This window comes from Aptenodytes patagonicus, chromosome 1, assembly GCF_965638725.1.
Source record: "Aptenodytes patagonicus chromosome 1, bAptPat1.pri.cur, whole genome shotgun sequence".
Taxonomy (NCBI): Eukaryota; Metazoa; Chordata; class Aves; order Sphenisciformes; family Spheniscidae; genus Aptenodytes; species Aptenodytes patagonicus.
Genome location: NC_134949.1, coordinates 78,263,838 through 78,384,839, shown reverse-complemented (window position 1 = coordinate 78,384,839; position 121,002 = coordinate 78,263,838). Strand labels below are relative to the sequence as shown.

The window sequence follows — 121,002 nt, the reverse complement described above, 5'->3', positions numbered from 1 at the left end:
TTAGCACCAAAAATCGACTTAAGTCACTTAATCCCGAGTACGTATGAGTAACACATCCTTACCGGCTGCCTAAAAGGCTTCTCGCATTTCTGAAGACGCCAGGGAATCCTACTCTGGTTCCCAGGCATAGCCTGTCTCCTTTGCTACAGAAGATGACCACCCCCCTGCCCCCAAAGCCAAAAATGTTCTAAGGCCACATTTTTAACAGCCAGGTGTATGCACACGCCATTGCCAAACTGAGCCTGTGCACAGGGCCACCAGCTACCAGGCTGGAGGGGGAACAGCTAGTTTGGCCAAAAAACCATTTCCTTATTGTAGAGAGTAATAGCCTCTGCGACAATCTATTGTGCACATACTGCTATGCTGGTGCCCCTTTGTTTTAGACAACAAAGTTGCTGTGTGGCAGGAATCTGCTTTCTAGGACCAGAAAGACTGTCCTCAGCCAGAGCTATTCTTTCCTACTCCTTGACTCCGTTGCCTTCTGTGCTATTAGGTGAAATTCATCCAAGAGTCGAAAGTCTGGTCAAAGCCCGTTCCCACATAAGCCATGCCGAAATTCTACCTTTGGATCTCTGGTCCTTGAAAGCATTTCAGTCTTTCTCTTAAAATCCGTAGGTAGTAAGCTCCTCCCTATTTTGACAACTTGAACTTTCAGGACTCGGCCAAATGTCACCATGACTCTCTCTATCCAAACCCCTTGGCCAAGTGCCCCGAATTGTCTCTGGAGAGAATGCCTCGTTGATAACAAATGCACTGCCAATAAAGAACAAAAATACCAGAAAACGAAGAGAATTATTCTTTTCTCCCCTCAGCGTTCAGATTTGGTAAGCTGCTTCTTGCTGAGGTAACTGCCACAACGTTAGCGCGCTAGCGAGATTCATCATAGTTATGCAGCGGGTAGCCCATGTAGTGATACAAATCTGCAAGACACGGGGAGGATTTGGATGGCTTCATTGCAATGGTAGTTCAGATCGCCAACAGGCAACCCCGTTTCCTGTAAGGCGCCGAGTCCCCTCAACGTTAGTTCAAACCAGCCATCGTTGGGCACATACCTTCATGGATATACCAAATATACCACCTCACTGGATCAATCTATCGCTAAGCAGGTGCACATCAAGCAGTACTCGAAAGGCCTTAGCCGTATGGCCCCCAGAAAGCCCCGGGGCTGTGCTGAGCACCGCCGTGGCTCCTGGCTATCCACCAGCTTCAGTCGGTGGGGTGCCTCAAATGCCAGCAGCATTAAGTGGCTTGCCTCAGTAAGAGCCCTCCAAAGCGTTAACATGAAGGAACTGAGGGGGAACTAAGCTAGGTAAGAAATTTTTGCACGGTTTTGTATGTAAAAGGTTTAAGTGTTCATTGCAGTGAAGTTGGGCAGTAAAGAGGAAAGACGAGAAAGCTAATGAGTAACCATTAAAGATTCTCAGCACTTTTGTATAAGCATCACCACACAACATGGCACCAATAGTTCTGGCAATAATTATAAAGATTTATAGGCTTGAGTCACCGTTATTATAAGCCATTCAGTCTTGCCTGGGCTATAAATAACGCCACTCAGTAGCTACCAGCAAGGCTTTAGAGGGAGGATTAAAGAACAGTGTTTGCCTCTCCAGACAAAAGAAAAAGGCTAAACAGAGATTCAGCTGAATCAAATAATATTAACAAAAAAATCCCAAACCCAGTGACCATACTCGTGGGAAGGACACAGTACAGAAATGATGATATCTAATCTCACTGCATACTTCTCAGCTGCCGGTGTGCTCACTACATAATCCATTTGATTTCTTTACCGCAGGATCTGCAGACTGGTGTCCTCTAGTGTTTGAATTATAAAATGTATGCAGATGAGTATTTTCTGCTACCTGTCATGGTGTCTGTCACACAGATGGAACAGAAATAATTGCAACCAATAATCAGCTTCATTCTGGCAATGGAAAGGGAGTCTGCAAAAAGGAACACATTCATTTAAAAATAAAACTTACCCAGATTTCGGCATAATGAGGTTTAGACCTCAAGTACCGAGTCATACTCCAGTAAAACCCGCTGTTTCTATCTTCAGGGAGTGGCAAGGAAGTCAACAACACTGATGCCACTCTGTCCTGGTCTATCTGCATAGAAATCACCCCTCTAAAAGACGGGAGAGCGATGGCAAATTCTGCAGGCAGACTGGAACAACGCCTCTTTCCAGATCTCAGGCTGGATGTATGTGCATCTTAGGTGCATGTAACATCCAGTGTCCTTCTGAAGATGTCTGAGCTGTGTGGTCTTTAAAAATGAATGTCAGAAATGTTTACAAAAATGCAGGGCAGTTTTCTGCACTTTAGGACCCCAACATGTGGGGATTACTATTAGCAGCGTGGGACTCCTTACCGTAAACCGGTTTTAGAAAGAGCGAAGCTGTTTACACCAATCGAATAGAGAAGGGAGAAGCCTTTGTACTCCCTGCTAACACAGTAACCTAAATGAGGTTCCTTTGGTAAGCTGTGCTGTGCCAGTATCATTTTTCTGGATTTTGCCACCTCATTAATGATTAAAATTGTAAAGCCATGCAACAACTTTTGCTGGACTTCTCACTGTGCACAGATGACAAGCCCTGGCAATGCACGCTAGAGTAGTTTTAGAAGCTACCACCTCCAGCTGTCCATGCTGCCTCTCTGCCAGAAACGGCCACCATGGAGGGGAGAGAGCAGAACCAAATGTGTGCTGGCTCCTCAGCTGCTGTAATTTACAGGCTGACATATTAGCTTAAACTGATATGGATGGTGTTTCAGATAATAGGCTGATTTGTGAACTGCAGCTGCAAGGAGCCAAAGCATGTCCTCGGGTGCTGCCCTGGCTTGGAGGTGATCTCCCAAGTCCTTGTCAGAGCTCCTCTGAAAGAGCTCTGCAATCGGCCGAACGCGGTCTCTACTTGAGAACAGTCCATTTCGCATACGGACCGGGTGTCACCTGTGAAAGATGGTCTATAAAGATGGAATCATGTCCTTCAGCAAAAAGGGGAGACAGATCCACACTGCCACATGGAGTGAATTAACTCAAACCCACTTTTGGAAGGAATATTGTTCTGCAGGAGGGAGTGCTGCAGTAAGACATGCTGTGTGACAGCATGCAAGATGCAGAAAGAACGGTAACGTAATGGCAGCTGACTGCTCAGACCGATTCAAACCACAACCGCTAATATGCCGACTTGCCCGATATGTGTGGTACGGGTGATATTCAAACTGCCACCCAGACGTTAAATCCACTGTCACCATCTCTGTCACATACTCAGTTTTTGCCAGCACTGAACATAAGATGACAATTTAATCCTCGCACACAGATAACAGTAACACAGCTGGTGTAACAGCATGCTAAGACTTCAGCCCTCGCAGGCCTTACATCTGCTTTCTTACAACTTTGGAAAAGAGTCACCCATAAAATATGTGAGAGCTTTAAGAACTCAGCACTAGCGAACCAATTAGAACAAAACAAGAACCAAGGAAAATGTTTAGATTTCAAGCTCCACTGGTGTTGTGGTTTAACCTCAGTCGGCAACTGAGCACCACCCAGCTGCTCGCTCACTCTCCCCCCACACACACAGTGGGATGGGGGAGAGAATTGGAAGAGCACAAGTGAGAAAAACTCGTGGGCTGAGATAAAAACAGTTTAATAATTGAAATAAAATAATAATAACAATAATAATAATGTAGTAATAATAACAGTAATAATACGCAAAGCAAGTGATGCACAGTACAATTGCTCACCACCCACTGACCGATGCCCAGCCAGTCCCCGAGCAGCGGCCCCCCCCGGCCAACTCCCCCCAGTTTATGTACTGAGCATGACGTCACATGGTATGGAATGTCCCTTTGGCCAGTTTGGCTGTGCCCCCTCCCAGCTTCTTGTGCACCTCCAGCCTTCTCAGTCGGTAGAGCATGGAAAACTAAAAAGTCCTTGGCTAGTGTAAGCACTACCTAGCAACAACTAAAACATCGGTGCGTTATCAACTTTGTTCTCACCCTAAATCCAAAACACAGCACTGTACCAGCTACTAGGAAGGAAATTAACTCTATCCCTGCTGAAACCAGGACAACTGGGAAGACAGTATTTTATTTTTGCCCATACATCACATAATCAAATGGTTGGGGCTTAATATATGTAAAAATTTACCAGAGGAAGCAAAGGTGATGATGAATATTCCCTACTCAAAGCTTGCACCACTCCAGTTTTTAACTTTTCCCAGGTTATTCATGTACCACTCTTGTTTGCTTCTGCACCTTAATTGTTTCTGGTGCTGCAACGCCCCCCCAAAAGGCAGTTCTAACCCTACTGAAACAGATAATCCTGGAAATGCTGCGGGAGACTTTCAGTTCCTGGGATTGCCACCACTCCAGAGTTGGTAGGATTTAAACCCAAACAGGAAGATCCACAGTGCGTTTCCAGTTCCGTCCTTCAACCACCCTGCTTCAGCCACACACACTTACGGGTTGGTCTCTCTTAACAGCCAGACCCTTCTAGACACGTTCATTGTTCCCTCAGTAAATCCCAGTGAGATTAGAGACTAAAACTAGTTCTGACTTGTTTTTGTTATTAAAGATCTATGTAAGCCTGTGTATTCTAAACAGGATGAAAAGGGAATATAAACAAAAACACGATATGGGCCAATTCAAGCTATAAACATTTGGTTTTTAACAATGCAAGTATGGATCATTTGGTCACTTTTTTACTCAGCAATCTGGAGCAATTTACATGAAGTCTTTGAAATGAAGAAATAATTTCAAAACTATTTTTTTTTTCTAGCAGTAACTATGATGCTATGTACAGCCATTACCTTCCTGCAATCTTACATACTTCTGCTCAAGTTACTGTCTCTAATTGAGTACTACCACTGAATTCAAAGGGACCACATGAAAGTTAAGTTACATGCACAAATATTTGTGGGAACCAAAGCTTTAATGTGCCCTACAGGGCATTAGTCTACATCAAGAACTACTGAAATACTGAACTTGTTCATGGACTTTTGAAAATAGAAAGCATTATCAGTCAATTGCTGATGCGTGGCCAGTGTGTCTGGAGTCTGCAAGAGACTGTATTTTTTCCAGACAACGGCTACAATATAGTTTTCAACAAATCTCATTCAATTTATTAAAAAAAATGCCCCACAGCTTAGGGAATGCTATAGAATAAGGCCTCTTTTCTCATGTCACACTGCAGTAATTTATGCAGTCCTTTTGGAATTAACAAGAAGGGCTTAAATCAAGACGGTAACACCCTACCAACACTTTACATGGGTCACTACACCATGAAAAAGTATGTATTTTATACTGGATCAAACCTTAGAGAGCCCAATTTCTCACTGAAATGCTCAACGAAATCTTAAACCAAAGGCACTCACACACCAGCTGGGGCGAGCAGGAACTAACACCCCCTCGGCTGCTCTCAGTTCTGGGCCCGGTCAGCGGGCACACCACCGCCACGGCCACCAAAGCGGCGCCTGAGGGTGATCCCCGATTCCCTACGTGAGGCTCTCCAGGGCGTTTCCAGGCCCAGGCCCCGGGCCCAGACTCCTCCCGAGGGCTGCGGTGAGCCCCGGACCGTTTACTGGCCCGCCGCCCGGGAGCCGGGGGTAGTTGCAACGGCTGCTGGGGCCCCGGGGGATACCACAACGCGGCTCGGCGGCTCCCGTTACCCGCTTATGGACCGCGTCTGCCCCGCCTCCCACCGGCAGCGCCGGCCCGTCCCGCTCCGGTCCGGTCCCCTCAGGAGAAGGCCGGGGCGGGGCGGGGCGGGGCGGGGCAGGGCAGGGCGAGCCTCACCACGGCCCCAGCCCCGCACCCAATAGGGGCCTGTCTTACTGTTGCCATGCGAACGGCGGCGCCTCTACCCAATCAGGCGCGAAGGCCGTTGTTACTACGGCAACAGCGTCCCGGCGACGGGGAGACCGCGGTGCCGGCACCGGCGGGCCCCGCGCCCTCGCCCCGGGCCGCAGGTAACGACCCGGGGCTGGGGAGCCCGGAGCCTAACGCAGCTCAGTGCAGGGACGTGGCCGGGAGCAACGGGGTCCGGCCGGGGCGCGACGGCTGCGTTGCACCGCCGCAAGGCCGAGCGGGGCCTGGCACGGCGGTAGGAAGGCCCCTTGTCGGGGGCTCTGTTCGTGAGGGCGGCCGGTCCCCGGTGGGGCGGGGGGTGCGGCGGGGCCCTCCGGCCCCGCCGCACCCCCCGCCCCACCGGGGGCCGGCCAGCAGAGCACCTGCCTCGCGACACGACGAAGGCTTTAATCACTTTAATTAACCACTTCAATTTTCTGTCGGCTAATGATAAGTGCAGCCTGAACCAAGGCAGAAGCGCTGCGCGGTTTGCTCGCGCTGGACTGCTCTGCAGCCTGGGGTCAGGGACTCTGCAGGCACAGGGGCTCGCTGCAAGGGTGGAGGGAAAGGTCCGTCTGAGCTTCATGCGCTGTCAGGCTGAGGGCTGGAGGTTTGGACTGAAAAAAAGACGGTGTGGCTGTTGAAATCCTCCGCTGTTACGTTCCAGGGGGGTAAAGAAAGAAAAGAAATTATCCTAGGAGGGGGGCCATCCCTAACTGCCCCTGATAAAGAAGAATCTGGTTTACGCGTGGTTTATTCCACAATTCTCTTTGCCAGGAGCTCTTTCACCTTTTCCCTGAAGTACCTGAAACAGAGAGGCTTTATAGTTCAGGACCTTTACGGGCCAGTAGTCTGTCACTGTAGCCCAACTTAGAGCATGTCCCGATAACCAGAATGACCTGCTCCACACTGAGGAGGTACAGGGCAGTATAGGAGGCAGTCTGCGTGCTATTGGACTTCCTTATTTGATGTGTTGCAGGTTAGCTTTAACTTTGGGGAAATTTCTGCCTTTGGGACACAAAATTACATGGTCCCTGAGCTCATAATATGTAAAATTCACTTTGCAAAATAAAATTTACATCCTGTAGGTTATCTCAGTCTTTTGCATTACTCATCAGAATCGAATCTTGGAGTGGAAATTTCTGTATTTGCTGAAAAGCCATCCTCTGCTGTAGCAGGAAGGCTATCACCACAGATTAGAGTGGTGCCAGGTCCCTGCCTGATAGGTTGGAGGTATGTTTCCAGCTGTATCACCTTGTTTGATAAACACAGGAATGAGTGAACATGCTCAGCCACCTGAAAAACATTAGAACTTTTAAGGAGCAGGGCCCTTGGAGGTGTAAATCCAGTAAAGCTCTGCCTTAGTGTGTCACACAGGGACAGCTTACATGCAGGAGAGGGTATGGTATCTAAGTAATTGTTCGTTCTTTCTAGAGAGAGCTTTCATGTTTATTTGCTTCTGTTTTGCATTTCCCATAAAGCAAATGGACTACTCTTTTCCCTGGGTTGTATGAAGCGAGGAGAAAACTTCTTTGGTCATCCTCTTGAGTAGGGCAAAATCTGGCTCTAAGTAGTTGATATTTCTACAATCAGCCCTTCCCCCTCAAGCCATGGAAAGAGAATAGGGAGAAATAGCAACTGCAGACTGAGAATATATCAATTAAGGATTTCATAACTGGAGTTAGGGAGGTAAGAAAAGGAAGGCAATGAGAAGACATCATCTTCACAATGGATAGTCTGTGATTTGCACACCGGAATTTTGCCTATGGCTAACAAACACTGGCGAAGATGCTGCATGCCTCAGAGACAAGGAGCTCCAGGAAGAGTTGGGAGGTAACACTGACTTCCCAGGAAGCCCCTGCTTCACCCACCATTTGGATCTCAGGGTGACTTGCCCTGTGTATTGGCTGTAGGTGTCAAGGTGTTGGTAGTGGGGGGGCTGCAGGGGCAGCCTCTATGAGAATAGGTCAGGGGCCACCCTGTGCCAGACACGGCTGCTTCCAGCCAGCTCCAGCAGACCCACTGCAGGGCACGGGTGAGCCCATCAGCTGTGGTGCATCTGTGAAAGCCTATTTCAGAAAGGGTAAAAATACAGCACAGCTGTGTGTGAGAGAGAGAGGAGTGAGGGGAAAGACAGAAGCGTGAGAAACTGTCCTGCAGACACCAAAGTCTGAAAAAAAAGAGGGGAAGAGGAGTTGCTCTGGGTGCTGGAGCAGAGTTTCCCCTGCAGCCCCTGGAGGAGACCACGGTGAAGCAGGCATTCCCCTGCAGTGCATGGAGCGGATCACGGTGGAGCAGGTATCCATACTGCACCCTGCAGAGGACCCCACATCAGAGCAGGTGGGCATGCCCTGAAGGAAGCTGCAGTCTGTGGAAAGCCCATGCAGGAGCAGTTCATGAAGGACTGTAGCCTGTGGGAAGGACCCACAGTGAAGCAGAGGAAAAGCGTGAGGAGGAAGGAGTGGCAGAGAGGAACTGTTACGGACTGACTGCATCCGCCATTCTGCATCCCCCTGCAGTGCTTCGGGGGAGAAGTAGAAGAGTTGGGAATGAAAGAGTGAAGTTGAGCCTGGGAAGAAGGGGAGGGTGGGGGGAAGGTGTTTTATGTTCTTTGTCTTTGTTTCTCACCATCCTATTCTATTTTTAATTGGCAATAAATGAAATTAATTTTCCCCAGGATTGAGTCTGTTTTGCCTGTGGTGGTAACTGATGCGTTATCTGTCTTTATCTCAACCTATGAGCTTTTCCATCTTATTTTTTCCCCCTGTCCTGCTCAGGAGAGGGAGTGAGAGAACAGCTGCGTGGGCATTTGGCAGCCAGCCCAGGTCAACCCACCACACCGTGGAAGCCTCTGGTAGCCCGTTTCAGATCACACAGGAGCTTATAGTCTGATGTGGCTCTGCTGCCGGTTGTTTGCTATAACCCCATCATGAGAACAACAAATTGTGCTAGAGCCACAAACTGTTCACCCTTGATCTGCATGGGGGATTTCATGGCCTTAATTGTTCTCTGACAATTGCAGAGACTGGCACTCTTTCAAGGGGAATAAAAAGAAATAAAGGACAAGGTTACAGTGATTCTTTTACTTTAGGTTACATAAAATAAAAAGTGTTAGGCTTTAAAAAAAAAAAAAAAGACCTAAGAGAAAATGAAGGTGAGACTTGCTATCTGTCTTGCCAAACGCAACATAGTGAAGCTTTCAGAAACAAATAGAAACAGCATTCTATTCTAAAGCTTCATTTATCCTTCCAAGAAAAGAAAAGGATGTGGTCCCATGGTTCTGACTGAAACACTGTAACAGATCCTCATTATTCTGTTAGAATCTGCCTTCTACATTTCTATCTAAACTGGCCAGAAATATGTTTATACCATTTGCAAGATCCATCCGTCTTGTAACTATAGTGAAACAGCCTCAGATGCAGGAACTTGGTATGTAGACACTTGGGAAACTCTTATCAATTAAATTATTGAAATGAGAAGAAATAAGGGCCAAATCCCTCAGTGGCTATAAATGCTGTAATTCTCCTGAAGATAGGAAAGCAAGCAAGTTCTGATTTATGGTAACTGAGGATCTTGCCCTCATACTAGTAGGAGTGTACTTAAAAATATAAGCAATGGATCTGATTTATGACCTTTTATGCACCAGCGTGAATTCCAAGTAACATATAAATCAGGAGCTATTCAGTGCAGGTAAGTTATTCTTGATTCATGCACTGATATTTTGCAGGTGCAAAGGCAGCATGAGTGAGAAGAGAATATAGGCTCAGTATCTTATGAAACTTTAAATTTGATTGCTCTGTATCAGTAATCTTTGACTTTCAGTATATGGACTTCTTATGGACCATGGACTGTTTCTGAAGGGTCTGTGAAAGGTAGCTAAGAAAGGCAAGCTGACTGTTAGTAGACCAGATGGACATATACTTCCACCAGAAAATGTCTAGGGGTCCAGAAAAATACCATTTGCATTTGGTTTTTACAAGAGTGGTTTAGGGCTCCGTCCTGACTTTCTGAAGTCAAAGAAAGCTTTGCTAATGACTTCAGCAGCAGCGGGATGTGCTTCTACTTACCATATTTTTGCTGTAGCCTTGTTACTGAGCCACGTAGCTGTTGCTGCCTTGGCTGTTTGAGCGGTCCTTTTGCTAACAAATTGATTTAAATATGGTTGCTGAACCTGTAAAAAGGGCAGAGCAGCGTTGAAGAGTCCGTGAATTTCCCTCTGGCTTGGGCATGGTACAAATAGCTGGCACAGCCTCGTTAGTATCAAACCCCCAATACCTGAGATAGAGCTTGGTGGTGCCTGAGGAGGCAACGCCAGAATTGGCTTGCGTTTGTTTGTTTCAAAACCACTTATTTTCTGCCCATATTTATGATGGGGTAGATCTTGCAGCCAGAACCCGCTCATTTGAGCTCTTGGCCTCTGAGAAATGGACCCTCCCTGTTTATGGTTTCTAGGGAGCCAAACTCACACGGGTGCCACTGCAAGTGTATCGGCCAAGTGACTGTAGTAATGATGACGCTTAGCCGTGTATCAGACGAAGAAGAAAAGGTTGTTTTCCACCTGAATGGTGGAGAAAGAATGCTTGGAGGCTAATTTCTTTTAATGGATGGCTACAGAGCTAGGACATCTGCCAGGGGTTACTGCTGTAGATGGGCTATGCTAGTAAATTAAGTGTGCTTGTGACTGTTTCTTGGCACCGAGGTGAACTGGCATGGAATAGCCCATGTCCAGACTGTTAAACAGTTCTCACCCTTTGAAATAGGATGGCTGCACGCAAACTGCCCATTGGGAATGGTTCCTGACCAAGCTAACTCTCGAGATGTGCCCAAGAAGCTGCTTGACCCAAGTTTGGGTCAAAACCCAATCAGAGATTATTCTAACAATTTGAGTGTACAGAGGATGAAGATTAGTGCCCAGTGACAGTACACAGCAACTGCTTAATTTGCTGCACGTTAAGCAGTGTGGATGGTTACTCAGATCTGCTTAATTTCTGTTTGATAACATGAAGATAAGATTGCTTAAGCTGTCAGTCAGGTGGTGTTTTCTCTTCCTTTCCTTTCCCCCCTGCCACCCCCCTTCTCCCTAGTAGTCCAAAGCACTGACCTAGGTAATGAAACCTTGAAGCATTTGAACTGTAGTGGTTTTGTTTGTTTATTCATTTTGGATGTTTTTGGTTGGTTTTTTTTGGGGGGGGGGGGTGGCAGAAGGGCTTTTCTACCTGTGTAAAATGCTGCACAGTGCTGCATTTTTGCTAGAGGACTAGGGAGTCTTGCTCTTGTCCCGGTTTTTCACTTGGCTGTGCAATGTCTGCTTTATTTTTACTTCTCATCTCCCTTTACAGAGAATTGACTGAGCCTCCTTATGTGGCTTTTGTCATTTGTACATAGCATGCTGGATTTTCAGAAGGCTACAGAACTCATAGAATTCCCTGTGCTAACATTTGCTTTCTGTACTGTGGTAACTGAATGGCAGGAGCAAGGTGCAATTGATTGGCACATATCAGAGAGAGGAGGAAATATATTATACTCTCTGATTGCCACTCAGTTTGGGGAGAAACCGAATTTCTAATTTTGAATTACATTTGTAATAGAGGAAACAGGGCCTTTTAAAATATTTTCTTTGAAGTGTCTGATTGGGTTAACTACATAAGTATCAATAGAATTACCCTGTGGTCCAGTGCATAAGACTGCCAATATTTGAAAGTATTTTTGTGACTAATGACTGTAAAACAGCATGGAAAAGACTGGGTGATAGCACCATCACCTGGATCACCCTTATTTTATTAGCACTCAAAACACGTTCCACATGGGCAAAGACAAATGCCTCACCACACCTGAATAAGCCCCAGGGCGGCATCTCCCAAAGTTTTGCGTGGTAGAGCATCGTCGGCTCTCAGCTTTCCTACCGGGAGCTCGCATAATGGTGTTTGCAATCGCAGGCGCTGTTCAAGCTGTACGGTTGCACAGAGCAGATGCAGAGCGTTTAACATTGCTTAGCGGGTCACCAGTGAGCCACACTTACGAAACTGTTGCATATGCCGTGCAATACTATCTCTGTCTGATTGTTATTTTCCCAGTTAGCTCTCCTGTTTATACTTACAGTATAGTTTGCCTCAGATTTCCTGGTGTGCAAAATTAATAATAGCTCGTCATAAAACAGAGTAATTAGTGTAATGAGCTGATGTCTGGTACATGCATTTTTCTCCTGCAAAAGCCTAAAAGTCTAAACAAACATCTAAGCAACTGTACTGCTTAATAAAATAGCAGGCTTTCTTAACGAAAAGGTTGTGTTTTTAAAGCTTTTTAGAGTACTTCAATGTGCATAGCCTTCAAGATAATGGCCAGAAACATTTTCAGAGATAATTCTGTGTTATTTGGTAAAGGAGTTAGTCTACCACTCTAATCTCCTACTCTAAACTGTGTATCTGAAAGTGCTGATGTAGGAGATAGTATCCAGCACAACCACAGAAATTGTGAACTCCTCTCATCTGGTCACTGCTAGTCAGCAAGAACTCTCTCAGTCAATATTTTCGGCAGCAAATTAGATCTCGTGTCAAGAAATCAGTTTTTGTCTCTCTCGTCGCTGTTGCCAGCCACACTGCTTCTTTTCGTGTCCTATATTCTGGTGTATTCTCATAACCCTGTTTTAAACCCAGGGGAGACCACGGCCAGAGCGACAACTGCAGAAGACCTCAGTGCCTTGCACCCCTCCTCTCAAGCCATCACATTTACCCCAGGACTTCCTTCTACACAAAACAGAGCGTCATTGTGTGGCGGCAGGCGGCACTCAATTAAATCGGCTGCAGGTTTGTACTGAAGTCTAATTGTTCACAGTCTTGGGACTTTAAATCAAAATCCTTCTATTGCTCAGAGCACAAGCACTGTGTAACTTGCAGGTGGCATCATCCTCTCAGTCCTTTCTGTCCTATTGTTTGCCTGGCATTCAGTGGTGCCTTTCAGTGTAGCAAGTTGCAGCGGCCAAGGAGCCCTTGTGCTATTTAGGGTTTGGGGCACATTTCCCTCACTACTTTGAGAGAAGTCGTCTGTCACAGATACACCATGTTTGCTGGATCCTGTGGACATGAAGAAAATCGATCTAGTTCTACTGATGGAGAGAGGGTGGAAGAGGGAGCCGTGGCCCTTCTCACCCAACTCCTGTTCCTCCTGCTTGTACGTGAGGAAACAGGGTCTTTATTTTCTTCCCTTCTCTGAAGTCCACTGGAACTTGAGAGAGATGCTTTCTTTGGACCGCTGTCTCACTTCTGTTCTGAAGTCATTACAAGATCACTGTTTCCAATTATAACACATTACCAGATTTGATATACATCTTATCCTTGGGGAACTCATTTGAAATGACTATACACTTACCACAGAAAGCTCATTTTCTGGAGCAGTAAGATTTATAGTTTGTTCCAATCAAGTATGAATTTGCTGTTAATCCCAATGTGGACATTCCTCTTGCAAGTAATTTTTAATTATTATCATGTGAGGCTTCCTCCATCACGGTTCATGTCACTTTTCTTCCTCTCCTTGCCATGTAGTTTTAGATTTAGGGTCATTGTAGGACTAAGCTGTGACAGCTCTATTGATTTCACCGAAGCTGTATCCAGCTGTGAATTTGAATGCTTTCTTTTGTTGGAATGGCTTGAAGTTGAAATGAAATGTGCAAGGCGTCCATGATTGTATACTTTCATTGTAAGGAAGGGATGAGGATAAGAAAAAATTTGGCTCTCATAAAACTGCAGCAAAGCTGTAAATAACAAAAAGCTGTATTTTGCCATCTTGCTTTTTGTAAACAAAGCTTCTTCTGAAGGCAGTTGCATTTTGGTTAAGAGCAGATCCTAGATTAAAGTTTGGAAAAAACTTAAGTGCCTACAAACTAGCCCCAGTGTTCAGATTTGTGTAGAAAACCTCCTTTGATTCAAGCAGAAAGTAAGTAAATGCTCATAGCTGTGGCTGAATTTGGCTCACCATGAATCCAAAAGAAATGTCAGGCCAAATCTTTTGGTCCTTGTTTAGTTCTTATTCAAGTCTAATGAGAGCCAGAGGTGTCTTAAGTAATATAAGGCATCCCTGTACACTATATTGCACTGTCAGGTGCTTCCACTCTCCACTGCTGGCTGTGGTTTTAGCGGGAAAGGGGCTGGCAGGCGCTAAAATACTTACCGGCCATAGGCTCCATATACAGGCAATGAATGTTGACCCCACTACTACATGATATCTCTACCCAAAGCTCAATAACTGAATAAAGTCTCTAAATTTTACAGGGCAAAAAGATCCCCTCTGTAGTTTGAAGTGGGAGGGCTGCTGTCATGGAACACATCTATGCGCTGTAACTTTATTTATTGTTTTTTAACTTTTAAAACATAAGTGTATATTCCGACTTACTGTTTTGGCTGTAGTAGCAGAAAGAGAAACCCCGGAAGCTTTTATTTAAATACTTACAATTGTGTTTGGTTATTTATTGTTTTCAAATCAGTGGACAAACATAACTGATTTACTTATACATTTCTAGAAATAAACTGATTTGTATTGAATTCTCAAAAAATATGTGATTTTGTCAGACTTTTGGAGTATCTGATGACTGCCTAATATATTTTACAGCTACGCCTGTGAGCTCTGTCCCAGATCCCACATTATTCTCCTGGGACATTGGGCCGATCTTACTTCAAAAGACAGCTGAAAAAGAAGATGAACTGAAAAAAGCATTTCAGATGCTTGATGTTGGTCAGACCCTGACAGTCACAAAGGGTGAATTCAGGAGAGTGATTGAAACCTTTCTCTTCCATCTAACAGAAGCTGAATTTGATGCTGTGCTGGCAGAGGTATGCTACGTCATTGCTGTTTATAATCATTTAGAGGCTGTTCCTATTTATGTCAAGAGCAAAATTTCAATGGGAGCAGGTTCCAGGCCAATATTATCAAAAAGATGCTAGACATGGTCAAAATCTTCTGTTCAGGTGAAAGTCATAGAAAACTTGCAAAAGTAATGCGAGCTAAATTTGATGATTGTTATGTTTATATGAGGATTTTGTCTGTGTAGTGTGTCTCACTGTTTGAAAGAGTTGCAATTTACTAGCAGATTTTTTTATTTAAAAAAAGAAAAAAGATCTCACAGCTTAAATTCATATACATGCGATGTTATGAATATGCATAGATTAGGTTGTGAACTCTGAGTCAGAGAGCAGCTGTTTTTTGTCTGCACGGGGAGTTTCTCGGCTCGCTTTTGTATTTACTACCTTATAAACCATCATCAGATTGGACTTGAAGGATCATTGGGTGTTTATACGATATCATGACTGATGCTTATCAAAAACAGGTGAGGATTCTGATGCACAATCTGCACCAGCATTATTGTACACTTAAATTTCTGTCCTGAAAGTGTAGGTGACTAAGTTTTATATATATTTTTTTTGTAATGTACTTGACTCTTGTTTGTTTGTTTAATTTGGGTGAACTGATCTATTACATTTGCATTTCAAACTAATCAGTCTGTAACGGGTTAAGCCCATTTCAGCTAAGATTGATGTTAATTTCTTTGCTAATACTAAATTGTCATTAGGGGGACACGTATACACCTGAAACACATTAAATAGTCTTTTGGAACAAGAGAAGGATGCATCAGTGAGGCTGATGAGAATGAATACACTTTCATATATACATGTGAAAGATCATAGAGCTAGAGAGTTGAGAAATCTTTATCTTACGTGATGGAAAGACTTGTAGGCTGTAACTTTTTGGGAGGGATTTACCAGATATTAAATTAACGCTCTGCTTAATTCTAGACAAGTTGCCGAGTAGTAGTAATGCATAAGACACAAAACAAAAACAAAATTATAAGATAAATTTATTTTTGCTGTTTAAGAAAAGAATGAGTAATGCAAATGAAGTATTTAAAAAATCTGATATCACTGTAGGACTCATCTATGTATACTGAAATGCAGATCCCAAATATTGGCAAAGTTACTGTGCCATATCTTGACTTCCTGTCAAAGTTCACTAAAATTGCCAGAAGTACCAGCATGCTCAAAAGGTAAGTAAGTGTTCCATATTATGCAGTCAAATTGCTCTTAAAACTGTCGTCATGAATCATTTGCGAGTTGTCTGGCTCTCAGGGCAGAATCTAGCCGCTAATGTGAGCTTCTAGTGACATAGAGATACCATACGCTTTCTTCTAAACTCGCTTTTTCTGTATGTGTAGTTGGCGTAGTTGCCCTAGGAATGTTACCTGATTGCCAAAGGTAAGGGAATGGTCTGCTAAGCCACTGATCTGGTACTGGAAAAATATGAACCTTTAAGACTAACCAGCCTGTTCTCTAAATTAACAATGAAAGTTGTTGTGTATGAAAGAAACTATAACTGGTTCAGTTTAATAGGGATTTGAAAACATGCCACTCAGCTTGACATGTCTTTAAGTGAAACGTAGAAGCTAAGCCAAGGGACCCAGTAACGGGAAAGTTATAATGTTTCAGGATTCAATCCTTTAGGAGTAAATAACTCACATTCGTCTTCATTTCCAGTGCAAGTAATTTTTCAATAATAAAGTTGAGAAGACACCAGCTGTCTGTGAACTGGGATTAAATTTGGATTCTTACCTTCAACAAAGTAAAATGGAAAGTAGAGCCATATTCTACGTAAAAATGAATAGAAAACAAACAAAAAAACCCCCAAAACCCGAATCTGTGCTCTCACAGTAGCTTGCTTAATGGAGCACTAGATATTTTTCACACCACACCCCTCCCCCCCCAGTGAAATATAAAGGGTGAAATTCTGCAAGGGGATCTGCAGGGAAATTCCTTTTCCTTCAGATTGTCCTGTGGGTTTGTATGATCTGGCCTTCAATAAAGAGTTGCCTCAAAAAATATTCTGTAAATTCCAGTCCAACTTTGTTCCCAGCAAGTGCAAAGCTAAGAAAACTCTCAGACAAAGAGAGAATGAGGGAGTGCAATACTGAGGATACAAAAATGGGATTAGGACTTTGAAAGGAAGCAGAAGGAAGAAGAGGAGCAGCAAAAGAAAAGAAGAAAAAGGGAGGGACCTAAGCCACTTTCTCCCAGAGAGACAGGGGAGCTTAAAAAATTCTAATTAATTAGTGAAAACTAATTAAATAACAAATGAGGGATCTTTCCTGGAATAAAAGGTTAATCTTTTCTTTATTACATGCAATATAATAAAATGGTCAAGCTTTTTGTACGCTTGGGGTTGGATTTTCTTCCAGCGCGCAAGGGGAATATATAAGATGTTACTCTGGATTTCCTTTGAGGCTCACTAAAACGTGGAAAGCAAGGAGGGCGCTTAGACGACCTCGCCTTTTTGGCCGGCTGGTTTGCTGGAGAGCTGCCCCGAGGCCGCCTGCGGCGCACGGAGGCCCAAGCAGCGGCGGGTTTGCCGGAGCCATCAGGCGGCGCTCGGCGCCCTCTCACCGCCGGAGGGCAGCGCAGGTGCTGCTTTCCAGGGGGTTTTGCTGGGAGGCGTTACCGGCGCTACCTCCCCCCCCCCCCCCCCCGCCGCCTCCCCGTTTCAAACTCAAGCGGTTCCACTAAATTCAGAGGCTGAAATGATGGCGGAGCTTGCCTTCTAGGACTTCACCCCGCAAATACAGATAGGCGTAAAATTGCACAAGGCTTTTCAGAAGCAGTTAGTTAAGGCTGAAGCCAGAGAAGGATGTGCAGAGAGTGGAAGTTGGCACCTGCAGAACCCACTAGTGAAAGTAAACTTGGCTGGTCGTTGACTCTGAAAATGACCTGCTCTGGTGCTTGATGCAAGTCAATGGGATGAGGAAACAAAAGCAAAAGCAAGGTGATGTATTTTTAGTTTTTAAAATAATGTTAAAAGTTACTGGTGACAAATGGATCTCAGATTTGTGCCGGGGGAGAAGGGGAGGAGGAGACATGCTGTTCTCTGAAGAACACTTGATGGGAGCAGAGGAGAGGGGAGAACTGGCACTATAACTTTCTTGACCCTGGGACTCCCGAGTCATCCCAAGGGCCAGATCAAGCTGCTAATAGCCCTTTGTGTCCCTTAAGGCAGCCAAAAAAAAAAAAAATCCTTCAAGAAAAAATATTTTACACTAACAGTCATCACGCTTGTGGTAGAGGAGCAGCTGCCACATCCCTGTTCTGCTCAGGGATCCAGATTTGTGGTGATTTTCTCCAAGAGCAGTGCAGAGCTGTGAAGAACAGCCACAACAAAGGCAGGATCAAGCCACTTTCTTGCATTTGTAGTTGTTCACGTGCTAAAACAAAACTCTCCCATTGATGTCCCTACAGTGGTCTTCAATGGTACTTGTGGTTTGTTCATCTAATATTTTTTATTATATTTATTTTCAGGTTGAACAGCCACAGTTGCCAAACAATGACATTAAGTCAGCTGGAATCCCTGCTCGAGGAGAAAGTATGTTGACCAGGGTAATAACAGAAACCACTTGCTGGGGTAGTAATTCATTTCAGATAAGTAGATGTTACTCTTGATGTACTGATATCAATTTAGTAACATGTTTAAAAGGATGTTGCTTGTTGTTGTATCATGAAGATCTGGTCATACTTGTATGCTTAGGGTTTTGTCGGTGGTGGTCTTGGGGGTTTTTTATTATGCTAAAGTACTAAGTAGTATTTTAAAAGCCTCTCATCCACACTGTGAATCCCTTTTTAGCATCAAAAACCTAAGCACTTTTCTCTTTCAAGCAGTCTTGCAACAAATCTCTGGTGTAGGACTGGCGCAGTCCCACTGTGATTTTATTTCCTAGTTACTAGATGCTTGTGGCTTGAGTAACAACAGTTGACTTATTTAAGAAACTAGATTCTCCATGGCAGTACAATTTCTGTAATTGTTTAGCCTTTTGCAAGATTGGTGTAAAACATTCTGTCACATCAGAAGAATGGCATTTTAGGCATTTTGTACTCTTTTTCCTTAGAAGTATCCAGCCACCTGAAAGCTCAGTCTACTTAAATCTCAACACAAAGTTGAACAGCACAAAACCACTTTTTTAAATTGAGGAGGAAGTGGTGGTGTGACTATGGGAAAGCTAGTTTTTTATTACTTTATTTTTGCACAAATTGAGCCATGAAAATCTGTTTATCAACATCATGATATTTTATTATATTTGGGCATTTGAAAGTTAACCTAATGTCACATATCACGCCTAATAATAGTTATTATTTACAAGGACACGGAAGAGTATTCCATGCCTTCTAGAGCACTGTGTGACAGGCTGTTGGCTCTGCCCTAAGACTGTTCATAGAAGAAGAAATACATTAAACATAACCTGATGTAAATTCCAAGGAAAATCCAACCTCCTGCTGTGCTTGGCATGGGCTTGGCCTGTAATTTGGAAGGGGGAAATAAAATCTTTCTGATTTCACAGCTGTTATTGCACCTCAGGGCTGCAGTAGTATTTGCAACCCATTTACTTCTTTTCCGCTGAGTAGGATATCTGAATATATCCTCACTCTAGTCTGAATAAAATATTAACATATCGCAAGGCTGTTAGGACAGATTGTATCCAAGACAATCTTTTCTTGCTGTAGAAAAGCCTATCAATCATAACTTGGTATAGTTGTTATTAATGTTATAGCTTTTACTCATTTGGCTATATGCAGCTAACTGAAGAGTAACGTTTACGTTTTCATGTTAAGCGTTTCCTATCACAAAAGAAACTGCTGAAATATCTTCTTATTATAGAACTTATGAATTGAAAATACCCTCCAAAGTCCTAATTAGAGGTCTGGTATACTTAATTTACAAGGTTCTATGTTAGTTTTTTTAACAGCATTGTAAAATAGAGCTGTTATGTATATTTTAGTACATTAACAGAAAACATCATTAACTTAAGGCAAGGTTACTGCTACATATATATCCCAGGAACAATTCAGTTAAATAAGTACTGCAAGATATGTAAATGCATGATGTACACAGATAATTATTCAGATACACTTAAGAGTTCATATACTCTTTTAAATATTTATCTGTAACATATCACAGTGGTTATTCCCAAGACCAAACTTACTGTGCTTCTGTTTGGATGCACATCATCAGTCAAGGATACATTTATATCAGTAACTCTGGGTTTTGAATTTGTATGTGCATGTTAAAAAAAAAACACACAGAAGAAAAAGTTCCTAATGTCCTCAGTAAAATAAGGAATAGTAATTTTCTCCTTGTATAGGCAGAAAGCCACATTTCGACCACCTACCACATGTACCTGTATTTAGACATCATAGCTAGCGTACTGGCCAAGATCAAGAAAAGCAGCAGGTAGTTCAGAGCATCTTCTAGTCAGTGAAAAGACATAGGGCCAGGCGGCCTTGGATTTCTCATCACTGTCCAGCACTTGGAAACTCCAGCCATGCTGACAGTTCACTTAATCAAATGATCCAGGGCTGACCTTGCTTGCTTTATGACACCAAAGTTATTTGTTGTATTTGTTGGAAGTAAGTCTTACTGCCTTTGTAGTCATTCTTACTTGCTCACTAAAGCATAGATAAGCTAGGAAAAGATTTTGCGTACTTCAGACGCCAGGGCAAAACTCTGGGTTTAGTTTTGACTACAGGAGTCCTTCCATCATTTCTAGTCAAATGTAATAAAATGTTACTCCTGAAGGTCACTGTCTTGGGAAAAGCAAGTTTAAAGAAAAGAGAGGAAAAAAAAAACAAACCTGATCAAGAAAGAAAAGTAACAGCAAGCTGTAGGAAAATGGCCACAATGGGTAGGATCCCCAGTGCTGCCTCCTAAGCAAAGATCTTGGCCCGGGAAGGAGGGCCAAACGCTGAACAGATGTGTGCCTGGGAATATAAATGATGGTGCATGAAAGAACTCTACTACTGACTCAGTGAGTGTTCAAGGAAGCAAGGCAGCAATGTAGTTGGGATAGTTATGCGCTTCTTTCTGTGCTGCGGGTAACAAGAACCAGAACTTTCATACCATACCAGAAGTCCAGACCCTTCTTTTCCATGTTCCTGGCTGGCTGATGCCCTGGCTGCATGCTACTGCCCTGGCGCAACAGAGACCTGTTCAATAAAGGGCAGCTCGTCTTCTAAGCACCCAAATCTGCCTTCTTTTTCTTTGTAGAGTGCAATTTCACTAACCTGGCTGCTAGGACTCCAAAAATAGGGACAGAATTTGTGCCCCAGTAATACTTGCAAAAGGACATGGCACCACAGAAAGGAGCCTCAACTTCAGTGACACAGTGTTCCTGAATGTTAAAAAATAAAACTTTGTTCAAGAAGAGCTGGCAACCTGAAACATTTTTTTAATGACAGTAAAAGGACTCTCCTGAGGTGAGTCAGCCCCTCCAAATAATAGCCTCCTTAAGAGAGGAATGCAGTAAGTATGAAAAAGAAATAACTAAAACTCAATTTGTCAAAGTGCAAAGATGGCTCTGTACTGCATGTGCGCATCCGTTTTATATGGAGGTCTTTCACTCATAGTTGGCTGGTGGGAGTGGGAATATTATATTAGCTAAGTTCAGACTCCAACTGTTTCTCTTTAAAGATTACTGAAGTACTGGGATTGATTTGCATTTACTGTAAGGCTATTCATGTAAAGCACAATGTAAAGAGGACTGAAAATTGTTTTATTTTGTGTACTCATTGCACAAACTTCGAGGTCTCTAAAAATTGCTAATGGGTTGTAAAGGGCTATCAATATGAACAAGCATCAGACCCATATATTTTCCTCACTCCCCCCTACTCTTATCTCCTCTCCTCCATTAATTTTTGATTTTATGTTTATGAGGATCTGAAAATAGTCTAATTCTTTTCTATCTGGTTTGGGCCTATCTTTACCAGCTGGTAAATAGGAAATGTTCACTGTAGGAAGCCAATACTCTGCAGAGTGTAAACAGATGGAATCAATATAAAGTGACAAGTTAGACTGTGCTACTGAGAATACAGAGCCAAAACTAAGAGCATAACAGTCACGATACTTATTTTGTTCCAATTCATTTGGTACTGAATAGCATTTCATATATGCACAGCTGTGTCCTTCCGTTTTTTACTTTCTTTCTTCTGGTTTGATGAGGACAATTTCAAAGAAAAACTTTAATTAAAGATTTTACACAAAATGGCCCAAAGTAGAATATAGGGAAAATGAGCACTGATGTGTTTATAGCAAGAGAAGAATATTTTTCAGGCATTTATTTTCTTTCTCTATTTTTTAACAAAACAAACAAAATCTGATGTGTGTATCTCTCTGTGTGTAATACGCTAGATTGATAGATCTTTGCAGATTGAAATCTTCCGTTTGGCGACAAGGTACATAACCATAACTCTAAAAGCTTCCCCATCATCCCCTTTCTTCCCCCGGTGCCTGTTACAGCAGGGTGCCACGAAGGGCGGGAAATCTAAGTGTACATCTCTACATGGGTGTGCTGGCCGAAGGGAAGGGGACAGTCAGACAGGGAGACTGCTGCAGACTGCTGTCAGACCATCCTGAGACAGACTGGAAGCAGAGTGACTGAGGGTCTTCCTTTTCCTGCCCTGGCCAGCTTGCCTCACGTGCACCTCCTCCACTCTCGAGAAGGGTGTTTTGGAGACCGTGGATCTGATGCATGGTCCCTTCAGGGACGGTTGGCGGGGTGGTAAGCTTCCAAGCTGTCCTGTGTTGCAGGGTTTGCCTTGAAAGCACATCTGAGCTCTAGTCCTTTTGCCAGAGAGAGTGCCAGGTGTTATAGTATGGGTTTTTCTTTACTAATTTATGCATTTTTGACACATTTTCACAAAAATGGAAGAAAGCAGCATGTTTTACCACTCTGTCCCCAACTTATTCCTTACAGCATATTTCTTAATGCTGCCATTAAAATTTTGCTATTTTTGCTTTCTTGGCAAATAATTACCCCAGATTTCCCATATGTTGTTTATTAGGGTGACTGTACAGCTCTAATGAGGGGCAGCAACCACAAGTTTGAACACAGATTTTGCTTCTGGTCCTTGCGTCAAGGGCAAGCAGCTTTTGTTTCCTGCAGAAGAAACACTGGGTCTGTCCCAGTCTCCTCCATGCACATCCCCCTAGATAGGCAAGCCGTCGCAGCGCATCTGTGCAGAACTTCTCTGCCTCCCCATCCAGCCTGCTGCCTTCTCTGCAAAGCACAATTCTTCTCCTAGCTATAATGCTAGGGGCCTGTTTGTCTCAGGGATTCCCTAAAACCTCTCTCAGGCTCATTCAACAGCAGGAAGGTGGTATATGTTATCGTAGGCAGAATTCAGGAGCTTGGGGTAGTGGGAATGCATGAAAGCCCCTTTCCAGATCTCCCTCCCACCCTTGCCGAACACCCTGAGCCACCAAGCAAGTTCCATAAAGGCTGGGAGAGGGAAGCAACGCATGACGCAGGTGGCACCTTACGGGCCCAGATCCACGGGAGACAGTTGCTGAGGAAAATACCTTGATATACAGTGGTTGGCAATACCTGTGTGGGTAGCAAAATGAACTTCAGTGATTTGTGGCAGGAAATTGTCTCGCAGTAAGCTGCAGTCTGCATAAGGGAGTGTCTGGAAGTTCCTCCTGTTGCGAAGCCTGTAGAGGATGTGTTTTACAATGGGTATCCTTTGTGCTCCTAAAGTATAAGAAAATATTTAAAATATTCATTGTCCCCCTTCTTCCCAAGGGATCCCCAAGTGCTTCACATGTATAAATGCTGCCGAAATGCAGTCACTGCTGGGGTGGGGAGAAGCAGCCAGCTGGCATGTGTCAGTGACAACAGAGCGCGTTGTGCCAAAGACACTATGGCAAGGCCCTGTGGTTGCTAAAAGTGCTGTGGTATCACTAATACTCCGGAGAAGAAACAGGAACGTTGCTTCTAGTGTCTCTGCTGAAAGATTCTGATAGCATGAACTGGTTGGTACGTAGCTTATCTAACCTGTAAGGACAAATGGTCATATCAAACTGGCAGAAAAAGGTACCACCGGTGCCAGGCACCACAGTATCCAAACCTTCACCTCACTCATTAAATAATACATTTCACTTAAATCTGATTACAGGGAGAAATTAATCAAGATTGCTGCATTTCTTTCTCTATGAAAAGCTTGGAGTTCTGGTGGAAATATTTGCCAATTGTGTCAAGAAAGAGAAATCCTAGCCGACTCTGGCAAAGTCTAATCCTTTCTTTGAATTTCCTTTGTTGTTTTATATGTATCACTACAGGAAAAGACTTTTTTTAATGAATAAAAACTGTTTTTCCTTCTCCATGTCTTTAGCCAGATAAAAAGCTTTATCCTCTTCCACCCTTTTTCGCCAGGCAGAGTTGCCAAGGACTAGTCAAATCTGCCTGATTCATAGCTACTTACTTGGGGCAACCTTTGCTTACATCAGTGGATGGTTATAGCCACAAATAGGCCTATTTGCTCTGCATAATGCTCTGTAGTGAGAGTACAGGGCTTGGAATCTTCACTCTTTTGGTTAAAACAAACAAAATATGAAATCTTGGCTGCACTGAAGTACCAACTTCACTGTGATCAGCATTTCCTCCACAGACTTTCCTCCTCCTTACTCCTGGTAGCACTGCAGAGCATACGCAACTGAGCTGGATTTAATTCTGTCTCAGGCAGCCGCATTCGAATGAGTGAGTAAGGAGCACTGACAGAATCTTTATTATTGCTGCTATTAGGTGAGCCAGAAAGAACACAGCCCGACTTTCAATCCCCCGGTTGCATTGGCAGAAACAGCAGTTAAAAAGAGTGGTATTTTTAAACAAGGCTTTATTCTAGTAAGCTGAGCAAATTCAACACAGAACAGAGCAAGCACGGAAGCCTTCAACGCTACTTTTGTTGTCAGTTTTCAGTTTGTGAGCTTACTTTAAGGTCCAGGTTGCTGAGATTTTTAACAGACTTGGAGAAGAGAGTTGCAATTGCTAGAATGCTAATATATTCATCAGTTTGTCCCATGTATGCTTTTTCTTTCAACCTCTAAATCTTCTGGATTTTGGCAATTTTTGAAGTGAAGGGAAACAAGAATGCTTTGGTGTATGTAGAACAAATAATTCACTGATATTCTGAAGTTCACTGATACTTATGAAATGTATACCTGCCTTGATCTTTGATATTTGGTTTCCAGCAAATCTCTAGGTTTCAATCATTGAAGGAAGTTCATCCTCTGCCTACAGTTTAAAATGTATGAATTGTATCTGAAATGCATTGCTTTGCCTAAAAGAGTTTTGAAGTTTACTAGTGCCATTTGAAGAGGAAATTGCTTTAGACATTGAGTAAATGCAAAATATTCATTTCTCATGGAGTGTTATTGTAACATTTCCTACTGTGCCGGGGAAGGTTGTCCTGTATTATCAAAATAGGTATAAAATGGAGTTTTGTATTATATGTTAGCAAAGCTTTCCAGTGCTTGCATTTGTGTCAGTTGTGTCGGTATTGGTTTCTTGTTCATTGAAATCATCTGTAATTTGTAGACGGCAAAGAATGTGAAAAACATTATCAGGTGCTGCAGACTTTTTGACTACAGCCGTGCAGGATGGATACAGAGGCACACACTAAAGCAAACACTTGAGATCACCTGTTTTAGGATGAAGGACTCAGAATTTGAAAAGTAAGTAAATAAACAGCCATGATTTTTCTGTGAGAGTAATAATAACAATAAATGATGGGGCCTTTGTGATCTTCTGAATGACAGTGGCTGGGGGCTGCTTGCAGCAGGCTAATTTGCCAGTTTATTTTCTGTAAGCAAGTTGCAGCCTTCAGCCTTTCTCTGACTAAATGGATGCAATAGTATGCAAGGATAAATACGCTGGTAATTCATTCCAAAGGGATTAGTCCTGCATCAGAATTCATCCCAATCAGTTTGATTTTCAGGATGGTTAAGTTACTAGATAAGTAAGATATAGATAGTTAACTAGATAGTTAAGATACCAGAGAGGCAATGTGGGACTGCCCTTGCCTGCAGTCTTACAGAGTGACATTGGGGGTGCACGTTCTTGGCCTCAGATCCAGGGACGAGGTTGAGGAGTCTGTATGGAGATGCTGGTGCCTACTCCACTCTGAATGCTGAACAGAAGAGATAGTGAGAACCCCAGAGGCTCTTCCAGAGGAAGTAGTAGTGAAGAGAGGAAAGGATTTCCTTACTCTGCTTACAAGAGGTGTCAGGACAGCCTGTTGCTTCTACCCCTTCCGTTTCTTTGGCTGACATAGGATATACATAAGACCTTTTTGAAATATTATTCAGCAGAACCAATGTATCAAGAGGACAAAGTGTGTGTGTAGGACATGCCTACAGGAGCCAGGAACCCCTCCCTTTCACAGCTGACTTGAAATTGTTGGCTTCTGAATGACAGAGTGTCTTTCCACGCCTGCTGAGATCAGTGAGTGGAAAAAGCCGAGAGCCATTGCCTCTCGCTGGAAAAAAGATCCTGATAACCAGGTGACTAGTGAAATCTTGCCTTTGAAAAAGGCAACTCTGATCAGCTGTTTTGTGCTTCTGCTGAATTCCTGCAGGTAGTTTGAATACGACTGGTTTTTTGCCCAGAGGGTAGAAGAATGCTGTTATTTGAAATAAAATGGTACCATGGCACACCTTCACATCCTGTGCAACTTGAGGCGGTGAAATGTTGTATCATGGGTACTGTGATCTGCTTACTCTCCCCTTAGCAAGGTTTTCATGTTGAAGTGATATGGTGAGATGGAAACTCAGAGACCGCCTCCGAGTAGGGTGAAGCCAGAAAGCAGGGAGAGGCTTGATTCAGTGACCCAGTCATCTAGGCCTGGCAGCTGGTTCACCAGGAGCCTCAGAAGAAACACTTAACCTTTTAGTGCTCAAGTTTGCACAGCTGCGTAAGGGAGTAATACTTGCTTACCCCAGAGCTACAATGTGAACCTTGATTAATGTTTGTATAGCATTTGGAAACTAGATTGCTCTGCTCTTCAATGGCAGAGCAATGGCTAAGTATTAATACTGGGAGTCCATATGTGCTTCAGATATGATGGATCCAGTGCCCCTACTAGTCTGTAGTGACAGAAGCTGTAGCAGAGCCTGCTCTCTCAGAGCAGGGACGTGGGGATGGGAAGTAGCCGGAGCTTTGACTGCAGTAGGGGTTGCAGGAAGAAGGACGGCCTGAGCATGATGGGGTAGGAGAGTAATATCCAAAGAGCGTGTGGAATATTTCCTTAGTATCTTTGCCAATGGGTTGCTGTGAAATTGTGCTTATAAGGCACTACGATGGAAATGTTGAAAGAGATCAAGTGACGACAATGCCTGTGAGCTGATGCCAATGACATGCAGGGAGATCAGCTACAAACTGCCTTAAACCAACATGAATCTCATGTTACATACTCTGCTTCCAAAGAATGTTTAGTGTCTTCTGGTTTTGAATGACTTTCTGTGGATTACGGAGTCTATGAAATCCATCAGGAAATACGGCTGGCGATACTATTTGCTGGATAGGCACCTAAAAGAAAATGAAGCAAATTAGGATGGTACTTTATTGCTTTAGGATTTTTGTTGTGTTTTTTTATTTGGATATTTTTTTCATTTTGAGCAACTTCCAAAATAATTTTTGTCAGTTCATATTGCCTGGCTACACCATTTCACTTTGTGTATTTTTTCTGGTTGGGATACTTTCCAGAATTAGATATCAACAAAACCAATTAAATAATTTGGTACAGGCAATTATAGAACAGACGCAATACTCTTCTAAAGCAAGCAATCAAAAAACCAAAATGATGCTTTATTTGACAATAAACCTTGTGTTTGGCATTGCAATCTGAAAGGTAATAAATCTATAAAAATGTTATTACATCTCCTAAGTGCTGAATAATAAAAAAGAACACAAATTTTTATTTTGGGGGTTTAAAGCTCTAAAATGAAGTTTTATCAGGAAAACCTTCTGAAGCTTAACAAATAAAAATAAAGGTACTGAGTCACCTCTGTATGAAAGAATATCAGAAATAATACAGAGATAAAATGTAACATTTATTTGCTTACTGATGGAATATCACAGAAACAACTGAGATATTCTTTTGAAGAAGCCTAGTAAAATTGAGAATGTTTAAATATACCCAAACTATACCTGAATTTCTTATTATGGATGAACCTTAAAGCAACTGAAAGTGTGTTTGCTTCTGAAAGTACAAGTGCAAGATAATTAATTTTAATAATATATTTAAGGAAGGATATTGATTCCCTAGTCAAAGGAATAAAATGCTTTTCTTTTGAAAGTGTGGTTAAAATCATGGATCAAATTCACTTCTGTGCTGGTAATTTTGCACTGATCCAGTTAAACCTCCAGGATAACATAAAACAGATGAGTATACTCTGCTCCTCTGTCTGCACATTTATTAATGTGCAAAAGCTATACCTCCTGAAATCATCATGCACTAAAAGAACATTTTCCATGTGAGCAACTTAGGTCATATTGACTAGGTTTATTTTGTCTGTATCATAGTTGGTTGGGGAGGCATGGACAGCCCAAGGAATTTGAATCTAAATGTCCTCCGCTATCTTTCAAGTAGATCTGTATCTCGCCCTGAATTCCTCATAAATTGGGCAAGCACAATACTTTCTTTTTTGCATGTTGGGAACCTTGTTTATTCACTTGACCACTCCAAAAATCTGCACTGCTGCCAGTGGCCATGATGGCTGAGAAACAGGAAAAATTCAAAGCGAACAGCAAAAAATCTAAACAAAATGTGGCAGATTTCTGGGCCTCCCATGGAATATTTAGATTCTCAAAATCACCATCCAGGAAATTCCTTGACAAAAATCTATACCCTCAGTCTAACAAAAATCCTTGGGCTTCGTAGGTGTTTTTTTAGCACGTCAGGGCAGATAAGCAGGCAGGCGAAGTAAACGCTGTCTTTTTAGACTGTTTAAGCCAGGTTGGATGAGGCTTTGAGCAACCTGTTCTAGTGGAAGGTATCCCTGTGTCCTGGTTTCGGCAGGGATAGAGTTAATTTTCTTCCTAGTAGCTGGTGCAGTGCTGTGTTTTGGATTTAGGGTGAGAACAATGTTGATAACACATCAATGTTTTAGTTGTTGCTGAGCAGTGCTTACACTAGTCAAGGACTTTTCAGCTTCCCGTGCTCTACCGACTGAGAAGGCTGGGGGTGCACAAGAAGCTGGGAGGGGGCACAGCCAGGACAGCTGACCCCAACTGTCCAAAGGGACATTCCATACCATGTGACGTCATGCTCAGCATATAAAGCTGGGGGAAGAAGAAGGAAGGGGGGGACGTTTGGAGTGATGGTGTTTGTCTTCCCAAGTAACCGTTAGGCGTGATGGAGCCCTGCTTTCCTGGGGGTGGCTGAACACCTGCCTGCCCATGGGAAGTAGTGAATGAATTCCTTGTTTTGCTTTGCTTGCGTGCGCGGCTTTTGCTTTACCTATTAAACTGTCTTTATCTCAACCCACGAGTTTTCTCACTTTTGCCCTTCCGATTCTCTCCCCCATCCCACCGGGGGGGAGTGAGCGAGCGGCTGTGGGGTGCTCAGTTGCTGACTGAGGTTAAACCACGACACCCTGCCCATGGCAGAGGGTTTGGAACTACATGATCTTTAAGGTCCCTTCCAACCCAAACCATTCTATGATTCTATGATCTATCCCCCTTTCTTCCCACTCAGCTCCCCTCCTCAGGCAAAAGCTTGGAGTGTCGTATTCCAAACCCAGCAGCCTAAAAAGTCAGGTTCATCAGAAAGAAATTTTCTTCTATTTTTGAGGTTCACAGTGAGGTTTCTGTACATCTAAAGAGCCTCTGCTTAAAAGCTGTGGGTCCAGAGATGTTCTAGGATATTGGATTCTCAACTAGCTGCTATGCCGTATCTCAAAAATGGAGATGGAGCCCTGCTTTCCTGGAGATGGCTGAACACCTGCCTGCCGAGTTTTCTCACTTTTACCCTTCCGATTCTCTCCCCCATCCCACCGAGGGGGGAGTGAGCGAGCGGCTGCGTGGTGCTTAGTTGCCGACTGAGATTAAACCACGACACCATATTTCTTTGATATCTTTGTCTATCATATTACTCTGGACAATATAGCTTTCATAGCATGGACCTGTAGCTGTGAGATACATTTTAGAGAAAATGCATCTCATGTGATACGGCCTGGACCCCTGCTGTCCTTTAGGTTTCTAGTTTTGAATTACAGTATAATCTAATCCACTTAAAATGCTTCTTTCTGCATTGATCTTGGAAAAAAAAAGAAAACAGTATTGTTCTTTGGACCAAGTTCTGCCACCACTTTTCTTCCTGCTGTCCCTTCACAGTGTGGTCTCCTGAATTGATTTCTGCTTTTGGACTCTGCAGCTGTTTCTGATTCAAGCCAAAGCCTGCTGAATATTTGCCTTGGATTGATTAACAAATATTTTATCCCATAATCCTGTTATGGTTGTTCTGGGACACAGTGTCGAGTCTCTCAATTAACTTTAATGGACTTTGGACCAGTCCCGTAATTATTAGGAGGGTTTTTTCTGTCAAGATCCTGACATAAGGCACTGCCCATACATATCTTTTGAGCTGGGGACACTTACTGTATAGTCAGGGGAAAATATTCATTTTCAGAGATGTGTTTTGGATCCACAAACTCTGCCAGAGAGCTCTGTTTGCACTCATAGCACTGCCTTCAGATAGGCCAGCCCAACTCCAGAGAGACAGAGCAATTGTATTACCTCACCAAAAGGGTATTAAAAATTTTCTGAAATAAACCCACTAGTCTAACAGTTCTGAAACCCAGTCACTGCTAGGAAGAAGTAAACCCTTTTTGGATGGACTTCCCCTCTAAAGATTTACTGGATTATGTGAAAAATATAATTCTCCTTAAGACCGGATCCCAGGTCTTCAGCTTTTAGGCTTTCACAGTTGGGCAGCCTTGATCATCTAGTCCTAATGGTCAGGAAAGTTATTCAGGTTTCATACCAGGGCTACACTTCTCCAGTTTTGTGGGAAAAACCACCTATGTAATATATATACACACCTATTTCCTTAACGTCCCAGTGATATCCTGAATTCGTTGCAGCCAGGCAATACAAACCTTCATTGTTAGATAAATGATTGAAAACATAGGAACAAAAGCCATCTGACTTCTTCCTATATGCGATAATTGGATTTAATTTAAAAATCAGAGAAAGAAAAGGGATATGGCAGAAATTTTTAAACATTGAACTTAAAAGCTTTTTCTTAAAAGTCACGTGCTCAAGACGAAGCTGTCCCTAGGCACCTTTAATGTACTCATGTGGCAGTTATGCAGCAAATAACTCAAGGTTATTTTCTTTGGCAGCAATTTCAGAGCAAATCTATGTGTAAAGAATGATTTCTTTTCCTCGAACAATGGGCTGGATTCATAAAAAATATAATGGGTACATTTGTTTGTTTTTCAATTTTAACGATTAGGAGGTATTCGTATGTGTGTAAAAATAGAAAGTAGGAAAATAATGAATAGTTGTACTTATAATTAGCATATTTTGATACTTAGGAAACCAGAAGCCATTTCTACGCTTATTAAATGTGCATTGTCAGCTTCAATTTTTTGAAAATTACTAACTAAAAAAATAATTTCAGATGAAGTGTTGCTTAAGGAATATATACTGAAATTAAAAGCAAACCCAGACTTTAAAATATATAGTACAATTCTTAGCTCTCTTGAGCTTGTTTGTGTAATAGTCTTATCAGCACTGAGATATGTGCTAGCCTTCCAGCTTTTAAGCAAAACTTGTGCAAAGATCTCCCCTTGTGGGTCTGGGTAGTCCAGCTGTATTCATGGCACTGATTCAAGAATATTATGGCTACACAGGACTGGATGCTTCAGCCTATCAGAGCCAAAACTAGCAGTAAAGTTAACGTAGTTGGGATCTGTGTGCTCTGAAAGACTGTGTTTGCAAGAACAGGGCTTTAGAGAGGGTCTGATCCAGTGCCCCTTGAATGTAACGAACATATTTTCATTGTTTTCAACTGGTTTCAATCCAGTCCTTCCATCTTGGGGGTATAGAGGAGACAGTGATCAAATTTAAGCAGGTATTGAACGTAAGCGGGTACTGGAATATTTTTTTCAGATGATAACCTATGAATTGGTTTAGGTTATATCAATAGGGAAGTCATAGAAAAAAACAGGGAAATCATTTAATGACAGGAAGGGCAAGGCAATCCAAAGGCTAACTTAAAATACCTGAGGCTTGTTGCCCTTTCTAGTAAGGAAAAAGATACTAGCATATCCAGAGAGCAAGCAGATGAGGACCATAATTTAGGATTCCTGAATCACCCTGTGGTAGTGCTTGTTTTCCTCCTTCCCTCTATAGAGAAGGATGTCAGTGTTTAGAGCTAGTCTTTGGGAATACGTTCCTTGGTCAATAAATTTATGAAAGCAAACTAATCATTGTGATGATTAGGACTGATAATTTGTTTTTTAAGGCATATGAACATAGATCAATCAAGAATGATGTTATGTAACTTGTGTTCTCTTCATATGCCCAGATGAGGGCAATAGCAAGTCTCCTACTAATTTTTATCATTTATCTGACCCAATTTTAATGGCTGCTGCAAAGACCAACCCAATCTCCATTCGTTACATGTCCAGATTGTATCCTGCCCCTTCTGTAAGGATGTGGTTAATGGTGTGCAAAGCACGATGGTGATCCTGGCCTATTCATGGGGATCCTGTATAAGAAGCTGGAGCATAAAGAACAGTGGGCAAAAGTGCAATTTTGAACCAGTAATTAGTTCTGTATTTCTATTTGTTTATTAAGTGGGATTGACTTTCCAGCCTTGATATATGCAGATCCATAATAAGCCATTTTGTTCAAAACAGCAGAAATTGCCTGAGACTAACAGTAGAAAGTTCCTAGGGGAAGGAATGCAACTGTTTTCAGGCAACAGAAAACAGAGTACCCCATGGGTTGCTGAAAAATGTCACTAATGTAGGATAATGACTGCAGAGTGTTCCTGTTCTGTAGTAAGGCCACGCTAATTTGTGTATGTATCTGGTTTTTGTTGTAGGTTGGGGTTTTTTGGTAGATCAAAAACTGAGCTGTGAACAAGGGAGAATTTCAGACACTCCTAAAATATACCAAAGTATCATTCATGATGCTGAGATTTACTATTAACCTGATCTTTCTCATGGCATTTTCGTAAAATAGAACTGTCAATCCTCAAATAATCCAATCACACAAATGTTTTTGAAGTATCCCTTTTATTCTGAATGTATGCATGAAAGGTTTGTTTAAAGTGGAACCGCATCTGTCCATTTTATTATATATGTTTCTACCACACTTCACGTATGTCAGAGTGCTGTCTGTATATTCATTCTGTATTTCCATATGTACAACTCACAGCTAACATGATCTTAATCCCTTTAAAATTTCCTTGGAAATAAATTCACAGATAATCCTCACCCTCTAGTAAGACACAAAGAGAAGGCTTGAGGGGAAATAGGATGTGGGGGAATTGCTGGGGAAAAGAAGTGAAGTCCTCCATGAATTATGCATATATCCATGGCTTACATGCATCAAAAACAGGTGTGTGGTTTATTGTGATAACTGGGATAGCCCCGTGGGTTGGGCCGGATTATAATTCAATTGTTACAAATGGGAAACTGGGGCAAGAGGCAAGTCAATGACTTCCCAAGTTTAGTAAGTAAATTTCATATTGTGGTCGGGAATTCCTGTCTTTCAGTACCCCACAAAAGTGATGGAATTACGAGGATCTTAGCAGCTAATCATACCTTCACACTTTGCCATACAACCCAAAGAATAGAGAGGAAAACAGGGTATGTTACAGTGCAGCTCTCTTTTCTTGTCCCAAATGGAATTTGCCAAATGGCTAACCAGCTTCTCTTCTCTTTATCACCTAAGTGGTCCCAGAAATTGCAAGTGGAATTTCTCCCCCTCGCGCCCCATGTTGATGCAAGTAGTGGGTTATAAATGGGTGGTATTTGTCTTTTTTTCATGAGATGTTGGCTTCTACTGTGAGGCTCTCCAAAAGGGATAATGTCCCAAAGATGTCTGGAAAAAGGACTGAGCAGAAATAGGACTTTTATTTTCATATGTTGCCAAAGTCAAAACCAGAACACTGCTTCATATCAGGTGCTCTCATTCTCAGGATGTTGGAAAATTGTGCAAAAAGAAAAAAAAAAAAGCCACAGTCATGATTCAAGGGATGGTGTGGATGCTTTAGAGCTCCATGTTAGCAGACAATCTATTTAGCCTTTGGAAAAGGAGTTTAAGAGGTGACTACATCATATGGTGTAGTATCTTCACTAGGTAGACAAATTCAAATGGAAAAATAAGGCTATCAATTCTTCAGTCCTTAGTCCTTGGAAAAAATTCCTCAGGACTAACTAGATGCATTTTTGTCAGGCATGCTTTAATCAAACACAAGTTTTATTGTATTTAGAGACTAATTATGGGGCTAAATGCAAAGGAAGTTGAGAGAAACTTAGTTGCCTGTGATACCCAAGATGTTCTAATGGTACCGTTTTAGCTTTAGACTTTATGGATCCTCTTTATGCAACAGAATTTTAATTTTCATTTTAAAAATTACATCTTTCTAGGTTTCATGATTAGGAAGATAAAACATGAGCATGAGTCACAGCAGTGTTTTCTGAAGGGGATTGGAGATAAAACCCACAGTAACTTGTGATAAACTGGTCCTGGATTCTCTAACAAACTGTCGTTCTGAAAGGTGAAAACTGTTCATTTTTTCCAAGCATTTGGATACAATCCGAGGATGGCAAGTGTATACGGTATTAACAACTTCAGTGCTGATCAGGGGAAATATCTAGAAAATAAACACTTTCAATCAAAGATTAATTTCCAAGCTGTGGAAGTTAATACCATGTGGAAATGAGTTCTAATTGCAAAGTGAGGTTCCCATTTAATCCAGATGAAGCTGCTGCAAATTTTCCAGCCTTCTATAAAATCCAGACAACTTGCTACAGAGTTTAGGTATGACTTATCATAAGTTACACTTCAATTTGTTTAAGAATAGCATAATGTTCTTATATTATTAGAAAAGAAATGTCGTTGTGCGGATATATTAAAATTCATGTTCATGCAGATGGCCAAGAAAATGGCACTGTATGTAGGATTTGAATCATATTATGCAGACAACTTGTATACTATAGACAATCTTGGGCAGAGGAAAGAGACCAGAGAAAAATGTAGTGGGAAGGTAGAAAAAAGTAATTCACTGCTTAATTGTTTTTCACGATCTTTTACATATTGTGTTTCTAAAGACTTCATAAATTTCCTATTTCTTCAATTCACTACAAGTATGATCTAGAATAGCTGTGATCTCTAAAAAAATGGCTCTTTTTCTCTAGGCTGTGGAACCATTACTGTGTTAGAGACTCTAGTGTCATGAATTATAAAGAATTTCTGAAGAATTTTGGCGTAAGTACAAACACAGTTAAAGAAAAAAGCACAGAAAACGAAGTTCCAGGTATGTGCTCAGAAAAGGAGTGGAAACTTGGGTACTTTTCTTCTTTCCAGTTATATCAACCGAAGTATTTCTGTTGGCCTTCATGGACCTGGTTTGCAGTTTTGTAGGACATTGATAGCCTCTGATTCTCAGCAGATACAAGTAGGACAGGGAGGAAAAGAAAGCCAGTTTCCTTTGGCCTGGGAAATTCTGCCAACTGTGTGTGAAAACTGCCTTTAAAATCAAAAGGTGACACGTTACATGAGCCAAAAAGTAAAATCACCATTACAAGCTCATAAACCCCAGATAAAGAATTTGTTACAGCAATTTGGAATCTTGTAGCACTTGGGAACCCCAGTTTTCACCCAGTATTCAATCATACTGCACTTCGCAGGTAATCTGTGTAACAAAGAACTTACACTCTAAGACAGTGACAAAATGGCGAACTTGGTCAGGTTGGGGAGGTCAAGGTGACAGTAAGACATTTTTTGTCAGCATGACAGTAGTTTCAAGCATAGCAGCAACCTCACTTATTGGAATGTCTTTGTAGGCATCAACTCAAAGAAGGGTGTTTAAGAAGGATTGATGGTCGGTAATTAAGTCAGTTTGTGAATGTGTATGGGCAGGTCCTCTCAAATATAAGGGTCAGCATAAGAGTAGATACAAAATGTATTTGTTTGAAATGGCAAGAACCAGACAGTCCAAGGTGGCATGAGGGGTCATTCCTGAGTGAAAGGTGATGGGCATGGAGGACGTGGGCCGTGGAGAACCTTAAAATGAAGGCATTAGCTTATGTTTGTTGGCCAGGGAAGGAAGAGTCATTGATAAGAGCAGGATACGGTTTTCCTCAAAGACAGAAAAAGTGTGTTTCAGTAATTCAATTGTTGGATGAATGGAGGCAGTGAAGAGATTTAGCCCTCTGTGTGGATGAAAAAGGCTGTGTTTGAGAGGTTATACGGCAAAAATCTGCCAGATTTACCCGCAATGTGAATGTGAGGGTCTACGGAGATGTGAGTTTAAGAAGGTGCTCAAGATAAGATAGTGAGAAAGGCCCTTCCAGTACATTTAAAAATAATGTAAATCTGTTTGCATATCTTGAAATTTAGTGTATTTAACAAGGTATTTTCTCCATCACACATGTACACATATGATATTTTGGCAGTAGGATTTTTTATGAGTGTGAGGCTAACTGCTAATTATTTTTTAATTTATTTTTGATTAAAAAGAAGCATTTAAACTTACCTTTGCTGAAGAAAGCCAGTAAAGACTTACCTGTACTTTGCAGGCTAAAGAGCATTAGCTTCAAGCATTGTCCCTTTCATTTCTACTACTCAAAATTTAGCACTTCATGAAAAGAATTATAGAAAAATAAAAAAATCTATCCTGGTCTAGAAAGAGAAGCCAGCAGTCCAGAAGTCTGAATTATGATTATCCTCTTCCTGACAAAAAGTCTTCCCTTGGGTGGTAGGAATTATTTTTGAACCAATTTTGAATACATGGCCTGATGTTCAAAGGCCCTGAATACCAACAGTTCACATTGGCTTCAGTAGGATCAGAAGAAGCCGAACTCTTTTGAAATCATGAAGTCAGAATATCAAGTATTTTAATAATACTTTTTCTTCTCACCATTTTACACGGCTATGGTGTGACTATATAGAGGTTTGTAAGTTTGTGCAGTACTATCAAAGATTGTTTTGAAACCATTACTAGAAGTAAATATAACTGCCAAAAATAGAGGGGTTTTTTTCCTGTGTGGGGTACTGAAATTGTGGAGAAATAATCTTATGAATTAAGGCTTCTCCTCCTTCCTAGTACATGCTGTACCTAGCATTGTGCGTGATTAACCCTCTTAATTAGCCCATCTGGTTAACGGGGCCTGGGACAGAACCTCCCCACTCATTCCACCATGGGATGCCTCAGACATTCAGAAACCTTGCTTGTGGGGTGTTCCTGCAGCCCTACCATACTCACAGTGTCTTGAATTCACTTCTTGCCCTCTGATTCCCAGTTTCATCCTTTTCACCCACCCACTTTGAGAAGTGGAGCCTTGTCCATGTAAAGTAGTTATAAAAAAATTAGCCATCAACATTGGTCTAAAAATAGATTTTAAAATCATCCAGATAAATTAGTGGTAACCTCTCTGGTTCATTTCTGAGGTACAAAACTGAGTGATATTTCTTTGATAAATATTAGTACCCAACCAAAACTAAATTGTAATAGAGCAGTTCTAAATGGAATTGAGCATTCACACAAAAAAATTTCAAAAGTTTAAGTAATAAAAAGATTAGCTTTATTTAAACAGGAAGGAAAATCTGTGTTCAGCAGGCCGCTGTGCGGGCAGAGGGAACAGTGGAGAGCATGCCCTAAGCACAGAGTAGTCACACTTTGGTATCCTTTTCCATACAGAACAGCATTTTCTTTCCTATGTAGCCGCACTGGAATAACCTTTGAAAGAGTTTGGTGCACATACTCTTTGTGCTTAAGGTTCTCAAAATGCCTGTGTCTTGTCCGTCACGGTTGCTGCTATGCTCTGAATCAAACATAACACATCCATAGCAGAATCGTTATCGCAGTGTACATGCCAACAGCACATTAAGTAGAGCAGTATACAACAAACCACCATCACAAAATGAGCTGCTCAGCCCAGATGAAATAAATATTCCACAGAATTGGTTTGGTTTTTGTGTTGGGTTTTTTTGATGGGGAATCATTGAGGAGGGCTGTTTGACTTACAGTAACTGGAAGTTCTTCCAAGGACTGTGGGAGCTAAGATGGGACAGTGAAACGGGAGTATGTGAAGGAAATGGAAAAAGAAAAGAGCCTTTTCAAGGTCAATAGGCATGTTTATTTTCAAAGGCCTGTAAGGAGACTGTCTTCCATTTCCTGAAAATATATTTTTGGTAGTAGATCATTCTGGAAACATACTGACAAAGAGAGGGAGTCAGTTTCTCGTAGTACCTTCTGATATTAAATGCAGTAAAGTTACCTGTTAAGACTGTAAGTTATGTGTATTATGTTTTAAAAGAAATATGAAATGAAAAACTACTACAACAAATGCACAGATTAGTTAGCATAATTTTGAACTACTTATCAAGTTTGAAATACAAGAAAATACAAGAAAGTTGTATTTCAGGTTTGGTTTAGTCTGTTTGTACATAAAGATTTATCAAGTTAACAAAAACAGTCTTTAAGAGTTTCAGATGGCTTTATTTCTTTGAAGCTGACAAAGTTGCAGACTTTGCTAAATCAGTTTTCTTAACAGCACTAATCTGCCACAAAATAAAAGAGAAGGAACAGAAGCAGAAAAAACTTTTTCTATAGCCTTCACCAGCTGAGCATGCTGTGGCAGAGTGCAGTCTGGATAGCACTGAGAGAGCATTTAGAGAAAAGGTAAGAGAGTGCCATTAATACTTCAGAATACTTTGTCAGGTGGAGAAGCTGAGCCAGGCATCACAAGCAAAGAAAACTGCCAAGCTTTGAGGCCAGTTAATTATACCAACTCCTTTTATAAACAAATTCCATGCACAGGGTTTCTTGTTTGCTTTTAAAGCTGGTTAGCAGAAGCAGCAGTTCTGTTTTATTTTGTGTGTTCCAGTCTTGCTTATTAGATTCACAGCATTAAAAACATATTTATTAGAACTCCAGATTCCTTAGGCTAAAACAAAATGAGACTGCATCGAAGCTTGATGGCTAAGGTGTTTCATAATGTGAATTGCTAGATCACTCTGTCAGATCAAAGTAAGTAATGACTTACACTGAGTAATGACTAGTTAGCATTGTCTGACAATTATTTTCTGACCTGCATGAAATAAATAATTAGTGGATAGGTGCTACTGCAAAAATGCATTTTTTTAATATGTGGTGGCAAGCTTAGAATAGAGAGTGGACCTGGGATAGACATGGCAAATGACCTCTCCACATGCCCTTAGATGTGATCTTAACTGAAGAGGGTTGGGGAGTGTGATGGTGGAACTTAACTGTGTTCCACCTGCTTTATGGGAAAGTGAAAAGAAACAAAATTTTCCAACACTCAGTCTTGTGCCTTCATGTCATGAAAATCCTGACTGTCTAAGAAAAGAGAAGCTGATATGTGCATCAAGACTGCATATTCCACTACAGGCTCAATTACACAGGCTTGTAACTATGTTTTCTCAGCCTTGAAAAGACAGCAGAGGAGGGACAAACAAGGCTACAGGGACATTCAACATCTTGACCCTTTTTCATTCTGTATATCTTTGATATGGAGGTCAAGGCCTGGATTGGAAGCACAGTACATCTCACCTTACAAGCCCTCCCAGTCCTTGATGTTTATTTTAGGCTTTCTAAAGTCTCTCTATATGTTATCTTTACACTGTGATTTCGGCAGTTTTGAATGAACAATAATCAGCTTAGAAGCGGATGGGGTACTTGTCAAAAAATGGCAGGGGGAAAAAAGCCTCAGGGCTGCTTGCAGTATTCAACAACCCAGTGTCAGCTAACATTTCAGAAAAACAAACCAGTCTTCCTGTTGTTTCATAAGCCTTATCAAAATCTGCAGTAAGTCAACTTTCAGGCATTTTACAAGACCCATCAGCAAAAACTCATCCACATAGCTCCTTTGCAACAGCCATGAATTAAAAAAATAACCAAAGAAATGTGCGATATGTTTATACAACAGCTATGTTAACTATTCCATGTCTTCTAACATTTTCCAGTATTCATTGTGCTAACGACCCATTTTAATTAAGGGAACGTTGATACTAGGTTATGCCATGGATGGTTTTAAAGTTACATTAAGACAGGTGTTATCAAGCAGGCTGATCCACCAACTATTTTTAGCTCTGAATTTTGAGGCAGAGTTATTATTTGAGAAACTTGTCTGACTTGTCATTTGAGAGTGTGTGATTGGGAATACTGTTTTGTAGTGAGCTTATTAATTAAACATCTGATGGTCAGAACATGCCAGGGTAACCTATTTGATCAGTTCACAGCGAAGAATATTTGAAAAGGTCTTGTAAAAAATGCATTATTGTTTTAAAAGCTTCATGAACTTGATTTTTCTGAACAAAACACTATAAATTGTATTCATTACAGCTGTGTTCAGCCTATCAGGACATTGAAAAAGCCTTCAGAGCAATTGATGTCAGTCAGAGTGGATTTGTGTCTTTGGATTACTTGAAGTCAGTCATAAATGGCTTTATATTTCCTTTGCCAAATGAAACTTTTCAAGAGCTAATGAATAGGTAAGAGTCATATTATTTTCTTAGGGGACATTTTTTAGCGTTGCTGCGTTATACCTTTATTATTGCTTTTTGTGACTACCATCATTAATTCATCTTACTTGTGCCTGTATTGCAGTATGTATGGCACAGTACGTAAAAGCTGATACAGCTGGGTATAAAACCAAGTTTTTTGCAGTAAGGTATATAGGTTTAATGGAGTAGAAGTTTTAAGTTACTGCTTTCTTACTTCTATTTTCTCACAAATTTATATTTAATTTCCTAAAGGGAGCATTACTCTCTTGCATTCAAATGACTAGTGATGTGGGATGGTGTGAATTTGCTGGAAGAGCAGCTTCACGACTGTTAGCACCATATTCGCATGGTGAGAGTGTGACTCTGCAAGCCTCCCCTTTTTAAATATGCTGGTGTGGCAAGGAAAAGAAAGGAAGAAGTGAAACTAAAGTGAATGAACAAACTAACGCTGAAAGCTTTCACTCTGCACTGCTCATTGTCAGTCACTGAAAAAGGTAACTGAAAGGACACTACTGTGCTGCATAATAAAGCAATTTCATACCTGGAAATTTGAATTTAAACTAAAATGAGGAAAAAATATTTTGAACTTAGATTTTGACATTGTAAATATTTTTATTAAAACTGCTGTGAAGGTTGAGAAATCATGCCAACTACTGGATTCAAATCAATGTACTGTTTTACTTTAACCAGGCATCTTTGTTGTATTATGACCAAAACTCACATCATCTTGTGGGCAGTATATTGTACAGAAGATAAATGGATAGAAAACATTTTCCAGCCCAGCCTCAAGGATCTCAGCAGACAGAGTTTAGGCCACAGAACGTTTTCCAAAATATGATTTCCTGGACATGATCACTTCAGCATATGCTGACTAGCTTCCTAAACTCTTATTTCCTTTTTAAAGCCAGAATATCATAGGAATGGATGGTTTTGTGGCTTTTGGTTAAATCTAGACCAGGATCTCTCATGATTAATCTTTTGTACTCAGAAACCAAAAACTGTGAGAAGAAAACTGCCAGAATATACTTTATACTTGTTGGCAACAGTGCCAAGGGCATATGGCCAGTGAAAGAGAAAGGAAGAACAACTTAAGTCTTACACAGCATTTTTACTCCAAAATACTGCTTAGGCTTACAACAGGACAAGGCACCCAAATCATACAGTGTGAGGAGGTCAGTAACCAGATCATGCATTACTGCTTAATGATTCCACAATTTATAGTTTATCTATTTAAATTGTTGGAAGAATAGGCTAATCCATGTAAATAATCAGTTGAGTTATTTTTTTCTTTATATGCACTAGTTAGCTGTAAAGAGCTCAGTGCAGATATACGTTTTACAGCAGCAGGTGTTGTACGAGAGTGTCATCTGCAGTAACCATATTGCTTTGTGCATTCAGCAGATGAATCTGATTTCCTTCTAGTCGTTCACAGTGTGATATAACAATGATCAACTATTACTTTGTCAAAAAATTGCTATTATATTTTTTTTTCAATTCATGTCACTTGCTAGTTTAAATCTTAGAGTAAATCTTGCTCTTAAGAGCAGTTGCCTATGTAAAGATTTCTGCATGTATTCTTCCACTGGAGCTTTCTCTAGCATTTGAAAAATATAGTGACATTTTAATGATGCTGTAAACAGAAATGTTCAAGCCTATGTATGCCATATCTCTTAGGTGATACTTCTCAGATAATGTAATTCAAAGCTCCACCAGGTGAATGGAACAACAGCAAAAGTTCCTCATAGTCATCTAATTCTAATAATTAAGTAACTTCATTGTAGCTGATAATAAATGTAATAGTAATTGATGGGCAAGGGACATGATTTCAAGGTTTTTAAGATTCTATTTGAATAATATGACATGAGATGTGCCAGGAAGCTGTTTATAAGAAATAATACATGACAGCATTTTATGGTTGTTTGAGGTATTTACATCGCATGGGCTCCAGATATAAAATTCAGGGCCCATTGAAGTTGATGCAATTTTGCCTTAGACTTCAGCCAGGATTTCATCCTTGACTGGTTTAGGACCAGATTACCCACGTACTTATCTCTCAGTATACGTCCCCACTGCAGCAAGATCAAATACATCAGAGGCAGACCACTGAGGTGTGCTTCATTCAAAGAACATCACTTATCCGAGTCCTGAATTCCCTGAATTCCATCACTTCTATCTTGAAAATTCTTTCACTTAGAAGTAAAATATCATGAACTTGAGGTTATATAGAGAGTTGCATAAACTGAAGGAATTAATTTCACAGTATTTCATCATTCCCATGTGAGAAATATTTTGGTTATGTTTTGGAGCTTTGCTGTGGATTGTGTCCCTCACAAGGTTGAGGGACATAGTGAAGGGTATTCTTGTTGACTGGTTGGGAGCAAATCATACATGAGCAGTATGAAGGCTTTGCCAATGGAGGGCCTAACTTCTAAGACTTTTCTGGTGGCTGCTGGGATTTCTAATTGGTGACTTTTATTTGTGATATGAGGTAAATCATTGTGCTCAGTTGATCGGGACTTTGGTGAACATAATATCATTTAAAAACACAAGGACAGTTTTCAGCAGCAGAGGTAGTTTTAAACTGTTTGTGTTATCCTCATGCTTCATTTCTTTAATTTATGATTTGTATAAAAGTATCAGATGCTAAAGCATTGATGGTTAAAAATTTCTCAATGGGTAGTGTTTTGTAAAGGATCACCACAAGATGATGGTTTTACCAGTTATCCGTGTTGTTACAGCTCTAATCAGTCAGTTCTTTTGGAAGCATACTCTTTTCTACTTGGACATAACCATAAGCATACTTCAAAAAAGCCATGCAGAATTTATTTTTATTACTTTAATAAGTTATCTGGACTACTATAGTAGATAAAATGCTGGATTACTACTCACAAAAGATGCGCATTTTTTCTGGCCCTACAATGGAACAATTTTTCTACGCCTCAGTTATTCTACCTATGGCATTTAAATATTGTACTTATTGCCCTTCCAGCACAGCTTGAAATCTGAGGGCCAGTATTATAACTATAAAGAGGGATTGTTTTGAAATAAAAAAAAATACTCCAAAGTCCTTCCTCGGTTTTTATTCCCACTGACAGCTTTGTCTAAATAGGGCTTTCTTCAATTTGATCCATGGAACTTAATGCTGGGGAGTTCCTTTCCCCCCGCCCCAGCCCCCATGAGGGCCTGATTCATCCCTTTCCGTGATAAAACCTGCAAGAGAAAAGTGCTGTGTTGGCCAGCCACAGGCAGAACTGGAAGAGCTCCACAATCCATTACGCATCTGCAGAACGGGGGAAAACCACTGCACCTCGTGGACTGATCAATAGCAGCACAAATCATAGCTAGTAATGCCAGACCTTCACACATCCGCATTAGTATTTCTTCCTAAGATCCCTTCAGCTCCCAGGATTTTGGCAGTTGTCACTGCCGAAGTCTGAGAGGCGATTGTAGGGCTTCTGAGCAAGGAGGTGGAAGTGGAGAGGTCTGTTTCTCTGATTGACGCAGCTTTGGCTGGTTGCTCATTTTCAGCGCAGCATTGCTCTCCACAGTGTGATTTGAGTGATTTAGTAGACCATAGACATTTGAGTGTGAAGGGATCTCGGTTGGGGGCTCAAAATAACAGTTGTTATCTTGGCCTTAATTTTAAAGATCGTCTGTTATTTCATACTGTTTGTTTCATATTCATTTATCCAAGACAATAATCAGATATGAAATATCTATCCTTCCCACAGCTTTTTTTAATAACCCATCCCTCAATAGGATTGTTGGCAAAGCCCTTCCCTGCAGGGAATGAAATGGCTCCCCTGGTGAAATTTGAGTGCCAGCACTGCCTCTGTCTTCATTTACCTTGCGGTTTTGGTGCTTGGCCCTTCCCAGCCCCTCTTCTGGGCTCTGGTGCAATTGTGCTGCTTGTGCAGTGGGAGATGCTGAGCCCTTGAGCCACTGAGCCATGGTGCGTGCGCGCTACTCACAGGCAGGACCACTGTAAAAAGTCGGGTTCCCTCCCCACCCATTAAATACCCCGTGCTGTCAGGTTGCAGTCGACCAAAGCCTGAATGCTGTGATTCTTATAACTTTTGGTTTTTAGCTTTGTTGGCTGAGCTTGAGAAACTGCTGGGTAGTCCAAAACCAGGAGGCTTTTTTGTAAAAGATCCAGGAAGTCTTGCATACCTCTGACTGCATTTGGTAATTTTTTAGCTTTTCCCTATGCATCCTGGATTAGCAAATGCTCTAAACACCATCTGCCACCATTTTAAGGAGCATTAGGAGTTCTAAAAGCTTTTTTGAGATGACTAGAGTAGCGAGTCAGCACGTTTCTGATGATATGTGAGGGTTGTAATTGCCTACAAAGCACCATCTCAAGTAGGAGTGCATTTAGCCATGCTCGTTGGAGCTTTCTGCAGTACCATTGAAACTGAATAGGAGATATGCCAATGGTTTGGGGGGTCATGGGATCAGATCCTTATTGATTTTAAAGTAATTATTCATGGAAGATGATACTAGTTAACTTCCCAGGATTTTTAACATAGTTTAACACTTCCATTACTTTTGAAGTTTTCAAATTGGGATGCAATGAACATCATAACATTTTAAAAAAACCAACATACTATTCCCCTTAGTTTCTCTACTGTTATGTGTAAATAATGAGAAGGGATGCATTAAATACTATCTCATTCTAGACATCTCTAATGTGAACGCCTATGCCTGAACTGCTCCTCCTAGACTCCATTTTACAGTCACTGGAGAAAAACAACGGGCAGGATTCATCTAACCAGTTTTAGATGTCTACTTTAGGATGAGATGAATCCTGTCCTGAAAGTGCCTGTTTCTCCCCAATGACTATAAAGGGAACTTAGAGTGACTCGCTCAGGTGCAGGCATGTACATTTGGTTAGATGAATTCTCGCTTGGAGTCTAGTTCTTCCACAGCTAGACATTTGGAATTGAGAAAACAAGTTGGCTCAGATTACGTATTTAGTAACAAAGAAAAGCTATGCAATCTTACTCTAATTATGAATGTTGCACACATTGATATTATAATGATGATGTGATGTTCTAATTCAAAATTCTTCTTGGAACGTAGAGTGTTTTTATAAGAAAATCTTTTGAAACTGTTTTCTTTTTTAAAAATCAGATTTGGACTGAAAGCCACAGGTAAAATTGCTTGGCAAGAAGTTTTAGAAAAATTCCAGGATCCTGGGAGCACCTTTGAAAACAGGCAGACAATTCCTATGAGAAAAAAAGATAACTAAGTAGGAAGTTCCTTTTTTATGTAAGTAACCTGTGGTATACACATTTATTGAAAATGCAAAGTGTATCCACTCGATGGTCACCCTTGATTAAATTCAGTTAAAAAATCTTTTGGCAATGCTTTCTCTAAGTGCACTCTTATTTTGAATCCTATCAAACCCTGAGTCTTAATGAGGTCATTTATGCTTCCTATTCTGAGAAGAACACAGGGAGCAAAAGAGGGTGAGACATGAAAGCATTGCAAATACTGTCTTTTTTCCTCTTGCAGAGTAAATCCAGCTAGAGGAGATGAAGCTTTCTCCAGTGACACTGTTCTTCAGAAGCTGTGCAGATACATCCAAGATGCTTATCCCACTTTAAAGCAGGCATTCCTTATGCTTGATGAAGTAAGAGCAATTATTTTTAGGTGTCGCCTTGGTTAATTACTCTTACAGCTAAACATTTGTGTCTCCTGTCTGCTTCAAAGTAATCTGGTGGTTGCCAGTCTTTGTTTTCTGTTACAGCAGCACGCAGAGTCTGTTTTTCAAGTTTCTTTAACATAGATATGTGCAACCAGGGACGAAATAATCTGTAACAACCTCTCTGATAAACAAAAATTATTGACCTCCTACAATTTCACTGGAAGTCATTTTGGTCAGTTCTTTAATCATCCCTGTGGCTGCCTTTGAACCCCTGCTAGTTTTTCTGTATATTTCATGAAATGTTATGACAGAAATGAGAATTGGTGCTTTCATAGAAGTTGCACTGGTACCAGAAAAATAAATAATATAACTTTCCAGATACTGCTAAGTGTTCCCCTGTTTCTATATCCAGGGATTGCCTGAGTCCCTTATGCGTAACATCATACTGACAATTTATTTATGCTTTGATTATATATTATGACCTACAAATCTTTAAGAGTAACTGCTTCTTATAATTACAATTCCAATTCTATTCTGGCATATTTTCTCCATTTCTTAATGTAGGACTTTATTAGAAAGCTTATTCTTTGCTTGTGATTATTCTTCCCAGTCATGCTGTGTCAGTGGTTTGTTCTCTTTGTCATTTTACCATTCCATTTGTCTTTCAGTTATCTATGGTCATCTGATGTTTTAAAGTTTTTGGGTTTTTTTCAGGTTATTTGTACGCATGTGTATGTATGTATGTATATAAATATATATGCAGAGAGACAGATGTGTTTACTCTGTTTATACACACACAGACACATGTATATGTACGTGTGTGTATAAAAAGGATGTATAGCACAGGGCTAAAAATCAGGCCCTGCAAGACCTCGTTAGAAACAGACCTACCTGAGAATAGCTTCTTATCTACAATTCCATTTGAAGGTTTCTGTTATCTGGTTCTGTTATCTCTCACGCTTGTTTGATATCTGCCATTTGCATCTGTAGTGTTCTCATTTCTTAGTCAAAATGGCATGCCACTGTGCATAGGTAAGGTATACCGTTGCCTTGGGCAGCACACTGCCCCAGGACAGCAGGCAGGGCCCCAATGCCCATTTTGCCTCTGCCAGAGTCCTGGACAGCCCTGTTAGCTGCTAATTCCAAGAGAGGGATCCAGATGTGTTAATTTGCAGCTGTTCACTGGTACCATTGGTTAGCTCAGTGTCGGGCATTATAAATTCCCACCCAAAATAGTCTATGATTCTATATCCTGATTATGCAGGGTTCATCTCCAGTCCTGGCTTTGCATTCCCTCTCCCCTCTCTTCCTCCTGCTCAGGGCTGTCTCTGGGCCCAAGTGGATCGCCTCCTCTTGTTGCCTACCACAGTCTATCGTCAAGTGTGGTAGCTCCCAGAAAAGCTGATTTCCTTATTGGTAAAATGAAATGCGATGTCTACTGGCTTTGACACTTAATGCAGAAGAAATACTATGAAAAATGTTCAGTCTCATGTGATCAACACAAGAAAAGTCTTCTTGGATGTCTTAATTTCTTTTCACGCTAGGGTCTGCATAGTGACATTTAGCAAATACTATTCTCCTGCTCAGCTGCTGTATGCGATAGTTCAACAGAGCAGTGATCTCACCAGTGAGCTCATTATTAATGTCTAAACATGCATGAATTTGTAACATTCCTAAATATTTATGTAACCATGTGAGTGGGTTTTCTGCTATTATGAAAAAGCCATGTAAACCAAGTAAAGACATTTCCTCATGTCTTAGAGTTAACAAAAGTAAGTTTCTTGCTCTTTTGTTTCGGGAGATAGAAATAGATTTGAACTTGAATGTCTTCCGTTCCAGGATTTAAATACATTCATGTTCTTATCTAAAAGTTTTTAATAGGTTCATACAGCATGCTTCTGATTCTTCATCACATCACTGCCCAGCCCAGCACACAAGCCAACTGCCTGCCTCCTTTTTCTTCCAACTGATTTTTTTTCTGAATTGTTCTCGATGTGTTGGAGTCTAAAATGCTACTGGTCCCTACCTGTTAATCCATATTCTGAAAGCAAAATCCCAACCTAGTAGCAGTGCTTTCTAATGTGCAAGCTAGAAATATAATGTTCCCTGTAACTATACTACAAATTTGACTTTAAAATGTTGAATCAGATCGATGTTTTATAAAAGGACAAGTGAAGCACGCTTTGATGTTCTTTTGTGAGTCTTGCAATATTTTGTGATTTACTTTAAAACTCAGATCCTAGAAAACAATAGTTATACAAGTGTTTCAACACCCAGGAATTAATAACAAAACAACTTCTCTAGCCTCCTAGAATGTTTTCAGAAAAGTTTCTCCATATATTCTGAAACACAGAAACAAAAAGGCATTAAAAATAATTTGAGTGGGCAATATTCGGTATAAATTAGTTGAGCTTTTTTTTTAATTAAAAATTATTACTATATATCCTTATTTTTATACATTCCATTATGTCGAGTGCATTGTTTGATAGTTCTTATTCTTGATCATGTGTGGTGTCCCAGCCACCTAAAGCATTGGCATCTATGTCATTTGAAGATGTGACATCATAGTTCTTTCAGAGTTGCATCTCCTGCAAATTTAGAATTTTAAAATTACAGTATCAAGTTGTAATTTTTCACCTGCATTATTTCATTGTTTTTATTTTAGTCTTTTTTAAAAAGAGATTGTTCATCTCAGGGCAAGGAACTCAAGTTGTATTGGAAAGTCTCCTAACTCAAGTTCTTACTTAAATGCATCAGATTCGTAAGAGAAACTAAAATGTTTTCTGTCCTGTGCTGAAACCTGGCATCGGGTAAAATTCAGAGTGTTCCCAGCGTCGTAAAAGGTTTAAAGGAACATAGTTAATGGTTTTAACATTATACAGATGGTGTAAAATACTATAAAAATACTGCAGAACATGAATACCTCTTTTACGTTACATGCTAAAGGAGACCAATTGGTTGTGATTGACTTTTAAATTAAAGATAAGCATTAACATGTGTAGGATAAGGCTACACCTTAATCTGAGATACAGCATTTTGGAAAAGAAGAGAGATGTCATAAGTGTGTACGTCCAAATACACCGCCTAGCGACGAATATACATCCCCGTGGTCCCTGTGCGCACAGGAGAAATTACAGACAAGGCAAATCTCTTTCGATGAAGGGGTAAAATCAGTATGATAGGTAAAGTTAATGAGAATCAGAACTGTACAGTAATTATTACAAGCTCATATTGTATGATCTAAGCAGAGAGCGCTATCATGTATATGTAAAAGGTTTACCTTTGCAGTTTGTCATCTGACAGGTAGACTGTCACAATGTTGAGCCTACAGTTGCATAGTTCACTCCAGTCTCAAAAGTAACTTCATCTGGCTTTTTCTAGGCTTTGGATAACCTTTTCGTGTTTAGTTCTGGAATATGAGCTTTTGATAAAGAACTGTCTATCCTTACCGGCTCTGTGGCCCTCACGATGTACAGAGCTATGCTAAAATGCCTTTCTGTCAGTTTTGATGGAATGTCATGATATGTATGTCCCATGCACCGGATTGTGTGATCAACCCTTTAGTGGGCAAGCTGGATTTTTTTATTACTTTGATTTGCTACCTATTGCACTTCTTAAATTGTAGACTCTGTATTTCTGAATTGAATGAGCAAATAATAGACTGAAAAAATTAAAGCTCTCAGTCTGGTTGACACAAGCAAAAGGAGCACTGGGCATATCTTTAGAAGTAGTATTGGCATTTTTTTATTAGATGTTTTTATATAGATGATGTATCACAATTCCTTTCTAATATAATTACATAAAAACTGTTCTTTTTAGCTCTGTACTATTTCATCTATATACATATATATATATATATATATATGACCACAAAAAGAAAGAATTCACCTAGCAATTTATAGGAAAAGAAATCAGTTTCATACATTGCAGTAGATAATAGTAACGCCTACAGCATTCAGGCCATGATTCAGTAAGGCACTTTACTACATGATTTTAATTCATTTACTGAACTGGAGCATTACTGAATGAAATTGTTAACAAAGGCAGAGATATTTGAGATGGTGGAAAGATAGGCTGAAGAAAGAACTATTTAATCCCCAGCATCTAGAGGCTTCCACAGTGAAAGAAATGCTTGTAAGAATGGTTTATAATTATACATAACATCATGATTTTTTTGTTGGAATAGACCAGCACATCCCCAGTCACATCACTGATGCTGGACTGACTTAGACAATGATCTGGGCAATAAAATTAAATCCTTTTGCATAAATAAAATTGAACTTGTGAGGTGGCCAAATAAGCAAATGCAATCTGCTTAATAAATCCTGATGTAGTGTATCTTAACTTTCCCATATTATCTAAGGTTTGAACAAAATGTAATTTATTTTTATCGTAACAGATATTTCATCTTCATGGGTAAGACTTAGTCATTCTACACAATTGTTTCTTGTGAAGTACAAGCTATTTTTATAGCTTCAGTACCAGATTCCCTAACTTATTTACTGGGGGAGGTAGGTATATTATCAGGTTTTGCTTCCATATGATTTAATGCAGTGACAACAGTCTCTAAAGAAAATTCAAATACCAGATAGTAGTTTCACAAGACCATTATCTTTTGATTGCAAAACTTTAAAGTATTTCCCAGACCAACTGATGAAGTGAATAATTGCTCATCCTCTATATTATTACTGCCACCCTGGATCTCTGTGGGGGACTAAAGGGAAACAGAATTTTCTTAGGGTGAATTTTATGAACAGAAAGATGTTTGTCTAGTGCTTAGCCAGGAGAACTGAATCACTGAAGGAACTATTTACTCCTAATTTTTCTGTTATTGTTCCAAAGCCTTTATGCCACTCTTTCTTCTTCTTTCCCCCCATTATCTTTCCTCAGGTTTCTTTAGAGAAAATAAAGAAACAATTAAAAAAAAAAAAGTAAAAGTTCAGGAACAAATTTAAAATTATAAAATGCAATAGACAGTCATAGAAAAGAGTTGGTATAAACCCATATTTAAAATTCTCCTACATAAATTATGGATATTATTTGCCATGGGAACTGAGAGAAAAACTATGCCTTAAGTGTAGCAAAACAAAAATATCCTGATTCTGTTGCATGAACACATCCACTGCCTATTACCTTAACAGTCCAAATGAGTATCCATTGGCATGACAATGTGACAGGACATCAGGCTTCAGATAGAGATTCTCCCTGAGAGCTGATTCACCCTCATTAGCCAGGTCAAGAATGCCAGTAGACCCAGACTAGCAGTATAGCAGCTGATTTAAAGGATGCATATTAAGATGCAAAGGACGCATGAGAAAAGAAAGAGGAAGTCCAAAGACAGTACGGTCTCAAATGTTTTGGATTAACACACCACTCTGAACAGTCAGAATTTCTCAAGGCTCACCATGTACTTATAATTGCATCTTTAACCGAAATCTCTGTAATGACCCAAGTGTTTGCACAGCATTTACTCTGGCCTTATGGACCGCCATGGTCATGGACCACATCTGAAAACTGCAGCCCTAGAAAAAGCTGTGCTCAAACATAAAATGTTTAGTTGAGTTTTTGCTTGTTGTTCTGAAGCTAATAATGAAGAAAATCCTGCCACAGATCAGTGAGCACTGATAAATGTAGGCTCACTTGCTGTCTATGACTATGCTGAGAGCTGTATTAGGATCTAATAACAGACATCACTTGATGGACTTTTGCATGGACTTAAGGCAGTGGTTGGGGTACGTGATAACAGCAACTTAGACTCGACTCGACTGAGTCAAGTTCACTCAGATCCAGGAACTATTCAGTCAGACACAACTTTGTGTGAACATTGATTCCAGACCAGGTAAGGAATGAAATGCAGCTGATAAACTGACCTGAATGTGAGCTGGTCTGTGCGAAGCAAGTTTACATATCCATTTACTTGTGGCACAGTTTACCAGCAAACTAAATAATCTATCCCGAGGTAATGGAAAGGTCATTGTAGTTTCATTCCCATAGTTCTAGTCTTCCATCCAGTAAATACTGCAGTTGTATGCTCACTGGGAACCATGGTAAAAGTGCTAGATTCAGTATACACAGACTATTGAAACAGCCACAGAGCTCTCAGTTGTTGTAGGTCAGGATGATCTAGCAGTGTAGAATGGCATGTTGGAATCAGCATTGCTTTAGTAAATGTTCGCTCTTTTTATGCGTGCTTTCTTTTTTTGTCTTAGAAACGAGATGGAAAGATCACAAGAAATGACCTTCGTCATGTTTTACGTAACTTGATATTTCAAGTGAAAGATAAAGACTTCCAGGAGTTAATTGAGATAATTGATCCAGAACAGACTGGATACCTTGACTTCCATGAATTTTTAGACTTGTTTGAAGAAAAAGAATCAGTAGTAAGTGTTTACTTCTAATTCTCTAATCATAACCTCTTTTATAATGGCTGTGGCAAAATGCTGGATTGTGTTTTGGTAAAATGTTATGCTCTGCACACAGTTTTTATCCAGGTTAGTATGTTCACATTCTTTCCAGCAATGCAATAATCATAACCAGCACTTCTAGACTCTTCTTTCTGAAGCATCAAGTGGAAAGCAATCTCACGGTTACAGGAGGTTTTTGAAAACTCCAACAGAATCACTAGCTCACGCATGTGTGTACAGCAGAGGAGGAACAGCAGTAGTATTTCTTAGCTTTCAGTTGTCAGATCTGTTTTGCTGATATTTTGTTGTTTCTTGTTTTATCTATTATTCTTTATAATATACATTGTTCCAAAATATATGCTATATACTACACAGATGTTGCATATTTTCCTGGGTACAGCTTTGACACCTTCTGTATTTGCAGTCGTCTTACAACGTTTTCCTTTAGAACCATTCACCGAGGGTACAGAGAGGTTATATCCTGAAACCCACACTCAATATTTCTGTGCAGTATGTCTGTTTCCTTTAACAGAAATAAGTCAATACTTTTTTGCTTACTGAATTATTGTAAGAAATAACCTAAGCCGCAGTTTGCAAATCTACTTCCTAATATTAAGAAGCTGTTCATAATTTTTCATAATTTTCAATATAAAATCTTTTCTAGGTTTGCATTAGTATGCCAGCTGACTAACCCCATATTTAGATTTGTCTTAGGTAGTCCGGATAGTGTTTTTGAGAGATATCAAAGGAGAGCAGTAGTGTCAAGAGAGATACTAGGCGCACAAAAAGAAGGTCCCATTGAACAGCCCTGAATGGTGTGCATTGCTTTGAAACGCTTTGATGTTAGGAGCTGAAACAGGCTGCTTTCCACTCTGATGGCTCCAACAATAGCAACATTTGATGCAGCAGCTCAAGTCCCTTCCAGCTCGTTTTGAGTAGAATAATGGTCTGGCTGAAATTCTGGGGCAAACTTTAATAGTTGTAAAATTAGCATGCTGGGGAAAAAGCGAATGCTGACAGTGCCTACATGTGCAACTGATGTGCACACTAAGTGGGATTTACAAATAAAGCTGGTTAGGCTCATATTAGAGATCTACACAAATGACTACCCATTTTTGTCATTTGAAATAAGCATCCCAAATGAAGTAAACGCTAGCATGAGAGAAGGCAGGTAAAGGAAATGTTAAGCATCACAGACCATTGTCACCTTGGGATGAAATACCACCAGGGATGACACAGTAACCACACATGACCCTGGCGGCTGTGGTTTCACACTTTGAGAGTGATTCTGCCCTGAGGAGTATGTCTGTTCTGGACTCTGTGGCTGGGTTTGTACTCAGATCCTGATGAAAAGCAGCTGGAAGGAAGCCTGAGTGTCTGGGAATCCTTTTGTTTTGTGTCCTGAGTGGTGATGCCACCTCCATCAATGTGGCTCATCCTGTAGAAAAGGCAGATTACAGGTTGTACAAATGAAAGGGGACAACTTTTTCAAGAAGTCTCTCCATTTTTATCATTTCTCAGAAATGATGTCATCAGAGCAATCTTAAAAGCAGCAATGGGCAGAACCAGGACCTGGAACCAATCTAGGCCCCCAGCCAGCTAAGACAACCCAAGGGGCATCTCCCCCTCCTTCCTTTCACCTGAAATTCTGCATAGTACAGTGCTTGGTCAGATCTGCGATTATGCTGAGATTTTCTGTCAAAATGTGATCCTGTGTGTGTTTCTTCTCAGAACCTTCTGGTTTTAATGTACTCAATTTACAAGTGAAAAACACTTTTATTCTAACTGCCAGTGCTACAGACAGATCCTAAAACAGGTTTAGTAAGCCAGATTTTGTCATTATTTTCCCCTGTGCAAGCCCATTGTCTTCAAATTATGCCCTGAGTAAGTTGAGTGCCACTTGCAATTCATGCAGTCCTAGTGGATTTTGTTTTACAGGACTGAGGGGAGAAACAACAGTAAAAGCTCTGCGTTGTTATCAGTCGGTAGACATGCCTCTTTGGTCACTTAAAGAAGCAGATCTATGAAGTGAGGTATATGCTTTCTTGCAGTCAGTTTTCAGAACAAACATTTTCAAGGGTAGATTTTGGGCCTGACGTTGCATCACGCTTTGAAATTAGTACACTAAAATTGTTTTAGTTGAACATAATTTTGTTTTAAGTTAGACGGTTCACGAATAGCTTAATGGAACAAACTAAATAAAGAAGCCTGCTCTTCTTGTTCTAGCTTGTAATACTGTAAGTGATAACATGGTTCATTTTCAGGAAGTGTTGGTCTTCCAACATTAGATTTGTCATTTTAGAACATTTTTTCATGCAGTAATGCTGCCACAGTTTAACTTCAGGGATGCTTTTTTTTTCTTTCCTGCATTACTAATTCATTCAATTGTTAGGTGGAGGACATCCTTTCAGATAAAATCACAGAAAATTGGAAAGATTTTCATAAGGCTTTGCAGTCCTATGATCCTAAGTGTACTGGCACTATTAACAGAAGTCATCTAAGAAAAGTCCTACAGCTGTGTTGTCCCTCTTTGACAGAGCAACAATTTATGAAGTAAGTTGATGATGTGTGAGTTGTAACAGATTCAATGTAATTTCTTTTCCTACCATATCTTTCTTCCCGTCTTTTAATATGACAGCTATAGCTGGAGGCATTAAGTATTTTGGTTTGCCTTAAGCATATAGAAAAGGTCGATGGAAGAGATGCCCCATTCCTCATGTGATCAGCTTGTAAATCTCTTATTTATTTTCATAACAATTCTGTGTTGGCAAGTCTTGTGAGTTTGACATTATTTCAGCATTTCAAAGGTGAGACAAGTCTTTTCTACAAAGGAACAACTGATGTGCTGGAGATCCAAGACGTTATCAAACATTATTTAGTATTTCTAAACACAATTAATACAAAATTAGTTAAATTAATGTTATGTCTTTCCTCAGTAGACTATTGTTGTAAAGAACAAGGAATTGAAATTTAATATCGTCAGCATGAAGTCTCATTTTCAGTATGAGCAGGCTCCCCAAAGTGGAGAGTCAAAAGAGCTACAAGCATGGGGAGCATGGGGTCAAAATATCTATATCCAACGAAGAAGAAATTGTATTAGGCATTTTATTGCAATAACATTTCAGTCAGGTTATAATCGGGTCTAATCTACTCTCTCAGGAGCTCTAGTTTTCTCTGCTTACAGCCAGTGACTTTCAGAAAGATGTGGAATTCTTTCCTACCTTTGAAATCATAATAGGAAAATCAAAGAAATCGGTTCCAGTCTGACCCTTACAACCCAGTGTCCTGCTGATCATTGTGTGTGAGGAGCAAACACAACAGCATCAGTAGGAAATGGCTTTTGGGAAATAATCTTTGATCCTGATATATGAATGAACATGAGCGTGATCAGTAAAACCAATTCTACTGTATGCGTTTTCCTTTCTATAAATGTCTTAGAGAAAACTTCAGGTGCTATGCATTGGGTTCATAAAAGTCATGTTCCCAGCACAGTGTGTTATAACTATATGCTTTCATCATCTGTCAGTTTTATAGCTCTGTGTTTTGTAGTATATAATCAGTGGTCATTGATCACAAACAAGTAATTACCCTTCAAATTACCTGGGACTTAGCAGTTATACAATTTCCTAAATAATGTTTCTACCATTATTTGTGTCAATGAGAGATCTGTACTAAAAGAAAAGTCATGAATAACTGCCACTTTGAATTGGAAAGTGATCTCTACTTGAAATTCTAAACATTCCCTGTAAGAAAATAATATAGAGTAAAGCAATGAGAGGCAAAGTGTTAAGGTTTAATTCATTCATCATTGTGGTCAATGGCTGTTTTGCTTTTGTTTTAAAAGGATGCACGATAAGCCTTGTGAGATCAGTCTAGTGAAATGCTGAACACAGGTTGTGTTCTAGCAAAGCACAGGAAGGAAGTGGGTATAACACTTTTAGGATTTCTGTTACAGTGAACATTGAGCACATTTGCGTATTTGCATTAATGAACTGTGGCGTTGTTGAAAAGTGCAGGTATTTAGCAAAGTGAGATGTGCAACACCATAGGTGGGATGAGTTTGGAATCTTTTTATAGGAATAGCATCTAAAATATACATCTAAAAGATAAGGTTTGGATTCCATTGTCAAAGACATTCAGGGACATACAGTCTTGCACTGGCCATGTTCAGTCCATGAAAACAGTGTCTCATTCACACCGTATTATTAATTTTTCTGTAGTAAACATGTCTAAAGGCACCTGTTCTTAGCAGTATCATTCATCAGGGTCATGTTCTAGAGAGTTGATGACCACGCTGGAGATGAAGTGTAATTCTTATCATAAGATGAAGAGCGAGTTTCTACTCAACAATGCAACAGATGGCCTGCTTGATTGGAGAGGTATTTGGCTTTAGGATAAATGAGTAACAGTATAGCTAATTGAGTTAGAATGGCTCATCCACAGGTGAGGAGATATTTTGAAAGATCTCCTTTGTTGTAATCTAGTTTTAGAGTTGTCATTCTGTGATTTAGCCTGACTCCTTAAAAATATGTTTTGACTCGCATCTTTTTACCAATCTATATTTCTTTGTTTCAAATGCGGCATAAATTTTTATGTTAAATCTTATTTGAGACTATCCTAGGAAAACGTTGTGGATTATGCAGAGAAACAGTGGATGGCACTGTTTATTCGCTACTCTAAAGTGGTAAGAAATGCCAGGTTTAAAAAGGCTGTATTTTAAAATAAAAAGAAAAAAAAAAGTAATTGACTCCTCTAAATGCATACACACTGGGCTTAAGACTATCACATCTGTGCTGGGAATGTCATAACCAGATTGGGGATTTAGCATGGGTGCTTTAAGGGATGCAGGGTTTTTGAGTAAAAGGTGATGAAGTGACTGAATTACATTCTGAATTCCAGTGGTTCAGCTACATCAGTCTTATTTATTTGAAATTATACTTCTGCTTTGGGGGGCTTCTACTATAATTGGACTTTTGCATTGATGTGACTCATCCTGAGGCACTTGAGGACAATACTGCTATCGCTGCAGCAGAATAGCTGGCATGCTTCTCCCAGATGGCTTCCTGTGAGATGACATTCAGGCTGGGGAAAAGAGGGAACAATTTTTAAGGGCATTTGGAAGCCTTTTATGGATTACACTCACAAAACAGATGTTGCTCTGTAGTGTTCACAGCCATTTTCTGTGTGAAGGCTACACTTGTTTTAGCTGAGTAGGGCTTCACAAATACTAGAAAATGGAGACTCTTTCCCCTCCCTCTCACCCCCCTGACACTTTCTCCCCTGCAGTGTATATGGTGTGGATTAGATTTCTCAAAAGAAATGAAAGCTTTGATTTCTTTTTTTTTCTTTTTTCCCCCCAAGAAGGAAGGCATTGAGGCACTTGATATGTTAAGTTACAAGAGGTTTTTACCACAGGTATTTTTTTAGTGTCATTCTAAACAGAACAGGCACTTGCGATAAATGGAGTGCAGAGAATGCCACGCGTCCCCAGCACAAGGACAGGAGCCTTCTGCTTTCATCCAGGAATGCCCCAAAGCTTTATGAACATGAATGAAATCCTGGAAGGCTGAACAGCTCAGTGAAGCAGCGACACACTGATGACAAGGGCTCTGATTCATGAGCTCTGCTAATTTATACGGCAGTGATTTAAGAGGGTAATTTAACAGGCCCAGGAAACTACCAACTCCACCTCTTCGCTGGAAGTTACCCTCAGAATAACAGAAGGGGCTGAGCAAACAGTGTGTCTGCTCCTGGGCTGCTAAGGTTCACATCCATGAGTATTAACTTAGGCTGCTAGTGAGTTCATTTTATACTCATATGCCAAGCAGCAAGTTAAGGTAAACAAGGGCTTTCATTCATGATTTCTGACAGATTTAGTTCTGCAGCGGCTGTGATCTTAGCTCCTTCTTCCGCCAATGCAGCTGAATTTTGCAGGTCAGTGTCAGGTGAGCCAAGTTTCTTCCAGGTGCCCACCATATATTTCAATCGTTAATTACACAGGGTATTCACAAAGGGTAACTGTAGGTAGGGGAGGCTTGTGTCCTTAGGCTCCTTCTAGCGTCAGTGGAGCTCTTCCAGGTAATGACACAGTGTTTCTGTTAGGTTCCTGCTTTCTCTGTAGGCTACGGAAAGAGCCTGGGAAGGCTAGTGTCCAGTGCCTAAGGATAGCCTTCTGAATAATGCCCTTAACTGCATATGTAAAAGAAATGTGCTACTTTGATCGTCTTTGCCTTAAGACATTTGTGTTATGCATTGTTCTCAACCTCCCAAATTATTTTAAATGCTTATTTTATCCAGGTTATGCTATAAATACAAGGATAATTCTTCTGATGGAATCTTTTACAAGATGCTTTTGGATAACTTAAAAGTTGCTGTTCTTTCTGGTGACTTAAATGGTATCAGCTCACATATATCAAAGGAAAAACAACAAAGAGAAGAAAAAAGGCAAACACAGCTTTAAAAAAGGTACTGTTATTACAGACAATTTTCTATTTAATGTAAAGACAAAATATGTATAGAAAGGAGACTTTCAGATAGACTGAGGATAGATGCTGTTTTTTGAATGGTAAGTACTGTCCTGGGCTGATCTCTCATTTCACAGAGATATATTCAAAATTGTACAACATACAAAGCATTGCATCAGGAGAGCAAACACACATGGATCATTCATCAAAGACTCTAGGATTCAGGTAAAAATGGTTGAGCTCACTTTACAGGGTCCACAAGGATTATATCTCACTGCATCATTCAAAAATTGGGGTTTTGCCCTCTAGATAACATCTGAAGAGTATGTTTGTGATCCTCTGTAGGATCAGTGCGGCTCATTATTCAAGAACTGGGTTTGAACATTCTCAGAGGATCAGGAACTCTGGCACATCTGATGGCTGTGACTACTGCAGGCCATAGCTACAGCCTCCAACTGAACCAGCATCATTGATATTGGCATCCAGGTTATAAAGATGTATGACCTATTGATTCTCCTCACTTTTTACTTTTGAATGTATGTAAATGCATGCATAATCTGGGGGGGAAACAACAAACTTTCCCTTGTAATGGGATGAGCTTCTCTTTAAAATATTTTTTTTTTAATACTTGCATGATAATCTACATGTATGGTCAGACACATGTATTTCCTTTCACTTGAACCCAGATAATGCCTTACTCTAATATGTCCATGGAGGCATGCTTATTGCCTATCTTTCCTCATTTTTAGGCTGGTATTCCATAAAACAGAATGCCCTATGCAAAGCTCACATTTCTGCCAACAGCTCACCAGACAGGATTATGCCCTGTCTTGCCCCAGATTCTCCTCAGACTTCTTTGTTTCCTCTTCAGTGATCACTTTGTGTTTCTTAAGTCCCCATCTGAATCCCCTTCGGAGCAGCTGTAGGGATTGCCTTGTCTGTGAATTCACACGTCAGAACTGGCAGGTTAATTCCTATGGCTGAAAAAGGCCATTTCTGTTATCTCTGTTCTGTTGTCTCAGAGCCTTGCAACAGGTTCTCCACATACTTTTCAAAGCAGGCCAGATGTTGCAGGGACACCAAACATAGGTATAAACAACGGCCTCTGAGCTCTGACCCTGAATACCAATTTCAGTGCCACTCTTAATGCAACCTGCAGCAAAGCTCTCACAAAATGGTTTTTAGGCCCACCAGGACCTTCATGTTTCTGTCATGAACATAGAGAAATTGGCAGTGGATATTTGGCATGTGAATCGGCAATATGAGGATTCAAATGCCTGCTGAAGGACCCTGCCGAAGGACAGCTTGCACTTGCCAGAATTCACCTATCACTCTTTGCCAAGTTCTGCTGTAGAAAGGCAAAGCAGAGGAGGAGCATGCTGTCCATCTTCTAAAGGCCTCTCAGGCACTGGGACATCTTTCTCTCCTAGCGAGTTCTTGGGATGATACAAGCCTTCTGGGATATTTTTAAAAAGACCACAATCTCCTTTACCTTCTTGCCAAGGTGACTGTTGGCTATGAGGCCTTATAACTGCTTTATACAGTGCTGTCAGTCGCTACCTATTGGGAGGATGTCAACTGTTTTCAAGTGTTACCTGGCTACCTGCCAGCAGTTTATGTGAGACAAGTTCTCAGGCACATGGCTTGGGTCATTTTACTATGTCAGGCCCACACAGGAGTGAGTCAATCCCTTGTGCAGAAAGCTGGGACCATGCTGCAGACATGTCGAGGGAGGTGATTCTGCCCCTCTACTCTGCTCTGGTGAGACCCCACCTGGAGTACTGCATCCAGCTCTGGAGCCCTGAGCACAGGAAAGATATGAACCTGTTGGAGCAGATCCAGAAGAGGGTCACAAAAAATGATCAGGGGGATGAAACACCTCTCCCATGAAGAAAGGCTGAGAGAGTTGGGGTTGTTCAGCCTGGAGAAGAGAAGGCTTCGGGGAGACCTTATTGCAGCCTTTCAGTACTTAAAGGGGGCTCATAAAAAAGATGGCGGCAGACTTTTTAGCAGGGCCTGTTGCGACAGGACAAGGGGTAATGGCTTTAAATTAAAGGGGGGTAGATTTAGACTAGATATAAGGAAGAAATTTTTTACGCTGAGGGTGGTGAAACACTGGCACAGGTTGCCCAGAGAGGTGGTGGATGCCCCATCCCTGGAAACCTTCAAGGTCAGGTTGGATGGGGCTCTGAGCAACCTGATCTAGTTGAACATGTCCCTGCTCATTGCAGGGGGGTTGGACTAGATGGCCTTTAAAGGTCCCTTCCAACCCAAACTATTCTATGATTCTATGATTCTATACCAAGTCTGACCTTTTATTTATGACATTGACAAGAACTGTTGGTTTAGGCATTCTGACAAGTTTAAAACAGAACCTTTGGATGTTCGGTTCCTGAATTGGTCAGTGTCTTGGAGCTATGTCAGATAAGTTGCTCCTTCTGTAAGTTTAAGCAGTGGTTTATATCATCCCTTCAGTTCCTCTTGTCCCAGTGATGTTCTGTGGTGGCCAAGTCAATTCTGGTACCAACACCTTCTAAGCCTTCTAGCCTGGAGTTCAAGGCTTCTGTCCCTCCTCCTGAAATTGCTAAAATGAAACTTCAGTATCCTTATGAATTTTAATGTTACCTCTTTCCTTGTTATATGATGGGTGCTGTGTGGCTCTCATTTGCCAAATTATGTCTGCTCCTCTCTTTAGCGAGAATTCATGACCAGTAATGGAAAAGAAATCTTAGACGAAGTCTCTAGGAAAGCAAGCCTGGCCTCTTTCTTACCGAGGTGGTGATTTTGGACCAATGGTCTGCAACAGGTGGAATCTTGATATTTCCACACCTTTCCACCTGTAAGTTCTTTAATAGGTTGGGGTGGTTAAGGTGTCCCTACCTGTGAAAGATCCTGTTCTACAATGGCCTTCATCTTAATCCTCAGGACTTTTAGCATGCTGCCTCTGTCTCTGAAATTCTTTCCTAATTTGCTTTTGCGAGACAGTAGGAAATATCTAAGACCTTATGGTTGGCTCCTTCTATGTAATATTTTTTGGGAACAGAGTGTTCCTGCAGATGCATTCCAAGATTGTCCCCAAAGCAGAATATGAGCTGTACTTCAATCAAGACATCAACCTGTTTGTCTTCTGCCAGCTGAGTTTGTCCCTCCTGTTCTTGAGGTCAAAAGATCTTTCAGAAATTCCCCAAAGTTATTTTTACTGAGGTCCAATCCCATTTCTACTGAAAGACTGTCAAAGCAGAGAGCTGGCAAGATAAAAAAAATGCAGATGGCTCACCAACATGGAATACGGTTCTGTCAATAGGACACAGTATGCTAAATTCAAGATAAATCAGTGGCCTCACTAATAAATATTTCTGTCCCTAACTTCTGCTGAGCCACCGTCTGGAGCTTTATCCATACCTTCAGCAAGCATTCCTGTGTTAGAGTAGACGGTTAGGTTTGTCAGGCCTGAATGAAGAACTTTGAGACCCAGCCCCAGTGAGATGGGAATGTGCAGGGAGTAGGGTTTGGTGTCTCACACAGTTGGTAAATGTACTTGTGGCTTATTACTTGAAGGTAGAAGAAGAACATACTTCTCACTGAGTGCTTCAAGCTGGCAGCTGGGCAAGAGACAGTACGTGGCTAGCCCAGAGAAGCACATACGCTGATTGCTTGGCTAGCTGCTAACAAATGGAAAAGATAATATCCCTGCCTTCCCAACTAGGAGAATGAAGAGTCTCTCTCCTTTTCATGACTGTCAATTTCACAAAACTTGTAACCGCTGTATCTGAAGACCCCTACCCCTCTCAAGTTTGACTGAAATTGGTAGATGGACTCCAAATTTAGGGGAAAGGCTGACAGATGTGGATGAAAAGGCTGATTGCATTATTCTTATTTCCCTAGGAAACCAAGGTAAAAGTGGTGCTGGTTGGAGGGGAGTATAATTTAAAATATAAGCTTGCCTGAAATCAGAGTAGATCTCAAGGATCCCTAGTGGCTTTTGTGTCTCTTAACAGCCTTTGAACTCTTTGTGACTCTGTAATTACTGCCTGAAAGCAGGAATAGATTTCTTAGAACTATGTCAGTAACTCACCAGTTCTTCTCCTTCCCTCTTTTCAAAGCTGGGTAGTGTGTTTGCTTTTCTGCATAAATTTGGGAGACAATTTTAGCCATTTCTTTAAGAACCAATATGAATACATAGCAATATTCTGTAATTTGTTCTTTCTTTATTTGTTATTAGCATTCATTGTTCGAGCAGCCTGCTTATATTTGACTCTCTATCGAAGACTGATACAAAAAGGCTTTAAGTGCTTCATCCTCTTAATGCAATCTGTTGGTAGCCTTCTTTCTCTGTTGAATAGAAAGCCAATTTTTTTCTTGATCTGTCTTATATTACTGAAGCATTTATAGAGTGAGTTCTCATTTCTCTTGATATTTTTGATATTGAATCTCGTGTTGTGGCCTTTCAGATTTTGGTTGTACATATTCATGCTTCTCTCTTATACTGTGATGGCATGTTTCACTGATGCACTGCCAGCTCTCCTTAAGTTATTTTCCCTTAGACCAGTTTCCCATGAGACTTTAGTTCCTTGAGAAGGTAGAAATCTACTTTTTTCCCACTATTCTCCTGCCTTCCTTTTACAAGTGTCATAAACTCTGTCATTCCATCATCATTCCTGCCTAAGCTGTATTTCACCTTTTCAAGCAGTTTCTCTGTGTTAATTAGGATAAAATTTAGAAAGATTTTCCCTTCACTAGATTTTGCAGCATCAACAGGATGTCACTGACACATTCTGATAATCTGCTGGACAACCTGTGTTCTGCTGTAATCATTACCCAACCAATTACAACCAGCTCTTTTACCCTGGATGACTTTGCCTCTTTTTTTTTTTCCCCTCAGAAAAAAATCTCAAAACCTCTAAAAGCTTCAAATCCAAATCCTGTTTTCCCTGTTGGTGAGGTACAGTAGGCATCCTACCATTGTAGCACTCATATTCTCACAGGTTTTTATCAGTAGAACTCTAAATAAGGTTTCATTTGCTGAACTGTAAGATTCCAGGATCTTCCAAGAACCATAAGGACTTCCAGGTCCCCTTCTTTATGCCACGTTTCTTATATTCATGTACTGACAACCAGCGTGCTTCTGTCTGGTTTTGTCTCTTCTATGACCCTGTAATGTATAACCCTGTTCCAAGTAGTTTTAGGTCCTCAGCTAAGTGGCTGTGGTTAATACCTTCCTGTGAGCTTTTATGTCAGCTCCTTTCTTCAACCTAGTCTAAGGCTTCCCTACTAGGTTATAAGGCTAGTAGATAAAGAGAGCTTTTTGTGAATAAGCCCCTGACAGGGAAGATGATCTTTTAGATGACATCCTGCAAGTAATCATTCATTTATTTCCAGGACACATCCAGCCTTTGCCTCAGTCTTGAACTTCAATAAGGAGGAAGGGTATAAAGAACATTTGAGTTTACCTTCATCGCCTGTCCTGCAATTACTTTTTCATTTTCTCAGGGTCATTCATGGCAAGGCTTATGTTGATAGGCAGGAGAATATAATAATGAGTGGGATGGGGCAGGTAAAGTTGGTAATGTTTTGGCAACTTCTTGCATTCAGGCAAGATAGCAGATATCTCAGAAGACCAGGTGTCTTCAGCAGATGAGTCCATCTGAGATCCTCAGGAGGGAGTCACCAGTCACCATCATCTTTTGATTCCTTTTGGGAGGCTTAGAGTTAATCTTCTGTGTGCTGCTCAGATCAAAGTAAAACTCTTTTAATTAGCATAATTTTAGAATAAGAACTAAAATGTTAAGATTATCTTCAATTTTAGGGAATACTATAAAACACACTTGATAAATCTATAAAATAAGACTGCTGAATATTTCTGCATTTTGCTTATATGGAAATACATGCTCTAACATCTAACAAAAATAATTGTTCTAACTTTCCTTTTCATGGGTTATAGTAAATCTATAACGGATGTAAAATAGGCACAAGTGGGACACATTACATACCCTTTAATTTAATTTCTTTTCTGTCTTTAAAAGTTATTAAATATTTAATTGTTATTTATTTTAATGGCTTATTGATGAAGGTTGTGGTATTTCAGCAAGAAGAGTATATAGTCCATATCTATGGACTTTCTTATAGGGCCCGAGAAAGAAAGGTATTCTGGCCATTCCTCCAAAGGGAAGAAGTGTGGAAGTGATTTACTTGGGATCCAGGAAGAGAGAAAACGTCATGAGAGATATTTTTTCCTTTTAAAATCAATGGAAAGACTTTCATTAACTTCCTTCATGTTAGCTTAGCCATCTCATGTTAACTGAGGAGGTATTAAAGGATAAAGGTGGCTCCTTAGCTAATGTAGAAACTTGGGCTCATTAGAAACTGAGCCTGTGATTTGGAGGTCTAGGATCTCCATTTGCAAAAGAAATACTTCAGAGCAGTATCAGTCAATTTTTGGTTTGGTTTTTTGGGGTTTTCTTCTTTTCTGTAAAGCAAGCTATACATAAGAAATGTTTGCACAATATAGGCCTTGGAATCAATGTGTGCTCTAACTTGATCAACCTATCATTTTGTTTTGCATCAAAGAAGCTTCTTCCATGTCTATGTATTGTTTGTCATTAAAGAAATCTTGTTCATTATTGCTGAATCAAATGTTTGAAACTACAAAAAATAAGCGACTTGTCTTCATGCACAATCTTTCAATTTTAGAATCAAGCAGATTGAAGATCAAGCTAACAAATACGCCCAGAATAGAACTGTTGATGAAGTAATTAAAAGGCTGAAGGACAGAGTGATACAATAGGCAGCAACTATTAAAGACAGCTTTTTTGCCTACAACAAGCAATCACATGGCAAAATTAATAAAGCTAGCTTGCGGAAGGTAGGAAAAATGTTAGCTATTTTTCTCTCTCCTGTACTTTTCCCAGAAAGATACTTATTGTCTTAGCAATGTGCCTGCTGACACAGCTAGCGTTAAATCCTCCAGGACTGTTTCAGTTATTGATGAGTTAAATGGGTCCCGTGCAGGTTATTGTATGAGAAAGAATCTCAACTTGTCTTTAAAGACGTAAAATGGTCATCCTGTAGCAGCACTACACCTTGAAAGCTTCAACTGCTCCCAGTTGTCAAAAAGAACATGTATGAATTGGGACCGGCAAGACACAGTTGGGACGTGGAGGTGTGATGTCAACCAAAACCACACCTCTCATGTGAAGTGAGTGGGCATACCTTAAAGAATCACCTAAGCCTTAACTCAGAGTCCTTAAGCCCTCTTTGCAACTCCACAGTGGTAGCTGGTAGGAGCTGGATATAGGTAGGTGAAGAATAAGATTCTTAACAGATACAGCAGAGCTTCCAGATCCCAGATACTTCAGGGAGAATGACCTAAGCGAATTTTATACCATTTTTCAGATTTCCGAGCCTCAGCTTCCTCTGACCCACTCTTGGACTGCAGTGTGGCTCGTAATCACGCTGGGACTAGGGAGCACACCCTGGGTTCCCCAGCTCTCTTCCTTGCTCACTCCTGTTCTACTTTCAAAAGAGCCTGCAGTGATTGTGTCAGGGAAATCTCCTCCAGACGTCTAGTAGCATTTCAGGGCATAGACTGGTCCCCAACAGGAGGGGAGAACCTTTCTGTAGCTCTTATTTGAATTCAGTGGATTTGATCATGTTGTAAATTTCCAGTATAACTATTTGATGTTGGGTGGCTTTTGATACTGGGTTAGCTGATTTGGGTACAGCATCTCAGTGCTGAGAGGATCCACAATAATATGAATGTATTGAAATTGTATAGTTTTTACTTGCCAAGACTTCTGATCAAATTTTGTAGGTGTCTTTTTTGAGATAGGGTTTTCTGTGGTGTTCCCATGGCCCATCACAGCCTTGATGGTTTAACTGACTGCATGTTGTGCTTTAGACAGGCTTGTGAGGTCATGGATTTGGGATTGTAGCTGTGATGCTGATGGCACCCAGCTGTACATTTCTTTCTTTTCACATTTCAAAGCACAATGCTTTGCTGAAAGTTGAGGCTGGGCAGGAAAAGAGACATGATGGCAGTAACAGTTCCCTAGTCTACCTAGGTTTAAGCAAGAGCTGCTGCTGAATAGTGTTATGACAGTAATGCATGCTCTGCCCTTTGTCCAGGCACTGAAGTAAGGTAATAGTCAGCAAGGGTTAAACCAGAACTGTACCTTTGAAAATGGCCTGCATAGTCCCTTGAGAAAGTTTGTCCCAATTTGTTTTTACTCTGGTTCAGTAATAAACATCATCTTGTACATGTTTTTGCCAGCTACTCTTGCAGGGCCAAATGTACTGACTGTAAGGGCGTGACAAGCTGTTGCCTTCCTTTCTCCCCTTCTCAGCGTAGACCCGTGAGGTATGTGCTCCACATCATACGACAAGACGAAGGCTGTTACTATAGAGCCTTCCCCTGCGAACACTGTAGCTGCATTCAGCCGCCCATCTTCTTACCCTCAGGTGGATATCCTTCTGCAATGGCGTGCAGGAAGTGAAATTGCTTCGAAATGAAGGGGAGGGAAAGTGGGAGGACAAAACACATAAAGCATTTTCCATTTCTCTTAATATTTTCTTGTTAATAATACACTTATTAAGAATGTGTTAAGCTGCAACCCTTCCTCCCATAGAGATCTGACATCTGTGGCACATACCTTTGGGACATTGGCTTTGGTTGCTGTGATTTACACTACAATGTGATACCTAAGAGGCTTATATGTTGCCTGCAGCTAATGCAGTAACGTGCGTTTTGTCACTCTTAGGCAGAACAAACTCATTCTACCTGCCGCTTTTTCTTCTGCGTTGGCTGTCTGTGTACAACTCACATTTAAGATATTTGTATAGCACCAGAAGCTATTGAAGAGTTAGTCTTTGTGATTTCATTGTTCTTTTATTACACTATGGATGATGCATTTCTCAAGTTCTGGCAATGCACAAAGGATAAAAAATCATCAGGTACCTGCAGCCAGGTATATGCATCACCGCACTGTGATGTTCTTGGACCCTGCAAGCTCAGCAGGGTCCAGCTGGGTGGAATACTGCCCGGGGAACTCGGCCCTGCTGCTGATGATTATGATCATTCAAAAGGGGCATGCTTCCCTGCAATAGTCCTGTTCTGCCCCACCTTGTGCTGAGTGAAATAAGCCTACCCTGGAGTGAATGAGGATGAGAGTTCTGTGCGAATAAGGGTGATTAAAAGGGATTCCTCGTCAGAACTGAAGTGACAGTCTACCTTATGTCTCTGGGAACTGACGGGGCATGTGTGTTTTCAGGTGAAATGCAGACAGAAACTGATTCTCCACCACTTGTGGTCTTTAGAGATCTCTGCACTTTTTGCAAAAGAAAGGGGATTTCCACCTCATTGTCTAGGTAGAATTCCAAGTGGGAGTTTTCACATTCTTCCTGCTTTAATTTCCCTGACACTTCTACCAAGATGTTCATCAATCCCTGCCCTGGAAGCACAGCTGCTTTTCATCCCAGAGATCACAGAGTTTCAGTGGTAGATAAAGAACATCTAGAAATGGGCGTCTAGTACCATTGTAGGCATTGTGGGGAATCTCCCCTGGCCTCCAACTGCTGCTTCGTAAGGATGTAGGACTCTCTGTATCACATCTGCCAGCTGCATATAGATGTTTTATATACATTAGGTTATTGCAAGTGGTGCAGGCAATATGACATGTCCCAAGTGCATTTAGGTGAGTTGGTTGTGAGGCATTTTGAGGTGCCACTGAAGTTAAAGTGATCTATAGTGGTATGCTGTTCTTTGACTGGATCCCGACTCTGCAGCTGGGCAGGTGTGCCAACACCATTGCCCACCTCATTGGCATGTTTGAGACTGCTACTCTGATCTTCAGCTTCATTTAGAGCAGCCAGGCAGCTAGTGTACAGCTGGGCAGAGCTGCTTGTCCTCAGGGGTGGAATAGGTTACTCAAACAGTGTGGTAGTGGTAAACATAAAAGCATACTTGTTTTCTGATTTGTTATTCCAGGCCAAGCCATAGAAGTGGGCAAAAGCTGTCTGCCCAACTTGGAAGTGGATAAGCTCTGTTTATTTGTATAACATTATGTTACGGCGGCATTAAGGGAGGGGGCAGAATGCACCCTTACATTCCTCTGAAGGGTAATTGATCTTGGTATGCTTGAATAACCCAAAAATGCAGACATAAAATCACCAGTTAACCTTTGCAGGGTTATACCAACACTGTCAGTTCTCTGTGTTTTTCTTTACAGCTTACAGCATACTGACACCTTTTAGCTGCTTGCCTGTGGAGTACCAAAGGTGTGAGGCGGGTTAGTGAAGCGGGATGCCAAACTCCACCTCCTTTACCAAAGAGTAACGTAGTACCTCTGGCTTCACTGGACCTGGCTCTCTTAGGAACTGGGCAAGTAGGCACAGACCCTGTCTTTGCACCTTTGGACTTGTCTAATTGTTAATACAGCTCAGAATCAGGAAGATGGTAGCTGAAGCTCTGTCAGGGGTCCTGGGGTAACATCCGCAATTTGTACGTGTGCCTTCACTTTTGTGAAGGATTACAATATATCCTTCCTGTAAGGTTGTCATCAATCCTCTTTCTTTAAATAAGATTTAGAAACTATGCCTTTTGTGAGCCATTTAGCACAGGACAATGACCTAGTCGTACAATTTAATATGACTTAATCTTGTATGCAGTTTTGGTAGAGTTTTATCACTTTTTTTTCTCTAGATGAAAGTGCTAATAGTTGAGACTGTAGTCACCGACATTACTATTGTGACTGATTTTCTCCAGCTTTGATTGGATTTGTGTGGCCAGATTTCCTTATCGCTACAATTAAGCATTTGATCTGATGGTAAATACTTGTTCAACTGAACATAAAACATGCTTGCTTATCCAGAAGCTTTACATTCAGAGAAAGGAATGATAATTTGCTAATTATTCTTACTTTTTTAACACTCCTTATGCTGTTCAGCTATTTAATGAATTTTTTCTTTTAATCTGTATAATTAACTAAAATATAATGGCAAGAGTAATCACTGTAGGAACACTTGGAAAGTCAAGACAGAGCTGTGCAGGACAGTTATAAAGAAACACACCCAAATCAGGAGTTACAAAGCAGCTGAAGGAGATGAAAGGTTTTGGAGAAAGCCCTCAGCAGAAGCAGGGGCTGCAACTACAACTTTTCAGGGAAACAGGAGGTGGGAAAAGTAGAAGAAAACCAGGGACCTCTCCACAGTCGACTGCCAGTTAACATTAAGAGGGGCGCAATGGGAGACTGCCGCCACTCTGGACTGCTGCATTTCTTAGATGCAGAGAGGTAGAGGGTCTGCAAAAAAAAGAGGAGGGGACATGGGAGGAATGTAGGAAGATCAGAAAGTTCCTTGCCAAAATAGATTACCTAAAACAGATCCCCAAATCTGCTTTTAAGAGCAGCAATGCAAAAGGAATCATGCCTTCCACCTCGCTGAAGCTGTATGTGGTTCAGGGGCCTGAATCCTTTCTGCAGCATTTCTTGTCCAGGAGGTAGTTGTGGCAGGCTTGTGAGGAAAAGTGGTAGCAGCAAATTCTACAAATGACAGTTTTCCTCTAGTCTGCTAAATGAGGTAACGTCATTTCTTCTGGCACTTTTTACTTTCCAGGTGAAGTTTAATCTTAGCCTGTCACTCGGTGCTTTTGCTTAAAATGCCAGTCTCAAAAATATAGTCAAATTTTGCTCTCTGTCTCTTTCTGTATAGAATTGAAGTTGTACAGAATAGATCTATATTTAAATGGCTTACTGTAAATGTAAGGAAGAGAGATCAATTTTCAGAGTAATTTCAAGTTGAGCCATAAGATAAAATGCCCAGATATTTAGTATTCAAAATGGCATATTAAGCAAGAAAATAGGCCATTATAGAACTTATTTTATTTCTCTTCTAACAGGTGTTGGAAGATCATGGCATGCCAATGGATGACAATCAGTTTAATCTACTAACAGAAAAGCTGGGGTTACCAGATGGAGGGTTGAGTTATCTGGATTTTGTGGCGATACTGAAAGGTAAAGGAATTTTAACAGCAATAAAGCATGAAACAAACCTTTCCTGGAAGATCCAGAACTTTTCTCTTTTGAGGAAAGGCTATTGGTGAAATTAGGAAGAGATCAGTGATAGGATTTTTAGCACACGGGTGACCTTTCTGTCTGTAGTTCATTGACTCCTGATCCAGCTAAGCTGCTGAGTATCTAAGTCAGGACAAGAGGGAAACTGGAACATGTGGGATGTGAACTAACTAAAGGTCCACAGGTAGGTGCCATGGAGTTGTCACTAACAGACTGCAAAAAGCAACTGACCGATTGCTCTGCCTTGAGTAGATCCTTGTCCTCAGCATTTCTAACTCTTATTCACAGTCTCGGAATTATGTTGTATCCTAAATTACAGTGGATGATTTTATAGTAGTGACGTCCAGCAACTTTTTCTATTCTGTGTAAAAAGCCAGAAGACAGTAACTAGTCCTTTCAGGAAAGAAAGACCTGTTATTAAGCCATTAGTGATGAGTTTTAATAGCAGTATATACAACTAGAGCTCTGTGGTGTGATCTGGTTACTTATTGGTTTATGGTTTTAATTTAAAGTACTGCTTTTGAATGTTAAAGCTGTTAAGGGACGTTGCTACTAGAGAATGCTGAAATGTGGTTATCTGTAATGTAACTGATAGTTTTATTAGAGTATCAAGAATCCCAGTGAGAGAGCAAGGTTTACTGTTTGTGTAGATACATATGTATTGTCCACCCGAATAATGAGGATGTGGTCTTCATTGATTTACTGTTGCTGAGGAATGAATACCAGAGGAATATATTCATAATTTGGGAGCACATTTTTTCACCTCAGCTACTTGCCTTACCCCATCAGTAATTTCACTGATTTCAAGGCACTGTAAGTAAGGGGTTTGATTTTCAACTCTTAAAAATGAAGCTGATGGAATCTGAACTGATTTCTTAGGGTGGAACCCTGAGTGCAAACTAAAGCTAGTAAGTAATTATTCATTTCTCACTTTTTTATACTTATGCTTTTTTAAGTCTAGATTTTGTGGGTAAAATTCTGATGCCACTGAATCCAACAGCAGTTTTGCCATTGGCTTCAAGGCCTGTTTTAACTTCCATATTATGCCTCTGTTATTTTTCTCAGACGTGTGCATCTACTTTTTTCACACTGTTACTATTATTTTCTGCTGTCAGTATTTCTCTTTTAGAACTAAGACAAAAGTGAGAGCTGACTTGTGGCTGGCTGACATAATATTCAGGTTTTTCTTCATTCAGGCCTAGAAGTTTAGAAGTTTGTTAATATAGTCAGCTAATCAACTGTCCACCAAAATATGTGTGCCTTCATCCAATAGCCTAATAAAAGATGTTTGAAACAGGTTAACCTCAGGGAAAATGAGTGTGCCAGCTTTTTGATTTAAATCAAGAATCAACAGTGTTTTGTCTGTATTTAAAGTTTTTGCTTTTGCCAATTATGAGAATCACAGCTTTTCTTTCCATATTTTACTATATCTCATAGTTGTAAAAGGAAGTGTGACCCACATTTAACATAAAGTAAGTCTCAAAAAGCAGAAGGCAAAGAAAAAGCCCTCCTAACTTTTATTTTTCAATTATTTGTGATTCACTGGGGTGGAGGGTGGTCTGCAGTTACAGAAAAAGAGACCTGGTTTTCTTCTTATAAACTTTAGTGGGAAGATAACACAAGTACAAATTTTCTTGACTAGGCTTCAATAGAAACTGGAATTGAAAAAAGGGAAGGATAGTGCACGTCTGTAGGGGGGAGTAGGATTTAAAGGGTAAAATCAGGAGAAGTTAAAATGATGCAGTGAATACTATTTAGTGATTCTTTGGAGTAGTTGTACAGGCTCTTGTGTGTCGGTGTATGTAAACCTTTTAAAAAGAAAAGAAAGGTTCCTTTAGAACAGACCATTAACTTAGCATTTTTCTGATCAATCAGGAGTAGGGTGTAGTGAAATGTCAGTGTGTACATTTTTCTTTGCAAGAGTTTCCCATTTTAAAATCTGACATGAATTACTTTGCTCCTCTATATGGCTTACATGTTGCAGAAAAATTCTAAAATGCTCAAGAGGCTTCAAAAGATGCTTAGTCTCTTTTTCCCCAGAAGCAAGGCAAAATAGATTCCTAGATTATCACTGCACAATCAGCAGAAGGAATCAGATCTGGAACGGTGACCAAAATAGCGTTTCTATGGCCTAAAAGTACCTTAGCCCTTCAGGAATGGAAGTACATGGGTGCCCTGCTGGGAAGCTGGCTGTCGCCCTTTCCTGATCCTGCTGGGCTGTGGGATAATAAACTTGTGACAATATGAAGCTGCTGTTTGTGCAGGACTGAGTCTTGCTAGAACAGAACATCAGGCAAAATAGTTTCAGGGGTGGTGCTCTGTTAAGTCAGGAGTGTTTTGATGGCAGATATCCTGAAATAGCTCACATTGGTTCAAACCGGAGGAGAGCTTAGCCAGGATAGAATTGCTCCAGAGGAGATGGTCTAGTGTGCAGTGGCTGTGCTACACAGTCAAAGACGTAACAAACTACTTTCTCTGGCACTGTCTGCAGTTCCTGTGTTCCCTCACTGAGACAGACAGGCGGTATGACAGTAAGTCACGGCTTTCACGGTGCTCCTTTTCTCCTCCTCCAGTCTGATACCTCCCTTCCTCAAAGCAACCAGGCACCAGAGAACGCTAAAGCAAAAGAAAAAGACCTTGTCTCAGCTGTGCTTTCTTCAGTTGAGTTTATCTTCTTCACCTTGTGCTGGGAGAACTATAGCAGCTGAGGCCATTACTGTAAATTGGGTGGAGAACACTAATACTGCATACAGCTATTGGACTTCATCATGTTTGGGCTGTGAAGAATACGACTGCAGGGTTTCTTGTTTTGTTTATGTTACATTACTGTGCTATTTATCAGATATGTTTAAATGTGATCTTTTCTATGTTTGCTATACTTTGATTTCATTATTGCAGATGCCAGATTGAATGGCCCGGGAGCTACATTATGTAACAGCCCAAACCACAGAGTAAATGATGCTAAATATCACTACATGACTGCTGAAGAATGTCTCAGTCAACTTTATGATGAGCTGATGGAAGTCTATGGGGTAAATACATCGAGCCATGGTTTGCTTTTGGCAGTGAAGCTGGTTGTTATTTTGATACAAACATTTGTTTTAAAAGTTGGTTTGGAGGAGCTGTCAGGAAAGTGACTCTAAAAATTATGTTGGATTTCATGTCTTCTGTGTTCTCAGAAACTTCCAGTTCAAATATATTCAGTTTTCAAGGCAAAAACTTTTTTTTTTTCCCTAATTGTCTTCTCTGCAGCCTCTGTCAGGAAAATAAGATCTGAGTTATTTTTCCCACCCTTTTGTGAGCATAGCTATTAAAGATTTTGCAATTAGAAAGGAATAACTCTGTACTGCTCATTCATGGAACAGTCCATCTATTCATGAGAATGATCTTTCAAGAAGATGTTCTTAGTCCCTAAAGTTTGCAACACAGCGATCTTAATCAAGAGCTGTTTTCCAGCTTTTCTACATTTGCTTATTATTTTCTGTAATTACCATTAGAATGTACGCCTTGAATCCCCACCATGGATATGCACAGAGTAAGAGAGATCACATTTTACAAAGGAGAGAAGAGGCAGTCGTTACCCTTTTGCTCAGTTCATCCCATCCCGTCCCACCCCTGTTCCCTGGGAGAATTGGAAAGATCAGCATTCAGGAAAGGGATCCTCTGTTCAAACCAGCTTGGACACCCCTAGCAAAGCTGATCATATTGATCAGCATTACTTCAGATTTCTGAAGAACTGCACCATTTTAAAAGTGTTCGAACATTCTGCATCTATTCTAATGGGAGAAGCTGTTCAGCTGGTAGATCAACTGCTGTAAAGTCTCTCTTCATTACAGGTTTTCTGAGGGTGTGCAAGAGTAGAAATGAGGTACCTCTCAGATAGGACTGATGGAAAAGTGGAGGTTAATTTGTAAATTTGTATGGGGCTGGCTTTTTGACGCTCCCTACTTTCGCTCAGTTCTGTACACGCTTGAGATGAAAGCAGTAAGACTGCGGTTTACTGCGGACTATCCCAAGTGTTTAGTAAGGCAGTACTAGAAATGCTTTGTATTCCTAAACTGCGTTAAAATATTTGCCTGTTGTCAAAACAAGTCTAGAGCAAACATTTGTTATTTATGTTAAAAAATATGTAGTTGACATGTTAAATACATTTAGTTAAATATTCCTTGTTAGGACACCTATTCTGCCTTCCGTGAAACAGACAGTAACCATGACGGTATCATCAACATGCTTGACTTTCAGCAATTTTTGGACAGCTTTCTGCTTCGTCTTAGAGATGAGGAATTCTTGTGCCTACTTTGTTTGTTCGGAATGAACCTGACTTCGGTGTTAAATTACCAAGAATTCTGTCAACTGTTCCATGCCCAAGAAACTAAGGAGGTACCTCCTCGGCTTGTGCCATCTCACAAGTAAGAAAGAAAAAGTTGTGTAGTACCTACAGTAATCTGATGTGTTTAGAGAAATGAATATGCTGTGTGAAAATTTGTATTGGGTATAATTGAAAAAAGATAGTATTAAAATATGTCTTTATCAAGCTGAAGTTGGGTAGCTTTACCAAGTTCTCAGTGATTTATGACTCCACCGCTAGGTTAAAATGCCAGAACTACCCCTGGGGACTACTTAAATCTGTAAGGTCAAACATATATACTTGGTGTCTGAGTTGGAGCCTTAGAGCTGAGCTAGCCTCCAAACTGGACAACTTTGCTGCAACTGCCAAGCACACAGAATTGGGGAGATGGTTTTGGAATCAGATGTCATTTTGGATTGAGGAGCAGCCAGGGTATTTATTGCCTGTCTGGCACAGTGTCTGTCAGTTCTGAGACTAATATTGTTGTCAGTGTACATTACAGTAGCCCAAAGCCTCATGCTCCAGACCTTTATGCCGCCAGGGCACTGAGAGTAGACAAGATCAGGGGAGGTGCACAGAAGCATTGAGGCACTGTGGAGTGGGTGGAGGATAGGGAGAATAGCGCTGCAGCCTCCCTTCCTGCGAGCAGTGATGCTGCTTAAAACGTCTGGAATTCTAAAGTTTGAGCTTAACTTTAATGATAAATAGCATTTAGGCACTAAAAAATTCATTCTAAAAACTCAGTGTGAAACTCTGTTTAACTATGCAAACAGAGATAAATGCATAAAAATAATGACAAGATACAGCAGGACTGAAAAAGCTCCTGATCAGCAACTCATCTCCGCTGTGGCAGTGAAGATGTGGTATATACACATAGGCTTATTTCCCAGTTTTTATTTGTCTCTTACAGCATTACTGTTGGCTCTGATGTTAGTAATATTTATCTGCTTGGTTTGTTTTTCTTTTTTCCTGAATTGGACAACTGAGTGAATCAAGGACATCAGTCTAAAACAAGAAAGGAAACTGATGATGACTGAGTCTTGCTAACAGTTGGAGTCTGAGACCAACTACTGTCATGCTCTCATTTCTGTTTCAGTTTGGACTTAGCTAGAAATTTAAACATTTTGAATTTAGCTCCAGAATTTCCTCGTTTCAAATACTATTACTATTTCAGAAGTCCAGCAAAGAAAATATGGTGATTGAAAGCCTTAAGAGCACTTGCATTTTCCCAGCTAAGTTTTTAGACTGTTTTTGTTGGTTGATTGTTTAGGCTTATGGAATCTTCTCTCAAGCAGTGGGAGTGGGAAAAACTCAGAAGGTTCCCAGGCACCTAAAATAGATTAATGTGGCATTCACGTTTCTAAATCCAAACGGAGCCCTCAGCAAAGACTGTCAAGGTCCAGAGCCCCGGGAGCTCAGAACTGTCTGAGTTTGCAGTGTTGCAGTTCTCCAGGACGTAAGTTCTGGTCTGCGCATGCCATGGGTGGTACAGGAACTCAGTGAGTAGGTCAGATGTAGTTACCACATCTTGCCTGGTCTGCAGACTCAATATTCCTCTGCCTCTCGTTTGAGAATCTTGGTCCAGGGAGCATATTCCTGGAGCATGGCTGAACGAGGCTCTGAAGCCATATGTCTGCAGCATTTCCTTACAAAGCAATAGCTGGAGGAGAAACCGGTGCTAGGACGTAGCATGAGGCGGGCAGCTGTCTGTTAAGAGAAATTACTAGCCTTTCCTCAGTTTTCTAACTGGAAGTGCTTAGAAAAGCTAAAGAGAATTGGGCACCAAAAGAAGGGCTGCTCTTCTCAGGGGAAGGAAGGTGCACTATTTCAAAGAAAGGTGAGACGTAAGGTCCCCTCAATTCTCAGGTAGGTGCGTCCTTGCGTAGCACATGGATTTAGTCAGCTTTCTGTGTAGTGCAGCAGCTATGCTGGATCCTAATCTGAGGCACTCATATTCCTCTGCATGCCTGGATTCAACCAGAAGCACCACGCCCCCAAAAGTTAGGCACTTGTAATGGTGGCTGAATTTGCAAATGTGGGTCTTACTCCCCAGACTTACTAGCCGTGCCTTGGTGACTCAAAGATAGTTTGGATCTACATTATTGATGTAAATCAAGGATAATCTTCCTGGAGTCACTCCAGGATATAATTGTTTCTGAGATAATTAACATTTCCTTCTATGCGTATAAATGATCCATGCTGGCTCTTGAGTTTGAGGGAGAATTGAACAACATTGATTTGAAAATAAATAGGGAATTACAAAATTTAAAACATCTTCGCTAACCTGCAGCTAGGGAAATAAGGCAGTATTTAAAGAATTAAGTTTACACAGATGTGAAGTAACAGTCTTTAATGGGTATCTTAGAAACTAGGAAACAAAACCACCACTACCATGAAGAACAACAAAAGGGAAGGAAACTTGTGGAGATTAAAGATCCCACTAATGTGAAACACAGTTAGTTGTTATTTTTTTTTTTTTTCTTTCCTGAGAAAAAAAACAGATGATAACGGATGCAGAGCTAGCTTGTGATCACGCTCATCACTACCTTGTTATCAAAGCAAGAGCCAGATGGCATGACCTAGCAAGGGTAAGAAGAATCTTTTCTTTAAATAAATAAGCAGCATCAATAGATTTCAGAACATTATGCAATGTTGATCTTCAGATTCTATAAATATTCAGAGACCCTTGCAAAATAGCTCATTAATGATAAAAACTTACTATGTGATTAAAAAAAATCAACAGTTTGAATAATATTTAGTTTTTGTAACGCTGATTTATATAGTAGATGCTACTACAGTTATTTCTAAAACTTTCTTCATATTTTACTCTTGTTGGTTTTATTTAATGTTTCTGTTGTGAGAGTAGTAATGGGCTTCACCTGAGGCCTGTTTGACCACGTGCTGTACACCAACACACACCTACTCCTTTGCTGACACCCAGTGTTGCCCAGCACAGTGAAGCATTGACTGAGATGCTTACACCATCCAAAAAGAGTCTCACAAAACTGTGAGACAACTTGGACGAGGCCCAAGTGACTGTGCTGTAAGCACAGACAATGCCCCAGAGAAAGCTCCAGAAGCCAGCCACGGGGAGGGGCCCGGTGTCACTCACCTTGCCTGACTAATGGCTCAACCACTCCTGGAGCTGGGGCGAGAGAAGATTCCAGAAACCTTGGGCTGGGGCCAATAAATAGGGGCGCACATGAGCCTCCTTGGGGCGCTCTCCACACCAACACCCCCCGTTGGCAGGTCCAACGCTGGATCCAGGATTGGTGATCTCTCTCTCTCTCTCCCCCCCCCCCCCCCCCTTGCTCTCTGCTCTTGATGCTGCTAAGTAACACAAGGCCTACCTCAGCTCCTCACAAAGCCGCTTAGCTTGTATGATATATTAAGACATAGAGGGTTGGTGCTTATAGAAGTGTTCGTGCCATTAAAGTTGAAGTTCATGTTTGGACCTTGAGTGTTATCTCACCTTAATCCACACCGGGGGGATTTGCGAACCTTAGTCACTCTCCCCTTCCGGCAGGTGGGACGTGACACCTATAAAAATTATTTCCACCTTTTTATCTTTTTTAACTTGTTGAATAGTTGCAATATTTGGACAACAGAGTAGCACAAGGAAAAATGAATTTTTTTTTTTCATTAAATGTTTGTGTAAATCAGACAATAGTACTGGTAGTCTCAGTTTGCAAGATGAATGGTAAAAAACCCAACAAACCCACCCACCCAACCAACCAAAACCCAAAGCAAAATTTAATTCATATTAGGTATAGAACAAGTTGGGGAGAAAATCTTCAGGTCTGCCATTTTCCAGCGCCTTCATCTCCCACTGGCATGCTTCAGCAGTGGGCATACCCACAGCTGCGTGCACGCTTCTCATGCTCATATCCCCTGTGTTTGCCATCAGTAAGAAACTTTTCACACAGAGTATGTCACCTAAACACCTGTGATGTCAATCCCAATTCAAGCTTTTGAGAGTTGCACATCCATAGTGGAAAGTAGGAAACAGTAAAAATCAAATGAGAAAAACATTAAAAGATGAAATTCAGACGTGCGTGATTTTCCGTTTCTTTCTCAATTCCCATTATTCATTAAGCTTATAGAGAGATCAAACATTTTGTCAGACTTGTTGGTTCTTGTTAGTGATGATTTCTTTTACATTCCAGAATTTTCAGGAATTTGATAGTGAAGGAAATGGCGTTATACAGCCAAGGGACTTGAAGAAAGTCTTGTTCAGATTTGGCATTCCAATCACCCTGGAAGAATTTAAGCAGCTTTGGGCAAGGTATGACAACTCTAAATGATTAGCTCTTGCAATAATGTATCTTTTATAGGATTACAGAGCCTTTGGTAGTGCAGCGAATGACAATAGATTACACTGCACAAGAAATCTTTTATTTTGTTATGATTGTGACCTCAGATCATGACACTGTGTTACAGGAGGCTATGTCTTATCATACTAAGCTCAAGTATACAACTAGATCCATCAGTTTCCGATAGGACTTTCTCTTGGCTTCAGTTTTACTGCTCCCTTTGATGTAACATGCATTTTCTTCTTGGACAGCACCTTAGGTCACTGGTTAAATTAACTTGGTTTTCATCAATTTTGTTTATACACACAAACGCCTGCCTTAGCTTGTGATGGGTGAAAGTCAGTTCCAAGTGTCTCGGGCCAGCTGGGAACTGCAGACAAAGCTTCCATCAAGGAGCTCCGTGGAGGGTCTGCATTGCATACCCGTCTGAAGGCAATGCCACCAGCTTCTCCTTTCCAGAGCACAAAATTTACTTACAATATTTTCAACCTAAGTAAAAGTGATTCAGTCAAAAGAAAAATGCTACATACCAAATACATAACAAAAGAAAGTAAGGTAATTTCATGCTTTGTAAAGGTGGCGAGTAATATCATGAAATGTTTTTATAGACAAGTAATTTGTTGGAAAGTGGGGGAAAATACTTGTCTGCCTTCAACGAAGAGGAGCTGTGCTATAAACTGTGTTTGAAATGACAAAGATGTCAGCTGTATGTGACATTATATAAAAAGCTACCTTCATTGCAGGTCTATTTAAAAAAATAATCACTCTCTCTAACATATAGAACCTAAGTGTATTGCATTTTGGTTTCAAACTGCATTAACTATATAGTTTTTTCTTAGCACTGATTCATCTCTGAATTATTTTCTACTCCATTAGATTTTACTTTCCATTCTTATTCCTTATGGATGCCATGGCACACTGAAGAGTATCCTTTTCATGCAGTTATCTGCTGCAAAACTTCACTCCCATCAGCCACTCCTTTAATAGAATAGCTAAAATCTCTTACGTGCCTGATATGTCTGTAACTTGAATAAAGGAATTAGAGTGAAGCTGAGGCTAAATTAGGCATTACCATGCATCGGAGCACTAGCAGGGGGAGAAACTGCAAGGGAAAAGCCTATGGAATGGTTTATACCTAAGAAAATACGAAAAGTGTTTATGAAGCTAAACCTACATTTCTGAAGGATGATTACAATTCTGAGCATCTCAGACTTGTGTGAGCAGTTTGAGACACTTGAGACTGAATTTTTAGGAGCCCAGTTCTCTGCACCTCAAGCCAGACACTGAAAGGCAGCAGTACGGAGAGCTGGAGAATACTCCTGACAGTTTGGTCCTCAGGGTAGTATTTTCAGAATCGACTCTGTGATTACAATGCATAAGCCCTATCTTTCGAGTCTCGTATAAAGCCACTCATTCTCAGTGTGGAATGGCACCTCTATAAGGAAGGGAAGTCAGTGAGATTTAAGCTGTTAAGTCACTTAAGGACATCTGTAATGCCTTTCTATGAAGAGCACATGAATATTTAAAAAGAGCATTTCTTTTTCAAGGTATGATACAGATGCAAAAGGATATCTTACTCACCAAGAATTTTTACAGAAACTGGGGATAGAGTTTGCACCCGCTGACGCAGGGCTCAGCAGACACATCACAGAAGGCAGCTATGCACGTTTACAAGCACATTATAATAATCAACAAAAGAAGCATTCAAAGCTGGAAGAGCAGCAGAAACAGCAAACTAAAGCTTTGCATGTAAGAGAAATTAAAAAGCAGATCAAGTAAGTTATTTATGAGCTTAGCATATAACTTTCTGTGTTTGTGTTTCATTTGTTAAGATGACACTGTGTACAATACAAATGTAATTTTACAAAAAAAAGACTGAAAAGGAGTCTCAGAAGGTACTGGACCGACCAAGCTTATCCATAGTGTTATTCCCTTGATTTGCTGGAGATTAGCCTAGCTCAGTGTGCACTGTGAGACTTTTTTAATAGATCTTCTCCATGGTTTATATTACTTATTTTACGGACTTTATGGCAGCATCTATACTGACAAATCAGAATGTCCAGAGGCATTCCCAGACTCAGTCATCTATGCTGCTAGACTGCCGAAACAGTCCTCATCATGCTTTGGCCTGTGTCAGCGAATGTTTTTCCTGATCACTCCCAGCACCGTTTGGGAGCAAGAATGCTTCAAGGACCGTTCCTAATAGGCAGTTTGCAGGCAGCTGCTCCCTCTCGGCGGCTAAGAAGGTTCACTAGCAGAGATGCGCCAGCTGGCTTCTGTGCCCGGAGCACTCCCTGGCCTGTTTATTGGTATCATCTCAGCTTGTGGTTCCAGTCCTAACGCTGCTGTCAGCTCAGATCGAGGGAGAAGAGCAAGTGCAGTTTTTGTCACCCTGCAGGTCTCTTCTTCTCAGACTGCTTTGGGCAACGTAGACTTAGACCTACCTGATCACACTCAACAGGAGCTTTCCTTGCAGCTGGAATGGCTGGATGTGTAGGACACTCTGGTCCCATAACCTACCCTCTTCCTTGGATCAGGGCCAAGTAGCAATCACAGTTGGTTTCACTTCCCTCTAGCAGCTAGTTAAATTGTTAGTAAATGGCTTTGTAGATGCAGCAAAAAACAGCCTTGACAAGGATGGACCCTGGCTCCATATGACAGAAATAAGCATCTTGTCTCCAAGCAAGAGTCGTCTCTGCCTCAAACAAAATCAACACTCACAGAGTTAATAGGTCATTGCTCCTGAGAAGAGCATTTGACAAACAAATGACAAAATGATATCCTACTCAGAGTGGAGTCTAATGATCCATGCTTGCCCTAGTGAGTCAGCAGTGATCAGCCTGCTGCTGCTATAGGATTCCTGCACCTGCCAGCAGATTGAGGCAGCAGGAGAATCCTCTGCACCAGTACAGTGCTGTTAGAACTTTATATTTCCAGGTTGTGGATAGACACCACCTGGATGCTTATCATGTTTTCTGCTTGTGCTTTCGCTCTTCTCCTGAACTGTTGTTTTGGGGGTTTTTTATTTAGGAGTATAAACCCTCAGGAGCAAATAACATGTAAAAATATACCCCCAAGAGCACAGATTTGCTTTCTTTTGTGCTTGGAAAGTGTCTGGAAGTTGTAGGAACTAAAAAATTATTATCGATAAGAATGATAATTCCCCATGACATTGTTGGTAAAGGTGATACACTCATAAACAAAGAGCAGCCTTGTCTTGCAGATAAAGAGGCAGCTTGGGAAATCATTAGACAAAAAAAATCACAAAACACAGAGAGAAGCCTGTAAGCTAAGGCTTTTGCCTTTTTACCCTGCTTTTTTAAATTCTGTTTTTCAGTATCCCAAATAGGCTGAAGGAATCAAGGGCAAAACTGTCCTTTCTTTTCAGTATCACAACTCTCCCACCTGCATTGCAGCTCTCTGGCATAAACTGCACTTATGACACCCACAGGTATCAACGAGCATTCCACCTGTAAAAAATTGCATCATATACAACAGAGATGGTTAGGCAGCTGCTGTGTTGTAGGCATTGCTTATTACTGTATTTATAACTGTCTGATGTGAAACTTAGGCCCTAACTGTCTCATACTGGGCTCTTCTGCTCCATTTGTTGTACTAAACAGTGGTCTCTAGTCTTACACTTGGATGAAGAGCTCTTTTGGTCAGGAACCTTCTATGTCTTTCCTGTTAGTGTAATGCCAAGTGCAAGGCAGCCCTGACTCCAATGCTATAAATAAGAAGCAGCTCTGCAAGTAGGGAAGATGCTGTGCTGCAAGCAGAAATTATGCAGTGTGTCTCAAAGATGCAAATACTCATCCTTAAGCAGCTGGAGAGTAATTAAATCAATGGGGAAGACATGCTGGGTAAAAATAAAATAGTCATGATGTGACATGCTGGCAGGTCCACGTCATTTAGAATTATTTACTTTTGAGAATCTGCCATAACAACAACTATGTATAGAACTATGTATATGGCAACTAGACACACAAATATACACATACGAGTGCATAGCTGTTGCTTAACCATAATTTGGAGGAAAACAGAAATTGGCAGACTGGGTCAAGTATCACTGGATTCAGTTACCTGCTAGCAACCAGAGCCAGGTGTTTCTGGTTGAGGTGGAGCAGCCTTCTAATAGATGGACATGGAACATTCTGCCCCCTGCACTGGGGCTGTCTCATCCTGGGCAATGACAGAGTTTGGTTTAAACCTGCAGATGGGACTTTTATATCCCTTTCAAAAATTATGTTCTAATCATTTGTTAGATTCTGGCATTTCTTGATTTACATATGTAAGACATCCAGTTCTGTTCTTAATCTTTTGAAATTTCTGGCACCTGCAGCTTCCTTTGGGAATGAGTTCACAGCTTAATCGCTCATGGTCTGCAAAAGTATGTCTTGTTATTGATTATTGCCACCTTTCAGTTCCTCTGAATGTCTCTTCTTGTCTCCCACGCTTCCTCACCCACCTCCTGGCCGGTGGGAGCAGTCCTGTGGTAGCAGTTCCTGTCTGGTTTTCTCTCTCGGAAAGCTGGAAGTGCAAGAGGAGTTGAATCCAGGCATCTGAACTCCTCAGATTTAACATAAGGCCCTGGAAAGCCATAAATGACTCCTAAGCCAGAGTCATTGTCTGACGGATGAAATCCATCCGCAGGGTGGCTGTGAAGGCAGCGATCCAGCCAAGTGTCAGCCTTCCGCTCCAGGACCACATAAGACAGCTGAGATACGGGAAGCACAGGTGGGCACCATGCCCTTCTACCGTAAAGGAGATCTGCTCTTGGTCAGGAAAATGGATGCAGTAGCTGCAAAACCTAACCCTGGTGATCCATGTGGGTCTCAGCCCCCGCTTCATTCTCAGTGAGTTGGAAAACTGATTCCTTTCACCTGCCAAATTCAGACTGGGAGGAAATATTTGCCTGAGGTGTGAATTTGCTGGTTATAGGACTCACTTAAGCAGCACTGGGAGCAGCACCCACTCCCCTTTCTGTGATCTTGCTTAAGCCCTCTCATTTCTATTTGCACAGTGGCTGCATCCAGCCTGTGCCCTTTCTTCTGGCTTTCTGCAAGGGCTGTGAACCTCACCCTAACAGCTTTGGAGAAGTTTCAGTGCCCTGTGATTACACACTGTGAGGCAGACAAAAGCTCTGAACATCTTACAATTCAAAACATACTGCTGTGCACTTTTTTTTTCCTTTTGCTTTTGTTGTAACTTACAGGAACAAATTGCCCAAATTAGAAACAGACATTGAACAGTGGCTCTCCAGCTCTTCAAGAAAAATACAAAACATTTGCAAGAAAATATGTTTTGGCAATGTAGCTTGATCTATGGTTTTAATCCTCATTTTCTCCACGCACATATGTACTGCTGTGAGTGGAATAATTACTGCTTGGAAATCTTTTATCAGTCCAAAAATGTTGAATGCCTCAATTTCCCAAAACTATGAATCTCAAAAACTGTTTTGATTTTACTTCAGCCTTTACTTTCACTGGGGAGATTTAAGTGGAAGATGATAGTGGTGATGAAGACAGGCACTGAAAGTAATATACAGTTGAAAAGGGTTCCAGAAATTTTCTGCAATGAGGGTACAACATGGACCATATCACACCTTCAAAGCACACCCTTGCAAGATGGAAGGAGCAGTGCTAAATAGTCTTCTGGGGCTGGAGGGAGATCAGTCTCACTGAAATCACAAACTGCCCTTATGGTGGTCAGCAGTTTTTGGCTTTTATGCTGCTGTATCCTGCTTCCCAGGTGTGACTCTCTTGGTGTCTTGCTGGGCCTCGGCATCCATCCTCCTCCATCATTGCCCCTTTGCAATCGCTATAAAGCTGTGGTTTTTAAGCTGTGGCACGTTACAGTAACTCAAAAAAAGCAAACCCTCTGTCAGGAGATTTTAGATTTGTGTCTCTGCTGGAAAGTCTGTAGGCTTCTGAACATAATAAAAGTTAAAATTCAGAGATGTAATTAGCAGATGTTGGATCTCTAGGGTCTCATATCTAAGAGGAGGTTGAAGGAGTCTGAACTGGTTAGTCAGTAATTAGATACGTGGAGATTCAAGACAACAAAGCCAGCTTGAGTGTAATGCAAGTGCACTCTGACTGATGTGCACCCTCTGCAGCATACTTCTATACTCTTTCCAAGTCTTGATTTGAGTGTAAACCAAGTACCACATAGTAACAGGAGCAGAATGTGAAAAAGAGGAAGGAATTAACTAGGAAAAAAGAGATCTGAAAGTGAGAGAAGAGGTGATGGCTCTTTAGGGGCTTTTAGAGACTCTAAAACACACTGGCAATATTGCGGTTTCCTTGAAAAGATTCACGTCATGCTTTGAAACCTATATACAGTGGCTAGATTAATCATAAGGAAGCTCACAACTATTTTCTGGAATATTACAGAAGTAGGAGCTATCAAAGTTTTTAATGGCATGAAACCAAGCCAGGGTGAGAGGGCAATCCATGCAGCTACAGAAAGTAAGTTGAAGGAATATTGCACTCCCAAGGGAACTTGAACTTTTGAAAAACAGAGGTTTCATATGAGAATGCAGAAGAAGGAATCCTTTGAAGAATTTTTAGCTGATCTTAAAATAACGGATCAGTCAAGTAGCTATGACATTTTCAGAGATTCCATTTTAAGGGATCAGATAGTGATTGGCATCAAAGATCCAAAGATAGAGAAAAGATCCCAGGAAGGTAGGTAGGATCTTAAAAAAAAAAAAAGGGTAGAAAAATCTGTTTAGTCAAGCTAGGACAGTCATAAGGGACAGTATGGAAATATCAGAAGGGGAGCAGGACATGCTGTCTGTCAGGAAAGGAAACTAGGAGAGTTTTGAAGAGACTTTTCAGAGCTATTCGCAAGAAGTAGCCAAAGTGAAATATATAAGAATTCACAGATTCATATTATGTCCCGGAGTTTAGAAATTCTGCAGCAGCTATAAGAAATATGGTTATTTTGCGAGACTTTGCAACTGGAAAAGCAGAAGCAAAAGAGAATACCCTACTTATCCCCAGATCTATGTGATGGTGCACAAACCAAAAATACAACAAAATACCACGTAGAGATTCTGTGCAAAAGCTGCACAAGGGGGCTGCAGACTAAGAATAAACACCTCTAAATTCAAAACTGGTGCTCAGTCAATGTTACCTCCAAACACGCTATAAAAAATCTGGCTCAGGAATCTCTACATTTGAAGAAAGACTATTGAAACTGAGGGTGTCTACCAAGAATCTAACTCCTACTAAAGGATTGTATGAACTTAAATTGAAAAGCGAAGATAAACACAGTAGTTTAATTTTTTAGGCAGAAAGATCTAATAGTTGGTCTAAAACATGCCTAGCCCTGGGCTTGGTTAAAGCAGTGAGTCTGATGAAGGAACCATAAATGCAGGAGATCAGTACCCAGTAATCTTTAGTGTCCGAGACAAAGTGGACACAGAATATAGAGCTGTATTTTCACAGCCACGTGTGCTGCTAGGAACATTCCTCTGGTTGTAAGAGAGAAGCTCATAAAGGAGCTAGGTTATGTAGGAGTAATGGTGAGAAGTTTAAAAGTGAATGAGCCAATTAACAACAGGAAGATCAAAAGACAAGTCACTGAGATTGTCCTTACATCTAATGGGGCTAAGTATGTTTCAGGACAGACACTGTCCTATAAAGGATATTTTCAGGTAAAATGACTGCATATGTTTTTACAAATATTAATAAATTTTTACAAAAATTACAAATTGTTGTGTTTTAACCTCAGTCGGCAACTGAGCACCACACAGCCGCTTGCTCACTCCTCCCTCCCCCGCCCCCAGTGGGATGGGGGAGAGAATTGGAAGAGCACAAGTGAGAAAAACTCGTGGGTTGAGATAAAAACAGTTTAATAATTGAAATAAAATAATAATAATAATAATAATAATAATAATAATAATAATAATAATGTAATAATACACAAAGCAAGTGATGCACAGTACAATTGCTCACCACCCACTGACCGATGCCCAGCCAGTCCCCGAGCAGCGGCCCCCCCGGCCAACTCCCCCCAGTTTATGTACTGAGCATGACGTCACATGGTATGGAATGTCCCTTTGGCCAGTTTGGGTCAGCTGTCCTGGCTGTGCCCCCTCCCAGCTTCTTGTGCACCTCCAGCCTTCTCAGTCGGTAGAGCACGGGAAGCTGAAAAGTCCTTGACTAGTGTAAGCACTGCTTAGCAACAACTAAAACATCGGTGTGTCATCAACATTGTTCTCACCCTAAATCCAAAACACAGCACTGCACCAGCTACTAGGAAGAAAATTAACTCTATCCCTGCTGAAACAGGACACAAATTCAAATTATTCTGCTGGATCCAAGCAAAATTCCTTGCATGACAGGAGTTTAACACTATGCATTTTTAGACCACTGTACAGTAAATTCTGCCTTCAAAGACTTCCTTTAGGCTTAAAAGTCCACTCTTGAGTTTTCACAGGAAAGTGTAGGAACGGCCATTCACTTGAAGCAACTGTGGCTGCTTAAATAGATACTGAAGATGTCAAGCAGAGAGAAAACCAGTAGGGAATCTCAAGAAAGTATCCAATAGGGCCTGAGAAGTAGGATTAGACAGAAATGCAAATGTAAGGGCAGAGAAATAACATAAAAGATTAACTGTCGACAAGATAAAACAGAGTCATTACAAATATGCCATCCACAAAGATAACAAGGGTGTCCAGAGGCCTGTTAGCACTTGAACGTTACATGAGAGTCCATATCACACGGGCAATCTGTACAAGTAGCTTTTGAGTTACTACACATAATGGACATGCTGGGCTGTAAATCTAGGAAAAGAATTCCCAAATTAAAGGCATTAATAAAGACAACTCCTGGCCTTACGTATATTGGCACTAGAAGACAGACAAAGTCTTCAAAAGATGGCTTACAGGCGGTATTATTGAAAAAATAATCAATGGAAATATGTGGCCTGTGTTTCTAAGGCACTTGTCAACACCATGATTTGAGGCACAGACTGAGGGAGCAGAGCCAGAGCTCTGCTCTCTGATTGTAAGAAATGTCACATATTTGTTTATTGATCTGTTATGGTCAGAGCTGAGACAAACGGTTTTGTAGACAAAAGAAAGACCAGTTTCCAGAATATAAAAACAGTGTGACTTTTTAGTGTTGGTGTTTGGGGTTTTTTTTAGGTAAAACGATTCAATTTGACAACAAAGTTTAAGTTGGAGAAATAATTACTATCAAAAACATATTTTCTAGAGCATTCAAGGAGTCTGCTCTTGAAAACAACACAAAGAATGATGTAACACCTGGAAATACAATTAAAAACAAGTATTATCCTATTTCAGAAGAAAGTGGGCTACAGTGAGGCTGTACAGAAGATGACACAATGCAGAAATTCATGAAGCTTACCACCTGTTGGATAGCGAGGGCATTGCATACCAAGCCCATATGACCAATTGAGATCAGAGTTTTCTGTGTTTAGCAGCATGCGCTTCAGAGGTAACAGCATAGTGATGTCAATGTGTTATGATCTGACGTGCCTCACAGAGTACAGGACACTCACAAGGCTGTTGAAAAATGTGAAAGGTAAGACCATACGTTGATTCATCTGAACGTGTTGTAAGTATCTGACTTGGGTATTAACCTGAAATTGCATTTGGGTTGAATTTAAGATCAGAACATGTTATGGCATACACTAATGCTCTATTTGTTTGGGTATTAAATTACTAACAACCCACCTAAGTCATATCATAATTCAGATTTTTTAAGGTATGTGATGCTGTTTGCATACACAATGGTGTTTCCTGGACCCTGAGGGCTGTGGGGAAATTGCTCTTTGTTCATACGAAGTGCAAAGTCCAAAAGGATGGATTCTTAGAAGAAACAATTGGCAAGGAAAATGTATTTTTCTTGTAAAAGCTGTACTGAACTTCTTGAAAACAAATGGAAAACCAAGGATTCTACAATGCTGAGAGAGGAAAGACAGCACCAGTAACTGCAGCTGAGACCAGACGCCTCTGAGGAGATCCATGAGAGTCTAAAGCTCTGAAAAGACTTACTGAGTATTGCTAAAAAGCATATGAGATTTAGCATGTCCAGTGTTAGCCTTATAACAACTGATTACACACCAGAGAGACGGGATGCCATCCAGACAGACCTGGACAAGCTCGAGAAGTGGGCCCATGTGAACCTCATGAGGTTCAACAAGGCCAAGTGCAAGGTCCTGCACCTAGGCCAGGGCAACTCTGGGTATCAATACAGGCTGGGGGATGAAGGGATTGAGAGCAGCCCTGCCAAGAAGGACTTGGGGGTACTGGTGGGTGAAAAGCTGGACATGAGCCGGCAATGTGCGCTCGCAGCCCAGAAGGCCAACCGTATCCTGGGCTGCATCAAAAGAAGCGTGGCCAGCAGGTCGAGGGAGGTGATTCTGCCCCTCTACTCTGCTCTGGTGAGACCCCAGCTGGAGTACTGCGTCCAGCTCTGGAGCCCGCAGCATAAGAAAGACACGGAGCTGTTGGAGCGGGTCCAGAAGAGGGCCACGAAAATGATCAGTGGGATGGAACACCTCTCCCATGAAGAAAGGCTGAGAGAGTTGGGGTTGTTCAGCCTGGAGAAGAGAAGGCTTCGGGGACACCTTATAGCAGCCTTTCAGTACTTAAAGGGGGCTTATAAAAAAGATGGCGGCAGACGTTTTAGCAAGGCCTGTTGCAACAGGACAAAGGGCACTTCTTCCCTTGGGCATGGATCAGGTCCTGCGCTACTCCAGATTTTGCTCGGGTGTTTTTGTTGAAATAGTTCTTACTAATGAAAGTTTCAGGAGCCTCAAATTGCAGAAAGTATGCTGCCAAACCCTTATCATTTTAACAGCTGTACTAAATATTTTGTAACTCCAATTTGTATGGGCTTTAAAAGAGAGCACCATGTTTTGTAGCTGCAGTTCTGAATGGGGAGAGTAACCAGATAATCACCCAAGGAGCATTTGTTTACAATGGGAGGCTTGAGCCATGCAATTCCATGTGCAAATTAAAGGGGGGGGGGGGGGGGGGGGATGTTGGGTTTGAGGTTTATTTGCGAACAATTTGGCAGTCTTTGAATAAATTATATGAACTTACCACACACAAATAAGCTCAAAATCTTTCTCTGCCCCTCCACCCCTATTTTGTATATTTGTTTGTATCCTTTTTATCTGATTTAACAAAGGAGCTAAAATAAACATCTGCTCTCTTTCAGGGATAAATTTAGGGATTACTTCCAAGTTTTCAATAAGGCCTTTCATAAAGTGGATAAAAATAGAGATGGCTATGTAACAGTATGTGACCTGCACAGGATACTACAAGAATTCAGCTATTACCTTGATCATGATCACTTCAGTAGTCTTCTAAACAGGGTTGTATGATTATCTCCTAAGCACCTCTTTGGTCACACCCAGCAAAGCTTATAAGCTTCTACTTAGTGTTAAGCATATAAGAAGCTCTGTTAAAACTAATGGAGATAGATACCCACATGATTAAAACTGCATATAAGTGAAGAATCTTTTTAGGTAATGTATTGATTCTGCAGGTAATGAGAGTGAAATGGCTTCTTACATAAAAAAATATGCTTTGAGTATGTGTATTTGTTTGTTAGTTTGTTTTATTTAATTTCAATTTAATAGAGCAAGTGTGTGAAACAGATCCTGTTTAAAATAGAAACAGAATTAAATCAGGTTATAAAATAGCAATAATTTTCAAATGATCCACTGCTGCTGCCATGCAAAACTATGCTTTTAATTCTCTGTGTTAATATGAGTAAGAAGAAAAATCTCTTTTGTAGAGGCTGAAGAACACAAAGGACCTGCTCCAACATTATGTAGCTGGGGTTCTCTGCACCAAACAGTCCCTCAAAGGTCATATGCCTGGCAGCACTGGGTTTTGTTCTCCAGAGCCTGCCACACCAGACCCTTTTTTGAAATAAAATTAACAAAGTCTTTTCACAGTTCACCTTTAACTGGGTGATCAACTTTTTATGAATTGAAACCTTAATAGGAATCTGCTGCTTGTTTCTTTCTCAAAGACCTCTTGATGATAAACACCTCCATTCATTGTAATTTTGTGCAGATTATTCCTTTCTTGATCCAAAACAGTCTTTTCTAAATAATACAGAGTAGATTAGCATATGCATTTAGTTTTATTACTAAAATTTTAATGCCCACTTGGCAATTTATTTCTCCGCTGAAATGGTGTTGATTATTTCCTTTTCCACACACTGTCTCCAATATTGGAGCCAGCTTGACACGGGTAGTATGTGGGAGTGCTGTGCAGCTGCAAGATGCAAAATCAGGGCTCTTGAATATTTTTTTTCTTACTAGCAGATACGGGGTCTATAGTTAATTTCTTTTCCAGCCTGTTTTATAAAGCTTCCTCTTTGTTTTACTGGCTCTCCCCATTAATTAGACATTCTTGTAACTGGATATTCTGGTGATTGGTAGCTGAGGCATTGGTCCCCAGTGATTTACTGTGGAAACAGATGATAAAAGTACATTACAGTAATTCAATTTTAAACAAGGAAATCAGGGTTGTGTAGTGGGGCCATCTCCTCTGTCAAGTCTTGGCTCTCTAGGAGTTGTCTTGACCATAATTCTAACAAAAAAGCTGAATGCAAGACTAAAAAAAGTCCAGCCTTTCCCCTGCAGCATAGGAATTGTCTACGTGTGTGTAAAGAATCTATAGTTCTGATAATTGGCTATAAAATTATTAAAGTCTATTAAAAACCTCTCCATAGATGGTAACTGTAAGATCAATCTGGAATAATTCCAGGGGAGCCAATGGATCTGTATCAGAAACACTCAACGTATACTGTAGTCTGGAGACTCTCTGATTGTCTTTCAATGTAGGAAATTCCGTAAACTGACTGCACTGGCTTTATATTGGGTAAGCGAGAGCAGAGCAAGCCCCTGCTATTGTATCCCTTGTCGTGACCTCCACAGGCTCATTAGACAGATTTGAAGTCCTTGTTTAAAATATACCAGGTGTCTTTCCATTAACTGGTCACAAGTCACAGGACATTGGAGGAAAGTAGCTTTTCTTGTAATGGTTAGTGCTATTCATCTCGTCTTAGTCTTTCATGCTAAATAACTTTTATTTTCACATATTTTCTGCATATATGAAGCTTGCCTTAATTCCAGTCTTTTAATGGTAAAACATCTTTGAATAAAAATTAACTTAGTTTGGTAACAAAGTCCTCTGCAAAAAAAAAATAAATTCCCCAAATCATATGCAAGAGCTCATCTTTCCCCATGCTGATATTTGATGAAAAAATATATTCACTGCTGTTACCTGGAGCTATCTGTAGTCAGCTCTGTAACCCGCTGAATTTCCGATGTGACAGAACATGAAATTCCCCAGTGTCTGTGATCCAGCAGATGTTTCAGCTGACAGAAATTGGGCAAGTTGTGAGTGCAGCCTGCAGCGCCCGTGGGCTGGGCTCCCAGGTACAGCCTGACCACAAGTGATCAGAAGAGAAACCCTCACTGGACACAGTGTGCCACGAGTCAACGGCGGCAGCTGCTGGCCAAATGCGCCAGCCCTCTGTGCAGCTCGGTGGACACACCAAAGGAGGGAGGGCCGGCCAGTGCCTGAGACACAGTGAGGCTGAGTCCTGCCAAGAACCTGTAAAATAGTTCTCTAGTGGCCTGCCAAACCATGCAGTACAGGTTGAGAGGGAAGGTAAGCCCTTCTATCACAAACATAAGGAGAAGCATTGTATGGAACCTGGTTTGGTTTCCTCCCATGTGGTAGAGAAATCATGAGTGAGTATAGACCTGTGCTGGTACATCCATGAAACGTATCATGGAGCAGTACTGGATGTCCTAGCTTGTGTCTGGTAGCAGCGTACCGGGCTGTGTGTGGTTCTGCTTCTTTCTCTCAGAATTGTAATGATCGCGATGTATTGGGCGGCTTAAGCAGCACTTCAGCATCTGCGAATCAAAGGTATTTTTGTAAAGCAGAAGGTCAAGGGAAAGTACCAGCACTTTGCATAAGGAACATCTACTCCTCCACAGAGTCTATTAGACTGTGTTTACACTGTGACATGAAAAGGAGATTCAAGGGCAAGGCTGGGAGCCTACATGTTCTCCGGCCACACTGGGGATGGTAAGCTCAGCAGTAGGTTGTGATCAAAATACTGTGCTGTGCTTAAAAAGGACAAAATTAATGCTGATGGACTGGAAGGTTGTGCGCTTGGGCCCAGGCTAAAGCAGGTCTCCTCTTGAGCATCTCAAGATTGGCCTGGATCTGCATCTTAGAGTGTGGTTGATCTAATTGATCGGATTGACGGCTTAGACCTGAGAAGGAGCTTGGGCTGGAACTAACAGGATTTATACACTGACAGCACAAGCATACCCTGAAGTGCTGCTGCAGTACAAATAATACATCATAATAATTAATCAGTACAGACAACAGTGAGATAATTATTTAAACTCATTGATATCTCATTCTGTGTTTTTCCCTTAGCTTAGGAATCAGCATTCATGACAGCAAGCTTTCTTGTTTTGATTTCCTGAGAGCAACTGATGATGGCAGAGCATCTAAATACCAACAGAGACAAAAGCAGGCTGCACCACCTGCAAGCTTTGCAGTGCTCAGCTTAGAACAGACCCTAATTAAGATAAAAGAAATAGTTGCATCATCTTATGGTTCGTTGTACAAGGTAAGTTTCATGTGGTCACCGCATCTTATTTAATCTCTATTTTTTTCTGCCTGGCTGGGGACTAACCCAAAAGCTTCAGAACTTTTCTGCTATTAATTGAGTGCTACCAACAACCTTGGCCTATGTAGAAATAGCGTCTTCTGACAACTGCAGACTTTTTTAATTGATTGTACTCTGGTAACTCCACAAAACAAGCATATCAAATCAAGCCTAGAGGTTTTGTGAAGATAAGGATTGGAAAGGAAAAAGCGAATAGCAAATTATCTCTTCCCCAAACCCCTTTTCCTCCTCCAGTTGTCTGTAAATAGTGTCCCAAGCATGTAAATATCACATGGCTTTCAAATAGCTCTGTTGAGTTTCCTAGGCTGAGACTTATTATACGTAGGTATAATGTGCTACTGCAGGCAGGCATTATGGTTTTATCAGCGTGAGATGACAGGATCATGTAGCAACTGAGGATACAGACATATGATCAGATGTGAGCACATTATAGTGGCTGCAGAAGTTAGCACCTGTCAGCTGGGGCTCTGCAACTATCTGCATTTACGCTCTTGGCCACTTCTGACTCTAACACAGACAGATAAGGTGCTTTAGCTGTTGAGCAGCAAGTTTCCTGGTTTTCCCACCCGTAAAATTAGAATAATAAAAATAACCACTTCTCTCTAGAATTTTGAAAGCCCTGAAAGAAAAAAACGCTGCATATTAAGCAGTCTTAGACTGTTGTGTTGGAGTCTACTGAAACGCAGCAGCCTCTAGACTAAATAATTCTTGATGCCACAGTAAGATTGTTTTCAAGCATGGGAAAGAATAATCAGAAAGACCTTGAAGGAAACATTCCTATCACAAAGAACTGTAGAGCCATCTCATCTGCACCTGCAGTTTCAGGTCCAGTTTAAGCTCACGGCTTTAGAGGCAGGCTTATGCCTGCAAAGATGGTCTCGCTACCCCCGTATCCCCAGCAATGTGGTCCTCCCGCCCGCCTTGTGTCAAAACCAGTACTTGTCTTCCCACCCGATGACCCGGGTCAGGGAACTTCAACCTGACAAAAGTGATCAGTTGTCCGTGGCCAGTTGCTGCCCGTACAAGGGAGGGGAAGGGAACAGTGACTGGGAGGACAATGGGGGTAGAAATTCCCTGTCGTCAATGGCTGCATTTCTGAAATCTCAATCTGTGGACTCTGTCCTGCAGTTAAAAATAATGCAGGCTTCCAACAAAGACGTCACTAGTGATGTCACTGGTACAAGCACCCAATAAAAAGTAGTACCATGGGAGATGCTGTTTCTTTACAGAAATCTCTTTTCACACTATTTGGAAACTCTGGTGACGTTTGTAAACTTATTGAGGCCATGTTGCCATTTTTGGCCAAATAGACTAACTATTGAACAGGATACTGAAATATTTATATAATCACTTTACATTTTTCATAGTAAAGGGAAAAAAAATCCTTCCTGTGCTCTGCATTATTGAAATAAGAAATAGGTAAATTCAATAGCACAGGTTAGTGTTTGTTAAATTTTAATAGAAGACAATATCTGTCCTCTCATCCCTGTGTGTTTTGGGAATGGAGAAGGTCACAGTTTTGTCTGCTGAGGGTATGATTTGAAAATTACTTTTGGCATGAATAAATCGTCCATTTCATCTTTTAGGGTACCATTTGGTGGTTAATATAACTTCAGGGACCAAGGGATTTTCTCCATGGAGAGCCAGACTTTGTTCACCATGCTATGGAAAAGCAGAACTTTTTCTCATTTCTCTTACATGAGAAAATTAGGAAGTTCTCAATTTTCGTCTGAGCCATGTTTTGAGTAAAAGTTGCTGCCACCTATGTGATGGGGGACTCTAACGACATAAGCTTACAACATAATATTTTGTTAGAAAGAGGCAGATCTGAAAGCACAGTTCCTCGAGCCCCCCTCGTTGAAAAAAAAAAACCCATCACATCCCATCCACGACATTTCTACAACTGAATACAGACCTTTGAAGTTTCATAACAAATAGTTAAAGAGTTCAGGTGGGTCCTCTCTGTCAGTATAATCATTTCCCATTCGTTTTCACCATACTCGGTACAATGCATACTATATACTCAATGCTTTGTTTTTCCCATAAGACTTTCAGTATGTAAGCAAAGATGAAACTTCCATATTAAGAAGTTATAGAATTCTCTTTAGTGATCAAAGGATTCCATTTTAATGTCCTTTGGATATGGTAGCATTTGTTTTGCCAGTAGACATGGTTCATGTGCATTAAAATATACATTTTTAAACCTGTTATTTAGAACAGTTCTAATGCTAAAACATAAAAATTGCTGTGTTGTTACACCAGTATGTTATAGTGTTAGCAGACTAATAGGGCTTTAAACCTCAAGTTTTGAAAGGTGTAATATTCATTTACATTTATGGAATCAGTGATTTATATGTGCAGCATCGTAAATAAGGGGCAGAATAAAACAAGGGGCCGTGGTAAGTAAGTATCAGCCAGGCAGAATGAGAGTGCGTATGACACACAACTTTTCTAGACCTTGGTATTTCTGCCACTCATTTGGACTACTCTCTTGCATGCCTTCTGCCGCAACTGTGCTAGACCTAATCTGTTTCCCCTGGGAAAACTTTGGAAAACTCCCACAAAGAACAGGCTGGGCATTTTGTGCAAGGGAGGATGAGAAGAGAGCAAGTAAGCCTTCAGGATGAGCTGGAGCTAATGAGGGTGAAGGACTATCGAGTCTTTTAGGGAGTAGAAAACAGACTTGCCCCACCAGAGACAAAGGGACAATCACTGGGGGGGGACGGGGGACGGGGACAAAAGGCAAATTAAATATGCTCAGGAGAGTTTAATTTAAAATATTTTAATTAAAATTATTTAAGGCAGCCCTTAAATATTTTTGTTTGTTTCCTCTCTTGTCTTAATGACTACCTTTTCTGGAATGTTTGGATACTTGATATAATGCTTTTTTGCTTTTACTGTAGGTTGTTTATTTCCATATTTATATTTACACGTGGTACAGAAATACAGACTATTTTTGGCTTATTTCAACAATTGCATCTCATTTTTAAAGGAAAGGAAAGCTTCAAACTAAGGAAGGTTCCGAGAAATGTGTTTTGTTTCTTCATGTATAAAATACCTGCAAGTAAAAGGCATATGGGTCTCAGGTATTTCCATGTGAACTGCTAAATGGTTGCTAAAAAAGACTTCTCTTTTGGAATGTCTAGATTTGCTTAAATAATTTGAATTCTTGCTTCTCAGGCATTTTCTCTATTTGATAAAGAAGACACTGGCGTAATTAAAGCACTGGAATTTCAGCAAGTACTCGACCATTTCTGCTTTAAATTATCAGACAAGCAGTTCAGGCACCTTCTCAAGAACCTTAAGCACTGTGAGGACTTCACAGTAGACTGGAAAGTTTTCCTGAAAAACATAAATCACCTCATAGAGGTAAGAAGAGCCACCAAGCTATAATATATTTCTTTAAAAGATATGATCTGATGCGTTAGAAGTGACTGACTGACTAACTAACTAAGCATGCAAAATTCACGCATCTTTCTGTTCTCTCAGCTGAACTCCACCGAAACCCTTGCCTCCTTACAAACTGCTCTCGGAAGTTAAGTCTTGTGCTCATGTAGATTTAGGTCTGTACATGTGGCAAGCTGAAAGCATGACCACGGATACAGCCAGATTTCCCCAATGGGGTGACGTAGGATGTGGGATATCCAAATATTCCTGATGATCCTTGACCTGTCTAGGTGACTGCTGGACAGAAAAGTGAGTGGAGAGGGAAGCCCGCTGGTGTCAAACAGTAATAGCAGTGTAGATGTAGCAGGAAGGTCAAACACAGAGATTAGTCAAGAACAGAGAAAATCTTGACTGCAGTCATGGACAGAGTCTTCTGATGCTCTGAATATGCATGTCACAACAACTCAAATAAAACTAGAGTTGCTGTTTCTCTGTGGCAGATGTTTGTGTCCACAGTGCTTCGCTTGGAGTCGTTCACTTGGTGCAGAGTGCAGGAACAGATCCTTCAGTTCATAATCACATCCTTTTATCACTGCAGCAATCCTTACCATGTATGTGAATAATGGGAACATTATCAAAAGGTGTAAGTAAAAGACGTCTCTGTCCTATTTTATTTTCACAGTCCTTCCCTTTCCTCCAGCTTCTCCCCTCTTAGTCTGCCTTACCCAGCGGGAAGTGGGTATAAGTAGATCTCAGGGTGCAGGAGTCCAAATGACATTACCTTACAGCTCATTTCTGAACTTGGCTACGGATGTGAAAGCTGGTTACTAGCTGGATAAAAAGCAGTTCTAAAAAAAAAAAAAAGTATTAACTTGCATCTTATGTTCTGAGAAGTAACTATGTTTCATTTTCAAAAGTATATGCTTGAAGCACAAATAAAATGAGAAAAATAATAATCACCCCCCAATGGAAAAACATATAAAAAGCCTACCACTTTATTGCCATGGCGATAATAGAATGTTGTGCTAAACAAATCATATAGAGCTATACGGCGATTAAATCTTGTGTCATAAAGTAGAAGCTGGAAAACCAGTGAGAACTGTCTCAGCCTCTTCACGTCCCGAGTCAAAGTCTGTCAGGCTTCAAATAATCACAGGGCTTGAGTGATTCACAAGAGGAGGAGGAGGAGGAGGAGGAGGGACCACAGGTTTCGAATGAAGGAGGACCCATAAACAGCTCCAAACGCTTGTAATGTGTTACAGGCTTCTGTAGCGGGTTAGAGACTTTATCTATGTGTGTCAGTTACCAATAGGCATAGCTTTACCAAAGTGCTTATTATAAGGGTAGCTTTATTCAAAATTTTATAAGGTTGCTTAAATGTATTTTATTCTCTGTAAATTTAGCATTAATATTTATAGTAGTGCAACTGTTACTTTGTCCTTAGTGGCAGGACTACATTTAATTATAGTTATTTAAAAAATAGTTGGGGATTTTTAAATATTTATATTTTCAGCTTGCTAAAATTAAAATGCAATCTTAACAGATATAATAGATTACATGGTTCTCAAGTGTAAAGCGGTGGAATACTTCGTATAGGCTAGAAAATGCCGCATTTCCCCTTTTCCTGCTTTTATGCTGATATAAATTCAATAAGTTTCAACTGAGTCATACCAGCACAAAAAGCAATTGTATGAAATGTAACATATCTGTATACTAATTTTAAGAATGTATTTGTGTGCTGTAATATGGACCCGCCAGCAAGCTTTCGTGTTAACTTTAGAATACGTAGCTGCTTTTGTTAGGGAAGGTTTTGCAATAATGTCTTCTCATCCTCAAAGTAGGTGCTAAGCCTCCTTAACAACTTGACAAGCTGCACAATCCCTGGGATCAAACTCAGCAAGAGTGTACATTTTAACATGAAGTCTCTTTAACAGTTAGTCTTCCAAGACCCCAAATACTTTCCAGCTCAACTTAGCAAAAAAGTAAGCTACCTCCACATCTTTCAGGAGGTACTCGGTCCATGACAGGACTGGAGCCGGTACTGGTTTTTTCAATACTGAGCATTCACCTTGAACAGTTTTCTGTGCTGTGTTAGGGGTAGAAGGGATAAATCCATCATTAAAATCTCACATTAATCCACAAGGGAACATTTTTGAAAAGACAAAACAAATACGAACCAGGTTCACAGTGCTGGCTCACCTTCCAGATGCTCTCAAATCTCATGTTTTCATTTTGGGTTCAACCCAAAATTTCCCACGCCTTTGCAATTTCATCCCACCCTTGGGTTCACACGTACTCCTGGGCTCCTGTGCAGGTTCTGAGAGCAGGCTGGTTGTTAAATTATTCACTTCATCCAAACACGCTACAATTTTGGCCTGTAAAGTATGTATCTAAATTAATGAGCTATGCAACTCATTCAGGCACATTAGGAAAACTGATCATTACGCTATACAATTTGATCACTGAAGTATATGAAAAAGTAACGAGTAAAGTATGCAGCTTGATCATTAAAGTATGGAAAATTTACTGAACTAGTAAAGTATGAGCCTGGGATGATTTTTGTCTCAACTGGCACCTCATAAATAAAACCCACAACCACAAAGGCAAACATTCACAAACCCAAAAGCCATACAGGTTTAAGTTGTATTTTTTCCATAGAAAAGAGCTGAATAAGGGGAGACAAAAAAAATCTTGTGGAAATTATTTCTAAATGTTTTATGCGGCACGTGGATCTTTTGATAGCTTTGACATATGTTGATGAGCTTTACATTCTGATTAACTCTCTAGAATACGAGCTACAGCAGCTGTATATGAGCAGAATGCCCACTGAAATACACCTCTGTAGGGCTATACTATACAAAAATAGAATTAAAGAAATGTAAAGTAATTTAAGCAATATGATTGCATCTTAATATTCAGATAAGAAAGAACCAAGGTTATGGCATTTAGCTTGGATGTTGCTAACCAACTGCGGAAGAGCTGAGGAAGGAGACAGAGAGGACATTGTCTTAGGTGGGATGCTATTAACCACCAGTGGAGACTCTGAGGATATTTGTAAAAGTCCAGACCTTGGAGCCGGGAATATGCATCATGAACTTTTCTTGACTGACCTGCCAGTCTTGTGATTAATAAGACCTGAGTGGAGCCCTTCTGCATTAAAATTAAGTGGCTAACGCAGTCCAGCCTAATGAAAGCTGCACTTGGGAATCAGACCCCCCCAAAAGAAAATGTACTTGCATGTCCTTCCCCACTGTGAGCTATTGCAGATGTGGAAGGGGAAAAAAGTAAAGAACATGTTAAAAGCGATAGTTCAGGGCGTGCTGGTCAGGTCTAGAACAGCAAGGTGTCCATACAGGATCAGCACAGCTGCACTATAGTGGGGAGTATATGGGGAAAGGAGGGATTATGGTCAGGGCCAAACAATTTGTTGTTTAGCCTTTCTGGAGCCGAGAGTGCTCAGTGATTTGCTGCAAGCTTAGTAAACCTTCACCTGTCGAGTCCAGCAGTGAGTAGAAAGAGAGCAGGTCAGGTTGAGGAGATGACAGAGAGAAGGGACAGATCATTGCTCATGCCCGTTCAAGGGCAGGAACTGAGATGACAAGGGGCTTGCTGACACGTGTGTCTTTCAGGTGACAAAGGGAATTACTGGAGTGAGTAGAAACATATTCAGCAAAGCTTTTTGCAAAAAAAATTATTTCATCTAAAATGATGAAATTTGGAAATCAGAGTGACTTCCAGGACTTCTTTGCAGAAATTTGCAGAACACTTCAATATCAAACCAGGCATTTGATTTAGCTTTGTCCTGAACTTTCTGTTTCCCCACTAAGGTCTCCATTTTTGTTTGTATTTAGCTTCCTGTTCTGAGTTTCTCTGCAGTCTGTTTCATGCTGCTGAGTGCCTTGTTCACCAGCTGAGTGCATTTTATTTTCAGCCAGTTCCATCTAATCAACCTGCCTGCAAAACTGCAGGCTTGTTTGTTCATCCTTGGTGCTCTTCCTGACCGAGAGAGCATCCTGCTTCTCCTTGGACCAGTACCCGTGAGAGGATTCCCCCCCAGTATAGCAAGTTCACATCTCTTCTTGAAGCCTGGCACTGTGAGAGCTGTACCTCCAGGTCCCAGGACTGAAGTCCAGGACTAGTTTCTGCTACTCGCTAGTGAAAAGCATGGGTACATCGTCACTGTCCCCATCTTTGTTGGGCATGTTGCTGGTGGAGAGTCTACAGAGCTAAAACTTGCTCTCACATCACATTGCTCTCAGCAGTGGCTGCTACAACCCCTTCCTGTAAAATGCAAACGAAACAGCTTCCTTGTGATCTTGGAAACTATTCCTGAATCAACAGAGCGGACAGCACTGACACAGCTTACCAGCTCCATGAATGGAGGGTGGCTGTGCTGTGACTCCCCAAACACTGATTTGCCTGCAAGTGATGAAATGCACAGAGTGCAACTCTACAGTGTATCTATCTGTTGCAAACATATAGGTTCGGAGCTCAAAAAACCCATGCAACAGAGAATTGACATCCTCAGTCTTTTCACAACCTTGCTTCCTAAATTCAGCAGCATTACTAACCCAGCCCTTGTGCACTGTGTTCAGGCGTGGGGAGCTGAAGTTCATTTTGCTGCCATGATCTACCTGTGAAATTGCAGCAGGAGTACGTAAGGACCTGCTCTACAGGGGTCGTGCTTTTCCCTGTCTTGGGGGTGGGAGTTTTACAGGTTTATTCATTACTCACTGTCCTCATTTGTTGAACCTCTGGGCCCTCCTGTTCTGAGCCACTGATTTGATCGGATAACTGACTGTCATCAGTCAATGACCCATTGCACCAGCAGCAGAGATTAGCAGGCCTGCTGATTATGTCCCTACCCTCAGTCAGCAGCACCACAAACTTTGTCTGTCCTCATGTAGAACAGCTGTGCTCCAGGGAAATACCCCTTCTGGGATACCTGCATGTTTGCGTCTGTGTTCCAGTGTTACATCTGCTTCAGGCTGAGAAACATTAAAGCTTTCCTTACGCCATGATCTAACTCCATGTTTCTCTTTATCCATAGCAAAACTGGTTTGAAGATTCCCCTTCCTTGCCCCTGCTCTCCTGTGCAGTGCCCTCCCCATGACTACAATGTGCTGTCCCTCATTGTGCCGGGATATCTGTTTTGGGATCTTTCCCCATTGATAAGCCTGCCAAAGCTGTACCTCCCTTTCCTTCTCTGTTCTGAGTAATGAAGAGAAGGGTCTAATGGAATTTTAAAATGGCAAATTGTTCCTTGGGATGGAAGCCTTTCACTCTATATTTACTAAGAGTAGAGGAAAAGGAGAAAGTAGGGATAATGGAAAGTAAGGAACATAGTATCAGACCATCAGGCGTGCTGCTGATGGGCTAGACACTGCTGGGGAGACAGAGGTGCAGGGAAGCCTCACTGTGGCTCCTGCTTCTTTACCCAGTTCTACCTAGGCTTAATATTTCATAGTTATTTAATATAATAGTTATTTTAATTACATTTAGAGGAATGTGGCTTTTTTCTAGACAAGGCAGAGATTGGCGTGTGGGCCACCTTTGATTCATTGCGTCAAATCATTTTGTCAAACCATCGTATACCATTACATATTCTAAACACTACCAAGAGTATTTTATCCTGCAAATGTGACCTCAAAAGTTGAATCTGTCTGTTGCAAACGGTTGGTCAAAAGGAAAATGGTACATTACAGAAAGACCCTCAATGGAGTTTTCATCTTCTATTTATAATTGGGTTTATTATTGCAAGCTCCTGTTGCACACCAGCTATCAAATCCTCAGCAGGCGTAAATCAGCACTCAGGTTAATGGAGCTAGACTGATCACTGCCAGATGAGGATACAGCTCTACTTGTAACCCAGGGATAAAATACAAGCTTCTCTATAGTGCTGAGACTCTGAGAGCTAGAACAGGCTGGCTGGTGAATCGCTGGTTATCTGAACTTGAGAAGAAAATGCATTTCCACCCCAATCCACACTCAGGCAACTAACTCTGCTGCTTCCACACATCTTTAGGGATGAGCATTTATGGAAAGCAATTTGAAGATACATGTTGTTAGGGTAAAGGAGGGCCCATGGGCTAAGAGCAGAAGCTTCTAAAAGTGTGTGAACTGTCAAAAGGATGATTACTTCTGGCAAGGGTCATTCTCACGTACAAAGAGGAAAATGCATCCTTTTTCAGGGGAAGATACAAGGGCCGTCTTGTGTAAGCTGTTTCCCAAGACCTTTGCTTTCTGAGCCTCCCCAGAAAGGGAGGGAGGTCAGACTTGTGACAGGGCAGGGAACAGGACCAGAGAAATTGTAATTTATCTTGATGTACCAATTTACTTTCTAATTAAGAATTCCTCTTAATAGAAAAATCTTCCAGAAACAGGAAGGAGCTGCAGGAATGGAGCTTCACTGAGCAGGTGTGGGTGGCGGAGCCTTCTTTTATTACTAATCAGCATAGTTATGCCATTTATAGAAAAGGACATGAGGCTGTGCAAGGAACTTTCTAAAGAAGAAAAATACAGCCCTGCTTTGAACAGCAAGTGAGCTACATAGGGTGGCCCGTAAGAAAAGCCTCGTAATAATGCCTCCCCTCTCTTGGTGAAAGTAGGAGGTGAAAGTGGATTTACGTGGTCCTCCCAAAGCACTCTCAAATTCTGTTAGGAAGGGTCAGAAAGCCTGTAAAGACCTGAGCAGGGCAGTCAGGTAATCTGGACTTCACAGCTTATGGTGGCAGCTGGCATTTGGCCGTGGTGTGGGGCAGGTACTGCTCAGAGGCCGTGCGGTAGCCTGAGAAGCTACAAAGCAGAAGCAGGCTGCAGAGTCCTGGCCCCTGAATTCTGAAGTGATATACACACAGCTTGATGAGATGAGTGGAGCACATGACAGTGAATATCGGGAAATCACTAACAGAGAAGTAACCCCTTTTTCATCTGACAAAAACTCTTCTATAAATGGTCTGTAAGCACTGCTAGGACATACGCTGCACAGCTCTGAGACAGCTTCATTCCTGTTGCTCCCTTTCGAGGTTGAAGTGAGACGCGTTTCTCAGGTTTGTTGTATCCACACTGTGTATAAGGTTAGTTTCAAATTAAGAAATGGCACTTAAATGTCCAGATGCCCAGGCCAGAGTCTGAGATTTTAGGCTCCAGCTCCATTATTTCAGCTAAAGGAGATTATTTTAGTAATGGATGATAGAGTCACAGATACACAGTGAATGTACTAACTGCATATGGTAGACGAATGTAACACAGTAACTGAATAGAAAAGGTTTTCTAGTTTTCAGTCTGTAGTTTGCAAGAAGAGCAAGTGATTTCCTTTTTTTTATTGGCTCTCTAACCATTCTATGATCAAAGTGTGTTAGGTCTTATGAAATAAACAAAAAGCTCTTGAAATTAAATATATTAGGAAAGCTTGCACTTACAAAATATGTTTCTTTAAAAGGTTGCAGGGTAGTAATACTTTCCCTAAGTCTTTGGATTCATTAGAATAATTAAAAGCAGCGGTGCAGTGTTTTTTAGTTGCAGTAATGTCATGCAGGCAGAAGGTGCACCCTGCGCTGGACCGTGCCCGGCAATCTTAATTTCCTGACTATGGCACAAACTGGCTTCTGCGTCTGCATGCATGATTCCACTTCTCGTATTTCTTCTCTTAACAATAATGCAGCCGTAATGTCTGTCGCAAACGTATGTTTTATGTAAAGCATGGTTAATATTGAAAAGTGTTATCTGCATTTGAAGATAGTAGAGTCTTTTCTGATTAGGAGGCAGGTTTCTTGCAGTTCTGTAAGAAACATATTTTCTTTTCCATCCAGTTATAATGATCATGTGAGACGTGACAAGGAAACAGGAGCGCAGGACCAAAAGCCATCTGTTTCTTTTTTGGTATTTCATATTGCATGGAGGAAGAAGGTGGCAAAGCTTATATGCTTAAACATGGGGGTATAAAATATGATAGTAACATTTAACATGCTGTGAAGAAATGTCTTTGAACCAAAACCAGATTTTTTTCTTGTTGTTTTTACCAGGACCTGTTACCACAGCTATAGTAAAACTGACTGCCGCTTGTGTTTGTGAAAACTTTACTTATAAGGTATTTTACATATTTAGTTTAGACACTACAGTGGGTGGAAAGTCAGCTTCCATTCCTGAAAATAAGTAGTTTCTTCTTCAAAATTCTGATACTGCTTTTTTTATTATTATTATTATTCCACATTGTGCCATTCCTGAGACTACTTTTATAAGTAAAACTTGGTTTCATTCCAAAAACTGAAGTTTACTGCTAATTCTGGAGGTAGAATGTAAATGTTGAATAGATTTCACTGATATTTAACTTTATGAAATGTGGCCTTTTGCATGCACAGTTAGACTTTTGGTATTCTCAGGTATGTCCATACCAAAGCCTAGCAGTGCTTTACTCTGCAGTTTATTCCAGCCAACTGTATTTTGCCCTTTTTATTTCTGCTTGCCATATGACCTTCTACTGTATTTACCCAAAGTGTGGATTTCCACCCTGCAGAATGCTTAATGGGGGTTTAGTCAGCAATAAGCTCCAGTGGTAGATTTTAAAAGCCGTACACCCGTGTTAGATTTGAAAGCAACACACTGAAAAAAAGGGGTTGTGCACATCTTGTACTGGCATTAACACACTTGTACCCAGCCCCTTCTCTGCTTTCCCCTCACACATTCTGTACCTTTGCAGCCTTAAACTGCATCGTTTAGCTGCAGTATCCCTACTGTGGATGGCCAGATTAAAAAGTACCGCCATAAATATACCTGGAACTTAGAAAGGAAAGGGAAAATAATTGCCCTCTCTTTCATCTCAGGACTGAAGTGCCTTTTCAGTCAAAGAGATTTCCACTGCGTGCTAAAGACTATTCAGATGAGAAGAATACGTTTGGGATATTTGGGCTAGTTAGCGCTTACTTCCCTTTTTTCTGCATTAACAGAATAGCCCTCTTTGTAAGATCACCCAATTTTTTAGACCTTTGTAAAAGTTTAGGTCAGTCTTGGAGTCCTGTGCTTTTGTTGGCCTGTCACCAATTGGATCCCGTTTATAGAGAGTCTATTTTTCCCTTAACTACTTGCATAGCCCTTTTCTCTTTTGTGGTGCAAGCCAGAATTCCTGGAAGCAGGTTTTACTGCCTGCGGGATCTCGAAGGCCGCCTTCTCCATGGACGTTTCCCTCCTCGACTGGCTGAATGCCACATTGCGATTTATAATTTATTCAGTGGATCCATTACTGATTCTCTGTGTATGTTTTTCGTCTAGACTGAGGAAGGGCAAAAAGTCGTTCCGCCTAAGTCTTCTTGGGAACTGTCAGAGAGAGGCATCCTCTCACAGATACAAGAAGTAGTGACTGCTAGTTTTAACACAATTGCACAAGAGTTTAAAGATATTGACTCTTCAAAAGATAATACAGTATCAAAAGAGGAGTTCTGGGATATAGGTAACCGACATTTTCAGCATCTGACTGAAGAACAAGTAAGAAAACTGTATTATTTTGTCTTGTCAATTTAAGTGTACAACTGGGTAAACTGGCTTTGGCTGCGTTTGCATACTGTTATGTATAGGCAAGTAGTTTAAAATTTTGGATGAAATGAAAATGTTTTAAGACTATCATTCCATGAACATTTGTTGCTACATTTGTGGGAGATTATTTTTTTCCTTATCTCTGAGTATGGTTATGAACTATAATAATCACAAGCTTTCTAAAGCAAAGTCACGGAGATGCTATTGCTAATAGCGAAGGTGTGAATTTAAAGCACAGTAGTTCTCTTTCACTAGCTCTTTATCTGTATATTTGCTATTTTAAAAGCTTCTTTTTTCAGTTTTAAGTTAATCCACTTCCAGTTGATGGAGAAAAAAACCTCAGCATGGAATAAAAAGTACTTCCATGGGGAGCTAATGCAAATTCCTTTTTCTCAGCAGCTATTTTGTCCTGCCCTCCTTGGACAAAGAAAGGGGCAAGCATTTGACATTTCCTGGCCACCTCTCAGCTACTTTTCTGGGTTAAAGATTCCCCCAAATTAGCGTCAGCAGAGTTCATGTAACCTTGAATTTAGCTTGAGTGACTGAAGTAATTTCATGAATCTGGCAGTACAAACCATCCGATTAGCCCAGTGCTAATCTCAGGGGAACCTGAGAGGCCAGTCTTTCATAAGATTCTGCTTCTGCTGAACTTAAAATGAAAAGAGCCATTTTTTATCTTTGCTAATGCTGGTTCAATGTGATTTTTCCTAGTCCAAATACTAGGTGAATAATAAAACAGAGGGAACCTTGACTAAAAGATTGCAGATTTTACTTAACAGCACTCTAACCTTCATGCTCATGATTGCATCAATGCCATTTGGCAGCAAACTGAAAGACAAGACACAGAGCCTCCAAACTCGTATGCGTGTCTGCACTACAGAAAATTTTTTTGGTACTTTGCTCATTCAGACACATCCTCTGATTTCTTGGCCCTGTACTTCCCACCAACATTTTTTACTATAAATTGCAGACAGGAGTGGGGCCTGCTTGTAATTACAGCAAAGATATTGCACAGTCTGACATGTTATCAGGTGCTGCTATGCATGTGTAAAGTTGCAGATGAAAGCACTGAAAAAAATCAAAATATTTTCCACTTCCCCCTTGAAAATAGCAGAAAAAACCCAAATGGCCTGTATACTCTATTCCTAGAGCCACACTTCTCGTGAGGTACCAAGTGCAAGTGCCAGATCTGAACCTGGACCCTCAACACCAAGTGAAAGCAAAAGTAAAAATGTGGTGATACTCTTTCCTCATCCCTGTGAACTGCTGAGCAGAAGCACCAGGGTGAGCTCGCGGCTGAGCCCTGGCCGAGGCAGGAGAACTCACACCTTCCTGAGCTGTGAAAAATCTCTTGGTTTTTTTCTTTTTTTGGAAGCAGTAAGGCAAGCATCTCCAGCTGAAGAGTCCTCCAGACTAGATCCTGTCTACTTTACACTCAGGAAGAAGTGAAGGGACACAGGAGCTATTTTATACTTAAAAGAACCTCAGACAAGTGAAGAAAAAAAATCTTGATAGAAACTGTCATCCATAATAGCAACGAGAAGCAGGCCTGAGGAGCCTCATTTATATAAGTAGCAGCCTCTGTGTGAGTGAGACTCAAGCCCTGTATCTCCAGAGATATTTTGATTTTGACAGGCCTCTCAAAGATATGCCTACGTATATCTATATGAAGATGCCCCAGGAGAGCCTTCCAATCTGGGTACAGGGTTTGCCACTGCTAATCCAAACCCCTGCTGTTCAGGCTGTTGTTGCTGCTCAGAGTTATTACAGAAGTGTTACTAATATTCATAGTCTGGATGACTTCACAGAAAATGTCTTCTTTTATCCTTTCCTGGATAATGGCCACTTACTGTTTGCTATTAGCAAGGCTCAGCTGGAATCTGTATTGAGTAGTGGATGAAGAATTTCTTCCTGAAGTTTGGCTGCTTGGTCTTCTGAATTTCTGATGCTGTGACCTTTTTCATAAAAGGCTAAGGATGGTAAACGTTGCAAGCAAGGTGTTGATTAATATCTTGCCAACTGACATCCCCCTTTTTATCACAGGTGCTTTTCTCCTCTCTACTTGAACTCCCTTGACTTGCTTGAACTATCTGCAATCCCCCAAATGGCTAAACTTCACTGGGTGTTGAAATAGTTTCTCACTGTAGCTAACCCAGCTCATCAGGGTATTGTTCTATTTAATTGAAGTTTGTAATACACTTCGAGATCCTCGTATGAAGTGTGAAATATAATCACAAGCGCAAAATAGAATTGTTTATAATTCATAATGTGGTGGCAGCCAGGCCAATGGGGGAAAGTTGAAAGGAAATTCAAAATGTATCCTTTGCCCTTTGAAGTTTGACTGCAACTTGGCACATGCATCAAAGAGGTGACTAGCTTCCTTTAGGGTTTAAGTCTCTGCCGAAAAAGATCAAATCAAAAGCAATCTGAGGTTCCCAATTAGATTTATATTAAAAATCAATAATGAAGACCCTAAAAAGGCATACTGATGACTCTTGAAACACTTGCAAAATGAGTGCAGCTCATTTAAGGGCAGGCTGTGATAATCCTTGCTTTGATTAGTAGCTTATATCATGAGTAGTCCCATTTAATTCAGTGCAGCTACTTACTGAATAAAGTGCTGTTCAGCGGGAAATCAGCCCAGCCTCATCCTTACGATTCCATACATAGCCCAGAGGGTGGGCTGCCTGCCCTGTGTCGGGCCAAGCAGCCACACGGACCTCCACGGGCAGCAGAAGCAAGGGTATCAGCAGCTGCACCCAGGTCTTCCATAGGCTGGCTGTATTGTAGAGGTACAGTTCCTGGCCATACATCCTAACTATATGTGATTCTAGAGGCTGTAAAGATTTCCTGCTATGTTCTTTCATGCTGATTCATTGTTGCCCTCAGGGTGAAATAATTTGTTGATGCAAATACAATAACTGAGGAACCTTAATGGCCTCCTGAGATGGTGGTATAACTTGGGTGCACCTGATAGCATGAGAAATTCGCCTCAATGGTACTTAGCCAGGATACAAGTGCACCATGTATTTGATTTACATCTCATGTTAAAGCATTATTCTTCTATACTGCAGCTCAATCACTGTGTCTAATCACAGGGTTTAGTAGTTTAAACAGCACACTAAGGGCCCAATTCAATTAAAAAATGTCCTGCAGAAATCCTTTTTTCATTGTTTTCCCAGCCTTGTGCAGGCTTCTGCAGAGAAGCTGTGATTTTTTTTTTTTTTTAATAAGATGGGCCCTAGGATTCCTTCTATTGCAAGGCATCTTTCTTTTTTGATACGTTTTGTCATCTCCTTAGTACATAAGGGGATTCTGTTGTTGTAAAAACTAGCATTTACAAAAGTCATCTTTTGCTTCTTCATCAGTTTGAAAATCTTTGGAACACAGTGGATGTCAGTGCTGGTGGACGGTTGAAGTTTCAGGACTTTTTGAAGAAGTTCAGCTCAGAACTTGTAACGATGCCATCAAGCACTCCCAGTGCAACTAGTTCTGCAACTTCTACCAAGCCAGCTACCTGTGCCATGCAGGAGCCACGTGTGTCTTCTCGGCCTGAACGTCCCAAGACATCATCTTCTCTACTAGGGCAAAAGAGCGTAAGTGTGGTTGTTTTATGAATTTTATGGATTTTCATTTCTGTGCATAGGCTGAAAATAATACCTGTGGAACTCAGTGAAGGTATTCCTATTGATTGCCCATGAAATCAGGCACAACCACCTGTCAATAAGCAAATGAGGTAATTTGCAAAACTGTGTTACGATGACAAAATTGGGCCAGAGAGTAACTCCACTAAAGTCAAAGGATATGTCAATTTATACCAATAGCATTCCCTGCTGTTACCCTACACATATCCATCAGAGCAGTACAGCAAATAAAATTCCGGTGTTTAAGCACAATCAGATTTCTGAGAACAAAGTAAACAGCCCAAATTACAAAGGCCCAATAGCAGCATAAATAAATATAGACAGCTTATCTGTGGTCATCTGACAAAGTGAGGCAGGATTGGCAGTTGCAATTTTCTAATAGATGTTTGCTGGTCTGTCCAAAACCATTCTGGTGGTCTTGCCTGCTTTCTGGTGGATGCCAAATTACATCTGTTAATGCCTGATAGTCTGACTGATAGACTTGCCATGAAGGCCAGTGAGCTGAGGGAGGAAAGAGGAGTGGACTAGGAATGCAGTAGTTTTGCTTCATTTTTGCATCCATACCTATACTTCGTGTCGATAATGCACTTTGGTCCTCTCCACTGCCATGCTGGCCTCTTACCCTAGTGCTAGAATTCAAAGAAAGGTGGGGAAATCCTTACAGGCAGAAAAATTAAATATGCCCCTTGTGGAGCTGCACCTACCTATTCCACGTTCTTTGGCTACAACAAACCTACAACAGAAAAATAAAATACTTAGAATTATTCAGTGCCTGGAACATGCTTGGATTTTCTGACTACTTCTACATGGAAATGTTTAGCTACTGAAAAAGAAATAACAGATTGAGCAAATTAAAGATGCAAACAACTTGTCAGGGCTGGTAAATCTAAACATTGGCCCATTGCTAGCTAAATTATTGCATTAACTATAGGTTCTTTCTTGAAAAGCCCAGACAATTAGGTACATGCATCCTTCATGCTTTGATCCAGTTCCCAGAGAAAGCAATGGAAAATTCCTTATTACTGTCTGTGAATGCTAGATTGGACAGTATAAGACAGTAGGAAGGGAACTTAAGTCTCTCCAAACTTATAGCTGTTGGAAAGAACCCAGCCAGCCTGAACACTGATCAGGATGAATGTTCCTGCAGCGTTCATTGTATGGAAATTTGTGTGAGGCCTCAGCAAGTCTGCACCAATGAGACCTCAAGTGAGCACTGCAAAGTCTCACTAAATATGAGATTATACATTGGATCTAGAAGCATAAATACCGCTTGTGCACGTACTGTACAGTGGTAGGCTGAGGTTTTGCTTCCAGCTCACCCACAGTACTGCTGAGGCAGCAAGCAAAAAGACACTGAGCACTGGGATCCTCTCACATTATTCCTTCTGTGGCTCTGCGTAGGACCGGGAGTTCTCCCCGTAACAAATCAAAGCAATGTTGTTTCGTAATTCAGTGACTTTGCACTGGTTTGTTTGTTTGTTCTAAGATGGCACTACATAGCTTTTTTTGAACACGGTATCTGTTGTTTAATAAGAAACAGCTTGAAGAAACTATAAATGATTTACAAATTACGCCAAATAAAAAGTGGTCAAGGCCCGTTAAATGAATAGTGTCATTTTGACGCTAAGAGTGTTCTCACATTTTTACCTACAGTTTTGCAGACACAATTAAAATCAGACTTAGAAGTGGCTCAAATGGTACATTAACCTCAAGTCTGGAAGACCAGAAACTGGATTTGTCATCCGGTGGTTTGTCTACACAACCAGTAAAACTCAATAGAAAAAAATTACCATTATCTCTTGCTTTTAGATACCAGCATCCAGTCATCCTCAGACAACAACAACTTGTTCTGCACCTATCCTTAACTGTGAAACAATAGAAAATAAGATAAGAAAGAACATCCAGCATTCCTGGAGAGGCATACTGAAAGTGTGCCAAGAGAAGGATGTCAGCAAGCTAGGAGAAATCCTAGTGTCAGACTTCTTAGGTTTGTTACCATCTGAAAAGTGCTTTATTCATTCTCAAGATGCGTTCTGTTTTCTTTCTGGTGTCCCAGCCATACGAACATCTGGCCTCTAGTAAGTGGCATCCACTGCATGATTGCTCCAGGTACCACCCTGCTATTGCAGACCAGAACAGCTTACAGTAGGCTCGGGTGCAATACATTCACATCCCTATTCAGAATTAGCTGCTCCTTGGAAAAGGAGTGTGTGGCTTTGCTTGTGGGTACTTAAGGCATGCACACAAGTTTCTCATCGCCTTCCCAACACACTACCCTTTCTGTGCCTGGGCATATTTGAATGCATAGATTCACCAGTCTTTTCCTTGTGTGTGCTTCTGGTTGCACTGGTCTTGATGGCTGAATGCCTGCTGATTTGAAAGGACCCTGGATTTTACTCTTAGAAGAGCTGGGCTATGCTGCTCTTCTGTTGTGTTCTCTTCCGGAGAAAGGATTTTCTGTGCCTTTGTTAGGATATTTGCCTGTGTGATAAGACAGTGTGCACCTGTATAATCAAATGTAAAGTCATGTTAGCTTATCAGATCTTTTATCTCAGTTAATGTCAAGGAGTACTTCTTGTGCATTTAAAATCAAAATGACATGTATAACAACATTACAGTCCTCTGAAACCTTGTAAAATGTGAACTGCCACCCCGTAAGTATAGGCATATGCATATAGCTGCGTATAGCAAGAACTGCATAACACACTTATGCAGCAGTCACTGCAACTGATGACCTGTCAACATATCCCTGCTAAAACTTGCGAACACAGGACAACAATTGGCTATTTTTAAGAATGACAAAATGAATATTCTTTCTTTGCATTTCAGATATAGCAGAGAAGTTCAATTTGGATTTAAGTGAAGGGGAAATTAACCAAATAACAACAAAATATGATTTAAAGAAAAATGGAAGATTTGCATACTATGACTTCCTTCAGAGTTCTATCTTGTTGTTAAAACCACAGGAAAGCTCACTGCTACAGAGGGTAATTATACAGAAGCCACAAAAGCCAGTAGGTACAAAGCTTATAAATATCAAAATGACAATTTTTTTTCAGTTTCTGCTGTACTGACAGGATATTTCATGGCCTGTTTCTATATTCACTTTATGCAGGGACTTTCCAGCATTCTCTTATTTAATCCCATGATATTAATTGCCTAGTATTCATTTGGTATCTCCTTCAGTTGGAGGATTTAACTCCTTTGGATCACGCTCTGTGTAAACAGGTTATATGGTAAATTGGCTAAATTCGCTAAAATTTGGATAATAATTCCAAATAGAAAACACGGCTGACTGTTTAAGAGCTTTTGTTGAACTAAATAAAAATCAAGCTAGAAATAAAAAGTGCATGGGATGTGTCTTAGGATGGCCCCGACTAGAGATCTGATCAGCAAGCTGTGCCTCTGGCTCCACACCCAGCCCCGTAAGTAAAGCCCAGAGGAAGCTCTCACTTGCACTGCTGTTAATGGTCACTAAAAACATCTAGTAGCCAGGACTGGTCAGCACACATTGCGCCCTTGCAGCTCCCCCTGCCACACATATCTGCCTCCCAAGCTGCGATGAAGAGGCAAAAGAGTCACGGCAAGGCAGCTACACACAGGCTGTTCCCCTCTGCCCACAGTACCACTCTAGGGCAGAAAAGATCAGAAGGGACACAGAAATCTGGCTTTCATGGCCCAGAAAGGAAGGCATAGGTTATAGCATCCCAATCAAGTCATGTAGTAGGAACAGTGCCAAATTCCAAATCTGCTCATTCAGCGAGCCTGCTACATTTTTAGGCTGTTTCTGACTGTGCCTAATTAGTTTAGATATGGTTAGTAGCAGCATTTTATAGAGAAATCACATTACCAAACTGTTTTCAGATGTGGAACGAACAGATTGTCTACCAAGGTATGAAAGGAATATCATTAGGAATTATCAAGTATGCACTACCAGTAGGGATAGTAAGGTAAAACTATTAAGTTTTGCATCAAAGGACTTCCATTATCTTACATAAGGTTTCTTTTGTACACAAATTTGATGCTGTAAAATTCCATCCCAGTATTCTGGAGTGGATAAAGCAGTAATTTTTAAGTGCCTATGTAGTTGTCTCAAATAATTTTTATTTTATTTATTCTATTCAGAAAAAATAAAGGTCTCGGTCCATGTTCTGAACACCTTTATATAATGTAATATTCAAAGTGAAATTTCCTCATAGATTGCTCAGGCCATTCCACCTAGTAAGTGTACAGATACACATCAAGAGGAATAATAACAAAACCCAAATAAAACCTTTTTTTTTGGTGGCAGGCACAATTCCTTCTCTTTCTCAAAAGCCTGAGAGAATCAATGGCCTTGGGCTTCATGGAAGCATCCAGGCTCTAAGCTATGAAAACAACCCAAGTTGAAGTCATCGTAAAGCGTGCTTTCCCTCCCTTCAGCCCACAAGGATATTCAGTACTTTGGGTTGGAAACTGCATTATTCATGTACCCACTCATTCCTCAGCTACATAGTCTGAAGGAGGAATACCCCAAGAGCACAGAAAGAAGGTGCAGCTGCCCCCCAGGCCTCTTACAACTCGTGTAGGTGCAGCACGGCCTCTAAGTCCATGCAGTAGATGTATAAAGACAACTGTGCATTTTCTTCACGAGGAGATGCTTGTAGAGACGCCAGTGGCATGCGCAACTGGCACAAACGGGGCACTATCGACTTACCCAATTACAATAATAAATACCAGGAGAGCGTAGGGCGAAGCTGAGACGGAGCTGTATTTTGAGAAAATAGTAGAGCAGATCCAGACCCTGCAGGTGGATTGGGGCTTGCTGACTTTTCCGAAGTCCCTTACTCATCACTCTAGTGTTAAAGCTTTGTACAAGTGGAATTAATTTTCCCTTAATGAATAGTTCTGCAGTTCACAAGTATTCAGGGTACACCAAAGTAACAAGGTTAGCCAGGCTAAAACAACAGAACACAACATGTCCCAAGGAAAATTAACCCTATGGTCCAGCTGTGGAACTGCGGAAAGGTTCAAAAGCTGGTTACAAGCTATTTTATGTACTGGGAAAAGTGTAGAGTAGGGTTTTGTTTTTTCTTAAATACCGTACCGCTCCCACAGTTGGCTTATGCATTCAGTCGCTTTTAAGCAAAAATTTCACTCTGAAAAATGAACACTGCAGAGAATGAAAAATGACTGAAAGAGGGAGTTGAAACAAGGACAAGCATAATACATGTGAAAACGCTGAGATCTGAGCAGAAGTAACACTGACTTCAGAATCAGTTTCAAATAATAAAAAGTTAGGGCTTTGACAGTGATTAAGTTAATATACCATCTGCACTTCCCAAGAATATCAAAATGTTATAGGTTAAAATAATCTTGTGTAAACAGTATCTTGCAATAATTTGTAAACAAGTATTCAGCAGCCAGTCGCAGATCAAGGCAGCATCACAGTCCAACACCTTTTCATTCTGCATTATAGTTGTGCCCAGTTGTGCTCACGATGATGTTAGTAAATGCAAGTCTTTCTCATCCAACTTTGTTAGATGAGTCCTGGACCACAAACCACATCGTTCTTCAGTGCAATGCTGAGAATTCAGCCCCAGATCTTGTGCTGCTGGAGACCAATGAAGCGAACTTTTAAATCCTGTGATGAAAGTCATACTGGACTGTTACATATTGCAGATTTCAGACAAGTAAGTTGCATTTAGCAATTAATAGTCAGAAAATTACAGTGGTCTAATCTGAGCTTCCTGACTGAAAATTTTCTGAAAAACAGTACTGAACTAGAACGCATAAATTCATCCTGGCCCCTCTTTGTGACTTCAGCTCTGATCATTACTCAGGGTAATCTTTCTCCACATGTGATTACACTTCCTTGAGGTCTGAGGTCTTAGTGGGGTTCTGAATAGATAAAACAGAGAAAAACCTTAGTCCCTATACAAATTTTAAATGCATATCTTTCACAAACACGTGGGAAGGGAATAGAAGCATACCTTCTGATAGGTCTCCCTTCAGGCACTGCTACAGCAGCAGGATCCTGTGACCCTCCAACTGGTGTGGTCCTTTCTGAATGTGGAACGGGCTCAAGCAATCCCCACTTGAGAGTCTCTGTTTCTGGTTTCTCTCCCTGCTCTTCTGGGTGCAGCATAGTTTTGTACTAGGCAAGGGATCCATATCCTCTGCAATATTGTAGTACCTTGTATCTCCTCAAATACACACCTGTGTATTCTGGATATCAGTAATTCTTCGTGTAGATCCATGGAGAGTTTGGTTTTTGCTTAGCTGTACTGGTTTCAAAATCTTCGATATTGTTTTAACTAGGAATAATAATCACAATCTGTTCTGGAGTAATTTTGAATATCCGCTATTCAACTGCAAGGAAAAAAAAAATAGTGTGAGGCCCTAAACCCATTTAATGCTGTGTGCATTAGGACACGCCTTGGTATCGCTACTGCTTCAAAGAACTGGTCGACTAGTGGATGGGATGCTCAATCACAGTAAGCAAATGCTTGGCTGCAATAAGCAACGATAAGGTGTACTTCTGACGTTCCCCTTTCCCTGGAGCTGCAGGAAGCCAGCTTGTTGCCTGGTAGACTATAAACCTGGTTGATTATACCAGTCACAGAAGTGCTCTTTTAAATCTTTACTTATTTAGGACTGGTGGGAACGTGATATGTTCTGGCACTGCCACATAGCTGAAACCTAAGTCCCTGCCTGCTCCTCCACGAAGGCTGAGGAGCAAGATGTATCAATGGGGCTGTACCAACTTCATGCCTGAGGCTCCCTGTCTATCACCGCAGCTTTCTGACTGCTTGGGCACTGCCTCAGCAGACCAGGCTCAAGGGAGACGGAGCGAAGATCAGGCTCTTTTGCATTTGATTTTAATTTGTCATGTTCCTCTAGGACATGTGATGATTACCATTTATAGTTAAAGCAATGTCAACAACTTTCAAATCAAGCTTCCTAACATGATATAAGCTAAGCAAAAAAACAAAACCAAAAACCAACCAACAAACCCACAACCAAAAAACTAACTCTTCGTGGATCTAGATCAAGAAGCAATCCCCGATTCCAGAATCCTACTACAAAGGTGTTAATCTGCTGTTTGACAAGATATCAAGTGATTTGTGGAGGTACAGATCCCTTTATCTCCTAGGTAACTTAATGTACTGAAATGGGGAAATTAGCTCTCTACTAACTTCAGTAACACTGCTATTTATGGCTGTACTGTCTGCAAGGGGTCATTAGCGATTTCTGATGCTGAGCTGTTAAGAGGGAAAGGGGCAGACTAATCTGAGTTTGCCAGAAAACTAATGACAACTGGCATAGCACACAAGGACACACCGTGTTGCTGGTCACTTTCAGGGTTTAAATTCCCAAGTGCATCTAAAACCAGAAGTAATCCTCAGAAATTAATGCATTACTTTCTTTCATGTTAGGGCATTGAGAACACTTAAAACTGTTGAAATGCTGAAAAAATGCACCGAGTGAAATATTTGAAATATACAGGTATCTAACCTGGCTTCTAGCATCAGGTGAACCAGATGCGTCATGTTCAAGTTGGGTTCTCACGGAAGTGACAGGAAGGCATGCTTGCAGGCTGAGCATTTGCCCCACGGAAATTAAAAGCACTGAGTGCATCATGGGCATTATTATATACATAGGAGTTTGCACAGTTTGAGTGACTGGATTATTCCTTCTGTTTCTCCGGATGCAAAGGCTGCAGATCGTCCAAGGAGGATAGAAAGGCAGATATTGCACCTCTTCACCTCATCTCCAGATAGTAGTGAAAGCCTTTTAAACATGTACTTTTTGTAAATTAGCTTCTATGCACATGGGCTATCCATTTCCCAATGCTCCCTCAGGCAAGTGCTAGTTGGGCTAGTGGACAAAACCCCTGCGTATGCAGGTTTTCAGATATGCATCCCAGGGAGCCGGTACTGGCATGGGAAGAGTAAGAGATAATAAAGGAAGGTTTGATTTTCTAATATTCTGAGAAACCAAAGACAGAGCGGAGCTGAATCATCAAGTTATTTTGTAAAGAAATTTTAGCAAGATAATGTTTTTACTTCTTGCTCACCCAAAGCACTGGAATAAATTTTAAGGTTGTCTCTGTCTTTTGTAGGTTCTTCATGAGTACAGCATCGACCTAACTGAAGAGGAGTTATTCAACATTTTGGAATATTATGATAAAACTTTGTCTTCAAAAATATCCTATAATGATTTTCTCCAGGCATTCATACAGTAGGATTTGGTCAAATGCAGGAAACTGTAGATAAAGACAGTGACTGATTTATAATTTCAAATTTCAAACTAATAAATTAATTGAGTATGGCTTTTTTGTATCTATTCATTAGAAAACTCAAAATACTTTAAAATTCTGACAGTGGTCCTGTGTTGTGGATTAAATCTACATAGTGAGGGAATTAATTTTGCATAATCCATTTATCAAAAAAGAAAAAGACAACAATTAACATTGTCAAAATAATGCTTCCTAAGAAGTCTCCAAAAGCAATCCATTTAAGGCAATTCTGGTTTTAATTTTACACATTTTATTAATGACATACTCTTAACTTCAAGTAAAAAGGTTTACAAGACATACTATTGAATTTCCTCAATTGTCATTTTCCAAATATATTGCTTTTAATACATTAGCCTTCATTATTCAAAATATCATCGCATTTCTCAGTGCACCTTTTTCCTCTACTTGCAGTGCCATAGGTGTATTGTCAAAGACAGGTTAATATGGACCGGCCGTTGAAATCTGAGCGGGTGCCAACGGTGTGTGGACACCACACCTTTCTCTCTTAAAACTGTTCTTCTACATCCTTCAGCACAGTTTAGAAAAGAAGCTACTCTACCGATAAGCATTGGCTTCTTCACTGCAGAGAAATATTCCCAGTGTTAGCCGTAAGGTTTATTGTTTTAAGGATACTATATATATATATATATATTTATACAATAAACAGTAAATTGCAAGTAAAACCTCTGGTTAGATTTTCCATTTCTAGAAAAATTCTGTTTGAACATCTTGTGAGGTACTTAGATCTTGGTGAGGAAATTAAACGCTAATTGTTCAACTGTTGAACTCTTGTGATAATTGAAGGATAATATGATCAACAGAGCCTGCTTTCTGGGATTATATCAACAACTAAACACTTACCTGCTCTGAAGAATTGTTAGATAAATATTTCACTGCCTGGTTCCTGAATTTGTTTTCATCAGTACACCGAAGAACCCTGTCCTCATCACCTGAACTGATTTGGTATCTTTCTTTCTCCCAAGTAACATATAAAGATAAGTCAACAAAAATTAATAAAACAAAAAAAGAGAGCAAGTTATGGGTGTACAAACACACACGCACACACTTTTTTTATATACATATATCTCAAGGGAAGTCTTTGGAATGAGAAAGGGTAGAAGAACGTAATCTTGTTTTTCTTTTTATTTCTAGTGAATGTGTGAACTATTGCAACGAATCTGAAAGATTCACAATGCAGAACATTTTAATGCATGTTTTTTCTGAGAAAATGTTTCTTTGCATTTAGAGCTTTTCAGGAGATATTTTGAAGATTTTGAGCAAAAAGCATTGGGGAGGTTTCAGGTTGGATGTTCTGTATTGTTTCTCTTTTAGCTTCTAAGATTTGTGTAATTTGTACTCTACCATAAAATAAATACATTTGGAATTGGATACATTTGAAATAGTAACACAAAAAATGCTTGCTAGACTTTTTTCCAAAACTGATGGCTATCTGTAAGTCCCTGAAATTGCTGCTTAGATATTTGATTAACAGAGGAGACTGAAACTACTGTTATTTAAGGATGTTCTCCCATACTAAATCAATACAAAAATTCCAAGTTCCATTAACAGAAAACAGCGGGTTTTAAGAACACACATACATATGTCAGCAAGCGACTAAAAAGGGCTGGTCCTGGTTCAGTTGCCTGAACAGAGGTGTGAGTTCGCTATTCCCACCTGGCCTCCCCGGTAGGTCCCGTGTTAACGCCGTCCAGCCCCACGGGGCTGTCGCCAGCATCGGAGGGCACCTCAAGCTGCAGTAGGTAACTTCAGTGCTTCAGCAACTGAGCTGAGCCCAAG

General features: G+C 40.8%; 1 protein-coding gene across 1 annotated transcript; it reads left to right on the top strand.

Annotated features, from left to right (window-relative positions):
• Window positions 1–5,838: 5,838 nt before the first annotated feature.
• Window positions 5,839–119,158, top strand: EFCAB6 (EF-hand calcium binding domain 6). Its single transcript, XM_076328605.1, has 26 exons — window positions 5,839–6,099; window positions 14,405–14,665; window positions 15,758–15,873; window positions 18,170–18,233; window positions 40,244–40,392; window positions 45,922–46,039; window positions 52,264–52,434; window positions 54,851–55,011; window positions 65,727–65,784; window positions 70,813–70,927; window positions 73,886–74,019; window positions 75,161–75,396; window positions 76,246–76,286; window positions 77,826–77,923; window positions 79,502–79,620; window positions 81,196–81,423; window positions 90,850–91,009; window positions 93,526–93,587; window positions 94,110–94,305; window positions 97,546–97,734; window positions 107,020–107,232; window positions 110,649–110,876; window positions 112,734–112,911; window positions 113,754–113,938; window positions 116,447–116,596; window positions 119,029–119,158. The coding sequence occupies exons 1-26, from the start codon at window positions 5,839–5,841 to the stop codon at window positions 119,149–119,151; spliced, it is 4,014 nt and encodes a 1,337-aa protein (XP_076184720.1). The 3' UTR covers window positions 119,152–119,158.
• Window positions 119,159–121,002: the final 1,844 nt, after the last annotated feature.

Coding starts and splice junctions, on each gene's coding strand:
- EFCAB6 (XM_076328605.1), top strand. CDS start 5,839: ATGCGAACGGCGGCGCCTCTACCCAATCAGGCGCGAAGGCCGTTGTTA. Junction 74,020..75,160: donor AGCTGATGGAAGTCTATGGG/GTAAATACATCG, acceptor ATTCCTTGTTAG/GACACCTATTCTGCCTTCCG. Junction 110,877..112,733: donor CTCTACTAGGGCAAAAGAGC/GTAAGTGTGGTT, acceptor TCTTGCTTTTAG/ATACCAGCATCCAGTCATCC.